This window comes from Macrobrachium rosenbergii, chromosome 40 (genome assembly GCF_040412425.1).
Source record: "Macrobrachium rosenbergii isolate ZJJX-2024 chromosome 40, ASM4041242v1, whole genome shotgun sequence".
Taxonomy (NCBI): Eukaryota; Metazoa; Arthropoda; class Malacostraca; order Decapoda; family Palaemonidae; genus Macrobrachium; species Macrobrachium rosenbergii.
The window spans coordinates 18,599,883-18,744,061 of NC_089780.1; the positions used below are offsets into that span (position 1 = coordinate 18,599,883).

The window sequence follows — 144,179 nt, forward strand, 5'->3', positions numbered from 1 at the left end:
CTCCCTTAAGTTCTAAAGTAAAAGATGAAAACGTCTTTTGATATTCAAGAAGAAATTATAAATATCTATTCAAGAACAGTTATAGGACTAATTCGTCTTCATCACCATCCTCTAAATTATTTACATAGAGCAGATATAATTTTTTTTATAAATACTTTTCACTTGAGAATTTTTTTGCAATGCCTTTGGAAGTTTTTATATCTTTATAGTTACTGAAGTAGATTCTTGTAAGGTCAAACCATAACTGACAAATAAAATAATTACGTCCGAAAGAATGAAGGATGACTCCATCAAGTCCTCCAAATAGAAAGGATATTTTGTCTAATCTTGACATTTTTTTCAAAGAACTGTAGGGGTTTGGGACTGTTGTACGTCAAGCAGTCTATTATAGCTTGCCTGCTTATTTTAAAGGATTTGAACATACCAGAAATGATTTGGAACTTCAAAATACAATCGTCAGCTGTGATCAGTAAGGAGCTGGTAAGAACATCTGTCTAAATTTTGCAACTATGGACCAAACGAAAGCTTCCGAACACAAACACAGGTAAAGAAATGAATGAAAATTAAAGGCAGTTCAGAATGTGTAGAGTAACTTGTAAAGGAAATGACTCACCAATATAAGATCCGGGGAAGCATTACGTCATAAATATTCTATCAAAATATGCACTTGGTAATATAACACTGGAAAGAAACCCTGCAAATTATTTTATTTTAGATAATTATTAAAATGACTGGGTTGCAGGGATGTTGAAGTGAAAATGAAAATCACCGTTTCTTGCGAGTAAATTTCCGATTAAGTCCTGTTGGCCATATAACATTATCATTGTATATGTACAATTCAAAATATCATAAACATAACAGTAAAGAATTGTTTTGTAGAAGTAAAATGTACAAAAACAATGGTAAGTGTTTCTATTACATAATACTTAGCGTAATCTTTGCCATCATGCATTTCGAACATCCCGGGTGATGACGTACTCAGCTAAGACATGAATGAGAAGTGAATAATGGAAATACTTTTGAGTTTGAATAAAACACTGAATGATTTTTATATCAGTGAAATTATTAGGTAAGAAGGACGCCAGGGGTTAAATTCAGAAGCCTCTAATTGAGGTGAAATAATTCACGAGACAAATTACGCGACACATTTTCCTCAATGTTGTATTTTGGCTGTAGAGGCTGCCACGCAACATTGTCTCTGTGATGATCCGCAGTGTCGCTACGACAAGTGCAACGCAAGTGTCGGACACACTTTTAGTGTAGATTTTTTTATATAAAAAAACGCCGTTTTACCGAAACAAAAGAAGAAGACATTATGGACGAATCCAAAGGGGAAGCGGAGGTTAATAAGGTGAGAGAGGAAAGTTGTCCCCTGTTTGCTTGCTTGCTTGTACGATTTGTTTTGAGTGATGGCTTCGTGATGACGTCGATTTGTTTACGTGGACAAGATCTGTCAAGTGATCTGCACCGGGTGACACAACTCCACGTAATTGGGCGTTCATTGCTCGGTTTTGCTCTCGTTTCCGGCAGTTATACGTTCTTTAGTCTTTGTTCCTTTGCGAGGACTAAATTTTAAGGCTTTTGCGGCCATATTCGGGCGGAAATAGAGGCGTAAAATCGGGGGTGAGTCGGGAGAACTTTCTGGTTTGGTCTCGTGAATGCCTGCATTATCCCTTTTATGTCGGAAGATTTTGATCCTTTTCGCATTAAATCCTTAAATTTATTCTGTGATGACTTGAAATTGAACGAAAATATGAATTTTTATTGTCAGTGTAATCGATAATGGGACTAGTTTTAAGCTTACGTTAACCTTTTTAGTCGGTAGGTTAAGCTACAAAGGGCACCCTATCCTATCCTAGCCTACAGTAGAGTAGGCAGGTTAGGCTAGGTTATTCAAACTCCTACTACGTTATGCTTAGTTGGCTTAACCAGTTTGTGGTTGGTTATCCTACAGCTAAAATTAGCCTAAGGCTAGGCTGGGTTGACGGGCCTATTGCTTAGCCAAATATATCCGACAAAACTGTCAGCAGTATTAGGCTATGATACTTTAAATCATCATCAGGTCTGTAGGGTATACATTTTGGTAGAAGTAAGTATTAGCTCTGTTTCAGGTATTAACTTGGAAGTTGATTTTTTTCTATAGTATTTTGGCTGCTTATCAAGAATTTACTGTTATTTTTTTTTTGCTCGACTGTCAGTAACCTGTCATTAACTTCAGAAAACACCGGGGGGTCCAGGTGGCAAACGGCTAAGTAACACAGCCTACTAGGTTAGGTTAGGTAGGTTACTTTAGGTTAGTATGGTTCCCTTTATAATAGATTTCCTTAGCCAATCCCTTCTCGAACATTTGGATTCCTAATGTCTCTCGTATTTGCGGAACCTTTCTGAACAGTCTGTGGGGAGCTAATACTTAGGAATACGTACATTTTTTCTGAATAGGCATTTTTATCTTGTGTTTTATGCATTTCTGGCTGCTGTTATTGGTATAAACCATACTTTTATTTCCCAAGCTCACTTTATATAACTATTACGGGGACCCTACAGGAAAACCACGGATTTTAGGAGTTAACCAAGAAGAGTGGACTGCATCAACGAAAATTATCGCGAGTGCTTAAATCACAAGTTAGCAGTTTTTAATATACTTAGGTTATGTCTATGCTTAGGCTATATATAATCAGTGTCAGGCGTGAAACATATGAAGGACAAAGATGTCAAAAGACCAATTATAGGGTTGCATCCTTGTCTTACTTTTCATAACTAACATAACTGACCTGGATTCCCTTTCCTAACCTGATCTAGAGTGACATAGGGTGGGATATTATGAGAGACTAATTCAAAGGACCTTGTACCAGTGCATATTTTTGTGTTAAAACTGCTTGAAATTAGAACTTATCAAATGACATATAAAATAACATTGTAAAGAGTGATAATTATTCCACAAAATAGGCCACGGGTCGTTCCCATGAGATTTAATACAACCCTGTGAAGTCATGGCAAAGTACACATGAAAGGTAACATCAAACCTAACTTGGCATACCCCATGCATATTTGTTATCTCTGCCTCTTCCTAAACATCCTTTTATTGCACAATTAACGATGTACTAAAATAATTGTATTCCTGGACAATGATTCAATAATTCTGATAAGATAGAGGATATCAGCTCAAAAAACTATTTTTTACTGACTGAAAGTGAAAGTTGGAATCATGGAATTAACATCGATGAGTGTCTAGATTAAAGTCAAATCTTGCCTTGAGTTTTATAGTGACTTGTGATATTCATAACTAAAACTATGCAGTGCTAAGTCATGGGTCCTGAGTTAACACCACATATAGATATTCTCTCTCTCCGGACTTCCAGATAAACATTAATGTCAAGATTAAACGGATGAGACAAACATGGGTATCAGCACTGATAATGGCACAGCAACAAAACAGTAGCAAGGAGACCAAGAGAATTTAGAGTGGATGGTTGGTAAAATGGTTGATGCTATACTAATAGGAAAATAAAGTTTCATGCACAAAAGATACAAACTCAAGAATGCCATTTGTTATCTACTTGACAAGGTGATAGTTTCCCTCAAGAGAAAGTCCTAGGGATGATCACTAGTAACTTAAACCATCTAAGAAATGTTTAAAGGTGACAAGAAAGCCAAGAAAATACTACGATATAGTAAATGTAAACTTTTTACTGTACTATGAAAAGTTGTTTATATCGTGTTTTTTAAACTCTACTTAGAGGATGCAGCCTCATCCTGTGTATCTTCTGAGAGAAAGGATATGAAAAACTTAGAAGCAGCACAGGCAAGACCATTTAAAGTAAAACCATCCGTCTGATACATTTGATACCAAAAGAGGCTAGAATGCCTCAATTTATGCTCTAAAGGAAAGTGTCTAAGTTGTCAGTTGTTAAACATTCACAGCGCTCAAAGATATGGATAACACATCCTACAGTCATCTGTTTACCCTAGGTAGTAACCATACATAATCCAGAGAATGGATATTTGCCATAATATGAACAGACTATCAGTTGTATTCTGTTGGGCATTTTAAATAAATTATACAAGGATGGATACTTGGCTGTGATTTCCTTTTTTATAATTGAAAGGCTTCCCCTGGCATAATTGTCAATATTTTATCTTGTGCAGTTCTTCCTGAATCCCTGTCAGGTCTAAGTTCTCTTCAGAGCTCGTTTTCCGTAGCCTTCTGGGCCCTCCAAATAGTTGACATCAGCCACATTAACATCCACTACTTCTCTAACCAGTGCTCCTCTCTCCTTCCTTCATAATTACATCCAGACCATTACAGTTTGAATATTTCTTTCTGTTTTTCTGCCACAGAATGGCACTTCTCTCTGCTACAGTATTTTTTTTTTATTTGCTATTCAAATTTCTCATTGCACTCTAAATAGGAGTTGTTGCACTGGATATTAGAGAAGTACAGGCCTTACTTGTACATCAAAAATGTTCGCTGTTTACTAATGAGATAGCCTACTCTTAATTACCATCAGTCTAGCTAGCTTCTTCCACTTTTTTCCGAGCTGTTTCCACTCATCTTGCATTCATTTCAGTTCCAGCCTCATAATTTCTTTTGTCATTAAAATGACAAATGTTCGACCTACAGTACTTTACTCCTTTTCCTGCACATCAGTATTAGTTCTTAATGTATGTGCAAGCAATAGCAAGTAGTATTCCTTTATTTATTTACACTCTGCAGTACTGTTTTAATATGGCCCACACTACGGTTGGTAGGAAATATGAAGGCAAAAGTCAGGTCTAGATTTTGAAGGTTTGCTGGTCTCCCTTGAAGGTGGAGATCGGCCAGTAGATAATTATCATTAATGCTGAAATTGAATGGATTTTAAACACATTTATTAAACAAGTATGATTTATCATCTGATACTGGCAAGGATATCAGGAATAGTCTGAGGTATTGATGGGGCACAATATCATTTGATGTGCCGGGAGTAGATTGACGGAACACTTTTAAGGAAGCAGAATTGAAATTTTTAGTAATAATCTTTTCAATTAGGGTAACTTGATGGTCTGTTGTGTCAAATTTAACTTGCTGCTTCACAAATTGTGTATAAGACTGCCATTTTAGTGTGGTGCTTATATTGAAAATAGTTTAACATTGTTCTCTTATGTTGATAGTTTAAAAAGAAAAACTGAGGGCTAAAGAAATAATTTTTCTTCCTCAGGATCAAGAAGTTCCTGAAGCTACTACAGAAGAAGTGACCATGCCTGAAGGGGAGGCTGAAGCACCAGCAGAGGAAGTAGAGTGAGTATTACTGTGCACCATGAATATATTGCGTGAGTGTTTATTACGTAAGTTCCAGCTACATTACATTCAAGTAAAACACCGAAGTTTGCTTCTCAAGCATTCAATTTCCTTTGTTAACGCATAACGTGTCATAGGCTCTTACATTGTGCTTTATGATTTTGAACTGTGTTAATATATTGGTTCCTCTTCATTTTTAGTGAGATAAACCTTTTGCTGCAATTTGTTGTATGTGTTAATTTCTGTCTATACTACAATTCTTTTTATGTTTGTGTGTACAGTGTATACACAAACAACTATCATTTAAGGGAACAATTGGCTTACCTTCCATTTACACCAGTGACCAGTTCATAAGTGAAAGATCTCAAAATTCCCATTCCATTCCGCTTGAGGTTTGATAAATATTTGTAGAAACATCAACCACTGCTGGCTCAGATTTAATCATTGTAGAAGCTAAAGCATGATCAGAAGTTGTAGTTGGAGGACCCACAGTAGTGGTTATAAGATAAGAAACTCAGTGAAGACTTGATCTGAGCAGTTACCAGACTTTTGTATGCCCTCATTAATAATTTGCTCAAAGCCAGATTATGAACTAAAGTCGCAAAAGCTCTTAGGCCATGGCAATCAGTAGGAGAAACAGAATTCAACCACACTCAGTGTTGAGCCTTGAAACCTGCAAACACAAAACAGACCTTTCTGTTATCTTCCTTATCTTAGCTATACAGTAGTGGTGAGAAGACTGTAAAATATAGCGTCGTCTAAGTCTGGAAATTGATTGATAGAACAAAAGTAAAAATTGTTATATCTTCCACAAACCTGTATGGTACAGTTGTGACCTCTTGGCATCCACAATCATAACAGGTCTTATAGGAAGCTGGATACCCATAATTATGATTAGTGGGTTTGTATAAGAACTTATTTCAACAACATTTTTCATTTTACTGTAATTTCATTATGATTTGGTATAACATTTCTGCATTGTCAATAAAAAGGAGTTCATGTCCACCTTAATATGTATTGACCATCCTCATTAGAGTTAGGAATTTAACTCATTGGTCTGGTTAGACTACTTAATAAATAAAAGTGATAGTTTAACTTACAGATGAAAAAATTGTGACATTCAAATGCTTTTGAGTATACTTTGTATCATGTAAGGTGTTTAAGACAAAATTGCATCGTTTCATAATTAATGACATTTACTATGTAACTTGATATATAATCCTATTTACTATTATGCCAGTATATACTCATTATTACTGTTATTCAATTAAGATGGTAATAAAGTCTAGTATGTAATGTCATGAATCAATGTTTGTATTATAGAAAAATAGAGGTGAACAGGTTAAGAACAAGTACTAGTGATAACCGACCCATTCTTTCTATCAGACCAGCCGCACCAGCTGCACCAGCTGCAACAGGGGATGCCCCACCACCAGCTGAGGTCCCACCAGCAGAACCAGTAGCTGCAGCAGAAGAGCAGGAGGAAAAAGCACCTGAAGCCGAAAAGCCAGACACAGTTGACGAGGCGAAGCCCGAAGAGGCTCCTCTGCCAAAGGAACCAGAAGAAGAAGTCACGGAGGGAAACGAAGATGATGAGGACGCGGAAGAGGAAGAGGACGATGTCTTTGGGGCTCTGTCGCTGTTTACCTCGGAGGTATTTGGCACCTTAGGATCTCCAGCTGAACCCCTCCCACCGGAAGAGAAGAAGCCCCAGGGTTTGGCCGTCAACGGTCAAGATCCAGCAAATACAATGAGGCTTTTGCAGGTAAGACATTAGTTTTCTTTACTAGTCTATCAGATAATAGTTTTATAAAGGATATGTCATGCTGGCAGTCTTTTCAGTATTTATTTTGAGATTTACAAGGTTTTCGTATATTTTTTCTTATAAGAGCACAAACCTTGGTGCAGTTTAAAGCATGATTTAAAATAATAGCTCTCAGACTTACGATGGGCTGTATAGTTTTATTTATTTAAAATTTTGGGTGATGATGTTGAACCTGATAGGCTTTTTCCAGCATGTGTAAAGTTTTTATTATCTTTTGCTTTGGCTTTCTGTGTTTCTTTTGAAATGTTTTTATTAAAGCATTTAACATTAATTAAATGTCAATGCTAATGCTGTAATTGTCAATAGTACTAAGAGGAGAAAGTGTGTCCTCCTCCCATAAAAGAATTAAGGCATTCATCCCAAATCAGATTCCGCTGTCTGTTAATTGACTTAATGGATGTAGTCTACAAATGATCAATTTGGATGTGACAGCTCATTTTTTAGAAATTTATTTACCTTTGAGACAGAATTAAGAATTTATTTTACCAAACAGGTCAAAAACTATTGCATATTAAGTTGGTGGATTTCTCCCTTAATGAGATTTTACCTGTTTCATCAAGCATCCAACTCATGTGATGTCTATAATTTAGTATGGTGTAATACTTGTTCTGCAGGTGATTAAGAAGTATTCTTTCAACTTTTCAATTTAACTGATTGTAAATTGAATCCTGGTTTGAATTTTTATGTAGGACCTATATCAGTGACAGGTTGCAGGCTGTGTCTGGGTAGCTGTGCATGAGGAGGTTTTTTAGATTTTAAGTTTGGTGTTGTACGAACATATATTTTTTATCTATTTTTCCAAAGGATCTACTAACCTATGACGATGAAGAACCAGATATCACCTACGGATTGGGTCCTTTGGATCTCAATGGTCGTGTAGCCGTTGTGTCACACCTCTTAGCTGCACTTGTCACAACACTGGACCCACAGCACTTGCGCCGTCTAGCCACACGAGTCATGTCAGATTCCTGTTTGTGGGTTTCAAGATTATTCAGGTATAGTGTGATGAAGCAGTTTTGTTTACTGCAATTATTGATAGTTGATGGTATATCACCCCCCTAGGAAGGTATCATGTACAAAGAGATTTTCAGGCCTACTGTACGAGTATAGCATGTTAAAAGGTTCTATACTTCATGTTTGAACTACCTTTTGAGGAACATTTAAGAGTCCTTTGGACCTTTCATTTACCTAATCACTTTTAGGTATCTTTTACAAAAATACGTAAAACCTGATATTCGCAAACCTTTTGCTGTCTTACTTACACTTGAAAATAATGAAAGTAGTCCCCAGGTAGGAGTAAATCATTTCTATCTGTTTCTTATGTGATGATTATACTCTAAACTTTTTCATAAATAAGTTACCTGTAATATTGTTTAGCAAATATGTATAGCCTACTGTATCTTCCATTCAGATATTTTGACTCCAATGTGTACATTCATGAAGACATTCGAGAAGGTGTTGTACGAGTGTGCAGAATGTTGCTTCACACACGTTATCCAAAGTATAGCACTGAAGGATATGAAGCTTTATATGCTCGTCCACCAGTGATTTACACCAGTAGCACTGTTCGTCCTGGTCTTCCACAACACATAGCTGGAATGGTGAGAGGTTTTTTAAAGCAATAATGCTCTATCTTCTCGTCTTAGGTATACTCACTGCTAATGTGTTAACAAGATAAGAATTTTTGTATCATTACCTGCTGAAACATTTTGTCCTTTGAAGTTACTTTTACAGAATGTACAAAACATTAATTTTGGATTTTCAGTTGGGTCTTGGATCGGGATGTGTGCGTGTAGTACCATGCAACACAATTGTTGGTTCTCCTGTTGCAATGGACACAGCTGCCCTTGATAGAATGTTGGCAGAAGATGTTGCAGCTCAAAAGAAACCCCTCCTTGTGATTGCCAATGCAGGTGAGATCTGTATAGATATGCCTCTTGCCGCTAGGGCAATGAAAACAACTGAGTTGCGTACAGCATTCTTTATTGAGTGCCAATAATTCTTCTTCAGTGAAGAAAACTTATACAATGGGAGACTTAGTGAGATGTCTTGTTAGATAATATGTGCTAATTTGAAATTTGTTTATTATTGCCATTTTTGTAACTCAGGAAATCATGAATCATCATTTACCTTTTTGTACTGGATAACTGTATAATTCCTCTATCATTCATCATCATTTTTTCAGTAAAATCTGACTAGAAATAAGAGATGTCATTCTCTTCATTATTAATTTATTGCTGAATTTGTAATTTTCAGGTGGAGGAGCAGTCAGTGGTGTAGACAATGTAGGGAGGATTCAGGAGCTGTGCAATACGTACGAAGCTTGGCTACACGTCGAGGGTCATGCCCTTGCGGCTTTAACCCTTCCAAATGCACCAAATCTGGTATGGTATCCTCTTTTTTATGATTGCATGGTTGCTTTGGGCAGCTCGTTATTCTCGGGGGTCATTTAGGAACCTATTTTAAAGAAGATCCTCAAGTATCTGCTGTTTATTTTTTTTAACAGGTATTGAGTATCATTTGCCAGCCTTCAGAGAAACAACCAGCAAATATTTTATTTTTAGAGATAACTAATGGTTGCAAGATGTGTTAAAAAGAGATAAGTTTGAAACAGAATAGGTTTGGGAAGAAGTGGGAATCATATCCCATTTAAGAGGTATTTATGCTCTTTGCAGAAGTGCATAAAGAAGGCCAGGGTGTTGAGGTTTAGTAATGCAATGGTTTTATCAGTAAAACAAGATATTTTTTATTTTTTAGTCCTTAGTTTTCTGTTAAGTGAAATAACTGTCCTTGATGTAACATTTTGAGTTAAATATCTGAACATTTCTTTCCTTTTCCATTTCAGCCTGCCAAAGTTGGAGACAGCATGACACTCCCATTGTCTTTATGGTTGGGTGTTCCTTCAATTCCTCATGTTGTATCCTTTTATCAAATAAGCTTGTGTTATGAAGTAGGCTGTTGCCTTCTTGTTTAGTTCTGAATCATCAGCACTATTCCCAGCTTTTCTTCTTTGTTGGATTATGAGTAATGTACAAGGTAATTCATGAAGTGCAGTGAGCCTCCTAGCCTAATCCCCGAAGACATGTATTTTTAATGGTTTTAAATTTTTCATATTGTAAATTTTTATAAATGTTTCCCATTTTATGAAGTGGTGATTATGTAAAAGTTGAGGTTTTTGGAAGAACGCAGATTCAGGTTATAGGACCAACAGTTGAAATTTCAAATTTTAAGAATTGCATGACCAAGGTTGTAAATTCTGAAAAGGTTATTTTTATTATTAGTAAGCTAACCAGACCACTTGAGTTGAAATGCTTGACTCACAAACGGCTGACCAAAATGCATAATGAATAGTAGGTGAACTCTGTTGTGTGATGAAGATAACAGTTACAGTCTTTTTAATTTGAATTTTCTTAGTGTCAGTTCATTGTTGCAGATTAGACCAAAGATACTATATAGCTTTAATGATTTTTAAGGGAGTATTTTAAGTTGTGTGGATAGGATCCCGTATTGAATTTGGTTTATGTTAAATTAACATACAGTTTGCATTCCTTAACATTGTAATGATTTGCAAGTAATTTAAGTTTTGTGGATTAGATCCCATATTGAATTTGGTTTTTATGTTTAAATTAATACTTATACATTTTGTATTCCTTAACAAATAGTCAGACATTATACAGGGCTTGTGAAGCATCAGCCGTTCATGCGGCTGGACTGACAGCTCTAAACCTCCATGTCCGTCTTGTATCACTACCACTGTGGTCTACATTACAGGTTGTTAAATAGAAGATAATCATGCTTTGAATTTCATATTGGAAGTTAATATAATCTCTGAAAATTCTTTCAACTTTAACATTTTTGGTTTAAAATTGATACTTCAAGATATGTAGATATTTGTTATAGTGTCATACTATTTATCTGAATTTCTGTCTTGTGAAAATATGGTTTTAAAGTGCGTAATGATAATGGATTGTTAATATTTTTCACAGGTACTAGGTCAGAGTGGCGTGGTTGCTCGTTTCCAACACGCGTTCGAATTGAGCCACGCTCTGCAACAGCACCTAGCGACTCTTCCTAAAATACGCTTACTTGTGAGTTTCCTTAAAGTGGAAAATTTTTAGCCTTCGTTAGTGTAATTGACAGTAATTGCTTTTAAGATTTATGTATATGTAAATGTAATTGCTTTCAAGATTTATTTGTATGCAAGTATCACATTCCTCTTTGATGTCATAATTATTTCTTATAAAGTACATTCTATAAATATGTGGGAACTTTTGTTGTATAATTTTGTAGATATACATGAGCTTTTGTTTTTAAAGTAAGTGTTTTTTGCCAGAAAATGAGGCAAAAGAAAAAGAAAAGAAAATGGACATAGGAAGTGGCTGTTGTGGTAACTCCTTGATAATTAAAAATGCACTGTTCAAAAGTCAGTATTAACTAACCAAAAGATATATGTTCAGTATATGATTAAGAAGAACCATCTATTGATATTCAAGTTACTTATTCTCATTGTTCACTGTTCTTCAAATTTGTGAATAAATTAGTTCATTTACCATAACCCATTCCTCCTCAAAAGAAGTTTAGGTGATTGAAATTAATGTGAGGATTCATGTATCGCTTACATTGTGAAATCACCTTGTCTGACGAACAAAAGACTGCAAACCTTGGAGGCTTATGTATGATTAATGTATTTCTTTGGAAAACTTTCATATTTTTATCTTGGATGTTGCATAAGTGAATATCCTAATATTTTGCATAATGTTTACGTGAGAGCGTTCAAGCACTTAAAAAGGTGTTAATGTATGACATAAGATATAATTGTGACATTCAGGGCCAACCCAATTCAACCAGCACTGTGCGAGTTAAGTTTTAATTGAAAGTAGTTTGGTTACACTCTGTAACAGTGACAATAATCAGCTTGAAGCAGTTGCTGCAGATTAAATGTATGAAGTTGTTACTTTATAGTATGTTTGACTCAGTCCAGTCCTTAATATTCTAATTTGTGTAACTGTATATTTTCAGAGTCCTACCCCACCTGGTGGAGGAGTTGCTATAAGTATCCAAGATTTAGTTAGTAAACCAGTCAGCACAGCAGTAAGTTAGCCTTTTCTGTATATAAAGCACATGCTTTAATACTGATAGATTAACGATACCTATAAATGTTATGAGCATTTTCGTAGGAAATGTCTTATCAACTATCACAGTCACTTTGGCAGTGTCGTTAAGAATATCTTGACAGCTTGTGATTAATGTGTTCTTCATTGAGATAGAATGAAGCTTTTTTTATATGATAGTAAAATTGTTGATATATTGAATGTTTTATATTATGTATTGAGGTTTGCTTAGCTCCTTAAATGCAGTAAGGCATTACTGTATTTTATTGTGAATAAAATTCATCCTGTATTGTCTGTGGGTTTTCTCACAGGTCTCCCCATATGGGGTATCATTTACATGTGACTGAAGGTTCTTGGTAGCACCCCTTTGGCCCTTAACTGCGTCACTTTCTGTCTCTTAACGTTCATCCACTTTTGTAATTTTGCCTTTCTCCCATATTCATAAATTTCATTTTAGAACAGTCCTTTGGCCAAGATCTGTGAGAGTATGTAAGATACAATTCATTAGTCTTGTTAAACTACAGTAACTCATGATAATAACAATTCTCAGGGCTAATATTATCTCTGTATCTTACAGCAACTTCTGGAGACTGTCAGCGGAGCTGTAGTATTCCAGTATGTAGATGAAACAAATTCCGGAGGGAAAAATCCAGAATATTATGACAACTTGAATTCTTGGGTAAATATCTCTTTATCATTTCTTTATTCTAAAGTCCTCTCAGATGTTCAGTTATTTTTTTCTGCTCAAGAATAGGTTTTTTATAATTTTCATTTTTAATAATTTTTAATTGTAAATTATATTAAATGGAAGTGTGAAGGATATCTCAAAATAGGCCACCCAATCCATGACATTTGTAAGTTTCAAAAGAAATAGGTGCCCTTTGAAGTGGTGCAAACATGCCAGTTTTTTTTACTTATTTTTGTGTCAAGAAAATATTATATGCCAGTCGTGTGTCAGTTGCTCTTGGGGAAAACAGTTATGCTGTATATGAAATGACATAAGTAACCAGCCTCATGATTTCATTACAATAGGCCCTTGACCATGGATGATTCAGTACTGTATCATGTGATTCAGTGGAAACTAAGCTAAACCTTCAAAATCTTACATTAGAAATACTGTAGTCTTGCTGTGTGAATTATTTTCTTTACCCCTCAGTGGAGTCACGGGAAGCCTTTGAAATCAGGGACAACTTCCTTCCACAAATTATTTCAGTATGTGTTCACTGTTTCTGGCTTTTAATTCATTCATTGCTCCTGTGATGAAAGTTATTTCATAAACAATTGTGAGCACACTTCCAGCAGTCCGTGGTTTCAATGTCAGGGTCACCATCAGTCACAAATCATCTTGAATACATGCTAAGTGTATGAAACCCTGACACATGGTAATCAAATTAAGTTGCTGAAAGGCTCATTGTTATTGACAATACCCTGTATGGTAAACCTTCCTGCTTCGAGGGATTTAGCATTGTTGTGACCATTCAGTAAATAACACAGTTGTAACTGTGTTGCCAGAAAAGAGGAAGACTTTTTGATAGTGCAAGGGTTTTTCCCAGATTAGTGTACATCTAGAGTAGACTTTATGTAGAAGCATACTAAAAATTTTGACCAAAGTCAGGATGTAACACTTTAAAAACCTCGTTTATAGCTTGGCCAAGTAGTCCGAAGAGACGTGGGAATTATTCCTCTAGAGCTGGTCCAGTTGGAAACAGCTGGATTAGTGCTGCGTTGGAGCCCCATTGAAGGTCCTGAAACTCACCACATAACAATGGCACATGTTGACCTTTTCATCCATTCACTTCATCATCAGCTGGTAAGAGTGCTTTAATATGAGCTAGTGTGTATTGTTTTCAGAGAGTATCTGTTGCATATTCTGAGTTGTGAAGCTTAGTTGAAAACATAAAGTCTGTAAGTATTTAGTCAACCCTAAAAGATCAACTGATTGTGCAGTATTTTTGAAGTGAAAAAGGATTGTTTGTCACAAGCTAAGGTCTAAAGAAAATTGTATTTCATTTTATAAGATGACTTATCAAACTTTAACTTTGCAGGATATACTGAATGCCACAGTCAAGCAGAGGAAAACCTTCACAGAGCTCGTAGCATCTGCGTCTAATCTTCAGTTAGTGGACATTCCAGGCTGGGCCGGTCTCGGAGGTGTTCGTTATATACCGGACCTCCTGATGACTCAAGAGCCATTGTCTGAGTCTGCTCGAGAAGATATCAATTCATTGAATATCCATTTGGTGCAGCAGTTAAAGGCATCTGATTCTGCATTTTCCCTAGGTATGGCATTTGGAACACATTTTTGCCTTCAGAATAGATATATATATATGGCACATTTATGCTGTATGGTACTTGTATGCATGCTGTTTAGTCCCAGAACAGTATCATCAAAGAAATTATGATGAACCTTTTATAATGAAGATGTAACTTCAGATGGTACTAAAGTTTTCTTTTTTTAGGTTATCCTGTTGTTCCTGAGTTGCATCTTTTCTGTTCAACCTTTTGCTGTACCTTCTGAAGTTTCACTTTATTAGCATAGAGGAAAGCCGTTTTGCATTTCATGCACATTTTTTAACTACAGCACTAATTAGAATTATGTTATTACTAGCCCTCCTTAATGATTCCTTCGTGATATTTTGACTTGGGCTCTTGCACAAAAATCTCTCATTTTTGTATTTATAATATCTGAATTACACATTGATTTTATTTCACAGGCGAGGGTAGTGACAGAATGAATTGTGTCAGATTTGGAATGGTGACTGCCGAAACTGATTTGTCTGAACTTCTGTCTTTGGTCATCAACACTGGGAAGGACATTGAAACTTCATCGAAGTTCTTGGATCAGATGACTGACATCGTTCAGAAAGGTATTTATGCTTTGAGTTGTCATTCTCCATTTGGTGATGAATTTTGGTTTTTTATTTTTATTTTAGCTATTTTTAAAATTTGTGCTCATGTTGATGAGGCCCTCTCCTCTCATCCTCCCATCTGCATTGCTTTGTGACTCTTACCCTTCATGCATACCCTTTGGTCATCCTCCTCTGCTGTCCAGCTCCACTGAATTTCCCTTGCTCCAGTTCTCAGCCTTTATTTAAGAACAAATACTTTGGGCAAACCCTGTGATAGTAATAATGTTTTTGTTATTATTATGTGGACGAATTTAACAAGACCACTGAACCACATTGCCAGATTCTTATAAAGTTTGTACTAAGGATCTTTGCTTAATGAGAATAGAGATTGGAATGAGGCAAAGTTAAAGAAGTTAGTCTGCTAAGTATAGGTGGGACCATTAGATATGCATAAAAAACAAAAGACAGACGGGTGTAAGTCCAGAATTATAACTTTGTGTCCTTGTCCAACATCTCTATCTTGTTGATGATGGAGAGAATTCTCAAGACAACTAAATATGTTTGTTAATCAGGCATTGAAGCTGCAACCGAAGATCTGAGGAGAGAGAATGAAGAAAGACTGTGGCAGGAAGGCATTCTGCGACATGTACCAATTGTAGGGTCTGTTTACAATTGGTTCTCTCCACCCCCTCCTCCTGGGATCAAAGGGCGCACTCTGGATCTCACTGCTGGTGTCTTAGAGAGTACAGAAAATATTTATCGTTACCATATGCAAGTAAGTCATTTTATTTTTATTTTTTGCACTGAAATGTGTATCATCACATTAAGGTTATTATTTAAAAAGTTTAGGTTTATGGTATATTTTTAATTGGTTCCTATTGTGGTCCCCTTTTTAATTTGGTTTTCATGTTTTGAGATGATCTCATGAAATTAGACCTTGTCAGATTTTGTTGTACTCTTATGAAAACCAGAATTAAGTAAGATGCCCCAAGATTAGTTTCACTATAGGGTTATGAAAGAAATCTAAGATTAATAAAATTCAAGAGTATGTAAGGGCATAAGTATGAGAACAGAGTGCTATTGAAAGCCACATAATTGGTCTAGCAGCCATTTCTCAGAGCTTTCTGAATCAGATAGCTCTTAACTACTGTACATTCCTGCATACTCATCTTTCTGTTAAGATTATGTGTTTACAACATGTAGAGGTTATACGAAAAGAAAGAAAGGATTAGTAGTTGATTAGGGGATTTTTGAAGTTAATGTTGTAATCTGCAAACTGACCTACAGAACTTATAATTTTTGTTTTGTCAGATTCGTCATGGAACAGCTCCTACTAGAGCAGAAACTAAACTTCCCCCTGCTCCATCAGTCCAAACTCCAGTCACCCCATCGGCATCCTCGCCGTCACATTCACGTTCATCTTCCACCACGTCCGCCCTGTCTCCAGGGTCAGCACATTCTAGGCAAGCATCAGACCAACCAACCACTACAGCCGATATAAAAAGCAACCCACCTTTAGCAGCGAATGGTATTACTGCATCTGTTCAAGGCTAGGTTTGTACGTTCTCCTTCTAGGTATTGGAAACCTCCCTGCGGTGATGGGTTTACCATTTCGTGATTTCTATTTGAGGTAAACTTTGTCATGTTCTATACTCCGTATTCTATATACTGTACTCGACTTGCAAGGAAAGTGAATTTCTGAAGTTTTTGAGTTCGTGGAGACTGTTCATTTCAACAAATTTCATTGATTCCAGTTTTTGCTCCTTATAATATCTTTCTAATAATCTTTAAAAAAATTGTAAATTTCAGCATAAGTGCTTTCTTTACCACTGCTTGTATTACATTATGGAATTATCATGAAGGTATGTGGTTTTTCCATGTGCACTTCTGGTTGGGTGTGAGACTTTTTGGCTCAGTGAGTGGAATCAGACTTTTTTTTTCAATCATCAACATCTCTACTCATAAACCATTGCTATCATCATCATTGTAATAAGTATGTAGCCTGAACTATTGCCACATTAATATGCCTTAATTATTTTCCATGTATGAAGACTGAGAAGTCTTAATTTTGGGGGGGGAAATTGAGTCATTTATTCACATTGATTTGCCAGAATTGTATTCTTTACGAAATGAATGTTTTCGTGTGTTTAGGAGGAGCAATAAAGCAATGCGTGATTCATTCTAGGATGCTCAGAAGTTAATCAAGCATTGGGGTTTGCAGCCAGACCTGTGTCCCAACATTACACTTTATTATTGAGGCAGTTAGAACTGGTTTTATCACTGGTCAGGGAAATGTAAAAGACAAAATTCTTAAGGCACTTTGAGCTCATGCTTTTATTTTAATTTCCATACTGGTAGTCAGTTTGCTTGCTTGTGCAATTGAGCCTTTAATAGATAAGTCTTCTTTCCAACCAAGTTCTATTGGTATCTTTTATTATAAGTAGATATTGTAAATGTACACATGTGATTTGAGGGTTTTTCAGATATATGATTTTCTTTATAATAAATGTAAGTACAGCAGTGTTGCAATGTGACACTAAACAAGTAATGAACTTGATAGATTGAACAGTCATTAGATCTTTCTGTTCACAGTGAAGGTTATGAGGCAGATATTCGGAAATTATTTCTACTTTGTTAATGCTTTTTCATATGCTTGTATTGGGGTAAAGTGTGAATAATTTTTGCTTTTTTTTACACTTATGTATACAAGCAACAATTTTATAACTTTCCAGAGCCTATAGGTCAATAATTAGAAATTTCTAATAATTCTTCTCATCATATTTTATTTTTTTCTAAGTTGTGAGCAGTCATCAGCAGTTCCATAATTGTTAGACAGTATTGCAGTGCCATGAATAATCTTTGGTAAAGTGAGGCAACACACACATTGTAATTGACAGGTAGGTTGAATGAGGTAGACAAGAAATGTCAGGAAAGTGTTACATATAAAAGATTTAGTTTTCATATGGTCTTTATTACAGGAACAACAAATGTAAAGTCATAATTTGGCTAGCCAGTAGTCAAGTAGACAGATACATCTTTGTCATCCCTGAAACAACCGATTTTTGTGAAGTGTGAAATGAGTAAAAAATTTCATTTTTTACTCATTTCAGACTGCACAGAATTGTGTTCTGAGAAAGAAGGGGAAATGATCCCTTTGAAAGCTAAATAAATTTAATAACTTTGGTGCTGTTTTTGCTAAGAATAGGAAATATGTAGGAAACATCACCCTAAATAACCAAGCCAGTTATGATTACTGTGGTGAAATGTGGAAAGTACTGAAATGGGCTTAATTCAGAGCTGAACTTGTTTAAAGTAATGAAATGAATCTTTGAATTTTGAGCTAAACATGTAACCATTAAGAAAAGGAATGTAAGTGACATATATATAATCTACAACCATAAACCAAGAATTGGAAGGAAAATTGAGGATGTAGGCCAAGAAAGTTGACCATGGCTTGAGACTAGTACTAACAATAAAGATTACATAATTTTTCGTGGAACATAAAGTCACAACACACATGGCAGTCGGAATGTCCTTTCAAAAAGCAGTGCAGTAAGTGTCCACAGTCATCAGTACATCTATATTCTAAGAATAGGTACTGTAGATTTCAAACCTTGCAAAGATTTCTAAACTCTAACCGTATAGTGCCATTTTTGTTTTTGTTTTGACAAATTTTGCTCATCTGCACAAAGCCAGAGTTGGCTAAGGTGAATTCCCATTTTGTTCAAGTCCGTGTGAGGTTTTGGATCTAAATCTCACAGTTTCATAACCCTATGGAATTAAAGCTGTTGAAAAAGAGGAAAGGTAGAGAAAGGGTTCATTGGAAGAAGACTGAAATTTTCCTGATACTATATACAGTATACACTTGTACTGTATACAAATACACAGCTAGGTATAGATAAATACAGACATACTTGTACATTTATGCTCTGTGCAGTATATTTTACATGCAATCCATTTTCTAAAGAATTCCCAGATTGAAGTAAACACTTATTCCATTTGCATTTGACATCATTTTCAAGAAATATAAGTAAAATGTTTAATAGTAAGAATATTATTATAAAAGCTATTGTAAAAGAAATATGATATATAATATGTACTTACTAATCAATAGAATATAAAAGTTATTGTAAAAGAAATATGATATGTAATATGTACTTATTAATAAACAGAATATACGTAAATTGTAATTCCACAAGAGTTATACAAGTTCATTTCTTAATAAGAGAGCAGCCAGGTTGTCTGTAAAACAGACCTGTTGCCAGAGGTGTATTCATTGTCAACACTGCAGACCTGTTTCTTGGGAACTTATGCATGTTGTTGATTGATAGATCTTTGCTGAGAATGAGACCTTTTGTTAGTGCTGTTGACCTATTCATGGGACCATAGACCTTTTGTTCCAAGTAAAGACCTTTTGTTGGGACCATAGATGTGTTCTTGGGAATAAAGATAATTTGTTGGCAATACAGTCGTTGTGAACCCAGGCTTGTTTCCGGTAACATAAATCTCATGATGGGAAGACATATTTTGGGAACAAAATGTTGGCCATATAGACCAGTAAACTTGTTGCTTAACAATCAGGTATTTGTCAAGGTTTTCTTTGTTTTTGTGAAGGAGAGGCTGTCAGTTATTAGGGACTGTCTGTAAACTGTAAGAGATAAAAGACTTTGTTTTTTTATAAAGGAATAATTGAGAATAACTGCCAGAAAGGTGATACAACTGTGGAAAATACTTGGTAACTGCACGAGATTTGAAAACTGTATCATCTTATTGTAGTCATATAAAGTAATTGAATATTGATATAATTTGCGAACAGATGAGCAATAGACTATAAATTTAAGTCAACATCATGCCTGAAAAAATTTTTGTAGTAAGTGCAATAGCAGCGGTAGCTCATTGTGCCAAAAAAAAAAGAAAGCATTGTGTGTATGTAATATATGATATGGACATGGCTGTTGGAATGAGGTCAATTAGAGCTGTGATGCTCAGTATTTTTGAAATACTATCATAAGGTAACAGTGTAAGTTATACACAGTATGGCAATACTAATGTTTTTGTACCTTGCTAAAAATGGTATTTATTTATACTGTTTTGGGTGTGGTAAGTGCTTTGATGATTTAAGCACCAAACAATATTCTGTAACTGTAATTTATATACTAAGCTGGATTCATGCATATTCTAAGTTCATTTGATTATGTTCCATCTCATACCCTAGAAATTTTAGCCTCATATTTTCTGTCATAAAAATTTTTTCTTTGTCATAAAGCACAACTATATGAGGAAGATTCCAGTTTTCTTTTATAGAAAATGATTGAAATAAAGAACTGGAGTTTAGGTCTAACTTCTAGGCTCCAAGAAATTTTAAGGAATGCATATTTTAAGAGGCTGTCAAATGATTGTAAAATGGGATTGCAGAACACACCTGCTGTTTTTCAAGATTATTCAGTGTTCTTTATTGGTTTATGGTATCTTTGGTAAAACAAAACCTAATCACATTTTTCCATTTTGTAATTGAAACAGACAGCTATTCAGATGTGGATTCAAGGCTTCATGACTTTATAGCATTGTAACCCTTTCAGATTCCTGTTGCCATGTCACTAACATTTATGTTAATCTTTATGCAAAGAAGTCTTCATAAGTTCACTTGAGTACGTATAGCTCCCTACCCAAAGGGCATTTGTAAAATATCACTGTGTTTCCAGTTGCTTACTCACATTAATATTTACAAACAATGTCTCAGCTTTTTCTCCTGTTTTTATTTATTCTTGTTATTGAGTTGCAGGTAACAAGGCAACTATCAGGATACAGATATACTAGTGTGTCTGGTATGAAATGGTTTTCTGGTGTTTTTTTATGATTTTCCTAATTTTTTTTATATGTACTGTATTTGTTTGTTCTGTTTCCCTTTTGGCTTGAAGTATGCAAAACATTCCATTGCTGCTGTGTTGGCATCATTTTATACTAGCATGTCAAGACTGCGTCTCCGTTCATCTCGGACTCACTCGGTGTGTTGAGAAACTGCACAGCGTGCTTGTTGGTCTTCTTGTGATTTTTGTAGCTTTAATGTAGGAAAAGGAAAATATAATTTACCTTCCATGTACTCTTCTGTAAATGACACTTCAGGTGGCTCATTTCATTTGTCTCGGCAGTTTTCTGTTATTCCCTTTGCATTCTTATAATTTAATCTTTTTCTACCAGAAGTGTAAGATGAATGCTGTTGGCTTATTGGAATAAATGCCTGATACAAATTTTTTTATTTGCTTTATTGCTGAAGCAAAAGGTCTTGCCAGGTCAGCATTCATTTACCCTTGCATTATAAGTATTTGGTTTTGCATATTAGCAGTGGTTGATGAATGTGTATAACTTTGAAAGCATTGTTCGAGTTATTTCCGTGTGAGCCACTTTTACTATTTGTTAGTTTTGAGTAAAATGCAAAACTCTAGATATTCAGAAGTGTATTATTTATTTTTGAGATGCAAGTAGAACTCTCGATTTACCTCAGTTGTTTTGGCATTATTTTTCTTTTTTTACATTTTTTACCCTAAAGGTGATGCATTTTGCTAGTCAAAGAATAGGACTTGAAATTTAGGAATGTACTGTAGTTACAAATGCGGGCATTTAATGTACCTTTCATTCAAGAGTTTTTCTTTTATGGAATCACATTTTTTTTTTTATGTTTTGTTGATCTTCAGTGCTTTGTATTAATGCTGCATTAAGTTTTTCAAAGAATTAAGTAATGTCACAGTTAGTGCCTTTAAATATAAATATCAGAACATGTGACACTCTGGATACAATCAGTTGTTGAAAGATGAATTAAAAACAAAATGCATTTACTTGCATTTTTGTTAGGCAGTGTGATTAATCACTTATATCTTCCACCAAAAATGGATACTGTGTAAGAAATCAGATGCATTAGAAACCTGAATTATTCAAGATGCATTTGTATGTATATATTATATCCTACATATAATTATCATTGGCTGTTTTGCTGGCTAAGATTAAGAATGCATCTCGAAAGAGTCTGCTGTTGCATAAACTTAGAGGGTGTAGTTAGTACATAGATTGAATTATTTATGTTTTATTTATTTAGATTGGAACGGTTAGGATTATATTTATGTGAGGTACTCTTCTAGTATAACATATAAGCTCTTGAAATGACATTTTTGTTTTCCACTTTTTAATTTATAATACATGCCAAGTTACTAATGATCTAGGTAGCAATGCTATGTTATTGTCTTGGTTTATATAAAAAAAAAGATATTAAGCAGCTACCATGTGCATTAATAGAACTATATGTGTATATATATAAATAATACAATATATATAAATGTTTGTGGAACTGCTTTGTAGAAATATTTGTTTGGATTGTGGGTTTAATTTTCGTTTTGAAAGAAATTTTTGTATCACTTGAAATTGGTATATAACTGTGGCAATATGTTTCTGGTCAGTATTAATATTATCCTTCAGAGCAGTTCCTAGTTGTTGATTGTACATAGCTATTCATTTTTATGAGCACAAATATAAAATCAAAAGTAGCAGGTTTTTATTAATCCTTTATTTTATTTCCATTAGTATACATGACACAGGCGTGTGTGTAGTTGGGTGATGAATGCATCACACCACAGTTCCACCAACCAGAAGGAACCTGTTCCACTTTTACTCTGAGACATTTCACGTACGTCCTTGAGTTTCATCACTTAACTTGCCAATTTGTTCACATGTTCTGTTTGCAACTCGAGCTTAAGAACAACCTCAAGACGCATGCTATGGGAAGCAAGCATTTTCACCCAGTGGTCTCGAAATGTTATGGTAATAAAAGATGATTATAATGATGATAATTATACCGCAGTTGCAAGTCATTCTTGGTTTGTTTAGTTTAGCAATAATCCCGTTTTCTCTGTAAGTTTTGGATTTTTCTGCACTCTTCAGTTTTGATAAGTTTAAATTTAAAACGTATCTCTATTGGAATGGTAAAGACTTGAGGGGTTTGGTCTTGTGAATAAAGGGCTTGAAGTTAAGTAGTTACAGTAAGATGTCAACGGTGTTGAGTGCAGTAGAAAAGAGCATTCAGGGATAGCTAATCACTACTAAAACTCAACGAAAGGTTCCCGTTTCAAGAACTACGTGGTGGTTGAAGTCATTATTTAAATCTTGACCAAAACCCAATTCAGTTTTAAATAAACTGTCTCGCAAATACAACCAAAGAGAATTGATCATTCCCCTCCTGACCGATACGCGAACTCTACACACGTCTAGGTTTGGCAGTTTCCCAAAGGTCGTGTATATTTAGCAGAAGAGGGGATAAATGCTGAAAACGTAGGATTTAACGTGTAGTTTTCGAAGCAACTTGATTCTCAAATGGTATTGGTTACTTTATTTATTCTCTTGGAAGTTCGGGAACAACCGTACTAGCGTTGGTGAATATTACACAGTGGAGAGAGGCTAGTAGTTGCAAGTCATTCATGGTTTGTTTAGTTTAGCAATAATCCCGTTTTCTCTGTAAATATTGGATTTCTCTCCACTCTTCACTTTTGACAAGTTTAAATATAAAGCGTATCTTTGTTGGAATGGTAAACACTTAAGGGATTTGGCCTTGTGATTAAATGGCTTCAAGTGCAGCAGTTACAGTGAGATGCCAATGGTGTTGAGTACAATAGAAAGCATTCAGAGATGGCTAATCATTACTAAAACTCAACGAAAGGTTCCCATTTCAAGAACTCCGTGGGGGTTGAAGTCATTATTTAAATCTTGAAGTACCGTGACCAAAACCCAATCCAGTTTTAAATAAACTGTCTCGTAAATAAAACCAAGGAGAATTGATCATTTCCCCTCCTGATCAGTACGTGATCTCTCCACAAACGTCTAAGTTTGGCAATTTCCCAAAGATCGCGTCTATTTGGCAGAAGAGAGGATAAATGCTGAAAACGAAGGTTTAACGTGTAGTTTTCGAATCCACTTAATTCTCAAATGGTATTGGTTACTTTATTTATTCTCTTGGATGTTCGGGAACAACCGTATTGGCGTTAATAAATATTACACAGTGGAGAGAGGCTAGTAGCCTACGTACCTTCTTTCAGTGAAGAGATCATCTGTAACAGGGAAAATCCCATGAGACCAGTTTAATGAAAAAAAATCAGTTAATGAACAAAGTACTTGCATACAATCAATGCTTTAGTTTGTGCAATAACTTACTCGAACTAAATATGTAGCCTAATACATGTGCTTTTTACAAGTCGTGAAAGCATTGAATTTTATGAGAATCTAGCGAACTATCGTTTGTGAAAAATTTATATATATATATATATATATATATATATATATATATATATATATATATATATATATATATATATATTATATATATATATATATATATATATATATATATATATATATATATATATATATATATATATATATATATATATATATATATATATATATTTATATTACCCACGTAAACTTAACGATAATTTAAAATCAGGGTTGGTAATTAACAATTTAGTGACTATACTGTTTTGAAACTAATTTACGACAAAATAGATTTTTAAATATATTTTTTCTGGATTCACCTGTAGGCCTATTCAGTCTTATGTGAAGTATTTCTAAAATTTATAATTTTTATTTGTCTAGAAACCATCTATAAATGAAGACGACTTCTGCTTGCAATCAGTGAACGTATTGTCAGCGTATGTGTGTGTGTGTGTGTGTGTGTGTGTGGGCGTGTGCGCATGCGTGCTTACGTGCATTTGTATCTGTTTGTTTCTAGGTGTTATTAAGGGATAGTTGACTCATCAAAAGCCGCAATGACGGTTCTACTTCAGCCTAGCAATGTTTCCCCCCTCCAACAACCTCCCACCCCACCCCCACGTCCCCAGCAAACACAGAATAACACGGGAACACCCCAATCCCCTTTCTCTCCTTCGCAAATGATATATCACTCTTTTAAAAAAAACAGAGAAACTGTGCACTATTTTCTCTGCTTTTTAGTTTTATGAGGTGGAGTTAACCCATTAAAAAGATAAAATGCTTCATGAAAACAATATTTAGAAATAGAAGCTAATCAGCTCTCGAACACAAAGCTTTGAGTGCATTACTGGAACATTTTAGGAATCTGGTCATTCCCAGGCGTCATTTTCTTGTGTTAACGCCGTAGAATGCCCTCAGAGAAGGTAAGGCAATGTTTGAGGTTCAAACTGAATATACAAGTGTTTTAAAACACGGTAAAATGAGTTTCTACTTCTTTAGTCTTATTCGACAACCAAGTAGCCTACAGTTTTGATGCTGAAATTGCTTTTGTGTAAAAAGAATCCGTAGAGAATTGCAAAGGGTTTCCATGAGTATTTCATCTTGGTGCAGTCTTAAGGTTTTTAGAGAGTTCCAAGGGCTACTTTAGTAGTTTGCTGGTGATTTCAAAGGAATACTAAACGAAGCTGACCCCTAGGAAATTGCATGAGGTTTTCAAGTAGCACTTGATAAAGTGCAATTAGGTTTTCAGTCTGATGTTTGTCTACTCCTATTGCTTTTGAAAGTGTTCTCCTTGGACTGCTTCGTAAAGTGATCCAGTTCCCGTCATTTTACGCAATGTGGGGTAACTGATTATCATTTTGTTTCATTTTCAACAATATGGTTAAAACTGTAATAACCATTTTGTGATGAATTTTGATGGGTAATTTCTGTATTCGAGCCCAGCGAAAGGAGTTAGGGCCAGTCGTCCGATAACAGCAATAGTTAGTATGAAAAAAGGGTGAGAAGCTCCTGAATATATTGCAGTTTGCATGTGAGCGAAGATCAGACAAGTCACTGCTAAGCCGAGATTCTTCAGTGATTCTCAGTTTATTGTTTTATGTTGTTCACCTAGTTCCGACGAGCTTAGGTATCGTACTTTGCGACATATAAGTAGACGACAGCTGGCTCATCACAACAGCACCTCAAAACAACAGGCCAGGTTTGAGAAAAGTGCCTACCAAAATCTGCGCAGACAGTCCTACAGATTTGTAGCGGTGACGCGAAGACTGTAGGTTTGTGGATGAAACTGCAAGTTAGTATTTTTAGTATAATATTTGTATTATTTTGGGTTGCTCAGTTCGTTAATCTCATGTTAACGCCGTGCTTCAGGTTCACATTCTGAATTATTTATTGTTAGAAATGAGATATCGTTTGTATTAAATATTAACAGATCTGTAACATATTCGTAAGCTACCTTAATTGAAATGTGGGGTGTGGCCGTTCACGAAAATCTTTAGGTCCTAATTAGGTTCCTTGAGGCACCTCCGCCCTTGGAGTGATAAGGCTTCTTGTTGAAGGTGGGTTCCGCTTTTCACGCTTTCAGTAAAGTTATGATTAAATGCATGAAAATCAATAGAGTTGTGGGACAGTTGTATTTTGTACTGTAGGCCTCTCTTAACATCATGGGCTGCAATCAGTGTAGTTTTTTGTTTTTCTGTGTTGCTGTTAATGGCCCAATTTTACCCGTGTTAATCCGTGTTGTTCGCTCCTGTGTTGCCTAAAGCCAAAATGCTTTTCTGGGGAGATGGTGTTGTATTTAATTAAAAATAAAAAAGGGCGGGGTAGGAGCGGAGGCTCTGCGCTATCATTGTCTCATAGTTTTAGGCGCATTTCTAATAAGCAGTGTGGTTCATAGTTAAGCGGTCGAGTTGTCATTTGCTGGTTTACTATATGTATATGATTGCAACGTTTAATTGAATAATAGGGAGGTATTCACGGGCAAGAATGCTATCATAGACGATATCATTATCATTTTGCAAGTGTTGTACCTGTATTATTTTTTATATTTATATTTTGCTGAGGCCAGCTGCTTTATTTCTTGTGAAACCTACAGCATTGTTTGATGTGCCGCGTTCTAAAATAACTTGCTTGGACAGAGGTTCCAGGTGGTTACTTTCAAGCAATCTAACTTTGATTAGCGCTTTAAATATCAAATTTGATCCGAGATTTGAAGAATATTGTGGAGTTTGTAAAGCTGGAATTTTTTTTTTTTATCGAAGGAAGACTGGAGTGAGATAACTCTCAACCAATTTCATCGTGACCGTAACAATAAACTTGTAGCAATGATTATTCTTGTGCAGACCTAAAATTACCTAGAAATATAACTGTGCTTTTTGCTATTTCTCAGGCGCTTAAAATCAAGAGATCAGCCATCCCAAAGGCAATGAAGATATCATCGGTGACAAGAGTGTGGATAGAAGGGCAACTGTAATCACAATCAAGGTATTTAATTCATTTTTATACTATGATTCTTGAATGCGATGAAATCCTTATCGACATTGGAGGTTTTAAAAGCAATTTATATTTTTAAAAAATTCTATTTAAGTGTGTGTTTGTATGTGTTTTTTCATGGGTCCATATGTGTTCAGGGTAAATTAATTTTCTTGGGATAGTGTGAAGGGTTGGACGAACCTGCGGTGAACTTGAAATAATACGAAAGCTGGGAAATCTTCGTCATTCCTTAACGTTATTCCACTGACTCGAATTATTTTAACCATATACCCCTGTTATAACGCTTTAGTTGAACTTAGGTAAAACTTAATATTCGTTACATTATACAAAAGAGTTATTGGTAAGGATAAGCTTCCATGGTTTTTAAAAAGTCCAGCAACATAAAAGTGTAAAAAAAAAATTCAGAGACAGTAAGTAATTTTGCAAATGGTAAGCACATCATTAACCAATGGAGCTGTAAGAGAAAATCAATAATTTTTTATATTCTTTATTATATATCTAATAATATTGTAGACACTTTGGTGAATTTCACGAGGGGATCCTTGGCTTAAAATATCTTTACATTTTAAAGGGACCCTTTATGCATATTCTTTAACTTAAAGTAAACACGTTGAAAAAATGACCAGTGACAAAAATGCCATTGCCACGCTAAAATAGGAACATGGAATGAACTATAATACACAAATAAAAAATAGTAGACACTATACAAATAAATAGATAGATTAGTAGATACGCATACAAGTAAGTGGTAAGGGATAAAACTTAGATTTTTACTATAGTATTTCCGTATCATATCGCATTCTTGTATTGTACTTGGAATACAAGTGACTTGCATTTATAAAAACAGCACATTTGGAAATTGCTCAGGTAATATCGTTTTAGTGTATATATATATATATATATATATATATATATATATATATATATATATGTATATATGTATAACTGAATCACGAAAATATGGAACATGATGAATATATAAATAAAACGAAGGAAACGGAAACACTGGAGTGCTGCGAGGCCTTTCGACAATAGTCCTTTACTTAGCAGACTAAGTAAAGGACTAGTGTCGAAAACCCTCGCAGCACTCCAGTGTTTCCGTTTCCTTCTGTGGATTTTATTTTTTTATATATATATATATATATATATATATATATATATATATATATATATATATATATATATATATATATTTATTCATTCATTCATTCATTTATTTATAGTATATTAAACTCATCCACCCGTAGTAGCTTACGACGAATCAGACACATTACAAAAACAGTTCATTAATGCCTGGAAATCGTGAATGGAGAACGAGCGCATGCGCCGTAGATCACACGGTCTATCCATGGAAGAAATGCGTCAGTACGCGCGTAAACGTTCGGGTAGTGAGAAGATCTACATCCGCTGGTGGTGCTGACGATTCCTATTCCCTGAAGATGGCCATCTCTTCCTTGGGCTACTAATGGGCCTCCGGCGTCTCCCTGATAAGGGGAAAAGTTTTTGGGGTTATCTGATAGCTTGATAAAACTTTAACTTTTTTTATTTGCTGCCTTATACCATAAACTCAATTCGGGAAGCGTGCTCAGCTGATTAACGGTTTTTTTTTTCTTTAATTTTTGCTTTTTCCAAATCAATGTGTTCTTGGGTTAATATTTTACTTCTACAAATAATGATAGTATTAACTATAAGCGATATGATCATCATGTTGTCAATAGTTATAAAGGACTTAAACTTGCAAAGTTCATGCTTCTTCAGTAATTGTATATTGCTGAAAAAATTACGTTCAATGACCCATGCAATACCACATATACCACAGAAGATTAGGCAGTAGTATTTTTCCACGAACACAGGAATTGTGCCCATCATATGCAGTGCTGCTTTATGCAATTTGTTAATCTGCATTGCGTTTAATATGTTCATATACCGCTAAAGCTTGTATCCTGCCTATAACAGCCTCCTATTTATGCAATCTATTATTCTAAGTTTATGTATAGCCTACCTATCTTATTCGTCTAGAGTGACTTACCCTGCACTGGTTCCTCCAGGTAACACCACCAGCACATAGTAGTGTCGAATCAATCCCCTTTGGATATTCCTTCAGAAACACTTCGTCGTTTCTATAAATGTTGTTACATTCCTCAGTTGGTCTAACAGTGACCCGGGCGTTCACCAGATAGGCCGATGTGTCTGTAATGAGAGATAGAAGCGTCAAAGGTGCTTACATAGGAGTACGTTGTCTTTGTACGTTTTTAAGCATCGTGGTACAGAACTTTGTATAAAAATAGCCAATATTGGAAGCTAAATTGAAATGCCTAATTTCGCAATAACTGATCAGTCATTGATCTTGGATTAGGTACAGAACTTCGGACAATAGCACCCAATATTTTAAAGCTGCTAATTTAATTTATCTCTGTACGTTTTAGCATCTTGGTACAGAACTTAGAAAAAAGTAGGCTGTATTAGCACTAAATTAAGATGATCGTGGATTAGGAAACATACCATTAGGTTGGAAACCCCATCCTGATTCTGTGCCTACCAGACCATCGAGCTGCTGCCAGTACGAAGGCAAGCAATAGGGAGTGACTCCTGATGAGAATTTCACTTCTTGCTCAACCTCGATTATCTGAAAGTAAACAATAGTAATAAGAATAACAGTGAGCAGAATAACGTTTACAGGGTTATCAAAACACATATCAAGTAGATGTATCTTCTCAACTTGTTTAAAACAGAAACCAGTAGTAGTTTAATATGAGTCTAACAGATGATGTAGAAGTTACAGCTTACTGCTAGGTCGTTGTATCTGAACCGCGGATCGTAGTCTGGGTGTAGCGAGATCTTCCTGACGCCATAAATACTAGTGGTGGTACGATCCTCATGCCCAGTCAGAAGGCCTATTTGAAGGACGGATGGTCTGTGGGAAATATATTTAAAGTTAATTTTGCTACAAGAAAGTACTGTGTTTTCAGTAAAGCTCAGAAATGGCACCCAAGACTAGAAACATGAGACATTTAGAGTTTTGAAGTAGGCAAGAGCTTTTGATATCACTAAGGCACAAGACAGCTTGTGGAACAGGGCTATCATAGCCATTTTTCCTGCTTAAGGATGTATTGCGTTCTGTAAACTGCCAAATAACTATTGATAACATTGTATCATTTGCTCCCCCAATTCTAGTGATGGCTGTAAGGCTCTGTTCTCCTCTACTGTCTCTACATCACCAATTTGCCTCTTAAATTGCTCAATCCTTCACCTATTGTCGTTCTTCTGTTGTTTACAGTGTCTTAAAATGCTCTTCAATTTTCATCTCTGCCCTTGAGACCATAGCTGAATAGGAATCATGTTCTCTGCTGTTTCCCAGTCCATCATCTCTGATTGATGATGTGATTAAACCTGTCAAGAGTTCAGGTGTTCGGACTGCGTCAAATTTGTCTTAGGGCAATCAGATACTTCCTATTGCTAAAAATCTTAGACATTTCTTTTATATGCTACGAGTTTTCTTCTACCATTTTATTAAAGTTTATGTTGGTCTTATCTATTCATGTTATGAAGTATTAATTTCATATTTGGATGCTTCGCCTTTATCTCCATGATTCAAAGGATCAAACTATTAACTATTATTGGGTCCACTCTGAATTAGCTCTGTAAGAAATATATTAGCTACAGTTAATTGAATATATATATATATTATATATATATATATATATATATATATATATATATATATAGAGAGAGAGAGAGAGAGAGAGAGAGAGAGAGAGAGAGAGAGAGAGAGAGAGAGGTAGGTGTCCTACCACTTCCCTCATTAGTATTTGGAAATTAATGAACAGCGGAGGCAAGGGACAGGTTATTGCATTTGGGCGCAATACCCTAATAACCATACTTGCAAGCTATGCCCAGTGTTCAAGCTCCTTTTCACCTGACGTGTAACCTGGGTATGAGAAAGGTTTGATGATGGATCCCACCCCTCTATTGCCAAGATCTGGAAATTTTTCCGATACATTTTTTTCTAACTCGAGTGATTTCTGTCAGTTAAGAAGGCTATTTATAATTTCCTTCTGGAGTGAAGCACATTTTATTTTGTTTTCTTTAGGCCGATTAGATTAAAGATTGTCTGCTGATACAAACCTCCTGGTGATGAAGCAGTGAGCAGCTGTCAGGATATGGTTGGGTGTGATCAGAGATCCTCCGCAAGCAACTCTGTATTGAGGTCTCTGATCCGCATTGCTGACTCTGTCGACTAGGTCATAGGCTTCGCTGAGGAAGAGAGCTGGGTAATTCTTAAAAAAAAAAAGAAGCAATAGTCAGTCTTAGGAATCAAAAGGATTTAGCACTTGGATATAGTCAAATAAAAGAGATTTATTGAGATTTATCCAGAAATAGGTGTCCTTTCCTCATAAATCTTGTGCATTTAGACTGAGCAAGATACAAATATAACTTACAAATCCGGGCCATATATGCGATGTTTCCCCGTTGGATGAATTGCTTCCGAAATGAGCTTCGTTGTTCGTCTTCTCTGTCAGCCCAAACTGAAGTGAAATGTAAAACACAAAGCTTTCAATAAAGAAATGTCATTTAAATTTGGTGCATGTAAGACAATATCGTGAACTGAGAGCAAGGTTAGACATGAAGTACATCCAAAAATCTTATTAAGAAAGTTAGTTCACTTACACCAAGTTTGAAGGGTAACAGTGAAATTCGTTTCAAGTACCTAGTCATCCTAATTGTTTTGTGAAATGTATACAATAAAATAAAATTCCGGGTTAGGGATCTCTGTAGATTTGATGTACTTTTGGGGGATATAGGTGGATAATAATGCTAGGTTCTTCTGCTCGGTAATTAATGACCTAGTCTGTACTTTGACCTTGGGTAAGCTTGGCGGTAATGTGAAGTTAACGTTTAAATTGCAAAAGTAGATGATTAAATTTCTTAGATAACATAAAGAACAGATTAATATACACGCCTTAAGGAATTAGTGGACTCTAGAAGGTTAATGTTAAAAGATAATATTGCCTTACCCTGCAGTAATTTATGTTTTCCAAAAGATGAATCACTCGAGGGCCTAGCTCTTGACTTGTGTTCTCGTAAACTACTTGATCCAGTTCCTGTCTTAACTGGAGGTATTCGGAAAGCTTGCAGTTTGGTATCAAAGGTGACGGAGAGGTTTCAGAGTTTGGAAGCGAAGGAGGCTGGAACTCTTGGTGTTTCCTCCCTGAAGGAGCTGAATCCAGAGAAGCTGGAACGTGATGATGAGGAAATGAAACGCGACGGTTAAAAGAGGATGTCCGTCGGAGGGCTGGAGGCTGAGAAGGATACACAAAAGAATGAGGTGGATAGCCATTTCCAGGAGCCAGTTGATGGCTGCTTCCATGGACCCATGGATGGTTAGTTCCAGGGACCTGTTGAGGGTCACTTCCATGTACCAATGGCTGGTCAGTTCCATGAACCCATTGATGGTTGCTTCCATGGACCAATGGCTGGTAATTTCCATGAACCCATGGATTGCTACTTCCATGGACCCATTGCTGGTTACTGCCATGGACCCATTGTTGGTCACTTTCAGGGACCTGTTGAGGGTCACTTCCATGAACCCATTGATGGCTACTTCCAGGAACCTGTTGAGGGTCATTTCCATGAACCCATTGATGGCTACTTCCAGGGACCTGTTGAGGGTCGCTTCCAGAGACCCATTGATGGCTGCTTCCAGGAACCTGTTGAGGGTCACTTCCATGAACCCATTGATGGCTGCTTCCAGGAACCTGTTGAGGGTCACTTCCCTGAACCCATTGATGGCTACTTCCAGGAACCTGTTGAGGGTCACTTCCCTGAACCCACTGATGGCTACTTCCAGGAACCTGTTGAGGGTCACTTCCCTGAACCCATTGATGGCTACTTCCAGGAACCTGTTGAGGGTCACTTCCATGAACCCATTGATGGCTACTTCCAGGGACCTGTTGAGTGTTGCTTCCATAAACCCACTGATGGCTGTATCCAGGGACCAATTGATGGCCACTTCCAGAACCCCATTGATGGCTACTTCCAGAGACCAACGGAGCAGTTGGAACATTATACTCGTCAGTAAAGTCTTCCAGATAAGCTAAGGACGACTTGGGCGCGGGCGGAGGTCCGGGCGGGGGAGGAAGGGGCGGGGAGGGAGGAGACCCGGTGATCTCCCTGGGAATACTGAGGATGACGGGAAGCATCGAGAGCATCGCCACGAAGCCGAACATGTGTTCGATCTCGGTGAACACCGGGTACTTGTATACCGAAGTTGTTGCTACCGTTGTCGTTGTTGCGGTTGTTGCTGTGGTTGTTGTTGCTGTTGTTGTTGTTGCTGTTGTTGTCGTTGTGGTTGCTGTGGTCGTGGTGGCTGTGGTGGTTGCTGATGATGTTGTGGTTGCTGTGGTGGTTGTGGCTGTGGTTGCTGTTGTTGTCGTTGCAGTTGTTGTTGTTGTTGCTGTTGTTGTTGTTGCTGTTGTTGTCGTTGTGGTTGCTGTGGTCGTGGTGGCTGTGGTTGTTGCTGATGTTGTTGTGGTTGCTGTGGTTGTTGTGGCTGTTGTTGTTGTGGTTGCTGTTGTTGTTGTTGCTGTTGTTGTCGTTGTGGTTGCTGTGGTTGTTGTTGCTGTCGTCGTTGTTGCTGTGGTCGTTGCTGTTGTTGTTGTTGCTGTGGTCGTTGTTGCTGCAGTCGTTGTCGTTGTAGTCTGTCTGATGCCTGAGATCTTATTATTAACATTTCCTACCGTTACTGTCGTGACTTCAGAAGGAAACAACTCTGACAAATCTATTGCTGTTGGACATATACAGTTATTGTTGTTGTTTCTGTTCCCGTTGTTGTTACTGTTGTTCTTCCTTCTGGGAGGCCTACGCACAACGGGCCGCTTTAGCACTGGGCATTCACAGGGCTCCTCGGGAGAGTTGTCGAGAATACTCGTATTGTTTCTCGTATTACCAATATTGTTTCTCGTGTTGCTGTCGTTCTTGTTGGGGCGTGGCTTGTTTTTTTTCTTGTTGTTCTTCCGTCTTTTGTTTTCGTTCCTCCTCCTGTTTGGGTTTGTTGTTTCTTCGGGAGTTGCCAAGCGCTTCGGAGACCTATGTTGCTGAAGGTGGGGTTGATAGGTTGGCAAACCACTTCGGTCTAGTGAAGGTATGACGCCGCACTCTGAAGTAAAGGAGATAGGTCACTGTTTGTCTCCAAGAACATGCAAGCGCATATATATATATATACAGTATATATATATATATATATATATATATATATATATATATATATATATATATATATATATATATATATATATATATATATATATATATATCAACAGGAAGGGGTCCAAAGGAGACGACATTAAACAAAAAGTTGCTTAATTATTGTTAGAAACGTCTCGTGTTACTTAAACACATCATCGGTCTGTAAAATTAAAAATACATAACTCTTAATTCGAACTAAAAGCTAAATTAAAAACAGTAATGACACTTTAAAATTACAAAATAGATAAAAGTACAAAAAAAGAGCAAAGAATTTTTCAAGCTGACCTAATCAGAAGGGAAAGACGAAGTGAGACCACAAGCTCACGCATGCCCAGAGCATACTTAGGCCAAGTGCAAAGGAGAAGAAGACACGGAGTTTAGAAGAGTGCGTGAGTTTAATAATAATATATATATATATATATATATATATATATATATATATATATATATATATATATATATATATATATATATATATATATATATATATATATATATATATATATTCTTATGCTGTGGTTTTCATAATGCAGTAATCTCCCCGTGTGTATGTGTGAATTGTTGTATACTGTGTAATTTTGTATTCAGAGTTAGCGTAAGGTTACAGCGATTGAACGCTGTATGTCTTGAGACGCTGTATGGTTTGAGAGAGGACGTATGCTAGGCGTGTAGAGAGGAGGGACAGAGGCTGATTGTTCTGGAGAGAGAGTGGTTGTTAGTCAATATTCAAAACTGCTTAAGTAATGCATTCCATTGGGACGCGATCAAAACACTGTTGGGTGGAAAATTCCATTACGAAAGTTGCCTAACATCATCCAGGAATTTTATATGAAACGATGTTTTCCATTCTTATTATAATAACTAGAGATTCTCATGTTCTGAAACTATGTAACGATAAATATTATTGTTAACTGTAATTCCACTTCCTCTCTAATTATCATTTTAAAGAGTTTTTAAAATAAAAACCTCGTCTGGGACCTGTCCATGCACCCACAGGCTGTTCCCTGCTGGGTCTAAGACGTCCTTACAATGGGCCCACACTCAGAGACCAAAAGCGTTGGTGAACAGAGATGCGCATTCTCTCTCTCTCCCTCTCTCTCTCTCTCTCTCTCTCTCTCTCTCTCTCTCTCTCTCTCTCTCTCTCTCTCTCTCTCTCTCGCTCTTGTTGTAACGTAATTGATATTTTGGTAAACTATGGTCGCTCATATCCTTTAACTGTTCAATTCCTTAGTAAATGTGTCTGAGTTATCTGAACAGTGTATTTTATTAAGTGTGTGTGTAACGGCGCCTGATTAAAAACAAATGACATTTCGGCTTTGCACCCTAGGGATGTTAAATTCAGCTGATAACAATCTTGCTGTTTCAGCACCATTTTTATTGTTTTGATAGTAGAACTGAATTTCTTTTACTCTCTGTTCCTTTGTTAATCTCATGGTTATATAAAATATCAGAAATAATGAAGATTTAGCAAATTAATTAAAGAAAATAAGGAAAATATACATTATAAGATATAAAATTAAAAATGGCGTTACTTATGCCGCATTATTAAACCGAATAAGCATTATATTAATTTTTGTTAATATATTATATTAATCTATTAACCTGTGGCAATACATTCATGTTCGAAAAAATAAAGGATAATCAAAAAGGCTTTAATTTTGTTCCACTTAAACAAAGGGCGTTACTTATGCCGCACCCTGTATATATATATATATATATATATATATATATATATATATATATATATATATATATATATATGTATGTATATATATATGTATGTATATATATATATATGTATATATATATGTATGTATATATATATATATATATATATATATATATATATATATATATATATATATATATATATATATATATATATATGTGTGTGTGTGTGTGTGTGTGTGTAGAGAGAGAGAGAGAGAGAGTCTATACGTTTAACGTTAAGATGGTAAAATACCGATAAACGCCGACACTTCATCAAAAGTGCTATCAAAGATTTTATTATGTTCTTAATATATTTAGCCACGTCGAAACTTAGAAATTCGTAGACATAGACTCGAGAATATTTCCTATCTATAAATATCTATTAAATTTATCAATTCAGATGGAGAAAGTTCCATCATTCCAAGGAACTTTGACAAACTGGCACTTACATCAATTGGCGTTTTTTGACTACAAAAAAATTGCTTAAGACTTCCTCCCTTATGAGAACAATAAATAAAAAAAATATTTAGAAATCACTCACCGAAATCTGGATCAGTAATCGTTTGTAATTTGTTGTCGCACTTCGAGTGATCTGAAATGAAAAGGAATGTCTTTAGAAATATCACTGACTGGTCTGTTCGTGATATATTTCTCAACTCACTCGACAGTATTAGTAGTAGACGGGATTTGCCTTTGAAACGGCTCCCCAAAAGAAGCCACAATAAAGAGACAATCTCTTTACAACAGCAGGATCATACCCTGGATCTCGTTATCCCGGTCTCGACAAGCGTCTCACTCAATAGTGGTAGTAGTGGACGGGGTTTTCCTCTGAAACGGCTCCCCAAGAAACCACAATAAAATAGACCATCTTTTACAACAACAGGACCTTACCTTGAATCTCGTTATCCTGGTCTCGACAAGCGTCAATGAACCGCCGGCAGGATCCTGCGCAGAAGCGCAGATTGTACGTAGGATTGACCAGGCAGAGGCCAAAAGCAGCAGCCAGGTCGCAGGATGTGTTGTCTGCTCTGTTCATGCAGGTCGACTCATCTGGAAACAAAGAAGCACCAGTAGAAAGATTCTCGTAGATTCGGTGTAAAGATTCAGCCGTTTCCTTGGGACAGTATTTCAGTAGATATTGGAATATACATTCGATGGCATTCACTACTGCTGGAAACAGACATAAACTAAGTAAACTAACGTTCTTGACATAGTTAAGGACGAATGAATGTTGAGGTGTAAAGGAATGTCTATAAAAATTTGTATAATATTAATTGCTCAAAAAAATAGTGCGTGAACGGACGAATTTATACATGTGCTAAGAAAGGGTAGTGAATTAAACCTTCACAGACGCAGAATGATTTAAACTTTCACACACACATACACACACACACACACACACAGAATGATTTAAGCTTTCACACACACACACACACACACACACAAAAGCGTGCGCACGTAGAATGATTTAAACTTACAGAGAGGGGGAGAGAGAGTGAGGGTGGTGGGGGGTGATTTTTAGGATACCCCGCTGTTTCGTTTTATATCCCCAGAAAAGGAACATCCAGATTATTGCATGAGAAATGACTAACGAAAGTGAAAAATTCGTTTCAATCCCCAAAGAGAAATGCGTAAGAAATATATGATTGAATTGAAAAATTTATATATCAGTTCTCAAAGAGAAATACGTTAGAAAAAGACTTTCTAAAGAGTTAAAATAAAAAAATAAACTTTCAGCATCTCCAAGGATATTTACTAAAGAATAACAGGACACACAAATTTCATATCTGAATTCCTTTTTACCTTCTAGGATGCAGGAGTTACAGGTTACAGGACAGTTGACCAGCATGTATGTAGGATTGCTCTTGCACTCGCCAGAGGCCCCCCATCCTGCGCAGGATGTGTGCAGGTCCCTGCAGCCTTCTGGTTGACAAATATAGGATTGATTGTTGGTATAACTGATAGTTTTTGACAAGTATAGGATTGATTGTTGGTATAACTGATAGCTTTTGACAAATATAGGATTGATTGTTGGTAAAACTGATAGCTTTTGACAAGTATAGGATTGATTGTTGTTATAACTGATAGCTTTTGACAAGTATACGATTGATTGTTGGTATAACTGATAGCTTATGACAAGTATAGGATTGATTGTTGGTATAACTGATAGCTTTTGACAAGTATAGGATTGATTGTTGGTATAACTGATAGCTTTTGACAAGTATAGGATTGATTGTTGGTATAACTGATAGCTTTTGACAAGTATAGGATTGATTGTTGGTATAACTGATAGCTTTTGACAAGTATAGGATTGATTGTTGGTATAACTGATAGCTTTTGACAAGTATAGGATTGATTGTTGGTATAACTGATAGCTTATATGTAACTAGCAATAATTTAATGACATATAATAAGTTATATTTACAAATATAGTAATTTAATTATGATTCATTGTGATCATGTAAGAAAAAACTGATTTTTGAAATTATAACAATAATTATACAACTTCAATAGTTATTAATAATGAAGAAATTGTATATGATTTTAACTGTTATTGCTGACTCAATATAATTTTGATTTTAAATCTCAACAATGACTGTAAAATGATAAAGTAAAAAAAAAATACACAGTTAAATACAATAAACAAGATTTCTAATAATGTATTGATGATTCAGATTGGTAATTCAAATCACTAATGACTCGTGACGAACCCTAATAACCATTATTGGTTGATGAGCTACTTGGTCAGTGATAATGAAGTATTTTTTAACTCTCTTCCTAAGCAATAATCACATCTAAATGATTATTCCCAACAGGAGGTTATAATACACTACAACAGGTATCTATAATGATTAATTAATAATCAGTCACTGATAAAACAGGTGCAATAATTCTCACGCAAAAGGAATCAGATTTTTCCAAAATAAAAAAAAAATCATGTTTCACAAAAAAATTGTTTCACAAAAAAATAAATAGATAAAAAACAAGCGGAATGTCGAGGTAACTTGCGCTGGTAATAATGTGCATTGCAGTGATATTTAAATAATTGTCTAAAAAATACCGTTCATTTTTTTTTTTTTTAATAATTAAGAGTAGTGCAGAAAATGCGTCGTCGTATTTCACGGAAGTCAGTCTGTTCCCTTACTAGTTTTCTAACCTTAGCTGGAAAATCTCGGTAATTTCCCCTGTCTCGGTGGGGTTTATCCTCCTCTCCCTCCCCCCTAAAAAAAAAAGCTAAATTAAACAAACGTCAATAAATAAACTTATTCCTCGAAAATTTTTTGTCGAAAGTAAAAACTGAAATGATTTAGTAATGTGGGTTTCATACCTGACGTAATATACGTTTGGGTTCATTAGCATCATCTTTATTGTATGAAAGCATCTGCCTTATGCATGTGCTAGTTTTATTTTTTATTTTACTTTATCATTAAGTCTTAACTTCTCGATTTCTTCTCACCTTTGGATACTGTTATTAATGTGAATATATGTGAAGAATCGCTTATCTTTCGTATAGAACAAGCCCAAAAAACATGATCTTGATATGTAACTATTAACTGAATAAAATAATATATATATATATATATATATATATATATATATATATATATATATATATATATATATATATATATATATATATATATATATATATATATATATATATATACATACAGAGAGAGAGAGAGAGAGAGAGAGAGAGAGAGAGAGAGAGAGAGAGAGAGAGAGAGAGAGAGAGAGAGAGAGAGAGAGAGTTATTTTAAGATGAAGCTGAATTTAAGTTTTCCTCCGAACTCCTTAACCGATGTTACATTTAAGTGAATATATTAGGCCTATTGATTCGAAGTAAATACATCGTAACGATTCTTACCTTGACAGCGAACTTGCAACACGAAATAAAAGGTCACAATTAAGGCGAAACTCCACCGCCACATTTTGGTCTCCTTGCGGTGGAATCTTTGGTCACTGCTCACTGGTTTAGGATTTCTAGTCTTAACGGTTTAGGATTTGAAGTCCTAACAGGTCCTTCCTCTTGTGAGTCTTTTCCGTGCTTTTTGAAGGCAAATGTTCATTGGCACATCAGTCTAACGCCTATAAGTACCCTGTTCTTGTCCATAACTGCAAATCGTGATATCCTGTACGTGTTTGTATCAATTCTGATTTTTCGTAATGTTTCTCGGATAAATTTTGCTTGTAGATCTAGTCCCAAGTCACGATCTCAGCATTAACCGTAGCTTAATAACACCGTTATAACAACACAAATAAATACAAGCAGTCACTGAGGTTCAGCATCGGTGCACAGACATGACACTAGGCCGCCAGTACGCCATATAAACACACCCACAATCACTAGACCATAACATGACTTCGAGTCACAAAAGCTCTAGGAGAAACAGAAGGTAGCCCCTATCATTCCACAGGGCTTCAGGAGATATCAGACACTGATTGCACGGGCAGGTTTGGGCAGCAAATGCTCCCGGTAATACATTTTCGACGGAGAAATGTAGGACGCGAGATCTGGATTCATTCTATTCATCTTTTGGACTGGTGTCCTCTTTACCGAGTTATCGGGGGAGACATTATGCGGTTGCGTAATGTCTCGACATGTTCCTTACGGTAGATTTCTCTCTTCTGATTGAGTTACTGATGCTAAAAAGACTTTCGTCTCTCTCTCGTAGCCTGGAGGACTTGTTTATAAAGCAAGTACATAATTATATTCCTTGCATTACATGTAACATACTCATTCATATATATATATATATATATATATATATATATATATATATATATATATATATATATATATATATATATATATGAATTTCTGAAACTTATCTCTTAGGCACCTAGAATTAAAAGATATGTTTTTATTTTGTATGAATGATCGTTGTTGACCCTTGTTGAATAATTTTTTTATTATCATGACCAGAACATTTTCCTTAATCAAAATGAGCATTTTAGAGTTCTAATTTGTCTCGGTAAGATTTATGTTTTCCAAAGAGTTTAATTTATCAAGAAATATCTGCAGGAAAATAGAGTCACTTTTGCGAGAACTGACGAAACTTGACTGGATTTTTCCTGAATATATATCATTGAAGTATTAGTGTGAAGTTATCTTTAATTATTTCAGTATCTCTCATATCCTTTATAGTTAATAGCTTTGTGTACAAATTGGAAAAAATTATTATTATTATTATTATTATTATTATTATTATTATTATTATTATTATTATTATTATTATTATTTGAAATATGAGCACGACCATAAATTATGCCTCTGTATGAAAACTAAAAAGTATTGATGCGTTTATATAATTGAGTATATTTGGAAATTATTATTATTATTATTATTATTATTATTATTATTATTATTATTATTATTATTATTATTATTATTATTATTATTATTATTATTATTTAAAATACAGTGTGTTCAAGTCCACGATAAACAAACAAAAGAAGGCCTTATGCGCCTACCAAATGTTCACAGAATATTACTGACATTTTATAAAGCACTCAAACGAAGAGCAGCAATATTGTAATAAAAGTAACAAACAAATACTGATAACGAATAAGTAAACAAGTAAATATACTTCCATGTTGATGTACATTTCCTTATAGATCAGGCCCATTGAGTGGTAATGGAAGAAGAATCCTACCTGCCCTCAAAAAGGGTCATAATTAATAATTATTGGACCCAAGCGCATCAATAATGCAACATCTGTACCTTGCAACATGTAATACAGTATTCTAACGACCGAAGACGTATGATCCGGGGTATCATTCTGAGAGAAGTGCCCATCCGGGCAAAGAAAAGGTCAATGCCCGAGAACTGGAGCGTTCCTGAGGCAATTGCCAATGTCCTCGGCGTTCCGTGAGGCTCATGATGTATGCGTTCCCTGTCCCTGTTTAGATTAAGGAAAGAAGAACATCTCCAGAAAGGGGGTCTAGAGAATCGATCTACATAATCACTAGGGTCGTCCTCTCGTTCGTCTGAAATTCTGATATGTGGATCTGCAGGCGATCGGCTCAGTGTGGAAGTTATCGTGTCTTGTATTTTATAATTTACTTCGTTTTTATCTTTTTGTTTGTTAATTTTTCAATTTATTTTGTTTCATTTTCTGATGACGGATCTCTTCTTTCTGTATTTCTTATTAGCTTTTGTTACTTCTTTCAAATGCAAGCTACATTCTTTGGAAGCGTGAATTTCAAGTCAGTGGCCCCTGTGGGCTTGTTCCATATGAATAGGGTTCATAATAATAATAATAATAATAATAATAATAATAATAATAATAAATTAATTATTATTATTATTATTATTATTATTATTATTATTACTTAATAATAATAATAATAATAATAATAATAATAATAATTATTATTATTATTATTATTGAGTGATACAATTTCTATGGCCATCCTCATGGGCTTTTGCATTTGGCAATACAATGCAATTATAGATTGTGCGACTAAAAGTAGTTTAACCAAGCAATTGCGATGTGATTTAAAAAATTGCTCGTGGCAATTGTATTAAGTTACATTTGGCAAACAGGTAATTGTATTAAGTTACATTTGTCAATCAAGTAAAGAGATTGCTTCAAGATCAGAGCACCACGCATCCTGTAAATAGGGCAATGACACTGAGGGCAATATATATTGAAATGAACCACTGGACCCTGCCTTGCACCCCCTGGAATTATAGCCATTCCCATTCCCAAACCTCTTCCAATTCATTTAGTCAGTGCTTGATTGGTTTCTCGACCATTCTTCCCCCAGATACTTTTCAACAACCTATTATGCCTCATGCTCTCCATTTGACCAGACCACCACAAAACACAGTGCTTTAACTGCCTTTATAACTTTAGTCTTGATCCCAATCCCTTTCTAGTTTTCTCCTCTTACACACGGTGTTAAATTCATCAGCCTCCGCAACTTCTTTCCACCATCCTGGTCACTTTATTTAGGAGCCCTTGTCTTGACGAGCTTGCGCCTGCATATCCTGTTCCTGTCCCTTCTCATCACTCCATCCGAATATTTAGGAGCCTCTATTGCACTGTTAAGTTAAGTATACCTTAGTTTTACCAGACCACTGAGCTGATTAACAGCTCTCCTAGGGCTGGCCCGAAGGATTAGACTTATTTTACGTGGCTAAGAACCAATTGGTTACTTAGCAACGGGACCTACAGCTTATTGTGGAATCCGAACCACATTATAGCGACAAAGGAATTTCTATCACAGAGGTTTTATTATAAGAATATTGATTTGCTCCTAACAAATTGCCTTGTATTCCTTGCATCCATACACCCCTAGTATTCTGAAATCTCTGTTAATTTCATCACAAGGTTTCTTTAGTTTTATATACACCACCTGTATAACATCTCTCCTTTTCTGTGTCTCAAATAATAGCTTCACCAACAAGCATTGATCTATGCACTCTTATCCTTATGCAAATACCCACACTGTTGTTCTATAATTCCTTCTGTTATTTGCATTATTTTCTAACTTAAATCCTTATCAGAATCCTCCTAAGGAAATGTTATGTCCCTGTAATTTTTATCGTGAATTTGCAATCATTTTATACAAAGTAGCGAGTGTTTCTTACACTTAATTGTCTAGAACCTTCCCTTATCCAGACATAACAGGCTGGTTTTCCATTGAGGATATTACCTGGTGTCTCTCAGCTCTCCAGGTTCTTAATTTTCATTATATCCTTAACATTTACCTTCACAAACAAGGTTAGATCCATATCTACCTCTTTTCTATACTCAACAATTTATCGGAATAGTCATTCCGTAACACAAGACTGCATTCTCTACAGAAAGCTACAGAAGCAACTCCAATCCGGCTTTTTTCTTCTCCCTTAGGTACTTCTTCAGTTTGTCTACAGTTTCCTCATTAAATACCACCTTTTTCTCTCTCATTTTGTCCTTGACTGCCTCATTAATTTTCTTGTACACCTGAACACGATCCCTGCATCTGTCCGGTCCCTGTAATCCCTGTTGGCAGATAAACTCCAGGCTTTGGGACTTGTTAATCGGTTATTTATATAACCCCAAAACACAAATATCTGTGTAGGGTTATCAGCAAGGAAAACCAGGTCATGAAATGGTACACGAGAGACATTGATATCTCTCAAGACTTCAAAAACAAAGAAATGAAAAGTTTTGTGGCTAGTAGACTACCCTTCGAAATTTGAGGTCTGCAAGGCAGGCCTCTTTGCTCTGGGCTAGGTTATGTTAAAGCCAATTATGTCAGTCTGTATCCTTTGAATTGGCATTGTCTCACTTTTTAGGGAGATTTTTTGACAAGAAGCACATTTTCTCAGTGTTTCTCTTCTGTTTTGAGCTTATTTCACCCTTGTTTCTGTTGGTGATGCACAGTTGTTCTTGCACTTCTTTACTCAAAAATGCAGGTCTCCAAAGGTCCATGCAGATGATAGGTGGGAGGAAATTCTGTTTTGATTGTGCTGATAACTTTGGCTAATTGTTTGAAAATTACTGTGTCTGTTTAGTGTGATACTGGAATAACCTTCACGCCAGTCCCGAGCTCAGATAAGGAATATATGCTATTGTACACCCGTGGCTTGGAAAATGAAAACTATTAGATAAATTTTTACAAGTTTATAATGAAAGAGCATTGCTGAAATTTACATCAGACTTTGGGTGTCTAATGAATTCACCAATGGGTCCCATAAAGCCTAAAGAGCCATTCATATCACCTAGCACAACCACCCTTTCATGGTCTCCAAAGCCAGATTGACACAAATTCAGAATATATATATATATATATATATATATATATATATATATATATATATATATATATATATATATATACATATATATATATATATATATATATATATATATATATATATATATATATATATATATATATAAGTTCATTTCATAGATAATTAAAATCTTTGACCTAAATCTCTTCACAAATATCTTCTATAATCTTTTAGATACAAAGAAAAGGAGTAAATAAAGAAGTATGAAGTAAGTTCCACATTTAATATTTTGGTTAACCAGTAACTTTAATGTACAAAATCTTATAAAATCAATAAATATTATTATTTAAATTTTATAATCTTCAAATGGCAGCACTCCACCTGGGAGACCAACATAGTACAAGAACGTAATAATTATAATTAATTATAATTACCCATTTTCTGTCACTTACATTTTCATTCATAAACAGCAGGAACCTGTCGTTTTTTTCTGAATGAACATCATTGACAATATGGAACAGAGTGGATTCTTAAAAATCATAAAAACCCATTGAGCGAAAAACAATTTCCTTGGTTTAAGTAATACATTTTTATTTGATCAAATTTTTGTTGTTAAATTCTATGACTAATTTCTTGAATATTAATGTGTGATGATTTATGGATTATTACAAGTAAAACATAACATGTACATGACGCAAAGACACATTTGTTTATACACAGAAACAAAAACAAAACGGCATGATAGGATGAATCCAAATAGTAGGCCTATCTAAATTTAGGAGTAATCAGCTGACAACCTGTACATTCCTAAACTTCGACCCATTTCCTAAATCTAAATCTTAGGACTATCAGAAGAGAGTAAACACTGAAAGATGATATAAATAATTACAGGAACTCTAATTTCGTTATTAACATAACCTTGGTTATTTAAGTGAGGTACTCGTAAGTAAGAGGAACCAAAAGTGGCTATCATTTCCACCACATAGGATTAGATACGTAGACATTCTGAAAACCTGATACTTATTTTTGTGGAATCGCCTAATCCTTATTACTTATATTTACAGTTACATAAACCCAAAGGTTAATCATAATTTTATCGTGTAAGCAAACCAGATTAGAGTCTAATGTGCCATTATACCTTGAAGGTAAACATTGCGATCTCTTCAGCCTACACCTAGGTCTAGGGAAGCTTGGTCTACACGATACAGGAGGCCTGGTGCACTCTTCCTTTAACATTGTACATCTTGCGCACTACCCCAGGGAGAACAGTTTCCAGATTGTCCACTGCACCAGATAGTTTTCCGTGATTTAACGCATTCTGTTTATTGTGCTGCGTTGGTGAATAACGGCTCCACACACGGCCCATAAACCACTTGGTCGATCCAGGAAAGGAAGGTAGATGTACGGGAATAAATGCTAGGCTGCCCAGGTTCGCTGCAACCGTTGGCGCTGTTCGCTACGCCGACTCCTCTGATTCGTCCATTCACTCCCTCGGTGACTAGCGGTCCGCCAGAGTCGCCCTGTGAAGTGAGAAAGGCAGATAAAGACAGATAAATACAGCATGCATTGTATGAAAGGTTATCTTAATTTGCTTATCTTGATTAGCTCACCTTATCAGTTAAGTTATCTGGGTAAGCTAGATTCCTCAGACTTGTCAAACAAGGCACCCTCAACCTATGTAGCTGTGGCTAGCAGTCATTTTAACTTTGATTATCAGACAAGTTATCTGTACTGCAAGCTTTAGTTGAAAGGTTATCCTGTACAGTACAGCGTATCAAACAGGTTACTCTGGTTAATTAAGCTTAAAATGAAAGTTACTTTTATTTATGTTTGGCAGAATGGTTACCTGCTTAGCATTTCTCTGTCAAAACTGGTGATCCTGACTGATTTAGCTTCTCAAGCAAGGTATCTTTCCTAACTAAGCTTGTTAGACAAATCCCTCAGCATAGTTAGACAAAGCCAAGACGTTATCCTGCCTAGCCGAGCACAGCAGACAGATTATCCTACATAACTTGGTTGATCAGAAAAGTTTTCTGGCCTAGCTGCATTTAGCAGACAAGATATCCTACACAGCTGAGCTTTAGAAGGAAATTAAGCCTGCATAACTAGGCTTAACAAAAAAAAGAGAAAGAAATAGAGTATCCTGCTTATCTGGTCATAGTTAAAATGTAGATCCTAAATCCTTACCCGACACTGATCTTCACTAGGACCTCTGTTGCTTGCGCACAGGAAGGAGTCATCTATTCCTCTAGGATACTCATGAAGGAAGAGCTCATCTCCTTCGTAGAAGGAATGACAATCTTTTGGAGATGTCATGGTGACTTTTGTATCCAACAGGAATGAAACTGATTCTGAAGAGAAGATTCACCATAAAACATTTTATGAAAATAAATAAATTAAGATGAAAGAAAGAGAATAAATACTTCCAAAGTACTTTCGTGTACTTACAGTGTCTACATCTTCAGGGGAAGATGAATATACTGTTAATACATGAAAGTACTAAGTTAAGTATTTTTATTCTGCTCTACTTTGGTTATCTGTTATGTATAAGGTATTAGCTTACTATGACCTGTATAGTCCTCAAATTAAGAGATGGATTTATACAGGGAGGCCATTCTCCCTTTTGGTGTGGTAGGGTATAGAAACCTAATTTAGATAAACTTAACTCTGAATTTGCCATTCTTATTCACTTATCAATATTTGCAGTCAAATAACAGAAAGAATAAGGCCTAAAAGAATTTACAGAGCCAACATATCAGATCCAAGACAGAAACTCAGCTTTATAATGTATATTTCTATGGGTTGCAACTATCACTTATGCTTTATTCATAACCTTTATTCACCATAAAGCCCTAAAGTTGGTATGGATCTTACCATCTGGTTGGTAACCCCATCCTGAGACATGACCAATGCGACCTTCCAGCTCTTGTTTGTGAGGAAGCAAGCAGTATGGACGCATGAGTCGAGGGAATCTCACTTCACCTTCGAGTTCGATTACCTAGAAAGAATAGAATGACCAATCGGCTACTTATTTGAAAGAAGAGGAAAGCTAAGAATTGAATGGTTACTTGCGCTAATGAACTGGTTAATGGCCATGTCTGGGAAATCATATAAAAAGAAGTGTGATTATCCGAGCTTGGTGGGCGTTTGTATTAATTTTGTACTTATAATCTAAGTAAATAAGTACACGATTTTCCGTTTCCTGAAAAAAGAAATGTTTAAAATAGAAAGTCCTTCAAGTAAACGGGTATATACATCCAATAGTAGGGAACCTTTTGGTTGTTCTATACTCCTCTGTAAACATGGACGCTCTTTTTCTATTCACTTCTGAATACTGGAACTCTTACTGTGCCTCTACACTCTCCACAAAGAGGGGAAACTGGTTGTTCATCTAAGGACTTCTAAAGCCGGTCAACTTGCCGCGCTTCTACACATAAGATGGAACCTTCTACACTTCTGCAACTTACAAAAGCCAGGAAACTGATGGTCATAAAGCTTAATATGTGTCTCTACGGCTTCTAAAGTTCTGGAAGTTACCGTGCTTAAATGAACTGCTAAGAGTGGAAAATATTGTTCATCTACACATTTCTAACAGGAACATACTGCATCTCTGAGCACATTTGAAAGCTGGGACACTTACTGCTATGTCGTTATATCTAAACCTTGGGTCATACTCGGGATGCAGAGTGGTCTTCTTCACCCTGTAGTTGGTCCCAGCATGTGTCAGGTCGTCGCCTAGCCGAATGGTGGATGGCCTGAGAAAAAGGAAAATATTGGTTTTAAAATGAGGAACGGAAATGTAAATAGAATCAGTATAACTGACTGAGCTTTAGCGCAAATGAATATACCAGAAATGTAATTAAAATGGTTTATGGCAAGATCAGTTTGGTCAGTTTATCAAAGTTCAAATTGTGTACATTAAAAACCTGGTGACTTCTTAAATTGCTTGATGCAAATTGTGCAAATTAAAAACCCTGGTGACTTCTTAAATTGCTTAAAGCCCCTGGGTACCCTGCAACCTTATTTGAAATATTTCAAATAATTAAGAATTTCCAGTCAAGTCTTAGAAGACAGAATCATCCACACCGCTGCTGAATGCTACGAAATCAACTGAAAGCGTTTGAAAATGAATGACATAATTTCTTCCAAAGATCTGGAATCGTCTTTCCCCTCCAGATCGTAAGACGGCGAGAAGAAATCAGGGCGGAAGCTGCCTTCGAAATCTGGAATCCTGGAAACCTGGAAAGGCCCTGAACCTACCTGTTCATGATCAAGCCACGAGCAGTAGTGAGGATAATTTCTTCTAAAGATCTGGAAGTTTTCTTTTTTAACCAGATCGTTGGACTGCGAGAAACCAGGACGGAAGCTGCCATCGAAATCTGGAAAGGCCTTGAACCTACCTGTTCATGCTCAGGCCATGAGCGGCAGTTCTTCTAAAGATCTTGAAGTTTTCTTTTTTAACCCGATCGTTGGACTGCCAGAAACCAGGACGGAAGCTGACATCGAAATCTGGAAACCTGGAAAGACCTTGAACCTACCTGTTCGTTATCAAACAATGAGCAGCCGTTAGGATATGGTTGGGCGTGATAAGGGAACCGCCGCAGAAAAACTCGCTTCCTCTTTTCCCGCCATTCGTGGCGTTAGTTGTTCTCTCGTGGACGCTGCTGATAAACAACGCTGGATAACTCTGGAATTTAAGGAATTGGCGAATAATGGAAGATAGATTTCAGTTGCTTTGTGTACCGGTAACGGCGTGAGTGAATAATGGATCCTTTGTTTATGAGTGGTTACGCAAAGCTGTACATTAGTTAGCCGTGTGAAATTTATACTTTTTCTCACCTATATAATTCTGGAAATATAGAAATTTCATCCACAGTTCTATATATCATTGAAATAGTTGACACTGGAAGATTTTGTTCCTTAGTTTTTGGTTAATGGGTCAAGTGACACGTGAGTTTTTACTGTTGCAATCCAAAATATTTAGCTCCGGAATATAGGAAAATTTCGGTTTAAATTTTATGGATGAAGACATTAGCAGAACATATTACATATTTTATTTCTATGAAGTTTATATTTTTTCGCTGATATAATTTTTAATATGCAGAATTACATGCAGAATTACAATTCTGGAATAAAAGAAAATATTTATCTAGAAATATTAACGTAATCACGTTTATGAGTGATTACGCAAAGCTGTACATCAGTTAGCCTCGTGAAATTTATACTTTTTTCACCTATATAATTCTGGAAATATAGACATTTCATCCACAGTTCTATATATCATTGAAACAGTTGACATTGGAAGTTTTTGTTCCTTGGGTTTTGGTTAATGGCTCAAGTGAAACGTGAGTTTTTACTGTTGCAATCCAAAATATGTAGCTCCGGAACATAGGAAAATTTCGGTTTAAATTTTATGGATGAAGACATTAGCAGAACATATTACATATTTTATTTCTATGAAGTTTATATTTTTTCACTGATATAATTTTTAATATGCAGAATTACATGCAGAATTACAATTCTGGAATAAAAGAAAATATTTATCTAGAAATATTAATGGATAAATTAAAAAAAAATTTTTGTTCCTATGTCAGTTTTATGGGACCTTAGGATATCTGATTATTTTGCAGAAGTATATATACTCTCTCTCTCTCTCTCTCTCTCTCTCTCTCTCTCTCTCTCTCTCTCTCTCTCTCTCTCTCTCTCTCTCTCAGCCTATGTGGAAATGACAAAAGCCATACTTACTATTCCAGGCCATGTTGGGGGAGGCTCCACAAAGGGCTTGTTAGGACGATTTTCTTCAGGCCTTACTGAGAAACCATACTGTAATGGAGAAGCATAAATCACAGTGCTAATGATGGGTCAATGAATCTTCACTCAAACTTAAATACGGATCCTTAACGTCTATACATTAAAAGAAAGACTATCACAGTTAAGAATTCTTACCCTGCAGTAGTTCATAGCCTCTAACAGTCGCACCACTTCCGGATCCAACGGCCGGCCAGTGTGCCTCTTGATGAGCCGGTCAACCCTCCCTCGCAGCGAGAGGTAATCGGAGAGCTCGCAATATGGCACCAAAACGGAAGTTTCAGGAGCATCATGCCGAGCCTGAAGCACAGGTGACGCTTGTTCGTTTGACGTAGGATATGATGAGATCCGTGAGGAAGCTGAGGGATATTGATAATAGCCGCGGTAAGGAGGAGCATGATGATAAGAGTAGTAGGAATGTTGCTGAGCTGAGGGATAAGCTTCGTGGGTATAAGAAATCTTAGGCTGAGCTGCTGGATAAGGCTGAACACCTGGGCCGGATTGAGGTGGACTGTACGGTGGAGGTGGAGGGCCAGGGGTGGGGGTGGGGGTGGGGAGGGGAGGGGGGAGGGGAGGTGGTGGGAGGCTTTGGTGCTTGCCGAGATGCCTCAAGAGCACCGAACTCAATGTAAAAGGGAATGCTGAAGAGAGCGGGGAGAAGAGCAATGATTGCCAGTGTGGGAAACCACGCGTCTGCAATCACAGTGTTCTGATCTGCCACTGGTTTTAATTGCAATAGCTCATTGATAAAGGGAAGAGTAGATAAGTTTAAGGGTGCATGAGTTAAGTTAAGGAAGGGAAGAGAAAAGTTAAGGGGGGCATGAGTGAGGTTGAAGGGTAGATTGGTGAGGTTGAAGGGTAGATTAGTGAGGTTGAAGATTCTGTCACCATTCTGGGAATCCTCTAGTGTAGGCTCTAGTATGACGTCTTCTCTAGATTCCACTCTAAGATCTGCATATTCGCTGTTATTAATTTCTTGAACTTCAGTCAGAACATTTTTAGGCGTTACTGGGGTTGCTGCAGTGGATGGCGGACACACGCATTCTCTAGGGTTTGTACGATGTGGGACTCTGACAGAGGTAGTCGGCGACAATTTTGTGCAGTCACAGGTTACAGTGCTCTCTGATGGATCACTCTCCAACCTCTGGCTCTCATAGTTTCGATGATCATTGTTCCCTTTTCTCCTCTGACCGTTTCTCTTCCGAGTGTTTTTCCTACGTTTTTTGTTTCTCTTTCGTCCTGGAAGACTTGGGATCTCATCTTCTGGACCAGTGAACCTCCGTGGAGTCCGTACCAGTTTAGAATGAGGCTCGTTTTGGACTAACGCAGTCTGGCCATATTGTGGAATCACACCACACTCTGAAAAATACAGAGAGAAAAAAGTTAACAGTTTCTGAATACATGAGATGCTCTTTGTTACGTTAACAAAGATTAACTTTGATTGGCTGTAGCTCTGTCACCTGGGGATATTGGCCTTCAGCTTAATAACAAAAAGGCTAAAGCATCTCTTATTATCATCTTCCACTGCAGCATTCATAACAGAGTTGTTAATATTAATTCACATCGCAATTGACTTTCTGAAATGAGCCAACTCAAATCTTCACTTGGTAAGACCTAAGCCAACTTCATTCCTTAAGCTAACTCAAGCTGATTCACTTACCAAAGTCTGGATTTCGTAGCGTCTGCAATTTGCGGCAACTCTTTGCATCTGAAATGGAAGTTAATGAAAGTATTAGTTTGACAACTGTTGATGTCCTACCCAGGATCTTTCCCTTCACGACTGGGCCAACAGCTTGTAGAAATATCAATCATAAGTTTTGGAATCCATGCATACTGAGGCTGTTTCCCAAAGCATCTGCTGTCAAGTCAAATAGTGATATCAAAGACATTATCCTACCTTCATTTGGCCTGTCGTTTCCTCGACAAACATCAATAAACTTGCTGCAAGACCCAGCACAGAAGCGCAGGTTGTAGGAAGGATTGACCAGGCAAAGTCCAAAGGCAGCTGACAGGTCACAGGTGGCATCGTCACCTCTGTTGACGCACTTGTTTTTATCTGAAAACGACGAGACATGACCTTTTAACAGTGTCACAGCAGCATGCAAAGAAAAGCAGTATCATAATTATGTTAAAGTAACAATGAGATTAAGACCTCTTCACTCAGTTGTGGAAAGACCAGGGGAATCATCTCAACTGTTCTTCTGAACTTAGGGTACAGACAGGGTAGATACAGGCCAAGTGTTGGTCCATAGATGAGAGAATAGGATATCAGACAATAAACTTTCCTTTATCTCACCTTCTGGAAAGCAGGAGTTGCAGGTTGCTGGGCAGTTCATCAGCATGAAGGCAGGGTTGGACTCACACTCGCCTCGGGAACCCCATCCCTTACATGAATGATACAGGTCAACACAGCGTTCCTGGTGGGTCGGCACACTGGTTGACGCTCTGGATAAATCATTTCTTTCTTTCGGCTGGATTACATTTGGACCTGAGAGAGTTTGATGATGAAAAGAACTTAATATTCAGGGACTTATCCTTCACTAATACTTTTATAGAAATGAATATACCTAAAATGTTGCCAAGGGATTTTGCTTAAATGCTTCTCTAGAGGAATGGTAGTTCCTGAAAAGAGTTGCTTGTGAGCAGCAAGTGGAAAAAATCTTAGTAAATAAAACTAATAATACTCAACTGCATGTAATGATGGGGGTTTTCACTGCTTATGAGTTTGTAATTAGTTGTTAGTCTTATGAAACTGATGTAGTTACTCTTGGATGCACCAGACTCCCAACCTCTAAGTGTCTGTGGCAGCATTTCTGCATCTAACGTAGTGAGAAGTAAAGTTATTGGTACTATAAAGTAGAGTTTTCATAAGGAGATCATATGACTTTCTTCGGCTCTCTTCTTCTTTCTCTAATAAGCTATGTAGTGAGGCTAATGGTGTGTCTTTGTCATTTGGAAATTTCATTAGCTACATAATGGCTTATTTGTTTTGGTGCATATGATTATATGCACAGCGCATGTACAAAATGGGAGTGAATGACTCGTTACCCTGATAAGCCTTCTGTTACAGACCTAGAAAGTGTTAGATTCTGTGTATTCAGTAAAGAGCTGAAGCTCTTTCCTTCAAGATTACATTTTCCCTTTTGGTCTTACCTTGGGAAGCGCAAGAGTTGCAGGTTGCAGGACAGTTGGCCTTCATGTAGCTAGGATTAGTTTCACACTCGCCGTAGGCACCCCAGCCTGCACACCAAGGGTGCAGATCGGTGCAGTTACCCGGTTGAGAAGACTCATTTGCAAAAATGTTTATATCGCTTTGTGTACTTTCTCTGAAAGTTGGGGTGAATCGACCTGTAAAAATAAAAAATGGAATGATAGTTTTACAACGATTAGATCATATATTAAAGACATCTTTAGAGCGAAAGAATTTAAAGCACGATGCGGAAGCACAATCATTTTGCGAATTGAGGTGTCGCTTTGAGGGTAAAACCTCTGCTATTTAAACGAACTGAAGAACAAACAAACATGAAAATCGTAGTGTTTACAAAAATCTGAAAGACTGTATGTTTTGTGAAATTTAATCGTTTTTTATTTTAAGAAATGAAAGCTTTACAGGCATAGGCCTACAACTCTTATGGAGCGCATAGACCTGCTACCCTTACTAGGCACGTTTGTACAGTTGTACACGTTGACTACCAAATACAGCCTTTTTGTAGCACTTTTACAGAGTACCCACCTTTTCGTTTTATACTTGTACTAAGTACACTTGTAGACCTACAACCGTTATGTAGTAAATCTACATGAGGTTGTTCACACTTAGACCTAAAATGGAAGGTAACCAAAACCATAGTGGTTATTTCATGTCACGTTCTTACGGAGCCGCCACAAAGGTTTCTCCACACGACTACCCATGATCTCTAATGTAGCCTAAGTGGTTTTCCTCGTGAGTTATTAGTTTTTACGTTCCATAATCAAGATTCTCTCTCTCTCTCTCTCTCTCTCTCTCTCTCTCTCTCTCTCTCTCTCTCTCTCTCTCTCTCTCTCTCTCTCAATAAGATCATGGTTATATATTTTTTTGGGAAGAATTTTCCATGATTTAAAAAACAATGATTGTACAGTCGATTAACAAAGCACAGAAATAATTCTTGTTTGAAGTATTAGGAAGAATTATGAACCGCCAGAGCTCCAATTTTCCATTCACGTCCTCTTCTGTAATTTTGGTTTTAAAGAGAAAACCCTACTGCATAAACTTTTGATTCACCTCTTACGTTATTTTATTTAGCTTATCAGTAAACTTTTTATTTACGTATATCTCTGTCTTCTTGTAAGTTTGTCTGTTAATTCAATATGATTTGACAACATCTCTCACCTCTAATCTTATTTTTCCTACTCATTTACTCTCTGCTGTTTTTTTTATTGAGAAATAATAGTAATAATAATATGAACACATTTTTAATTAAGACCGAATTATTGTCCTTACCTTGGGCAATCACTTGCAAGGGAAAATGCAACAGGAATAGCGCAAGAAGACCGATGCACCTCATTTTGGTCGAGCTAGAGGACCGGTATCTCATCTTGCTTCCAAAAACAGGGAGGAGGACCTTTTCATGTCTTCGGCGTGGTCTCTCTCTCTCTCTCTCTCTCTCTCTCTCTCTCTCTCTCTCTCTCTCTCTCTCTCTCTCTCTCTCTCTCTCTGCGTTCTGTTTTCCTTTAGCACTATTTAAGCTTCTTTAATTCAAAACATTCACTTTGGTGTGAGAATCATTCAATAGTACCAATCCCTTTATAAGTCTATGGTTGCACTTTTTTTTTTATCTAGGTTTAGTAATAAAGAGCTCGGGCCCTTTTCTAACGGTATTTTTTTCACAATTAGTTGTTTCTCCTCAAATTTCACCTCACAGAAACAACGGGAAAACAACTTATCAAGAAAGGCTAGACCGAATCGACCACTTCTTTTCCGCGTACGACCAAACCCAGTGACTACAACAGCCTAGACCGATGTGAGATAAGGCTCTTCTCGGGAGCTCGGTTTTTGGGCGAGAATTTGGGTCAATGGAATGCCCTCGATCGTGTTGTCTCCTGGTTGCAAAATGGTCCTTTATTAGCGAGGCTCATCATTCATAACATAACGGAGCCTCGAGTGATTCATAATAGGTATTTGAAAGTGTCGCCTTTCTTTTCCTTATTGCAGGTCTCGTGAAAGTTTCAGAGACTCTCTGTTGCTTTCGATTTGTTGTCTGCTTGACATTGCACAAGCAGCCTCTGGGGAGAGTTGATCAACAGATGTACAGCAAAGCTTTCTATTTACAGAGACTCACGAACATTATCAATATAATCTCCTTGTGCCCAAAGTTATGTTGATAACCGGAGTAGTGAAAGAAGTGTATTGTTGATATTCCAGTTCGATTTCAATGTTGCCCAACAGGATTGAGAAAATTTTCTGTTTTTTTTTTATCTAAATATCTAGTAATTAGTTTATATGCCTTACCAAAGATTAAACTCTTAAAATAAACATTTCATGTCAAATATATTCTTCGGAATTTGAATCAAGGTAATGTTGGAATACAGTTTTAAGTGGTAAACTCATTTTGCTCATGTAGTAAGTTTATAATTCTCTCTCTCTCTCTCTCTCTCTCTCTCTCTCTCTCTCTCTCTCTCTCTCTCTCTCTCTCTCTCTCTCTCTCTCTCAGAGAATCTTTGTCACAGCGCTTAAGATAAAAATATTGTGTTCATAAACACAATATTTAATCAGTTTTAATGTTTAATGAATTTTTTTTTGACTAAAATGGGAAACACAGCTATCTGAGTCTGCACTACAAAAAAATTGCTCTTAGTACCATTAACGGAATCCTGCCCTACATAATGACCCAGAAACCACCCCCTCCCCAACAAACCACACCCCCACGAAAATGAGTATGGGTCACGGAATTCCTGAAAAGACAATGATCTCTGGATAAGAATTAATTATGTATTCTATTCGCCTCACGCAGATCTGTACAGTAAGTTGACATTAGCGCCGATGAAATCATTACGGTTTTGGTGCGTCTGTAGTCGTGTGTAAGTTTGTATGTTTGTACACACACAATCACACACACATATATATATATATATATATATATATATATATATATATATATATATATATATATATATATATGTATATATAGATATGCATGTATTTGATCTGACAACACTGACAGATGTCGGTCACTGTAGTTTCAGTTTGTTGATCTTGTTAGACATCTTGTGAGCTTGTGGGCCATACCGTTTTTCTACTAGACCTATTCTCATTGGTAAATTTTTTTCATGTGCATTCTGCTCGGCTTTTATTTGCCACCTCATCGGTTTATTGACATCTGATAAGGAAATTGTACTTACAATATTGCAAGGTCTCTGAAGGTAAGCCCACGTTCTACTATCGATATATGCAAGGGTAAGCCTAGACCTAGCGTTAGGGACATCTCCGTTCTCTTTCGCTAGTGATATTTTAGATGAAATTTTATTACTTTACCAGTAAGAATTGTAGGAGACGTTTTAAAAGACTGAGATCTCAATTACATTTTACCGGCATTTTAGTGGTGGTGTCAAACTGCCTTCAGACTTTTAGGCCTCAGAGTAGTCTGGTAAAAGTTGAAAGCTGTTTAGTCGAAGTGTCTACGTGGGATATTTTCTAACCTAGCATTTTATAATTATCTATAAATGTAAATTATTCAAAAGCATAGATGTATCAGAAGCATAAATTACAGATTTACCTAGGGTTCAAAGATTTGAGGTGAATCGACTTGTAAGGTTCCCTTGACTTACAAAATGTACTACTTTGCAAATTTACTCAAGGGTTCAGTGCTTCATTTCAGTTCGTCAGTTCTTGATGGTCACCAATTTGATTATCAAATAGTCTACAATGTAAATACATTTAACTATTGCTTTATGTCTTTCGAATTGCCAAACAGTTTTTAAAGAACTTAACGTGATTTGTGTTGCAAAGAACTTTTGAGGGAATTAAGTGTATTTGGTCTTGCAATACATATTCTAATACACTAAAGCGGGAGTTTGTCTTTGTCCCGCAATAAACTTTATGCAATTCATCACAGTTTGTGTTGCAGTGTAGTTTTTCTCAAGAAATTGTGTGACGTTGCCATACACTTGTCAGGGAATGTAGAAAGCTAGGTCTAGCAATGGGGCACACCATTAGTTTTTCAGAGAATTCAGTGTGTTGAGTGTATGGAGCCACGAAAAACATCTTTTGTAGTTATATAAGGTTTCTCATGCACAACGTGTTTCATGAGGTTTCAATGAGTGGTGTTTATGCAAACAACTCATTTTTTTCCCTCTCCTAGTATTTAACAGTTCTGGAGGAACAACAGTGGAAACTGTATTTTTCCCAGGATTGGGGAAAATATTAAATTTTACAAATAGTAACGGTATATGTAATAGCCAAGAGAGAGAGAGAGAGAGAGAGAGAGAGAGAGAGAGAGAGAGAGAGAGAGAGAGAGAGAGAGAGAGAGAGAGAGAGAGAGAATCTTGAAGAATAAGTGTACTAGGTAATACCCAGAATAAAATTGCTCTAATGGTACTGTTTTTTTTAATAGCAATATGTCCTAACTTGAATTTTCCCTTGGCATAACACAACCTTACCAAAGACTGGGTCTGACCTTGGTTGTGGCCATGGAGCCGTTAAGGCCACTAATGTTCAGTTTTGCCTACACAGGCATAAATGCACAGGTATAACTGAACGTTAGTGGGTTTAGTTCGGCCTGTGCAGGCACAACTGCGCAGGTGTAACTGAGTGTTAGTGGCGGCCTGAAGTCTCAAGAAAAAAGAAAAAATGGACACTTGGAGCTCACTCTTATTAGAAAATGGTCTCTTCGACTTTTAAACCTATAACGTGCTAACAAATGGAAAGTTTCGTTGTTCTGAGAGTTTTCAATACAACTGACTAATCTGGCACTCATTATGTCAGAGAGACTTATATTTAACCCTTTATGCTCCCTTTATGTCTAATAAAAAATGGGAGTTGTTCACTATGAGAAACCAGTGTTTATGGGTGGAAAACATGAATGCAGCCTAACCTAACCTTCCCTACCCTAACTTAAGGTGCCAGATCCTAGCTTAACCCTTAGGTAATTTCATAGGGTGTCACAAATCACTGTGAAATACAGGAATGCATCGTAATCTAGGGTGCCACATTGCAACCAATGCAACCAACTGAAACCCTTCTGATCCCTTCACGACTCATTATCTGACCTGGACTGTTGTAAATTGTAATGAAATGCAAAGGTGCAATCTAACCTGACCTATACAGGTTCCCACTGATTTAAGGCCGCCACTAGCGCTCAGTAATACCAGCGCAATTATGCTTGCACATTCGGCCTGTGCAGGCAAAACTGAACCCACTAACGTTCAGTTATACCAGCGCAATTATGCTTGCACAGTCGGCCTGTGCAGGCAAAACTGAACCCACTAACGTTCAGTTATACCTGCACACTTATGCCTGTGCAGGCAAAACTGAACCCACTAATGTTCAGTTTTGCCTGTACAGGCCGACTGTGCAGGCATAACTGCGCAGATATAGCTGAATGTTAATATCGGCCTTTAGGAACAGAACACCATGATACAGCAGTAATGCTCATGTGTAAAGTGTAGAGTTATGTAACGAATGTGGTTTAAGCATTTATAGAGGTTTATAGTACAAATGTTCTATTTTTTTCCTTCCAGATGTTAAATCTGCCTGCAGACACAAAATCCAACAGCTGAAGTCAACAGTATGCCATTTTCAAGTGGAAATCCCAATTTACATTTGACAAAGATGAGGAAAAGATACTGCAGAAACTTGGATACTTGTGGATAAGCTGGAACAAACCTTACATCAACTATTTTAGTTAACACAGTGACTGTAAGACTTAACCTGTCACCATTTGGCACGTGAGACAATTTTTGTTTCTTGGAGATTTTTTGGGGAAATTGTACCACTTTTCAGAGAAGTTAGATAGCGCAAGAGTTTATGTAAATTAACATCGAAAACTATATATGGACAACTTGAATATAAATCCCGCAAGTGGTTACAAATTTAATAGATGAAATCTTATCATAGCATCAGTTAAGATGGCTTAGTAACTTGAGCTTGGAAGAATTTTGTTTAGAAGTCCGTTTTTTCTTCCAACAGAGTAGCATCAACTTTTCAGTCATAGTGGAAGTACTGTTCTTCGATACAGCCAATTTTTTTCAAAATAATGTCTGGAACATGTTTCAGCAGAATTTTACAATTTACATACTGGATAGGGTTACAAATTTAGCATATTTCTCTAGTGTTGACTATCAATGTAAACATTATTGATTTATGCTCTTGATTTTTGAATGTCGTGCAAGAAGTTGAGAAATGTTTTATGATAAGTGTAGAATGAAAAAATAACGCAAGCAATTTACCTTCTAGTCCAGAAGTAAAGTATGTTAGGCTCAGTGGTTATAATTCTTTTCTTAACATGTTCGCGTTTTGATTTCTTTTTTTTACATAGAACAGGCTAAATTCAGTGGTGAAAAGGTTTTCCTAAAGATATCATAAACTTAAAGCCTTTTTTTTTATAGCAGGAAAGTATGATCAAGGCCATTTACTATTCTTAGTTCTTGAGCTTCAAGTTATGTTCAAGAATGAAGGCAAAGCTAAAGAAGATGTGGGCAAGTTATTCTTGAAATTTGGACTACTGTTATGTACCATAGTTTGAAATCGAGTACAATATTTTCTTTATATATTATTTTTCTTATATATTACGGGTACTTTTGGTTATAACTTGAAATGGGCAGACTGAAATCTAAACAGACAAGATTGTTTACCTGGAAGAAGGTACAATTAGTTTTAAAAGTGAATATTGAAATCCTGGCTTTCTTTCTGCATGCACAAAGAACCAAAGCACTTCAGTACTGAAATTCGATTTGAACTTGATAAAATCTGGTCCCTTTGTAAATGAGAAATCACCAAAGTTGCAGGTGCTTATACTTCTAGAATTTTTCATTTTATATATTTGGTGTTGACTTGAGTTTAATGTCTGTCGAAAAGTATTTATCTGACTTGAAACAGTGGGAGAGTAACCCTTTGCATTTATCATTTCAGAATAAAGTTGGTCACCTGATTGAGTAAAGACGTTTATGGCCAAAACGTTAATGGTGATTTGTACGGAGGATTCAGTTAGGCTCAAGAGAAGCTTCGACTCTGCAAAGCAAGTGGAACATGGGATCTGGGTTAAAATGACAGGAGTATTTGGGCATTAAGATTTCTAAAATTTTGTGTTGAGGTGTTTGCAGTTAAGCCCGTGGTCATGTTTAAATAATCAATTGAAGTTTATTCTTTAACGTAACGTTATACAAAATTGGTTACCTTGCTAATTTATTCAGTTAAAAAAGTAAAGTTTATTGTGGCTTGATGCCATATAATTTCTTCTAGTACGTGTTATTGTATCACTTTTGTACATACTCCTATTAGTTTTTTCATTTGAAGTTTTCAAGAGAGAAACAAGTCTAAAATCAGTAGATCTATGTACGTCAAAATTTGCTGTACGGTAACTTTCAATCGCCACCTTAACAACATAGCTCACCATTTCAGTCTTGTAATCTTGGGTCATATTATAGTACTTAAGCCTATTTTCAAATCTCACTCTCATCAGTTTATTGGTATCTATGTAAAGTTGGTCTAGGTAGAGAACTGATATTCATTGCATCATAAGGGAACCAAAATTTTAGCAACATTCTAAGAATTTATAGGCTCAAAAATTGATCCCTGTCGCCCTTTATTATCACTAACTATTTCTTTTGATATTTCCTGTTTATTCTCTTGTGGCAAGATTTTCTCCCACTAAGATTTACTCCTCCCAGCATGATAGAGTTCCTTTGATTTTTGTGTGGTTGTAAACCAACTACTCTGACTCATGGGAAGCGCAGGTTGTAATCTGATTCCACTTGAATATCAGTTTTCCTTAAGTTTTGTTTTCTGCTTAGAGTTGGTAACACTGGCATGACTGTCTTCAGGCTCGCGGGAAAAATGTAACTGGCTCTTAGTTTGAATAATATACTGTAGCTCTGAAAAGTTGAAAGAACAGATGAATATTCTTCAAGACCTTATGGGTCATTTCCGAAGCTGGTGTCAAGGATCTGTTCACCAGGGACTTTTAGTAGATTCCTGTTATTCTTAATTTTTTTTCTTTAATATTACTTAATAGCGTCTTTAAATGGTTCCGCATCTTTATGGAGTTTCTGGAGGTCACACCTTAGTTTATGGAGTGTTTTAGGGCACTCTTAGTTTATGGAGCTCTTGGGCACTCCTTGCTTTGCAGCATTTATAGAATTTTGGGGGGCACTCCTTATTTTGTGGAGTCACTCAAGGCATCCTTTGTCTTATGGGGCTATTCAGGGCACGCCTTGTTTTATAGAATTATTCAGGGAACCCCTTGTTTTATAAAGTTTTTCAGGGCACTCCTTGTTTTACATTTCAGGACACCCCTTTGTTTAAAGTCATTCAGGGTACTCCTTGGGCGATGGAGTTACTCAGTGCACTCCTTGGTTCATGGAGTTATGCGTGACACTCCTTGGTTTACCGAGTTATTCAAGTAACACATTTGCTTATGGGGTTTTTCTGGGCACTCTTCTATTTATGGAGTTATTCCAGGCACTTCTTTGTTTACGGCGTTATTCCAGGCACTCCTTTGTTTATGGAGTTATTCCAGGCACTCCTTGGTTTATGGAGTTATTCCAGGCACTCCTTTGTTTATGGAGTTATTACAGGCACTCCTTGGTTTATGGAGTTATTCCAGCACTTCTTTGTTTATGGAGTTATTCCAGGCACTCTTCTGTTTATGGAGTTATTCCAGGCACTCCTCTGTCTACGGGTATAACTGGGACACTCACTGGTGTATAATATTTTATTGGCCTCTCGGGTATAGGGTTTTTTCAGGCATAACTTGGTCTATATAGTTTTACAGGACACTTCTTGCTTTACAGTTTTTTAAATAGTATTATAGAAATATTTGCTTCTCGAAGCATCTTCAGTTTTCACTAATTATAGCTTCTGAAAGTCCACAGCACGAAGTATTACATTAGGGCCAGGATTAGAAGAATACACCAACAGTAGTAATGTGCACTAAGGGCTAGGAAAAGGTAAAAATTTTGTAATGTTACGTAGATTAAACATTCACTGAAAAAATCTTTGTAATTGATGGGAGTGAGATTTATATTAGTTCAGGTATTGTCATTATTAAGTTTTTGTAATACTGAAAAGAGAAGTTCTGTGATCATGGATTTCGAGGTATGTAGTTTTCAAGTAATCCTTCAAGCTTTTCTTTCACAAATTCACTCAAAAGATATTTACAGGTAACTACTTCCCTTTTGTATTTCAGATTTTATACTAAATAGCCCTTTTGTATCTTCTTATTGCGTTAACGGGGGTGTTATATTTAATTAACTTTGGGTAACTTGAGTACATTAGTACATTATGTAAAAACCGATAGGGAATTGCTTCCCCTCCCCTTTGTAAGCACCAAATCCAATTGGCCCAGCTGGTAACACCTGGATTTGGACCTCAAGCTCTGAGTAAGCGCACCCACTGCCCTGTAGGCCGGTACCTCTTTAGGTAAAGGCTAGAATCGTTTCCTTGCTGAAGATGAGTATCAGAAATCAATTGTAGCTGAATGATGGATAAGAGTAAAGTGCTCAGTTCTTTGTCTCCTTTGCTTTGAAAACAATAGACAGCGGTATGTCTATGGCCTTTGTCAGCTATAAACTGCATGCAGTAAAGAGCTACCCATCCTAGAGTTGAGTAGAGATTTTGTGGAAGGGAAGCACAAAAATGACACAAGAGTCAGGAAGTCTTTACATTAGCGTAATACATTCCCCTTATTTATTTTCAACTGTTGAAGGATAGAAACACCATAATTCCCTATTGTATTTTTATTTTAAGGATAGAATTGTGTTACAAAGTCTTATAGCATTTAGTAATCAATAATCCCATTTTATATCTTAAATTCTTCAAAAGATAACGGCATACTATGAAACGCGAATACATTTTTCCTTCTTAGATTCATATCTCTCTCTCTCTCTCTCTCTCTCTCTCTCTCTCTCTCTCTCTCTCTCTCTCTCTCTCTCTCTCTCTCTCTCTCTCTCTCTCTGAAGGAAATTCTTGCCAGAGCAAATGGAGTGATGGAAGAAGTTGCTAGTTTATGGAATAATGGTTAGGAAATGTTAAGTTAGAAAAATACGTCATCGACTAAAAGGGTATGGGACTGTAATGGCCCTTGAAAATATGCTATGGTTTACAGGTTAATGAAAGCATAGGAGGTGAAATATTTGTGAACACAAGTAGGTAATGGAGTCTTGGCGAATGAAAGTATTGATGACTGAATTAACGTGGATGAAAGCATAGACTACGGGATAAAAGTGAATGAAACTGGTGACTAAATATTGGCTAAAGTTATGGCATAAAAAGGAACAAAATTACAAGTTTAGTGTTGACTTTTTTTATAATAAAGAGAAGTTTCAGAGACGGATGTCAAATTTTGCATTACCGTTTTCTAAACGTTTGGTTACAAAGTATGGACTAAAGATGTATAGAGTACTTTGTATGGAAATTAGAAGGCTAGAACAAGGAATTTGAATAAGCAACCTTAGCAAGCAGAGGGTCATTTTAAAACGTAATAGGGGCCGTAGTTAATTGAAAATTAGTGATTGTGTGACCGAGAAAACGTTCATGCATAGCACATGTCACTTTTAACTAGGAGAGTTAATACTGAAACGAGGAAGTGTGAAGAAGTTGAGTGAATGGAAGTGTTAAAAGCCGTTATATGATTTTGTGATTTTCAATGAAAAGTTTGGGACTGAAACCGTTTGCTTTGCTGAAGACCACCCCATTTTAGGGTAAGCTTCTTCATATTCAAAGCTTTCAACAATTTCTTCAAATTCTCTCTCTCTCTCTCTCTCTCTCTCTCTCTCTCTCTCTCTCTCTCTCTCTCTCTCTCTCTCTCTCTATAGGGCTACATGAACACATAAGCATACCTCGAAAAATAAAATCTTATTAAAAATATTAAGAAATTTTGTAAAATTTGCATCTAGATTCATTTATGCAGAACTTTTCTTTATTTTTTTCCTCCTGGCAATTACCTCCAATTTCAGATCTCCCATTCCCTCTCCTTGATCCTGCCCCCTCCCAAACTCAAAATGTTCAAAAAGACTAAAAAAAAACTTACTCCACTCCCAGTCAACGTTCATATGACTGACGAGTTACTTTCTGGCCCCCTCTCTCTTCTTGAATCAGTTTTTGCTTGTAATCCTCCCCAAGAATGGCCCAAGGGTCTGTGAAACAGATCTTGCTTTTAAACTAAACACATGTTCATTTAGGGTGTTAATGAATTTTCCATGTACAGAAATTGTTCATCTTCTTGCTGGTGTAATAAGAGCAATAACCTATTGTGTGAACTTGGGTATAGTGTATCTGTCAAAAGTTGATATTTTTTGTCCACTTATTGGTCCATCTCTCTCGTCTGAGAAGATTTTATCCTGACAGCTAAAGTCGTGAGCAATATGTGTCCTGTCATGTCCTAAGATGTTAAAAGCCTCAGGTTCTTGCTGATTTATCAAAAGTTCTTAGAATTTGATATGAATTGCCAAGTTTTATTAAAATCTAGTATTTTTAAAATTTATAGGCATCTTGAGTTGTAGAAGATTGCAATGTACAGTGTACAGGTTTTGGTGTGGCAATTTTGTGCTTTGTAAATATGTATGCACTTCAGTTTCAATGACAACAAATTGTTATCCAATGTGTCATGATCAGTGTATTGTAAGTAGTGGACATGCTGCCAAATGTAAAAAAAGTAAATTATGATTTAAAATACTCTCAGGATTATGTATGATTTTTGTTTTTGCAGTTGATGTAAAAGTTAGTACAAAATTAAAGTCGTTGTTAATGAAACTTATTCTAATGTAAATGCTTTAAAGGTCATTCTGAAGTCTTGCATTTCAGTGCTTTCTGTCACTCTTGGGTACCTGGGCTCTCTGAAAAGGGGTCCAGCTAGGTCCAGAATTGCCCTGTTTGTCTCTGATCTCTACCATTTGTGTCCTTGACATAAAGGAAGGATAAAGAACTGCAACAATCATCTTTAGAAGACTGTGTAATAAGTTCTCAAAGCCCTTGGTGGTATAAAAGTAGTCCAAGTGTGTGTTGTGTGTCTTGGTATGGGGAATAAGTTTGCGAATACCTTGTCGTTGGTATGGAAGTGGTCTAGATTTGTAAGTGTTCATGCATGTGTTGTCCTGAGTTTACCATTTTCTACGACTTGAATTATGGCTGATGAAAATATTCTTGGTTTATTTGATTTCATGAAATGCACTGGCATGAGATCTTAGTGCAGAAATATATTGAACTGACATGGGATACTGATGTGCAACGAAAATAGCCCAGTTTTAGCACTTTGCGATTAAACTAGCCCGTTTTTTGGTGATTTTCAATTAAAATAAACAATTTTGGTATTTTGCAGTTAAAATAACTCATTTCAGTGCTTCGCAATTCAGATCGTCCATTTTTAGTAATTTGCAGTTAAAAGAGTCCACTTTTAGTACTTCATAACTTAAGTAGCCTCCTGCTCTGGAGAAAATTTCCTCCATTGCCGTCCAGAAGTATCTGTTAAGCTTACATTGGCTGGAATTTCTCAGTATAGGAACTCGATGTTCTACAGTAATAAATCACATTTCGCATCGCTATATTTTTAATAAGTTAATCAGGTACGGGACCAGGCTTCCGAACATTGGGAATTGCCTGCGAGCTCCCAGATTAAATTTAGTATTCGGCACAGATTTCTTCTAGTGCATAGTAGGCCTACTATATTCACTTATATTTTTATAAATGTGTGGCACGAATTCATTTCGAAATTCACTTTCAAAGTTTTATCCAGTAGATTTTACTTGCTCATGGCTGCATCCTTTCATTTTGAAGCTTAGTTAGTTCCTGATAATTAAGGCAGTGCCACTTAATATATCCCACAAATTTTGTGTAACACTGGCAACTCGCTTTCACGACTTTTAGAGTAAGTGACGTAAGTAACTGGTGTCGTAGTCCCGATATCTTGTATGTGAGACTAGTAAGGACAATTTAACCTAGGTTTTTTCTATAAACAAGCAACCACCAGCAGAGGAAAGGTGGTTACCATAGTACGAGAAATAGAAGCAAAAGGCTTTCCATATTTATTTTTTAAACGTTTTTAAGAAGACTTTAGAAATGTCAGTGAATGACTCGCTTGTGACCAGAGATTTAATAATTTCTTGTAAAATCCACGAATTTGTAGACCACAATAAAATAAAATCTGAAAAGCACAAGTAACTTTGATAATATTTTATTACTGTAGGCTAGATAATATTTGATTATCGAAGGCTGTTGCTTTGGAGTTGAAAGCTTAAATCTTGCATATAAATACAGGGCCTTCTAGATCTAACAACTTGACTTAGAGGAAACCGCTTGTTTAGTTATCTGTCATTAGCCGGTCCTTAGACTAACATGTCGCTTTTCAGAGTGGTTTGAGTCATAGAGAAAACCCCGTGCGGAATACAGGTATAATATTGGCAAAGAAATGAGAGCCTTGCATAGCAATGGTCTATACTTTATAGGTAAAAGGGCATTGTTCAACCATACTGCCTTGAAGTGATATCTTTACACTTTCATTGAGTGATGTATGATAATTGTCTCTCACTCTCTTTAAAGGGAAGCTATTTGTGTACAAAGTATGTTCACCAAGCCATGTTGAAATGACGTTTTTGTATAAAAGTCTAATTATGGTGACTTAGGGTAATCTCTCTCTCTCTCTCTCTCTCTCTCTCTCTCTCTCTCTCTCTCTCTCTCTCTCTCTCTCTCTCTCGATAACCATATCATAGATACGATTAGTCTCAGGAGACCTAGGGTAGCAAATCTAGGCTGACGTCGATAGTTTTATAAAATTCTAAATATTCATCGACTCCCTGCTTTAATAAACAATATATGTTGTATTTTGAAATCTTTATTCCTTGCACATCAGTAAAGTGCGTTGGTGAAAGCCAGGTTCATTTTTGGATGTTTGATGTATGCGTCTAATTGTTGTGAAATGTTGCGGTGTTGCATGTGGAATGTTTGGGTTTTGTACTCTGATGACGTGGTAAATTTCATTGCCAGAAATAACGCTTTTTGTGCTAGTTTTGACTGTAGTGGCATCTATTGCCTCCTTTGAGATTAGGTTAGGTTTTTTTTTTTTTAATATCACCTTTTAAGTTTTCATACTTAGTTGTAGAGCCAACAAGTTTTCCACTAAAAAAAAAGATAAAAAAAATTAGATCTGATGTATTTTGATGCTTTTTCTTTTAAATAAATGAGAAGTAGGAATGGTTTTGCATGGCAAATTGTGTATCTGTGAAAAGAATTTTATTTCACGGAGATAAAGCAATCAAGCCCTCTCTAAAACCATTTTCCATGAAATAATTTTTCACAAACGTAAAATTTTTTGAGAAATCATAAAATGCGTTAGAATTGAAATTTTATTGAAAAGCAAACCTTTTTGTCCATCATCAGAGGAAACTCTTTTAAAAAAGGACAATTTTCGTAAGCATGTACATTGTTAACGTAGGGATTTAATTTCTTAGAAAGTAATTTAAAAAGTTATAGAAAGCGAATCCTTTGGTTCAGTTGGAAAACTTAGAGTGTATATTTTAGTCTTAATATCACGGAAACATGAAAGATAAATACTTTGTCTGCATTCTGTACATTCAGAGGATCTTTCCTAGATAGTGACCCCCAGCAAAGTACGGGGGGTCGTTAATTATAACTAATATTTCTTGGGGGTTATTGTCTTTATGATATTTACAGTCTTTTGTTTATGTTTTTACGATCATCCCCAACGGGCTTGTAATAAACACGCCGCGAAGGTGGATACATAACGGGTTAAAACTATTCGCGGTCACTATCTAGGAAAGATCCCATTTAGACTAGAGCCTAGGGTCCCCCATCTTTCTTTTCTGAGTTGGTCCTATATCTGTTATTTTCCTTAAGTCTTCAATTTAACCCGTAATAGCAAGAAAAATGCCCAAAATCAAGTAACTGCTGGTCCTATGTTTCCGTTGTTTACCAAGAAAGATTATACATTTTTTATCTATTGCTGAAAAAAGAATATTCATTAAACTGAGGCTAATATAATGTTTTCAAGCAGACACCTTTACAATTTTACTTCACCTTACGGAGAACTGTATAGATAAATTTGAGAGAATTTCATTGCTGGAATGTCGATGATTTAGGAAGCTTTGCTGAATGTTTAGTTTTCATTGTTCTTTAAATACACCATGTAAAGAATAACTTGATTTGGACAGACTATGCAACCATAAGATTTCTCTCTCTCTCTCTCTCTCTCTCTCTCTCTCTCTCTCTCTCTCTCTCTCATGCAGATACATATATCGTCAACAAAAGCTTGTCAAGTTTTCATCGGGAACGTATCAAAAAGAGGCCGTTATGACTGAAAATGAGTAATTAAATAAGCTTTTACTCTAAAAATAACTTCATACCAAATATAAGCATAATAATTTTGGTTTCATAAAACCAATTTTTAAAATTGGTCACAGTGCATCATATCGACAAATTACGAACATCTTAGTTTGTCTGTTTCACGATATGGGGCATAATTTCATTTACTACGGTACTATGCATTTTGTTGGTGCTGGTTATTTGCATGTTTGTTGTTGGGAATTGAGCAAACTGTTTTACTGCTACCTTGTTCTTACTGTGGGTCAATTCGTTGATTAGTAAGTACCATATGCATCTAGCTGCTGTTGGTAACTTAAGAATGCAATTTTCCTAAGGCTTTTGTCGGTATTCATAAGAAAAAGACGACACCCAACTACTGGTTGATAGTAAATGGCTGTCGTTTTCCTTCAGTATTTCGTAAGAAGTTCGTCACTCCACGTTGCTTTCCTGAAGGTTTGGGTTTGGGAACTTATTGCACAGATGAAGCTGAAGTGATTCGGTGGTCCGCGCGCAAGGTGAATGTGTACTTCGGTCCGATCTGGCTATCTGCTGGGAGAAGAAGGATCTGGTAGTCAGGGCAGTAGTCTTGCACGTCTCTTCTCTTTTACCCGACTCAATCACGTGCATGAAATGGGAGTAGATCGAGAGGCCTCTTGGTCAGTTGTGGATCTTGTCTGCTTTTGAGAGGGCTTCTGGTGCCGTGAGCAATGGATCGCTCTGAAGTTGCTCATGGGACTAATGGTGACCAAACGCCCCCTTTTTTTGGACCTAACCTGTCAATAATGCTCGCAAAAATTAATCCCTCCCAGCATTAGATGTCACTTTTGCTTTATCTTTCTTCATTAGACGTCGAAAAAAAAACCTTCATACTGTTCTTGGGAGTCTTTTAATTTCTATCTTTGTTCTGTCGTTTGTAAGATTTTGTAATAAAATACCTCAAAAGAGAAGGAAAAGGAAAGCATTCAAGGGCCTAGTAACTTTGCTTATTCAGAAGAAAAACATTTTAGTTACTGTTCCGTTACTAGGTGGGACTGGGGAGGGCCTTGGTGGGCTTTCCTTTTCCTCCTCTTTCTATTTTAATTTTCATTTTTAATGAAAGCACTACTTACTCACACAATCATGACATTCATGACCTCAATTTCTGAACTTCAAATGTCCTTCAGATGTTTATAGAAACTACGGAAAGTGTGGAGTTTTGTCATTCTGTGCACCATATTTGATGCAGGACAAAAAGTTACGTTTTCTGTAAGATAAAATCTTACGTTTTCTATGGATATCGGGCGTTTGAAGCTTTAAGAAAACGAGATTTGTGAAATGTATATCCGTTTATTGTCATTGACTTTGGTGCGCATTCATTTTTCAAATGCTTAACAAAATTGATTGTACTGAAACCTGTATCATGTATGGCATTCAGTCTTCTACAATAAAAGATTTGTAACTAATTTTCTTTGATTGTATTTATCCAAATTAAGTTGACTCAAAGGCCTAATCACATATGCAATATAGTATACCCAGAGTGAGATTTTTCGTTAAGTCCGAAGAGTAAATCTTGTTCCCAAAATTGGAAGTTCAAGGCTTTAAATACTTAGTTAAAAGCCCTAAGCAATTTGAACGAAAGGAAATGGAAGGACAATATTGCCATGATTTAGGTAGTCTAGAAAAAATCTGCCAAGCTGAGAGCTGGATCTGATAAGTGGACAAGTTTCGACACTTTTGACACTAGGCAAAGCTTGTGGCTCGTCACTGTGGTACTGCTCTTTTTCCATCAGCGGGATGGTAAACAAGTTCTTTGTTGGCGAAATTCACAAGTCTAAATGAACTTGTGATTAGTTTACAAGCAAGGTCTATTTCATGAACTCCTTGGGCCTTTTCATAATGAGGAAAAGGGCATTTCCTGATGTTAGAGGAGAGAGGGGGGCCATTTAGGAGAATACTCGGTCATATGAACGTTTGCGTTTGGGGAGAATACTCCTTGCTTTGACAGAATTTTAATTTTTTTATTTTATACTTTTCATCAGTTTTTGTACACTTATTGTATAACACGAGTGAAATAAAAGTGCATAACTTGATTGAATTTTTATTTTCTGAAATAACTTGGAATATCACAATTTTGTTTGCATATACATTCAATGAAAATACTTACAAAATTTGGAAAACAACGAATATACAACATATATGTTGAAGGTCTAAGCTGCGCCCTTCCTACAGTAAAATGTACCAAACATGTTGGTATTTTATCGCATACACATCACAAACAAGTTGAATACAAGACAACGACTACTCCAGTGCTTCGTGTGGTTATCCAGCGTTTGCCAAATCAGTTCATTTACTGTCGTTGACTTGTTTTCAACCTGTTTGTAATACGTATGCAATAATTTCACAGCATGTGTATGACATTTTACACTGTAGTGTGAACGCACATTTCTACACAGCCTTTGAATTTAATATTGCAATTATGGTTTAGATTCTTGGCAAGGTCTATTTCTGTTGGTGAATGAAACTAAGCAGTGAAGAGCTAAATACACTTTTTCAATGGAAAATCTTTGATGAACCTAATTGCTTTTCTTTTTTGGATACAAATACTTTGAAAAACCTAAAAACAAGACTGGAATGACTTAAAAAACATTGACTTATTAAAAAAAAAAACTTAAAATTACTGAAAAACATACTCAAAATTACTTAAAAACACTGACTTATAATTACTGAAAAAAGTGACTTAAAATTACTGAAAAACATTGACTTAAAATTATTGAAAAGCATGACTTAACAAAGACTACTCAAATGCCTCCACAAAAGCCTTTGGAAAAGTGACAACTCTGCCAGTCATGTTGAGATAACACACTACTAACGGCAGATGCTTCAATTATCTGTCAATATTTGGTTTTCTATCTACAATTAAGCCATTTCATGTGATACGTCACTTTACTATAATTCTTTTATTTTTGTATTTTACCAACGTATGTAACAGGACATAGAGGCTAGTTGCTTCAAAGGTTTTCTAAGGAAATTTTGTATTTAAGACTTCACTGCTTAGTTTTTCCGTAAAATTTCGATGAAACTACACATTCTAAGCTGTTCTAACGTTAGTGCAATACAAAATTAAAATGCAAATATTACAATTATAGTTATTGGTTACATTCTGGTGAATTCTAACATTCTACAGGCTATTCAACATTTAAATTTGTTGTATACAGAATCCTCTGTCGTTACAACATTGACAAGTCACTTTTGAATGTTGCTTCATTTTCATCTGCACAAAAACAAAAACATCTTAGAATGACAAAACTGAAATCAAAGGCACTGAAATATTTAATATGCTGTGTGTTACGGCTGGTTCCCTGAATTTCAAATTTAAACTGTGCTAATTACCCAATTTGCTAGATCATTCTCATGACAATAGGCTGTATGGCTTTGGGGGGGTGGGGGCCGCACTGATGGTAAATGTCTGCAGACGATAAATCAGATGATCATAATTGGTGCTATGGAGATTTGTATCTGAAATGTTTATGAAATAATTTTATCTACCATTTTTTTGTATTCTTGGAGACTGTAATCGCTAATTTATAATCTAGTTAGTCAGAAAAATTATGTAAAAATAATGCCAGGATGAAATTTTTGAACATTCATCACAAAAAAACGTATTTGAAAATAGTGTGATGTCTTAACTTTCTGCTACTTCAATAAATCAGCAAATCGAAAGTAAGATAAACACCTCAACGACAAATTTAAACTAATCCAAGTTCCAGAGACTTCAAAACTATTTTATATTATCACTGAGGACTTTACACAACCATGCAAGAAGGGTATGTAGCCCTTAATTACATGTAATTTCTCTGAATACAAAGCCAGCAGGCAAATGGTATAAAAAATCACCAAACCTTTTAATCAGCAGTTTTGTCATTCTATAGCTGAGTTATCACAGTAATTGTCTGCTAAAATAATTCAGTTACTTTTAAACAAGGCCTTGTCATATTCTACGTGTGACTGGTCTGATGAGTTGCTACAAGGATTTGCAAAACTAAAATCATGAAATTTACAGTAAACTGCTCTACCGTTGTTGTATAATGGATAAAACCTTACAAATGATACATTTGAAAACTATGCCGGAGAAGAATGAATGCAAAACTTCCAGGAATTTAATAAAGTTCCAATATATTTTTAAGTTAAGCCTTGGACAGAGTGACAAGGATAATTCACATTACATGATCCACAGTTCCCATACAAACTGATTACATTGTCATCATATCTTCACGGTTTAAATACATGTGGATGGATCTATCTACCATTTTGCTTCTATCAACCTGCGGACACTGCAAGATGTTCTGTTTTATGATTTCGAAAACACCTACGACTGTAGGTGATCCGTTCTCAGTTACAAATATACGATCACCTTTAAAAAAAATGATCAGATATTACAGAAAAGAGGTGGCAGAAAGGTGGCCAGCGATCAATTTCTTAACAAATAGTTGCTTTTATAAAAATTTAACCTAACAGAGTTTGGGACAAATTTCCCTTATCAGATGAGTTATGGTACAGAATAATTTAACTTAGCAGGAGTTTGGGACAAATTTACGTAATCAAATGAAACTGAGGTACAGAATATACGGTAGGTGGCCAATGAACTATAATTCCGTCTTACATTACTTGCTTTAAAGGGAAGTCAATTTAACGTATAAGAAACTTTGAAAACGATGCAAGACCTATACGATGGTTTATAGGAACAATATGCAACGGTATAGCGATAGGCTGTAAATATAAGCAAGTTGTGTTTATATAAAACACAAGATTGTAAACTGGATAAAATCACTGTTTAAAAGTCGATGAATTAAACTATACGTAACTGGTCAGTCACACGTTTTGATTACCTTGTTTAAAGCAGTGTACATAGTTTTCACACGTTTTGATTACCTTGTTTAAAGCAGTGTACATAGTTTACACACGTTTTGGTTACCTTGTTTAAAGTAGTGTACATAGTTTTCACACATTTTGATTGCCTTGTTTAAAGTAGTGTACATAGTTTTCACACATTTTGATTGCCTTGTTTAAAGTAGTGTACATAGTTTACACACGTTTTGATTACCTTGTTTAAAGTAGTGTACATAGTTTACACACGTTTTGATTACCTTGTTTAAAGTAGTGTACATAGTTTACACACGTTTTGATTACCTTGTTTAAAGTAGTGTAGTTTACACACGTTTTGGTTACCTTATTTAAAGTAGTGTACATAGCTTTACAAAATAAACAAACACATACTTGCATAAATGTATAAATATAGTTTGATAATTTACGAGCTTTTTTGGCATATGAACTTACAATCAGTAAGTGAACACAAGAACAATGCTCAAGAAACCTTAGTGGGCAGAATAAAGGCAAGGAATCTTTTCCTCGTCTACATTTCTTAGATACGATTCATTCTTACTGTTCAATAGCCTTACCCAACAAAGACACACAAAAGAATAACTAAAGTAATTTTCAATGGTTTTATGATGCCCTGTTTCCGGATAAACTTATTAAATTGATTATCTTCATTATCACACTTGTAGTTTACGGATTTTTTCAATTTATGCGAATAAGCAAACTATAGAATTCTTCATATTAAAACACACAAATATTTTTTATCTATGAAGTGTACTGCAAGTTAATCAAGCTTCTCAGTTCTAGTCTAGTTATGATTACCAAGCTGCATTTAAGATTACTTTTAATTAAAAATTGATTTCCTTGTTGCTAGAGGATTTCAACAAACAAGTTTTAAAAGATTTTGGAAATACACTCGAAAGACCCTTACATGAACTAACTTCAAAGAGATTGTGATCTATTATAAAGTAGAAAAATTTTAAACTTTAAAATCAGTTGAAAAGACTAAGATAAGACTTTAATATACCTCAAATATTCTGGTCACATCCTTGAATTGAAACCTGACTTGTTTATTGTAAATTCAGTGAGTCTTTTTCCCATCTTAAGTCAGCATCTTAAAAACATACCAGGCAGTTCAGTTAGGGACTGATAAACAAACAAGGGTGAAAAAGGCTGACTGGAAAAACCGTTAGCACCAAAAAGGATCAATAATTCAGGTAAAGTGGGCGATGAAATTAAGCGCAATGCTTTCCACTCCTAATGAAGCATTAAACAGACATTTCGTTCGAAAATTAACTAAATTAATCTAAACGTACATGGAGATGTATGTTATAATGTTTAACAGCAAATATTCCCAAAGAAAATTCTATACTTTACAAAAAAAAATATCCGGCATTATGAAATCTGTGTGACTGTTCCTTAATTATAATAAGGAAAATTTCCAAAGCAATCTTATTATCACGTTAAGATATATACACATTCATAAAATGAAAATGAAACCATCTAAAATGACCTGACAAGATATGGAGTGCTGATAATTCCTACAGAGCTTTAATATACCAAATAAAGTCGGATAATAGATTAGTAGCTGTGACTAGAACTATTTAGTGCTTCATTTGGAGTTTAGTACAAATTAAAAGCAAAATATAATAATGGAAACAATATTTTTCCTTGAGGACTCTTGTTGACATGATATTCTGAAGTAATTCACAGGCCAGTAGATCTTCAACTTGTCTGTCCTTACGAGGAACTCTTCACGGTACTTAATTCTTTATGCTCTGGTAAATGTATCTCAATGTTTCTTCATGCTGAGTTAAGTGCAGTTGGCTATACAGTAATTTATTTCCTTCGTTGCTACGACTCATTTCAATTCTGTGAAAAGAAATAAAAGTCAGAATTTGACATACAGTATATTCAAAAGTCATGATTTGACATATTGTATATTCTAACTTTTTGCTCATTTCACTGTGTACATCAACATATATGTTGCACTAATAAAATGGTTTCAGTAAATACTAACGAAAATGAAGATTAGTAAGCAGCCTATATGGTTTAATGACATTCAAAATTTTCTTGACGTTAAGAGCAAACATGACATCAGTGAATGTAGACATTACTGCCTTCATCTAAAAGTTAAGTATCCAGCATCCACGAGTTAATATTAATTTAATTTGTAAGCCAACCCAATCTTCGGCTCATCGATCAAACCTTAATCAGTTGAGTGACTAATATTACAATAAACCACTGGATAAAACATCTTGCCTTACTCCACTGAATAATCAATTACAGTATATCTTCTTCCTCTGAATAACCAGGTTGAATGATTTGTCCTACCTCTTTCTGCTGACAAACTAATACTTACTGCAACCCACAAACTTACTTGCCTTAGCTTTACTCTACTGACAAACCAACCTACAATAGACAACTGATTTACTAAATCAACAATAACCCAGTGACTAATGTAGTAGCACTCCACATTGATTGGCTGAATAACGTAGCCCACCCTACCCTACTAATTTATCCTAACTTAACTCACTGACTGACACGTTCTAATTTAATCCAGTGAGTAAACTATTCCACTAGTCTGTTAACTTATCTATTGTCAATAGGAAAAACCTAAAGACTTACACAAATCACGCTACCTTGACATAAAACTTATAAATATATCATACTCCTTTGTACACTCAAATTATCTTGCATTCAGTGACTTTCCAATACTAACTTAATAATACATGACACCTTAATTCAGTTAACAGAATTTACCTTAACCTAAATTGTCCTACTCTGCTTAACTGACTGTCCTAACCTTACTCCATTAATTGAACATTAATCTCCTAACCAGAGGTTAACATTATCTGCCAACTAACTTGTCTTCCTTACTCCAGTATTGCTTAATTCTTTTATGCTCTCTGTGTCAGTGCTAGAATCTCTGCTAAAAAGTTGGAGGAGTCCTACATAGTTTGCTAACTCCAATATTTAGACTGTAGTTGTATGAAGCAAAATATGAAATTATTTCATATCTACAGGCTCCACCAACTGTGGCTTGATTTAAGTTTCCTATCCTATGAACTTTTTTCATCAACATGAGAAAAGGCATTCTTGCACTCTTATTAAGTCAAATGGTAGTACAACTTCGCATGGGACTTTATAATGGTAGTTAAAATTAGCCCTTTCAATTGAAATTCTGACTGAAACCAAATATGCAGCAAGATGCAGTTACCGTACCAGATAAATATTACTTGTAACCAGGAAGACTTTGATACATCACAAAAAATGACTGACCTGTTCCTCTTAGAGCATCTTGCAGACACAACAAGACTGGTCATAAAACATAAATATACCTCTCTTCCTTGTACTCAAATTATCTTGTATTCAGTGACTGTCCAGTACTTACTCACTCTAGTAACTAACCAAGATAAATTCAACCCCTCATCTAACTAATCCTGCCTCAGCTCACTAACCAGCCAATCTTGAAAGGCCAATCCTATCTTAAAACACTGAGTACTAATTTATTATACCTTATCATTCATTCTGCAGACTAACCATACCCTAACTTATTCCACGGACTCACAATAACCTACTGGGTAACCAGCCTTCCATTGATTCACTGGCTTCTGTATGCTATCTCAGGCCTGTGACTGGTCGACCGTTTCAATTTTTTTAATACCTTTCAATTTTAAAACAACAACTCTTTTAGTGCTGCTACCTTTGAATAAATCCAGTCATCACACCAGCTGGGTTCTTGTGATACAGTACTTCTTACTCTCAAAATAAGATGCCAGAATTTCAACAAATGTCCTCAAGTTCAAAGTTCAAGCTGCACCTGAAAGATTAAAAAATACAGTGAATTCAAAATGCAATAACTGTGTTTTAATAAATATGCTTTGAACAATACTGCTAAACTTTTCCTTGTTTATTGTTAAGGGCTAGGAATGACAAACAGGACTTGGAATTACAGTGCAAGTACAAATCCAAACAGTAGCATATGCAAGTTGAGATGAAAAAAATTCAACCCTCCAAAGGGACTCCAGTCTTGCAAATAGGGAATACCTCTTTTGTTTACGATTTAGCAGAAGAGCAAAAAGTTAATGTTTATATGAATTTTGTGTTTTCAATCTGTAAATGCCAACTGCAAAGCTCAAAAGTACCTGAGAATAATTGAAGCATCACACTTGTAATGTTGAATAAAAACAATCTTCACATTCTTTTCCAGAACCACAAAACAAATCATGAGCCTAACCTAAGAAATTAACTGGAATTATGGTCATTTCAAACAAAACAGGAATGACTAATTTCTGGCTAACATCAAGAAAATCATCTGTCGACTAGTGACAACTGGGGAGGTTTTCCTTATTGATTGTTAAAGGCAACATTGTATTAATAATACCAGGTTGAAATAAGACAAACTAATTTCTTTATATAATATAGATCATGAGCATCACTTTCTCAGTCCACTTTGTGATCTTATCCTCCTTAACAGCTTTGTCACTCAACAAATAAACACTTACTGTACTGTTCATTCTTTTGTTGATGCCCACTCATTACCACTACCCCATTCGTTATCACTCATTACCACTACCCCATTCGTTACCAGTCATTATCACAGCCCCATTTTACCTAATTACATAAGTACTGTCTTGTACTTATGAACTGTACACTATTTCTGTTATTTTTGTTTTTTTATTCCTGTTATTTTTATGTTTTTTATTACATAAATCACTGCTGCTTTTGGTGCTACTCACTTTACGTTTAGGGAAATAAAAAGGCTGGTGTGCCCCTACAATAACGGTCAAAAGCACTTACGGCATAAGAAAAGTCAGAAACTGGAAATCACTCTGCTTAACTAAAAAGCAAAAATATTTTGAAAAAAGTTCCAAGGGAAATTCCACTGCACAAAATTCAATTTGCTGTGTGCGAAAAACATGTGAAATCCCACAGATACATTCTGTAGGTATTCTCTGAAGCATGATGTGCCTTCTGGTTATTATTCTTCATCCAGGAAGGCTGAGACAGAATTCAATGTGATCGAAAGTTCCCTCTCAACTTACCTCAGCTAGTGGTGAAACTTTGTATGACTAAAAGGCTCTAAAGAGGGCAAGAGAAAGGAATTTAAGGTTACAAGGGATGGCTGGCTAGATTTATTAAGCATTGCAACCTCAAGAAATTAAAACCAGAGAACTTGCATCAACAACATGAATGATGCATTATCATTCCCAAACTCCCTTAAGGAACTCAAGAAGAGAAATATTACCTTCTAAAGCAAGGTCTAACTTTGTGAAGAAATTCACGTGTTCTGGAAGATGCCTCACTACACACAGCCAAGTGCAGTGCAAGCCCTGGGTCTCAAGGATGCAGACGACCCTCATGAATTGACCATATAGCCTTCACCCTTAAGATTACAATATTTCATGTCCCAGTTTTGGTAGTACAACAAGACTATGGTAGTTGTTATGATGTTCTAAAAATAGTTTTATAAGGTTTTCTGTCTTGATTTGTGCTGCCTTGATGCAGACCCACAGCAACATCAGGGACATCTGAAAGAGCTTCACAGTTGTAGGTGCAATTGTCCTCAGTGGAGAGGCTGTAGAAACCATAAAACTCGAAGTCATTCAAGTCTCGATTTCGATTTTAAAGACTACTGTACTAATACTATTACACCTATCTTTTGTACATATTATGCTGAATATGCCAGGCAGTGAAACAAGATGTGTCTCAAAACACAAAAGTATTTCACTTCCTTCTCCCTAAGTCACTATACTCAAGAGCAATATCTTTCTAAGTGGTGTCCTGGTTTACGTTAGGATTTATACTACAAGTACTGTAGGCATAAGCCTAGTTGGTTGGTGTCAAGCTAGACAGGTAAGATGCAGTTTAAGTTAGGCCAGGGAGGGTTGGGTTAGGTTAGGAAGTATCTGCCAGTACTGCAGGCATAATTTCTAGTAGTTAAGGAGGGTCAGACATTTCAGAGCACACTAGGTTAGGTTAGGTCAAGGAAGGTTGGGTTGAGCTGAATTCCTTTAAAATACTACGGGCATAATAATTAGAAAATTAAGGTGGTGCACGGCGTAAAGATCTTCCCCAATCCCTTTCAGCTACGATGTGGTGCCGTAGGTTGGGTTGAGCTGGATCCGTGTAATTATCACTGTGGACTTTCTGCTTTTTATCTTTGTTTTTACTAGGCCAAAATATTTTTGCAGCTACTATTTTGTCACTTTCATATTTCAGAATTGTTCTCATTCCCCCGCCCCCCCAAAATAAATTCTAGTTTCCAATGGTGTCTCTATTATTGGTAATTCTATATATTAGCTCCGCTCTTGTTTTTACCCTAAAAGAGTTCAGAGGTCTGGTTAAACAAATCATTTATAACTAACTAACTTTTTCAACTGGTTTTTTCTACACTTTTAGGGGTTCTGATACTGGCGGTGCATCTGTTTGTTGTCGGCCAAATGGAATATCACTTCGCCGTGTTTAGTACTGGCCCGGGAGGGGGGGGGTTACCCATACGTTAACAAGTTATTGCACTTGCCGGACGGGATAGGAACCGTCCGAAACAGACGTACCCATGCTCTGTCTTGTGAAGATTGCGTATGGAAACCCCTTGTTGGATGGACTTTGGGGGTTAATTACGGGTTAATTACACTCGAGCACCACAAATGAAAGGTAAATTCATAATTAGCAACCAAAAAAAAATAGAAAAAGTAAAGTTATAGTGCCGTCGGCGACGTGGAGCTACCCTATAGTTCTACCAAAATTCTAGTTTCCAATGGTGTCTCTGCTATTAGTGTTAGATATACAGATACATTGGAGAAACAAAAACCAGGGGGCTGCACCCACAAAAACTTAGAATTACAAATGCATCAGCATCACATAAAACAGGGGAAAATACCTTTCATATATTTGGCGATAAATTTTTGCCATAACCTTACCTTATCTTAGCTTCCAATTTACACTTTCACCATCACCAACAAACCTAAATTACATGTTGCTATTTCTAGTGAGAATCCATCAGGCTAACTGTAGGCAGCATGTTATTAGTTCAGAGTCAAATTACTGCCCTCTGCTTTATCCTGGGGATAAATTCACGTCAAAATAAATGACACCTTTACTGGAACTATCTGAATATAACTAAGTTGACTATGTATCCAAAAGAGCCTTACCTTCACCGATAAATATGAGGGCCGAAGTACAACCGAGTCTTTCACTTCACTAGGATGAAGGAATAGTGTCACGTGACTCTCAGAGGTTCCAATAATGTTCTGCCGAATTTAGAAAACTATCGCAGTCGTTTACTCGATAATTATAATTCATTTCGACTGTTATCGAAGTTTTTAACGAAATTATAAAACTTCAAAAGATCGTAACTGACCGTAATTGTTATTGTCATAATTTCTGTATTGTGGTTTTTAAAGATAGCAGGACCATATATGAGAACTCTCCACTATTGCTTCAAAAGAAAGAATAGTACCATAAAAAGAGAGATTTAAAAAAAAAGTCATTCTGCATGAATGCAGCTTAGAAACTTCTTGATTACTTCTAGATTTCCTATTAGCATACGCACAGTTAATGGAAATACTTCAGAAAATAAAAACACCTAGGGCATCTGGTGGACGTGAGAACTAAAAAAAAAAGACACGACAGTTGATGGAAATTTAACAGTATGTAATAAAAAATGCTTTTCGAATTTTCAGTTAACAACTAATCGTTAATAACAGTTGCGTACTTGTCAGATTATACAGTTAAATGATATTTATTAGCAAGCATTGATAATATGACGAAGTGCTTAAACAAATAACTAAATCTTCTATTAATAATTCCTGCCAGTTTTTTTATATCGGAATAACACATGACAGATGTTAATTTATTAATATTTGATTGTGAATATTTAACTTGTTTCTGGATTTAGTGCTTTCGTGTATGAGTACTATTGTTGTACTCATACATACATATGTATATATATATATATATATATATATATATATATATATATATATATATATATATATATACAGTATATATATATATATACATTTTCATTTCTTTAATAAGTTAATTTGAGGGAAATTGTAAATTTGGCACTGTAAAAAAAATAAACATAGTGGGGCCCCTTCTCTCGCCTTGAGGCACTCAGCACTTGCTTAATGGTTAATCTACAGGTGACATCCGTGTATAATCTTACTGAATCATTTAACAGAGCTTGACGCTGCACTGCTTCTATTAATCAGTCAAAGAGTAACTGTGCTGCTATCTTATCAGATCATGATAAGGAACTGGGAATATTATTAGTAACATGGAGAGAAAAGCAAATCACACAGCAGTGCCGAGTAGTCAGTGCGACTGGTCATTTCGATAAACAAGAGTTACGTTATTTAAAACTACTGGGAGAATCTATACTTAAATACCTTTATTTTCCATTTACCTGTGACCATGAGTGTTGTACATTTTCACCATCGTTGACGCTTAAGGAAAAGAAAGTAAAAATTTGACTTTCTGACCAGGCATAATGTCTCAACAAGAACTGACTGTCCACCACCGTGTGAACTACACCAGGTATGCTAGGTTAATATATTGCCTAAGCACAGAAATTATACTGCAAGCATTTAAATGGCTGTACGAAGGAAAATCTCTAACACTGAAGGAGTTCTATGAAAAAGAGCCCAAGAAATTCGAAAACATTCCAGAGCATTATCGCAGAGATATCAAAAATGGAAAACAGCCAGAGGAGATGGATTTCACTTTTTTGTACAAGCTGCTCCAAAGTGTCTGTGGTTTAGCTAATCCAAACAATGCAATATGGTTCAAAGAGGCGCCAATGCCCAGTGATAAACCTCTTGAAAATGCCCTATATCAAATAAAAGCATTGAGGAATGCGTTGTCTCACCCTAATCCTAAGAATTTTATGCTACTTAGCGACCAAGATTTGGACAAAGCTGTAGGAAAACTCCAGATGCTCTTTGAGAATGTCTTGAAATCATCAGCAATAAAGGCACGAATAAACAAAAGAAAACTGAACAGGGCCATCACCAAAATGCAAGATGGTCTCCGAAAGGAGCAATATCTTGACAGCTCACTCAGCAATAAAGAGTTTTTGAAGATAAGTCTGGAGGAGCTCTTGGATCAGATCTCCAGCCACCCCAAGACAGCATACTTGAACCCCAGGCTGGAAGAAGTAACCGATAAAAAATTTGAGGGACAAAGTAACCCCGGACTGGAAGAAGTAACCGATGTAAAATTTGAGGGTCAAAGTAAGTTGGGTGACAGCCGGCAACCGAAAACTTTCATACTGAAAGACCTCTTTGATCGCGAGACTCATGCAAAACAAGTACCTAAGGTCATCGTTCTGAGTGGGTCGACAGGATCTGGAAAGACTTCTTTATGCAGGTGAGATAAATGTATTTTTAACGTTAATGTACCCTCTCCATCATGTGGCATTGTTATACAACAAATTTCAGTCTAGCGTAGCACTCAGTGAAATAACGACACATGAATACTTGACAAATAATATCAGTAGCATTTTGAAAGTCTGAGAGCTCATTGCTCCACCATTAATCAGAAAGAAAGAAACGGCTTGTGTGATATCTACAGAAATCATATCTTTAACTTCCAGATTTTTAGCAAGAGACTGGTTGTCTAAATCAACGTCTGTGAGACAGTTGGGGAAATATGACCTAGTGCTGTTACTCAGCTGTAGGAGGATTACTACAACAGACCTTCATCGCCTCTTGAGAAACAGCCTGCTACCTAAAGCTACTAAATTGCTTGACACCCTAGAGTTATCAACATTTCTAAAATGTCACAGAATACTGTGGCTTGTAGATGGCTGGGATGAGGCGAAATCTGAAGCTATAACACTCATAACGGATCTGTTCGTCAAAGTAGAACATGAATGGATGCATCATACAGTTCTAATTACTTCAAGGCCTAATCTGGTCAGCGAAATCTTGAAGAGAACTGGTTGTCAGGACACTATTCTGAAAGTTCAATTGCTGGGGCTTGATGAAAAAGAACAAAAACAACTATTGCAACTTAATTCGAGAGGATCCCAAACTTCCTTTGACAGTGGTTCAATAGAGAGATTTTTAAGCTTTGTTGACAAATGCAGTATTAGCATCAAGGAAGATCTGAAAAACCCTTTGAAGTTTCTTTTGATATTTAGAATCTGGGCTGAAGATTCAAGTAAAGTTATAACTGGAAGCTTGATTCAGCTATACGGTGCCATAAAAGATTCTTATCAGAAGCGCCTCCTCATAAGGTTGAAGGAGCAGCCTTTTGCAGCAGAAAATAATTCAGAATACCTTGTCACCGCTTGGTTAAAGGAATTATCAAAAGTTACTTTTGAGTCCTTCTTAAAAAATGAGGGACTACACCTTAGTCCTGAATGCATTAAGATCTTGAAAAATTCTTGCTACCCATCTGTAGCAACTTATTGCCTGTCTACGTTTCTTGAATACCATCAACAGACAGACTCTATACAATCGCATCAGTATTCATTCCTTCATCCAACGCAGAAGATATTTTTTGCATCACAATATATTGTAAATATTATCAATGAAGCTGAAAACCCAGAACAGAAGGTAGACGAGATTTTTCAACAAAATATCAGCAGCTTTGAACTGAGCCATGCCATCGACCCTTTTCTTGGTGTGTATGATATATCAGCTCAAATTCAGTTAGTCTTTATGAGTATTGTCTCAAAGGTATCTAACGGATTCCTATGGCCTCATCTGCAGCAAATGCATATCAGGTCTTTCTGTGAATCTACAGTCAAGAAGGTGATAGATAGTCTGTTCAATTCATACACAAAACAAACACCAGACGTTGATAACATAAGAGAATTTTTCCCAGTTCTTCGTAGTGCTTTAGAAATACAAAGTGCCAATGGTGGTCTTGAAAAATGGCCGGTCAGATCTCTGCTGAAGGTGATATATTTATCCATTCCTGAGGGCAACACATCTAGTAGATGGCTGGAAGTGCTCAGGGTCTGCCGGTATGATCAAAATGTGCTGCAGGAGGTTGTACAGTATATTGACACGCAAGAATTACAAGTTTCCGATGCCCATCTAAAAGCAGCCTGGGAGCTCATGTGCTATGTTGTTCCTAGGAAAATTCTTGTCAGTATTTCAGGAGACCCAAAGCAACTGCCTGACCTAGAAATTTTGCTCCACTTAGTTCGGAAGCACAGGATTGAAGTTCAGCTTGTCCTGCTACAACACTTGACGAATCTTAGAAAGCGTGATCTGTCCGGTGACTATTTGGAGATGCTATGCAGCCATGACTCGAACTGCAGATTAACACACTTTTCTGGTTGCCTGAGCAGACAAGATCTTGGCGCGCTGCAGAAGGCGTCCTCTCTAGAGACTCTATCAATACGTATAATGGATGGCGAGGTTGTTAAACAGCTTCATAACATAACTCGCAAGTTTAAGAATTTGAGTGCCATAATGGTCGTGTATGACTTGAAATCATATCCACACGTTAGACTGCCACTCAATGAAAAAAGATATTTTACGAAATTTCTCACAGTTATGGTCTTTTTTCCACATTTACACGAAACAGATGTCAAAAGAGCTGCTGATTTTATCTGCTGCTTTTGTAAAAATTACTTTACAATTCACTTTAGTAGGATTGGAAAGCATGGCATTAATACAATTTCTTCTGCCTTAACTAAAAACAAGGTGACAGTTACCAGCATGTACAAAAACCGTCTATCGTAAAGGACTTCAAGAACCTGCCTTAGCTAATATTGGTTTTATTTTAGTTAATAAAGAACACGCACTGTGCACTCCTGATTCCCGTTAAGGAAAACAAATGCTTTTCACAATAAAGTTAGGTAATTTACAATATAGACTGATAACGTAATATCTATAAATTGAGAATTTACCTTAATAAATGAATGTTTCGTGAGTGTATTGAAGGGACCAGAGAAAAGGCCTAGATAATTCTTCAAGATCTTCAAGATTTTGGCGAAAGTAGTGGATGTTATGATTAAATGAAGTTCACGTGCTTCGATAACTACTGAGGTACCTTTTTATCTGTGTACAAACTCATTGTTCATAATCATGAACAGTTATTGTGAAAATTTCTGTTGTTTACAGCGTATGCATGGCTGAGCCTACTGCACTGGTACATTTTCACGCAAATGGGTGGCAGTAATATGTTAAGAGTCATATTAAAAACGATTTAATCCCCTCCTTAGAATCATATATACCTGATTATACATATATGAGTAAATCATTAGACGGGGAAATGTTTGAAGGGCTTGTTCACTGCGGTAGTTTTAGTTACCAGAACTGAACACTGCACTGAAATCAGAATTGCAGAAGAGCCCCTGTATTAGCTCTGTCAGTTTCTTGTGCAAGACCAGTGGGTATGGGAGAGTGTATAAATAACATTTTTTTCTCTCTCTATCCCTCTCTCTTTTTAGTCTGTAAAAACTTATTTTCTTGTAACCAGTGATATGATTTCCCTAGATCATAGTCTCTTACATGGAACGGCATTCCTTTCAAAATGATGCATATGGATGAAAATAATTACAGGACATGCCGGTGAATATAACCATGAAATGTAACTTGGGATCACGTCAAGATTAGCGAACCCAACATCTCCATGTCAAGAACAGCGAACCCAATGATCCCCGTGTAAAGAATGAACAACCATTTTCGGTCCGAACTCCAATTCCACATGAGGGCTAGTACTGAGCATGGCGAAACAGTGATTCATATACACTTTCGCCGTGTTTAGTACTACCCACTGGTTGGTCAAATGTATTTCGCCTTGTTTAGTACTAGCCCCTTGGGGATCAAATGTTTGGTACCGAAGTGTTCATGTCTAGAACAGCGAACCCGATTATTCCCATGTAAAGAGTAAGGAACCCAATAATCTTGTAAAGAATAGCGAACGCTGCTGCGAGCGGGTTCGCTAATTTTGACATGATCCAGAAGTTAGTATTGTTTCAAAGATAACGGTTATAACCGTTGCGGTTTGAGCACTTGCTGTTATCGGTTGACAATGTAAATCTTATCTTTTATCAGTGCAATGTGAACAGATGAACATTGCTTGTCGTTATTACCATCATTTTTATAATAATTTTGTCATTGTTTGAGGCATAATACATAAGCACACTCTCTCTCTCTCTCTCTCTCTCTCTCTCTCTCTATCTTTCCTGTAGCCTCTCACACACGCACACACACAAAGAAACCAGCTAAAGAAACTATAAAAATTCATGTTACTTTACATTTATTATATATCTAAGGAAAATTGTCATTACAGTTCCCTGCGATTTTTGCCTCCACTTAACCAGTTTCAACCAAATTCCAGTTTCAACCAAATTTTCTTCATGTACGTGTTTACTTTTTTTCATTTTGATCTGAAGACAAATTCAGTGTGTCAGTGTGAGTTACAGTTTCATCTTTTTGATTTTAGCTCGTTTGGTCTCTACCATGTCGTAAACACATGTCGGCAACTTATCGAAAAACAAATCACAAAGAAGTTGAAAACAAGTCAGCGACACACTGGGAGTTCTAACCAGTACTTCACACGACTACCCAGCAATTGCCAACGGGTCGTTCTCCTCTTAAGGTTGTCGACTTGTTCTCAACCTATTGTGGTATGTATCCTACAAGTTGCCGACATGTGTACAACATGTTTAAAGGTAGTGTGGATACACCCTAAAATGTATTTATACTTGATACACTGTTACCTTCGCTAACTGTTGATGTCTGACTTCTGGCATGTGCATTACCAACAGAAACATTTATTTATATGTATCCAGTTGTTCCAAATAAAACATTATAACGCAAAAGTGTCTGTGTATTTTCCCATGAGATTTTTATCCAGTAAAAAATCCGATAATACCGGCATTTTATTTCCTCTTACTTTCCCACGTCCGATGAAAAAAAAAAAAAGGTAGGTAACACGAGAAACATTCGACACAAACTGAAAGAATCCAAGACATTATTCTCTTATCTCACACTTAGTCACGAAATATGCATTAATATTAGCTTGTATAAAATATGCATACTACTACTTCTAATTTTATTATTATTATTATTATTATTATTATTATTATTATTATTATTATTATTATTATTATTATTATTACTCACAATCAAAAAAAGAACATTCATATGGGACCATTAAAAATTATAATAAATATTTTTTCAGTGAAGAGTGATTGACTGATTTATGGCTACTAAAACTGGCCATACATCAATCAATCAATCATAAAATATAAAGGAGAGGAATTTAAATCTCTCTAGGAATTAACGACAAAGGAAATTAAGATGAGAGAAACGACAGAGAGAAGCAGAAAAATCGACAGAACAGAGGACACAAAAGGCATAAGAGAAGAAAAGATTGAATTAGTTCAGAAGAGAGCAAATCGGAATAAGAGAAAGTGGTGAACTGAATACCAAGAGAAAAGATTACAATCGAGGGATATCAGTAATACTAGATATAGTCAACACACAGTTACGTATGTAAAAGATATACGTTTCTACCTCACACTGGGATCGAACCCTGGACCCACAAATGCATTACAAGGGCTCTACCAGCTGATCCACAGAAGAGAAAACTGATATTTAAAATAAATGTTTAACGAATATGATGTTTAAAAGATTCACTATAAGCCTAGTATCCCTTTGCTTGAAGATTTACTCCAAGCCTCGTATCCCCTTGCTTGAAAGTTTTCCTGAAAGCCTAGTGTTCCCTTGCTTGAAGATTTACTGCAAGCCTCGTATCCCTTTGCTTGAGGATTTACTGCAAGCCTCGTATCCCTTTGCTTGAAGATTTACTGCAAGCCTCGTATCCCCTTGCTTGAAAGTTTTCCTGAAAGCCTAGTGTTACCTTGCTTGAAGATTTACTGCAAGCCTCGTATCCCTTTGCTTGAAGATTTGCTGCAAGCCTCGTATCCCTTTGCTTGAAGATTTGCTGCAAGCCTCGTATCCCTTTGCTTGAAGATTTGCTGCAAGCCTCGTATCCCTTTGCTTGAAGATTTGCTGCAAGCCTCGTATCCCTTTGCTTGAAGATTTACTGCAAGCCTCGTATCCCCTTGCTTGAAAGTTTTCCTGAAAGCCTAGTGTTACCTTGCTTGAAGATTTACTGCAAGCCTAGTATCCCCTTGCTTGAAAGTTTTCCTGAAAGCCTAGTGTTACCTTGCTTGAAGATTTACTGCAAGCCTCGTATCCCTTTGCTTGAAGATTTACTGCAAGCCTAGTATCCCCTTGCTTGAAAGTTTTCCTGAAAGCCTAGTGTTACCTTGCTTGAAGATTTACTGCAAGCCTCGTATCCCTTTGCTTGAAGATTTGCTGCAAGCCTCGTATCCCCTTGCTTGAAAGTTTTCCTGAAAGCCTAGTGTTTTTGCTTGAAGATTTACTGCAAGCCTCGTATCCCTTTGCTTGAAGATTTGCTGCAAGCCTCGTATCCCTTTGCTTGAAGATTTGCTGCAAGCCTCGTATCCCTTTGCTTGAAGATTTGCTGCAAGCCTCGTATCCCTTTGCTTGAAGATTTACTGCAAGCCTCGTATCCCCTTGCTTGAAAGTTTTCCTGAAAGCCTAGTGTTACCTTGCTTGAAGATTTACTGCAAGCCTCGTATCCCTTTGCTTGAAGATTTGCTGCAAGCCTCGTATCCCTTTGCTTGAAGATTTGCTGCAAGCCTCGTATCCCTTGCTTGAAGATTTACTGCAAGCCTCGTATCCCCTTGCTTGAAAGTTTTCCTGAAAGCCTAGTGTTACCTTGCTTGAAGATTTACTGCAAGCCTCGTATCCCTTTGCTTGAAGATTTGCTGCAAGCCTCGTATCCCTTGCTTGAAGATTTGCTGCAAGCCTCGTATCCCTTTGCTTGAAGATTTGCTGCAAGCCTCGTATCCCTTTGCTTGAAGATTTACTGCAAGCCTCGTATCCCCTTGCTTGAAAGTTTTCCTGAAAGCCTAGTGTTACCTTGCTTGAAGATTTACTGCAAGCCTCGTATCCCCTTGCTTGAAGATTTACTGCAAGCCTCGTATCCCTTTGCTTGAAGATTTACTGCAAGCCTCGTATCCCCTTGCTTGAAAGTTTTCCTGAAAGCCTAGTGTTACCTTGCTTGAAGATTTACTGCAAGCCTCGTATCCCCTTGCTTGAAGATTTACTGCAAGCCTCGTATCCCTTCGCTTGAAGATTTACTGCAAGCCTCCTATCCCTTTGCTTGAAGATTTACTGCAAGCTTCGTATCCCCTTGCTTGAAACATTTACAGTAAGTCTTGTGTTCCCTGCATATTTTTCTCTTCGTGTTTGTCTTTTAATTGACGTATATTTAAGGGTCAAGTGTCTCTTTTAACGCAAGGACAAATTCATCTGCCGACAATGACATCACATGTTTTCTGTGATGTTTCTCCCGCGTTCATTTCATTTTTGCAACTCATGTGATGTCAGCCATTAGCGTGCATGTACTCTTGTGAGGAAGAGTATGGGGGTAGGGGTTGTATTCTGATAATTTACAACACGAACAATAAATACCAGCGATATTTATCACTATGCTACATTAATCTATATGTTGCATGCTACTATGGTAAAAGTAAATTATACACAGTCATTTTGACCTAAGTTAATCATCTATATATTGCATGCTAGTATTGTAAATCACATAAAAAGTACTTTTTAATTTGTCTCTAAGTGATAAATTACAGCGTTTCAGAATTTACCATGGATATTAAAAGGCTTTAACCAATGTATGCACTAAAGAAACATGAGAAAATAAAATAAATAATAAAGCAATGCATATTTCCTTACCGTCTGAAAATGACAAGTGTTGAGTTTGTAAATGCACTTGCCTACAATATCTTATATTTTCTGAAAATATTTACTTCGTACAGTACTGAAGGTTCATCTTATACAATGATTCGTCAAAATATAAACAGCATATCCTTGCTTTATCAGTTTAAAGTGGTCCTTTCTCTTGTAAACATTAATCAAATTTCTTTCAACTTCTTGACAGAAAGTTGATGAAACTGAACATCGGTGTTTTTTGAAGAATTTGCATTGCAAATAAAAATACAAGTACTAGGGAAGATATCAATTCTGTCAACACACTGATATTTACACACACACACACATATATATATATATATATATATATATATATATATATATATATATATATATATATATATATATATATATGTGTGTGTGTATATATATATATATATATATATATATATATATATATATATATATATATATATATATATGTGTGTGTATATATATATATATATATATATATATATATATATATATATATATATATATATATATATATATATATATATGCCACAATTTCCTTTTTATACAGTCGTCCAACCAAGACATCCATCGCCGCGTAAAAGGAAGTTATCATTCAGCACATATGTTACAATGAGTTGCCAATTGACGAAGACCTCAAGTTCACAATGCTTGTACGACATTTACCTTCCTTTTAAATTTTCCGTGGAATACTTTATTCAAATTCATTTTTCAATGTTAAGTTTGATGAATTTCATATATGTATGCATTCACTTTACAGCCAATGCAGGCTTGATATTTACAAGACTACTGCATCAGGATAAAAAGTTAATTGGTCAGTTGGCAACTTTTGTGAACGACAGCAGCAGAATGCTGCCCCGTTATCATACTCGTTCTTCTTCTCTCGAGTCTTCCCAGGGACGCGAACATAAAGACCCGGTAACCTTCACGGTATTATAGTCAGCAACAGTGAATCAGGAAGGACGTCTGTGTCTGTGAGTGTTTCTCGTAATCACAGGCTGCCTTTATTTTTCTCAGGCTGCCTTGAACTTCATTACATCGAAAAGAAAAGGTGAGGTAATCTTTGACTTCGCGTTGATTTTGTAAGAACGTGTTCATCTTGAGCTGTGAGTAAACATTGCCTTAAGCCAGGAAGTCTGTCTTCTCGTTGGTTCTGTTAAATCTCATACTAACTGATTTGTTACGAGATAAAAATTGGTGTAAAACTAGGAGGATAGTATCTTGGATAAATAAAATTCATGGAATCTCTCCAACTTTGGTTCAGTGGAAATGGTATGAAAAACGGAGAAAATATTATGCAATACGAATTCTAAAAGAACGTCTTGCCAAATTTATATATATATATATATATATATATATATATATATATATATATATATATATATATATATATATATATTCTGTGGCTAACAAAATAGAGAGCAGAAAAAAGCATAAAAAGACAAGACTTTGGAGACATCAACTGCTAGCTAGGGCAAAGGTCTGTGGGGGTAGGGTGGGGGGGAGTTGTCACAAAATTTTTTTTAATACTTGCCTAAAAATACAACTTAATTAGCTTTCATCCACTGTGGTGAACATATGATATGATGGAGCTGGTATTTATTCTCTGATTACTATTGTAAAAAGATAGAGAAAAAAAACAAGAGTAGGCCTACCTCTTCATATTATTGATGCTCAAAACACATGAACTAATTTCAGGTATCATTAGGTGTCACTAATGTCTTATTTGGTTAACCAAAGCTTTGTATATTATGGACTAGCATCGTGTTATTGACTTTTTGCCTTTCTCTCTCCAGATTCAGCAAGACCTATCTGCCATGAAGGCACGCAGTGTAACTCTGCTACTTGAATTAATCGCGCTGACTGCTTTGTTAGCAAATGCAGCCAACAGTGCTCAACCCCAGCCGCATGTAATTCTCATTGTAGCGGATGATTTGGGTATGTTGACTTTACTAGTTTCCCTTCCTTATTTCTCTGAAGTTTCCTTTCGAAGGCTTATAGTTTAATTAATGGTTATCCGGCCATTCATTTACTAACATGAACCGTGGTGCATTTCTCAGTTAAATGTGGAGTACCAATGGCCGTTTAATGAGATTTAATCGCATGGTCGTTCTTTCCTTATCAAATACTATCGCTGATGACACTGGTCTTATCCTGTTTCTATAGGAGTGCGTGTATGCAAACTGGACTATAATGTTTTATAATGTTCTCTAATGAAACATTATTTTTCTCCAGAACTACTGGCTGCTTTCTCCCTTGTGTTGAAAAAGAATTTTGAGAGTAAAACAAGACTAAATTTTAAGTTATTCATACATTTCAAGAGGACTAATCTTATTGGTAATTGATTTGTTTCATAAGAATCTATGATTATCTTCTATATTTTTTAAATTAAAACAATTTCATATTTCAAGCTATTCATACACTTCACCTTGACAACTCATATTATCAATTAATTTGTTTCATATAAATCTGTGATTATCTTCTATACTTTTCGTAAGTTTATGCAAGGTTTGGGAGACACTCTTATTGAAGTCACGTAATACTAAGCCTGTTTTCAACAGCTGATTAGTATGACAGCATGTTACTATCATATAAATTCAGCTTCGGCGTAAGGTTGCATCAACACTGTTCTTAGGCTCTTTGCTACCTAGCAGCCAATATTCCTGAACAGATACTTGTGACGCCCCTCTAAATCTAATCAGTACACTGAACACAATCTTGATACTAGAAATAAAACCAAATTTATTCATACTGACTTAAGTGTCAAGTGTTATCTTTAACTTGTTTTACTATTAAAGTGATTGTGTGCTCACTGAACCTAGACTGAACACACTATCAGTTTCACTGGATAGTGAAACTGATAGTCTTATTCAGGGTTTTTCAACTAGTGTCATAATAACTGACCTTGAAGACAGGACAGTAAAGTATACAGATGGTGCGCTTGTTGCTCTTCTAAAACTGCTGAGTTAGCACCTAGCCTTAGCAGAGATCTGAAGTGGATCAGGAAGTGGTTTAACCACTGGTTAATTTTAGCAGTGGCATATTTTACTTATAATTTTATACTTTAAGGCTGGAACGACGTATCGTGGCATAATCCAACGGCCCTGACGCCTCATCTTGAAGAGTTGGCCAAGGGCGGCATCATCCTGAACCAGTCTTACGTTCAGCCGATTTGTACCCCTACCAGATCTGCTCTTTTGACTGGACGATACCCATACACTATTGGCAGACAGGTATTATTATTATTATTATTATTATTATTATTATTATTATTATTATTATTATTATTATTATTATTATTATTATTACTGTTGTTGTTTATGAAGTAGATAAACAATAAGTTTAAATTGTTTGCTTGGTGTTGATGTTTTCCTACTTGTTCGATATTTATTAGCTTTATTTTCTTTTCTTTTTTTCTTGGAGCGAGGTGTCCTGTGGCCAGAGGAACCAACGGGTCTTACAATCAAGCGTCAGTTGCTGCCACAAGTCATGAAGTCTGTCGGGTATTCAACGCACGCTGTTGGCAAGTAAGATGTCTCTCTTGTTGCCAATGTATTTTGACGTCTGGAAGCAAAGACTGGCCATAAATCAACTTTGAAAATTCAATGGTAAAATCAGTTCACCTTCCATTGTCATGATCTGGCAGAAATGAAAAGGTGTTGAACTTAAGGCTAAAACTCCTTTTACAAAGAAACCAGATAACAAATGAGGTTAACAGATGGTCCGTGAACCTAAGTTTGGTACCGTACAGAACCGGAATGTTTTGTGACATGGACTGTACTGGCAGTCTCCATTTGACCTCTGAAAGCAAGGATTGGGTTTCTTTATGATTTCACAACTCTGCACCATTCTGTTCAGAGTGTAATATCTGCATTTGCTTGCATGTATGCATGCGCACAGTTCATGTTATTTTTTCTTATTTTGACAAAAAATAGTCAGCCATTTAGTCTTGCAGGTGAACATAACTGGCAAAATACCAGTAACGTGAAAAGTGATTGTGTCAATACGATTTCATACATTTTGGAGATCACTCACTTTCTCTCTTGGAAAAGCACAGTATAATTTTTACCATTATTTTAACACCAGGTGGCATTTAGGCTTCTGTTCTTGGGATTACACTCCAACAATGAGGGGTTTTGATACTTTTTGGGGGTACTACACTGGAGCTGAAGATTATTATCATCATGTGAGGTCCGGCTGGCATCATTTGAGTTCAGCCACTTGCAATGATCCAGTGCCCCAGGACCAACTATCTGTCAACGGTAAGATATGAACAATTCTTTTTATGTTATGATCTGACTACATTGCCACTTTTCAGTTAATGTTTCTGGAGGAATGAGAATTCAATGATGACATCTGGAAATAATTTGGCAGTTTTAGCAGGGGTGTCTGTACTTTTTACTGGTAATGATCAAGATAAAATGACAGATGAAAATATGAGGCAAAATACTGATTCTTCTTTTTTTTTTCAGCATCAGACGCCCACAGTATACCGTTCGGTTATGACTTCAGAAATAACACCGCTCCTGAATACAGCGTTGATGGCCAATATTCAACGGTAATATACAGTCAATTTTGATGCAGATCATTGTTTTGTGCCTTCTGTGTAAATACTATCATGGTGTTATCACAATAAACTTTTGTAGTTTTTGCTAATGTGAGGGTATTTTCACTGCATATTTTCTTCTGTTCAAACACCAAGGCTATGCAATTACACTTATTATATTACAATATTAAATGATGCTCGTGGCTGAATATTCGCGTGTATATAAATATGTATACAATTCTCTTTTCTATTTCAGTACGTCTTTTCATCATACATTGAGAACCTGTTGAGAAAAAGGAACGCGAGTGACCCGATGTTCCTGTACCTGCCGTTCCAGAGCGTTCACTCTCCTCTCCAGGTTCCAGAAAATTACACCCGCCCTTTCGACCACATTGACGCCAAAGACCGCAGGGTAAAATTGGGTAATGAAAATCAACAAAATAGAATCTTTCTTGTTGTCGCCTTTGTTGTTCATGTAAACTTGTCAATTTTTTGCAAGCGCCCTCAACAACCACCACCAACTTTTGTGTTTCTTTCTGAGTAAGGATTATTGAGACTTAAGTTGGTCATCTCATGGGACTTCAAGGTCAAAGAGAAAATGAAAAAGGTCAATGTCATTCCATTGACAGATTGATTTTGTGGTCAGTGGTCTTGGCATAATCCTTGATAATAATCATAACGATAAAATCATTAAAATTCCCTTTAGATAATGCACTAATGGATAGACTTAAATTGCAGGAATGGTGTTGGCTCTGGACGAGGCTGTGGGAAGGGTTGTACAAGCCTTAAAGGACACTGGCCATTATGATAATTCTATCATCATTTTCACCTCTGATGTGAGTAGTCAAGGTTATTACTATTTCTTATTTCTTTCGTAAACGGGTACAAGATTTTGAGTTTCACTGGGTGTTACATTAAGAGCATTTCTTTATATTGACATGTGCAAACATTTTCTCTGCAATGTACAAATTGCTGTCAAAGGCAGTACTGTTATTTTCAGAACAATGCTGCATTTATTACTGTATTTCCGATATATATTTTTTTCTGTTTGTTTCCTATATGCGAAGAACTTCTGTTGTCCATAATTCACAAAGCTGCTTATATCAGTATCTGCACCAGTTGTCAACATGACTATTTCCTGAACAACTGTGTGTTAACTGCAACATTTTAGCTAAATAATTCACTGTTTATTCACGCAAGCAAAATAAATTTATAGGCATTAAGGCTCTACCCTCCTTATTCCGATGGAAGAAGGACTAAATTCTCAGCGAAAACCGTTTATTTCCAGAACGGCGGTCCGACCGTTTCCGCAGGAAACAACTGGCCTCTGAGAGGAAATAAAACGACTCTCTGGGAAGGCGGAACCAGAGTGGTAGCTTTCGTCCACTCGCCCCTTTTGCCCAACAAGGGGATTGTCTCTGACAAGTAAGCGTTCTTTCTAATTATGAAGGTTTATATTGTAGCCTAAATGTGTGTGTGGCACTGTTGCTAACAAGCCATAGTTCTTCCTACCTTCACGGCTTACCTGTGTGACACTGTTTCTGACAAGTAACATTTCTGCTTAGCTATGAAGGTATAGGCTTACTGTGTGTACAGTGTCTCTAATAGGTATGGGTTCTTCCCAGTTGTGAAGGTTTTTATTATAGATTGACTGTGTGTGTGTAAACTGTCCTAATAAGTGAGGCTTCTCCCTAGTTATGAAGGTTATATTACAGCTTAACTCTGTATGTGCACTGACTCTAACTAGCTATAGTCTTCTTAGTTTAAAACAAGCCATAAAATGGACAGTGAAATATTCTTGTCATAAAAAAAGTGAAAAATAACATTCCTCTAGGCAAAAGGGCCTTAGGAAAACGTCTTCCCACGAATGAAAGTTTATTATAGCTTAATTCTGTCTGACACTATCTTTAATAAATAAAAATTCTTTCTACATATTAAGGTTGATATTATAGCTTAAACTTCTTTGGCACCATCTCTAATAAATATGAATTATTCCTATATATTAAGAATGATATTATGGCTTAAACCTCTTTTGGCATTGTCTATAATAAGTAATTCTTTCTATATAAGAAGATTTATATTGTAGCTTGACTCTGTGTGGCATTATATCTAAAAAATAAGAGTTCATCATAGATATGAAGGTTAAATTCTAGCTCAACTCTATGTTGAAACTGTTACTATCAAGTAAGGGTTCTACCAGGTTAAAAAGGCTTACATTATAGCTTAAATCTGTCTGGCACTATCTCTAATGGATAAGAATTCTTCAGAGCTAAGAGGATTTGTGTTACAGCTCAGTTCTTTGTGGGGACTCACTCTCCTAGCTATACTGTAAACAGTTGTATTAAAACTCAAATATCAATCTTGTACTTACATTCGTAATCATCTGATATTTTCTACTTGACTGAATCTGAAACATGTGGCATCCTTCACAATGATGTCCCCGGAGTTATTGCATTGTAATTCTGGAAAGAAAAGAACAAGCCTGATTTGATGTTGCATGAATACATAAATCCATATTTTTTTCAAGACATTTGTTGTGAAATTTGGATATTTTTCAAAATATATATACACACACATTTTATATTATATATATATATATATATATATATATATATATATATATATATATATATACATATATATATATATATATATATATATATATATATATATATATATATATATATATATATATATATATATATATATACTTAACAATAAATCCTTTTCCACTGATAAGAGTGGATTTATAAATAACAAAAAATCGTCACACTCACAGAAATGAGCCAGATTTAAATTGGGATTCTAAATTTTAAAAATGTACCTTTCATAATTTTCAAAGAATATGGCGCAAGAGATGTTTTTCAATTAGCAACCATATAATGGAATTCAATACCAATCACATATCTTCGTTTAAAATCTGAATCTCATAAAATGATTTGATTGTTATTGTAAGAATATTAAATATTTGCGTGATAATAGCATGGCACGTCTCATTTGAGTTTAAGAAGCCCCTGATAATAATGCCACACAAATTTTCATTTCGAAAACTTAGCAATGTTTTGCGGATTAAGACTCTAAAAAAATTAATGTTATTCAAAATAATATCATTTCGAACCTTTCTATCACATAGTAGAAAATGTAATCTGCCATATCTATAATGATGATTTATTTTTCTAAATTGTATCAGGAGCATTGCTTAGTCTCGATGGCCAAGTCGGTTAGAGCAGCAGCTGCGGACTTCACAGAGGTCTGTGGCATGGGTTCAAATCCGCAGCCGACCGGTCAGAGAGGCGGACACTTTGCTATCCGTGTAGACACCCCGGGATTATGTATGTAATCAACGGATAGGTTTGCTTAAAAGCAAATGGGTGTTACAGACTAATACACACACAAACAAAGCCACTCTAACATCTCCTAAAAACATAACAGACACCTCACACGTCTCGAACTGTCGACTTACCCGCTCAACGTCTGCTCGCTGCTGGGAGAAAGGGAGCTGGTGACTGGTACAATACATGTATACGCCACCAGGGTCTAAGTGATGTCAGGCAGGGCAGCTGATCGAGACAATGGTCTACCCCAAAGCCAAATCAAAGTCCTTCAAAGTAGGCATCGTGCTTACCCCATACAAAAATGGGAAAAAGCACATTAAAAGAAGAAGAAATATCAGGAGCATTGCTTGTTGGAATACAGTGATGTCAGCTTCACGAATACTATGCCTATCGAAACAGTCTATCATTTCTCCATCACATTGAAATAGTTTTGTTTTCCTGATATTGCTAGTAAAGATTGGGGGCGGTCGCCATAGCACAGAAACCTGTTGACTATCTCCTAGCCCGTGCAATTCTTTCCATGCAATGCTCCGGAAATTACTACATTACTTGATTACCTATAGATGTCATACCCATCAGAACTATGGCATCATTTTGTATTTGTCTGTCCGCCGGGCAGTTTAAGATTGAGTTAGTGAAACAATATCATTTTTTGGCCGTCCCTAACTTTAAAAGGAACAAGGAAATAAAGTTGACAATTTCATCAAATTTATATTACTCATCGATTTTCCCTAACTTCAGGAAAACAGTTTTATCTGTGAAAATTAGAAAATTAGAAATCTTCGGTTGGTTGTTAATTTCTCGCTTTTGTTTCAGATATTAGGGAAGAAAAACTGAAAAGTGCTTATTGTATCATTTTCCTAATTTTTATTTTTACGGAATTATCATCAAAATTTCGAAAACTTCTCCCCATTATCTACTGCCTTATGACAGTTACATACATTTCACTCGCATTACGTAATGTTTCTCCCGTTTTCTTTTGACCACCAGTCTCATACACGTCACAGACTGGTTCGCGACGATTGCCGGCTTAGCAGGTGGGACTGCTCCTGACGATACCAGTGGGTATGACCAGTGGCAAGCTATCACCACTTCAGCACCTTCGCCAAGGGCAGAGATGATCTACAACATCGATATGACAAAGAATGGAATGAACGCTGGAATCAGGTCGCTTCTCAGTAACAATATATATATATATATATATATATATATATATATATATATATATATATATATATATATATATATGCTATCCACCTTCTATAATAATCAGCTACATTATCATCATTATTTTAGTTATGCTACCACATTAGATGAGATACATTCTCAAGCAAATACCTTAAATTGAATATTTAGTGTAAAATAGTTTAATTTAGTTTCATATATATATATATATATATATATATATATATATATATATATATATATATATATATATATATATATATATATATATATATATATATATATATATATATATATATATATATATATATATTATAGTGTGTGTGTGTATAATTGTAGATAAATATTTCCCATTGACACTTTCCACTTTAATTTAAATCTCGCCTTTCCATTGTCCTCAGGATGGGCGACTACAAACTCCTAGTAGGAGACCCAGGGCCGGGGGAGTGGACACCCCCACCCGAGGGTGAGAGTGGTAATCTAGACCGTGGTTTCGATCAAGATATAAGGACGACTTCACCAAACTCTCTGGGCTCTAGAAACGGCAGCGCAGATCCACAGCTTCCGGAAGAAAATCCAATTGCTTTTGATGTTGCAAACACCGTTAGCGTTCAGTTAGAAGAATCCACGATATCCCGCGTAACTCCGGAAGAATTGGAAGAAAATGGTGGTGTGGTGATATCTAGTACAGATTTGCAATACGAGAACGAAGTGGTAACATTGCAAGACTTGGGGCTACAACCTAAAAATTTCCCTGTTCTCAGGCAGTTCCTAAGCAACGACACTGAAGTCCAGCTCTTCAATGTTACTGGTGAGTTAGGCCTAGTCACTGGCGTAAGGTGCACACGAGTAAGTGCTGTTGCCTCTGCTCAAGTACACAATGTTCTTTGAAGACTTTTCCTTGTTGTTTTAAAAGGGTTTTGTCCATATCCGAATGGTGTTTGCTAGTATGACATTAGAATGCTAGAAATAATTTTGTATGAGCGAGATGGAATACATGTCCTTATGTATGTTGATATATGCAGTCTTTGTCATATTCATCTTTTTCATTGAGGAACATCTTTGAAAAAAGACCAATTTCGACAATTCCTACAACAAATGGCATGGAATGCTGACATGAATTTTGAGACAAAAGTTTTCACTGTAGTCATTACCAAAGGGTGGTAGCAGCATCCCTTCGACCCCTAGCTGCGCAAACTTTTTAGCCTTTTACTTGACCTCCGTTCCTACTTCCTCTCTTCCAACTTGCTGTCCAACCACTCCAACTCCCTCTTTTCTCTGTGTCTTAAGCGCTGAATGGCTGAAAATGCCCAAATGCTTGTCTGTAGAGCCAGATTTTTCATATACAATAAGACAAAGACTTTATTACCTTCTTGCTTGAGAGATCGTATCATCTTGTTCTCAGGCGACCCGGAGGAGAGGAACAGCATAGCGACCAAAGCAAAAGACGTGGTCAAGACACTTATGGGCCTCCTCCAGTTCTACCTGAAGGACTACGTAGAACCTGATATCCTTCCAGATGATCCTGCGGCTAATCCTTCGCGCTGGAACAATACCTGGACGCCAGGGTGGTGCCGTGCCAAATGAGATGTTTGTTTATGTCGCTGTAGAAGAATGTGGCAAAGAACAGACCCATACTTGAAAAGTCTAACCTGAAGTCTTATATTCCTTGGGATTGACGAAAATTTGGTGATGTTTAAAAGATGATATATATTAAAAAGTTTGTGCGTTTTATTTTGAATTAAATCTTTGAAATATGCCAGCCATTTTTTTCTTTGTACAGCTATAGATAAAATATCAGTAAAGCCACAAGGCTACAGTACCTGTAGCTAATTGTACACGAAAGCAGATCTCTATTCATTTTTAAAGCATATATATATATATATATATATATATATATATATATATATATATATATATATATATATATATTTTACGTTTTTCCGTGGTTTTAGTTTGAAATATGCTCTGTGAGACAGGTAGCAACAGTTTAAGTTAATTTAGCCTTGTGATTCTGACTTCGTGGGTACGGGAAAACGTAAAAAGAGGAAAACAAAGGAGAATTTCATATGAGCATAGGGCTCTGGTTACTGAGGGAAATATTACGTAAAACACGTGGGCACATTTAAAGTAGTGTATTTACATAAATGACATTAGTACGGGAAAGAGGAACTCAGTAGGTTGAATGAAACTGGGGAATTCCAGCCACAGTCCGAGAAGCTTCCACGAAATAGCATCCCTCTGAAATGAGAGATATGCACATTATACGCCAGTAATGAAAATAGACAAAAGAATAATGAATTCGAGGCTGCACTGAGGGTGCCAAAGGAGTAATAAAGAATTAATACTGCCGATGCAAGAGGCGCACGGACATTAGACAAGGGAGATTTCTGGCTTTCTCTTTAAGAAAATATTACGAGACAAAAGCGTGACTGAAATGGGGCTCTTCCAGGGCACTTTACCTTAGCAGATTTTCCGAGGGCGTGTAGAAGGCGGTCCGTGGATGACTTGCGATTTCCGAGGACGAGTTTCTTCCACGTGGTGAGATGCAAGGGCTTCCGTAAAGGGGGCAAGGCGATGGGGACTCCTCGAAACTCCAAGCAATGGCGTGTGGGCTCGAGGAATACGGTTGAAGGGCACGAGGAGAAGTATACTTTGGGAAGGGCCACGTGGTTAGGATGCAAGGGCATCGATGGGGCCAGGTGTTGAGGACGTCTTCACAAGTTCACTCCATATCTTCCAGCCCGCGTGTGTCGAGACCTCGTGGGCTTTTTCTTTATCCCCTCCTTTGGGGCAGGGGTGCGCCCAACACAGATGCTTTGACTCATTGCACCTGCTGCCGCAGGGAGGTTTTGGCCTGTAGGAGAAACGCCCAAGCCAGATTACTTTTGCCTCGAAGGAAAGATCTTTATCAAAAATGGGAGCGCCTTTAATCTTTTAAACCCCTGTTTTTACGTCGATAGACAGATGGTCTATCGATTGGCGGCTGGCAGTAAATGAAACACAACAACAACCAACAACAACAAAGGAGGGGAGGGGAGGCAATTTGCTAGCGAATTCTTGCTAATCATAATACCTCCCCATACAAGATGATGTACATACCTCCTTCGGGTGTGTACATCGATATTCAGAATGAGCGGCAAATGCTTTACGTTACTCTACATTCTGCCTTGTAATGAACTTTACTCCTAAGGGTTTTATGAAGCTGTGACGTTACTTTTAATAACACATTGGGACAATTTTCGTTAACAGAACGCAAAGTGATTTAACACTTGCAAAAGAATAATTACTTTAGATTTGGTTACCCACTGGTAACTTTATAATGTGACTCGAACAATTGTGAATTAATTAAGATTATAGGACCACTTATATGAGGCTATGGCCAACAAATGAAAAGAAAGGTTATTGTTCAAGAATTAAAATACACGGTTACTTAATTTTAGATAAAATGCATGCGGTTAGTACAATCTGCCTTGAAGAGGCTGTGTAAATGAAAAACAGCGTTTACTTTTGTAAATGACATCCCCTTTTACGCGATACTGTAATGACTATACATATTCGCATTGATAATTTATCTTCATTTTAACGTACTTTGCTTAGCCGGCCCCACACGGATTTTGACAGCTGTATGCGGGCGAGTATTCGCGAGGTTTTAATTCGCTAACCTTAAACTACGCTAATTTTATCGTCCACTGCCTACTCAATGTTATGACGGTGCGAGCAGACAAAAGATGTGGGGTAGGACAAACAGCAGTCTTGGAAGGAATGGAAGGGGAAAAGGGATAATAATAACAAAAGGAAAATTAGCAAGACGTTACGAATGAAAACTTGACCGCATATGAAAGGCGGGACACGTCCCCTCAGAGCTTACAAAGGGGCATTTAAATCACAAGGGCAAGAATTTATGACTCATGATTCATTAAAATTAAAGATAAATAAATGACTAAAAGAAAGTAAATGATATTGGCAGAAGAACTAAGGAAAAAGAGTGAGGGTTTTATTGTGTTAGGCGGGAATTTATCGTCTTTCGCCTATAAATTACGGCCCGGGCTATCACTTCAGTCCCAGGGCGGGGAAAGTGCACCGAAGGGCGCGACTCCTTCAGGAGGGCTGACACGCACGCCGGTGCCAAGGTATGGGGCAAGGGCGTGCCACTTCTCACTCTGTTATTCTTAATGATTTATACATTGTGTGGGGAATGGTATCCCGTATTTAATTGCCTCTTGTGGGGATAACTTAAGGGAAGATTAGTAGAGGATGGTAAGAGATAGCAGTTCCTGAGGAACGGAAGAAGAAGATAGAGGAGGGCCTGACATCCCCTTCTGGATTAGGGTGCCAAGACCTTCGAAAGATGAAATGGTGGCACAGGTGCCATGGGAGCTCTAGAGCTCTTTGTAAATTACCTGGAATGTCCCACGCCCGTGGTAATTTCGCCTCGAGCCTTTCTTAATGGGACAGTTGTCCTCGGCCGGGGAAGCGGAGGGCCCGCGACCGGAGGGGCACGGAGTACCACCTGGGCCTGCTGATGCGACAGCTGACGCAGGAGTGTTCCGTGCGGGTTCTACCATGATCCGTCGCGGCTCTTGTAGTTCATCGGCCAAGTGAGATATGGCAGAATCCTGACTTGCAATTGCGTCGGCGACGGACTGGGGCAGAGAGGAGGCGGTCGGGGTGGCGTGAGCGGCTCGCAGGTATCGATGACCAGCTCAGGCACGGGTTGCGAGGCCGCACCTGCAGGTGAGCTTTCGCGGTGGTCGGGAGGAACCGTCTCTCTGACCGACGCTGGTAGCGGTGCCAGGCCGGGGAAGAGAGGGGGTCCTGAGTTGGATCCCGTGAATGGAGATCGGCGTAGCGCTCTGGCGCTGGCACTAGGGGCAGAGTCAGGCGCTATCAGAGGTTTCTTGGGCTCGTCGGTCAGGACGGACGAAGCTTGGCCCTGCTCGGGGCATGCAAGTGGCACCGGCAGGAATTTGGCATCTCCTGAAGGGAGATTTGATTGGGGCCCTGGCACTGGCACTGAGGCAGGGCCGGGCACTGGAATGGGATCGGGAACCGATCGAGGGGGCCACTGTACATTGTACTCAGGTGGCACTGGTGGGGACTGCACGTCCTTCTGGTACCCAGGGGGCGCCAGTCTTGACTGAGGAGAAGCGGGGAGAATTACTCGCGCCCGCGAATGATTCGGGGAATGGGGACCCCTAGATTGTCGTGATTTCGGTGGGGACTGAAAGTCCTGTCCCAGGATGACGTCATAGCCTCCGGGAGATGGCTTGCTACTGCAAGATTGCACATTTTGGATTGGTGAGGTCGTGAGACTCTCAATTGGACCGTAGGGAGTATCATCTTAAATTGATTTATTCCCTCGATCGTGACGAGTTTTCGTCTATTGACGATAGCTCCGTGAGGGGAACTCTGTCCCTCCGGATGAGGGAGATTTGTGCGCCTGAGTCCTCGAAAGCAGTGACTCGGCGCGCGCGGGCTCGCCTACCTCGTGGAGGGGCCACGTATACAGGCCCTTCGGCGGGAGGGCCTAATGACTGGGGTTCTGTGACGGCCAAGGCGACGGTGGGAGTAGTTGATTTATTATTGCGTGGGCATTTCGCCCATGCGGGAGAATGGCCATAGACCTTGCACGCCGTGCAAAAGGTCTGGCTGAAATCTTTCCGCTGCCCTGTGGAGGGCGCAGGCCAGTTATTTGTCGGTTTTCCGGGGGAGAGAGGAGCCGGTTTCTTGTTCCGGCACTGTTCGGAGGAATGCCCGTTTTCTTGCAATAATGGCAAGCTAGGGGCTTGCCGAGTTCCCATTTTGTGGGAATTTGAACCTCCGAGGAGGGACGGGGATTTATCTTCCGCCCCATGGATCCTTCTTGAGGGTGGTGGGTTTCCCACATATCTGCTATTCGGCAACACTCGGTGAGTGTTGCTGGGGCTTTTTCCACTATATGAGTGGCGAGGGCAGGAGGGGCGTGAGCGCAGGAAATGCTCAATTTAAACCGCTCGAGTACCTCGGCGGTGTTAGTGGGCGCTTCGAATCGAGCCATTTTGTCAACGCCCGCTCGAATGGTACGCCCAATCGGACCAAGTCTGGCCTGCTTCTCTGGGCTGCTCTCTCCAACGTCTCCTCCACCGCTCGGGGTAATCTCGCATGCGCCTTCGTAACTGCTTGGCGTCACGGCTTCCCAGTTTCCCCGATCGTCGGCGGGAAGGGCGTGGTAGGCAACGAGGGCCTTTCCGCCCAGGAATTTAGTGAGAACAAGGGAGAGTTCGCGGGGAGAGATCGCAGCACTCCAGGACTCGTTCGGCCCTTTCAAGCCATACCGGGTTCGGACTCGGTCCATTTTGGCATGAACGAGTGAGCTTGGCTGAGGGCACTCATCCCCGCGGCAGGGGCGGGGGTGGCGGGCTGTTGTTCTAGCATCTGGAGCTCGTGGGCGCGCTGTCGCTCTCGATCTTCCCATTCTCGTTCCTCCCTTTTCTCTTGGGCGATTCTGTCTCTCTCCTCTCGTTGTTCTTGGGCAATTCTGTCTCTCTCCTCTCGTTGTTCTTGGGCAATTCGTTCCCTCTCTCTCTCTGCACGTTCTTTATCCTTCTCCTGCTCTTGAGCGATTCGTTCTCTCTCCTCTCGTTGTTCTTGGGCAATTCGTTCCCTCTCTCTCTCTGCACGTTCTTTATCCTTCTCCTGCTCTTGGGCAATTCTTGCCCTCTCTCTCTCCTCACGTTCTCTCTCCCTCTCTGCACGTTCTTTTGCCTCTCGTTGCTCTTGGGCAACTCGTTCTCTCTCTCTCTCTTCACGTTCTCTTGCTCTCTCCGCCTTGGCATCGTCCACTCGCTCTTGAACCCATGCTCTCAGATCTTGCCCCGATAGTCCCATGTCCTTCCCAGCGGACATGTAGAATTTGAAATCCTCGTTTTGTTGGGCTCTGGTATTAGCCATCTTGAAATAATGGGTATATGATGGGTCTGAAAAGACTCAGGTTGTCTGAAAAGACTCAATTGCAGGAATCTGAAACACTCAATTGTTCAGACTGCAGGCGATGGATCTGTCTGAATAAGACAGGTGATTAGTAAGTCTGAGGAGACCTTTTTGTTAAAATTTGATATGTCTTGGAAAGACGTGGTTGTTCTTGGCGAACGAATTTTAATATGTGTCTCGGAAGACGTAGTTGGATTTTGTCACGCTCGGACTTGGCCGGCTGTAGCGTGAAGTTAAGGAGTTGTTCTAACGAACTAGAATGATCAGTCCCGTAAGGGCTTAGATGTGTGTGAACTACACTATATAATGTCTCAAAAGGACTTAATTTTGGGTTCCCGCGGGAATGAGAAATTCTCGCCACGTGCGACGTAGAATTTTAGGAGTCTCTGAGGACTGGAATTTGGAGGAATTCTCGCCACGTGCGACGTAGAATTTTAGGAGTCTCTGAGGACTGGAATTTGGAGAAATTCTCGCCACGTGCGACGTAGAATTTTAGGAGTCTCTAAGGACTGGAATTTGGAGAAATTCTCGCCACGTGCGACGTAGAATTTTAGGAGTCTCTGAGGACTGGAATTTGGAGAAATTCTCGCCACGTGCGACGTAGAATTTTAGGAGTCTCTAAGGACTGGAATTTGGAGAAATTCTCGCCACGTGCGACGTAGAATTTTAGGAGTCTCTGAGGACTGGAATTTGGAGAAATTCTCGCCACGTGCGACGTAGAATTTTAGGAGTCTCTAAGGACTGGAATTTGGAGAAATTCTCGCCACGTGCGACGTAGAATTTTAGGAGTCACTTAGGACTTGGAATTTGTGGAATTTGGAGGAATTCTCGCCACGTACGACGTAGAATTTTAGGAGTCACTTAGGACTTGGAATTACGATTCGTCCCTTAGGACTTAGAAATTACTAACGGGAAACCCAAAGAGAAATGAATGGGAAAAAAAAAAATGCTACACACGCGGGCATGGGCGGGGGTGGGGGGTGCAGGTCGTTTGGCCAACACCGGAGGTATTTTTAGATTCTGGGTGAATGAACCCGTATATTTATATACCGTCTAGGATTCCGGGGAATTTCCCAGTCGTCTGAGAGGATAACAGTACAACGGCCTAGTAATTTTCCCTATAAGCGGAGTTTAAATTTCGCTTTCCTAACACCTAACTCGAATTCTGACTACACCGAGAGAATTTTCAGCAATGCAAGCTGACTTCGTCGTGTCCCACGTGGGAATTTATTCGCGCCTAAATAACAGTTCGCTAATTCGAAATGCGAAGTAAAAGTTATCACAGAGGAATTTCTTTCGCACTATTCCTCGAAGCAAGAATATGGCAAGGATTTTAACACAGAGGAATTTCGCACTATTCCTCGAAGCAAAGGATGGTTAGCACTGGTTATTTCCTAACTACCTATCCTGAAAGGCATGCATTAACGAATCTAATACGGCGGTTCTTTTCTCTCAGTGATTACATGCGTCCCTATTTCTAATTCCTAGGAACAGTCACGATTGTAAAAGGTTTTGCTAAGATTAACACATTACTTACGTGGAATTTTCTGGATCTGTGTGCTGGTTTTACAAAAGGTTCGTAATTGTCTCGTACCCAGCTTAGCTTTGCTAATAGCTGATCTGGCACGTTGCAAATGCAATAAAGCAACACTAGGGGAACTGCAACTGCAAAACGAGATCTATGGCCAGGTCGCCATTTTTACGTTTTTCCGTGGTTTTAGTTTGAAATATGCTCTGTGAGACAGGTAGCAACAGTTTAAGTTAATTTAGCCTTGTGATTCTGACTTCGTGGGTACGGGAAAACGTAAAAAAAAGAGGAAAACAAAAGAATTTCATATGAGCATAGGGCTCTGGTTACTGAGGAAATATTACGTAAAACACGTGGGCACATTTAAAGTAGTGTATTTACATAAATGACATTAGTATGGGAAAGAGGAACTCAGTAGGTTGAATGAAACTGGGGAATTCCAGCCACAGTCCGAGAAGCTTCCACGAAATAGCATCCCTCTGAAATGAGAGATATGCACATTATACGCCAGTAATGAAAATAGACAAAAGAATAATGAATTCGAGGCTGCACTGAGGGTGCCAAAGGAGTAATAAAAATTAATACTGCCGATGCAAGAGGCGCACGGACATTAGACAAGGGAGATTTCTGGCTTTCTCTTTAAGAAAATATTACGAGACAAAAGCGTGACTGAAATGGGGCTCTTCCAGGGCACTTTACCTTAGCAGATTTTCCGAGGGCGTGTAGAAGGCGGTCCGTGGATGACTTGCGATTTCCGAGGACGAGTTTCTTCCACGTGGTGAGATGCAAGGGCTTCCGTAAAGGGGCAAGGCGATGGGGACTCCTCGAAACTCCAAGCAATGGCGTGTGGGCTCGAGGAATACGGTTGAAGGGCACGAGGAGAAGTATACTTTGGGAAGGGCCACGTGGTTAGGATGCAAGGGCATCGATGGGGCCAGGTGTTGAGGACGTCTTCACAAGTTCACTCCATATCTTCCAGCCCGCGTGTGTCGAGACCTCGTGGGCTTTTTTCTTTTTATCCCCTCCTTTGGGGCAGGGGGGGGTGCGCCCAACACAGATGCTTTGACTCATTGCACCTGCTGCCCGCAGGGGAGGTTTTGGCCTGTAGGAGAAACGCCCAAGCCAGATTACTTTTGCCTCGAAGGAAAGATCTTTATCAAAAATGGGAGCGCCTTTAATCTTTTAAACCCCTGTTTTTACGTCGATAGACAGATGGTCTATCGATTGGCCGGCTGGCAGTAAATGAAACACAACAACAACCAACAACAACAAAGGAGGGGGGGAGGGGAGGCAATTTGCTAGCGAATTCTTGCTAATCATAATAATATATATATATATATATGTGTGTGTGTGTGTGTGTGTGTGTGTGTGTGTGTGTGCGTATGTTTATGCAGTATGTTATAAGTTCTTATGCAAGGGTTGATGTTTCAGGCTAAAGTGCACTTTGATTGTCCTAAACATATTATGTCAACATGCAACTTGGCGTAGATAGCCTATCAGCTATCAACGATGAAAAGTCTCCTTCAGAAAGTGGTTCGTTATCGCATCGAACTTTTCTAGATTTTTCCAACATTATTTCTCCCTGATTATGAGACTTCTTTCTACACTTTATCGACTGTTTTTTTTTGGGGGGGGGCAAAAGTAATACTGATAGACATGTGCCATTTACTGTAAGATGAATGTAAGTTGTGGTAAAATTGATAATGTGTCTGAAATGTTATAGTAATAATAATAATAATAATAATAATAATAATAATAATAATAATAATAATGAAAAGCAACAACATTGATAATAATACCTCTCAAAGTACCACATAACAGACGTTATCTGAGAGAGCGAAGCAGAGGAATGACTGATAAGATAAAAAGGCCCTTTCTCGCCCACACTTGTGTCCCCATCAGGCTCTGAGATGACTAACCAAAAGCCCAGAAGCCAGGAGACATGGCTAAGTAATTCAGGGGGTCCCTGATTCCTCTGGATTTCCAGAGCCTGTCATCACCTAAGAAGGAGTCCTTTAACACGAGTTTTTTTTTTCCTCGTATGCGCGAAACTGTGTTGGTCAGCCACGTCCGTTGGGGTCCCATAAACAATAGAAAATTGTGAATTGTGAATAATATATAGTGCATAGTGCATTCGTGTTTTAAACACTGCATGAGTATGTGTATGTGAAAAATTGTGTATTCTGACGGTTGGTTTAATGGCGTTGCCAAGGGTATTCATTAGATTAATATTGTTGGAACCCTGAAAGATGTTGAAAAGCTGCTACTGCCCCCAACAACAGAGAAAGGTCATTATTTCTTTATCTTTTTTTATAATCTGTATTCTTAGCTAGCTTTATATGTACGTGAACATAATCTGAATAATGAAAATGGAGAAACAAACCCACAGTTATATGTGGGTACAAAAATACATTTAAAAATATGTATGTACCCATACACAACTGTGGATTTGTTTCTCCATTTCAAGACTCATGCTACTGTGAATATTATCTTAATTAAATGAAAATGATAATAAAAAATCTATGATAAATTACACGATTCATACTACTCACATGATCTGCTTCCATTCTGAAAAATATACAATCTTTTCCTTCACTTATTCAAATATTATTCCTCAGAACGTTCTCTGAATTCTAGATACCAATGGTATAAGTTTTAGACTGTGTCCCCCCCCTTTTTTTTTTCTTAGAAAGGATGGCTCCAGAAGGTGTTGCATATCTTTTCCTAAGCAGTCTTACTGGGGTGGCTTTAATAGTTACAGCACCTGCTCCGTGGGTGCTTGTTAGGCTTATATTCTGGCCTGAAATGCTGTCCCTAGCTTGCTACCAAACTGGCTCAAATAACTACCGCCATTTGTAATAAGTCATCAGGGTTTGAAATTCTGTATAGTTTACGACGAAATATAACTGACAACAAAAGTGAGGATGAAATTACTGCTACTACTACTAAAACTACTACTAGTACTAATGCTACAACTACTACTCATGCTACTAAAACTAATACAACTACCACTACTAATACTACTATTACTACTACTACGCGCACACACACACACACACACACACAAGAACCACGTAACACAGACTGGGTTTCTTGTGGAATGGGCATTTGAATTGTTACGAATATTTACTTTCAAGTCTTTGGTAACAACTATGTTACAAGTGCAGTTATAATTGATCTGATCCTGTGATCAATGAACGTAAAAGGGAATAAGTAACTTAATTATATGCACTGAATCACTTACTGCATTTTCAGTAACATATGTTTATTTTTAATCCCTATTGAAATTAACTTAAACCGAAATTCATATTGAATTTTATTAATAAAATCTGAAAAATAGGGTTAAATTAAAACTTACTTCGAATGTTAATAAACATTTCTACAATTTAATATTTTACCTCTGACTTAACAAGAAAGATGAGGTATATTTCAATGTAAGGAAACAATTATTGATGACTGTTTGGGAAAACTGCGTTCAACGGTGGCGGTACCTTGTCTTATCCGGGCTGGAATAAGTGTTTGTCTCTGTCGTCTATAAGTCTGACTTGTACCAGAGACCTTATATATTGTATCATGACTGGTACCAGGCCTCTGCTCGTACGGTACCGAGTTTAGCTGCCCTCTAGTGACGACATTGCAAAGACTCCCTCTTTCTCTCTCAGCTGTTGAGTGCATCAGTCCATACTAAGATCTCAGCCGCCAAGGGCGAGAACTAAATAGAGCTCTGTTGTTGCCACAAGATCTTGAAAACGTTTTTTAGTGAAAACTTGTATTATACAAATGTCTCTAAGGTGTTAGTGCCCGTTACTATCAATATGGTGAGAATGACAGTATTGTTTTGTAGTTCTTTTAGTGAATAGGTTGCTAAATGCAAGGTAGATAGAGTTTTCCCCATCCGGTGTAAGCTGCCAGATGCGTTAGACTAGACCTACCGTACATCTTCGCAGAGCGTGTGCTTTGGAAAATACTGTTTTATTCTGTCATTTTAGTTCCGTTAAACGTAGCCTTCGGCAAAGAACGAAAAGAGGTTTTATTTTAAAAAAAGATGCGTCGTTAAAATAACTTACTGTTCAAAAAACTTTGTGAAAACTGGCAACGCCTGCTTTCTCGAACAAGCAAGCACATCCCCTGCCGTGCCGGTAGAAGAAGAGAATTGCAAGTTTCAGACTTCAGTGATACCGTGCAGTGATCAGAGTGACTTACGTAGGCTTTCCGCAAGTCATTCTCCTTAATATTTTGAAAAATTAGTCACTTCAACTTGTCAAGTTTCCCCCAAGTGCGTCTGTATACTTCTGAACTGTGTTGGAGAGTTGAACTGCCCCAGATGCGAACGCATTCAGTGTGCGTTTACTGCAAGACTTTGAATGTCATGCGTTCAAGTATGAATGTAAACAGTACAGAACCATTCAGGTTGCTGGACACATATTATTATTATTATTATTATTATTATTATTATTATTATTATTAGTGTGGAACAAGCATAAATTGCATTACTAGGCAAGCAAGATCCAAGGAAATAGATTGGCCGGATGCGAGAAAAAAAAGATAATAAAAAATAAATTGAAAAAACACACGTTTTGTGAGTATATTTACATATGTAATGATAATCTGGTCACATTCACTCGTGACTAATACGTACATTTGTATACTATTATACACAAACGAAATGGGCGAGTGTAAATAATGCACAGATATTCCAGTATAAAAGTTAGCGTTCATTGCTTAAAATGAACATAAACAAAACGGATAAAATGAAATACAACAGGAAGTGGTGAGGAAAACTTTTCTTATAGCAATTGCACTTAGAAGCATCGCACCTCCATATCAGTAGGTGTAAAAACTCATTCTTATAGCTCTCATCTGCGTAGGCCTAGGGTCTTCCAACTCTCCTGGTTTCTACATCAGCCTAGCTGCCAATGTCATGTCCTATAATTCTCCCAGGAGTTGTGTGGAGGACATGTCCTAGACATAACCATCTCTCTTTCATCATTATCTAGTGTACTATGTTACATATTTAATTATTTTCCTTGATATGCTGTTAAATTAATAATATTTTAGTTACTGTTTAGTATTTTGCAACTTTGTTTTGCTCTGAAGAAACTTTTTTTTTTGTATTCTGCAACACTTCTAAATTTATTTTACCAAAAATCGTGTAATTTGAAGCCATGTGGGGAGTTACATTGAATCGCGCTGAATCATTTCGCACACGTCAGGGCGATCGTGCACACGCGCGCGCGCGCGCACACACACACACCCTTAATCACACAGAAGATGACAGAGAGATTTATAAGGTACAGCTTTTGTAAATCCTGCTACAAGGCGTTTTAGTTATCCAGTAAATTAGAAACACCACCAAAGTGAGTGTTGTCTCTCTAACAGTCCAGACTGGGGGAAGCTCAACCGAACAGACGAGTGATCAGTATAATATAAACAACGATGTCGTACGACTCAAAACGCCGTTAATCTCACCATTTCCGAAGGGATTTTCGATCAAATGTTCATTGAACAGGGACACATTTACTGCACTATTTTGCTCCGTGAATGTCGAGCTATAGACCATTTGCTTGCGTGATTTTCAGCATCGTCTTGCACCATGATTCCAAGAGTTGCCAGTTTTGTTTATTTAAAAGTTTTAGACGTTTGAACTTAATGCGCGTCTAGGCGGACTGCACCTACTGTAGACCTACAGAGTAAAAACATTCAGTCTCAAGTTCTTAACCAAAAACGGAGTTTCTCTACGAAGTAAATTTTTTTTTTAATACTTGAAGTCACTCACCCTGTAGATTCCAGCCAAGATAATGAACTGCTCTTACTGTAAAGTGCATTATAATCTATTTTGCAATATATTGTGAGAACTGAATAAAATATGCATGCATAATTCTAGTAAATAAGAATTACTTTTCACTGACAGATACCTGAGAAAGGATAGCTAATAATAAACGTGTCCATTAGTATAGATTAAAATGACAAAAACCCGGGAATCAAGACCTGAATATGTGCGTGACTGGCTCCAACCACCACCCCCTCCCCCCGCCCCAGCATCTCTAACTACTGTTGACTTTTGTTTTTTGTAACATTATTAAGATTATTTTGCATTATACCTACGGAGAGTGACTACTAAACATTGTAATACTGAAAAGCAACTGAGACACAAATCGCCTTAAATTACATCAAGATTTTGGCAATCTGGATCTACAAATTTAAGATAATTTCTTAGATTTATCATTTAGCAATATTTTTTCCTTTACGCTCTTTCAAGATCTCACCATAAAGCACACATTGAAGAACACTTTATATAAAAATGACGTCATTCTCATGAAAGGTCACAAAATCACACAGGTTGGAATATTGCCAAACTTCGAACATGATTTGCAGCAAATTATGTTTGTTTGCAGTTTGAACCCCTTTTTGACACTGGATACCTGCTATGCATATATGTGTGTATGTTTAATGAGTGTGTTGATGCATATAATTTACATATGCAATGTTATACGTACTGTATTTTTGTATGATGCAGTAGATGCAGCATTCACTGCAGTCTTTCAATCTGCTATATATTTTTTCACAGGCTGATCATCTTGGCACCAGAAGGACGTGCAACACATGCAAGAGAACTTACACTAGCATGCAGTCAGCCTCCAGAATTCTGGACTGTGGCCATTGCTCTTGTAAGGAATGCCTTAACCACACCCTAAAATACAGAGACAGGTGCCCGTTTTGTCTTTATGCAACTGCATTAGCAACCACACAGGGTTCCCATAGATATAATTCGACAATGAGTAGAAAAGGAAAGGCTTTAGCTTCTACTGGTGCCATACCGCGCAAAATTTCCTCTCAGACGAGGATGAAGAAGAGCTCTTCTGTGGCTGATCTGGAGTTCTGGCATGGTGAAGTCAGAGAAAGAAGATACAGTGACGGAATGGAAAAACCAATAAAGTGCATTGAAGAGAGTGGCTTTGCTAGTCGGAGAACTGTAAAACAAAGTACATTTATAGAGGAAGGGGTGAAATATTATCAGGAACAACAGACTGTTGAGTTCCCTGCTGGGTTTACCGGTGAAAAAATGGGTGAAACTGTGAGAAATTATGCTCTTCGTGAAGTAGAGAATTTACTGTGTTGCAATACAGTTCAAGGAGCATTTGATGTTGCAGAAAATCCAGTGATGCGTGTCAAAACTGATTCAGGTCTTCATATTGATGAAGATCTAGCGCCGGATGAAACAAGTGATTCTAGTCTTGATGTTGAGGAAAACCTTGAGCCTTGGAATCCTAACGACAAACGTGTGGAGGAAGATTTAACTGAATCATGCAAACCTTTAGGCACCAATGGACTTCCAAACAGCAGGAACACCGGAGAATATAATCTCGATCCTACTGACTTGATTCATTTTGAAGAACTCGATCCCAACAATCATGATGAAGATGAAGAAAGTGAGACGTCTGCTCTGGAAAGTGTTTTCAGGCTTAATTCCCAGCATTCTGGAAGTTCTTCCAGTGTTCAGAGGGAGCCATTCATTGGCAATAATGGCCCGCTTTTGGTAGATGTGGATAATACGGCTGGTCACTGCCCAGACCATAGTCTTCCTTATTCTTTTGTCTGCCTAACATGCAACGTGTGGGGATGTCCTTCTTGCTCGGAGAATGATCACAGAGAAGACTTAGACTCATGTTTCATAGTCCATGCCCAGGAAGGTGTGAGGGTACTGAAACTCACATTCAAAGACAACGCAAGAAAATTAATGAAAAATGCAACGAGAATTAAGAAGATGGTATGCAGGGAATCAAGTGCTGCGAAAATTGTATTTGACCATTACGAAAAGAGAGCTGCTGACATTAGACGGGAGTTGACAATTGTGGAAAACAATATGTCCGAGATTAGAAAGATTTTAATCACAGAGAACGATGCCAAAATGGATGCCAGATCTGTCATTACAACGCTGAGAGACACCTATGCAAGAATCAGAGGGTCAGATAATTGTGGAGATCTTATAAGTGCAATGAATTCTCTCAGTACTTGCAGTTGCATGCTAGATCGGTATTCAGGCAAAGGTCCCCAAATTGTCACTGTTATGCCAAATATTCAATTAGACAAAAAGGAGGTGAGTTAATATTTTGTGTCCATCATTTCGATGTTTGTTTGTAAAATAATTTCGTTGCAACAAAAATCTGTTATTTTAACATGGAGTAAATATTTAATCAATTTATCATGATAGAAAGCAAATGTCTAAATGTAATATCTTGAAATATTTCCTCATATAAGGTCATAACATTAAGCAGTGGGTAACTGACTGCTCAAGAATATTACTAACCACTGAAAGTTGTATAGTTATCTTAAAAAACTGACCAATTAAATTCATACACTGAGGGTTTCCACATCTGAACATTTTATTTGTGCAAGGGAAAAATTGAATTAATGAGACCTGAATTCATTTTCAGAGGCCTCTCAAATTCATCGATTTAAGCCATAAACAAGAAATAGCTACTAGCCAGAAAAAATATTTGCTGAAGTAGATGCAGTCTTCATGAAATTGCTGTTTTCTGTACATCATTATATCTTTTCGTTTAACAGGATATAATAAGCCTATTGAATGCCGGTGCCCCTGTCTATGGTATGCAAGAGAGGAACGGGACCAAACAGTTTGCCCAACTGTCCTTAGGAGACGAAGGGATTCTGGTCCACTGTCTCAGAGAAGATGTGTACCCCAATGATGGAGTGGCCATCTTGGTTCATCAGGTAAACAATTTGTATATATTTCAGGTTTATTTTTTTTTTGAGAAATCTTCTTGCCTTGTAACCCCGTAGGAGGGTAGTGCTGTCGGTGCGCTTCATGTGGTGCACTGTAGGAATTACTGAAGATTGTCTGCGGCGTCCCTTTGGCCACTAGCTGTAGCCACTTTTTAGCATTTTACTTTACCTCAAAGAATGGCTGAAAGTGCCCCACTTCTTGATAACAAAATTTTCGTAAATCATTAGTATTGCTTAGTACTGTACATATTGCCCAATTACCTTCTCTAAGAAATAGTATTGCACTGTACTGTAACTGCCACTTTTAATAAAACTTGGTAAAACGCTTACTAGCACGATTTCTTCTTCATTTTACTTCTCAAAGTATAACTATTGATGATAGTAAAGCAAGTCTGTTACAAGTGTTTCGGTACCTATCCTGGTTAATTATGTTACAAAGTTCCTAACTGACAGCTAGGCCCATTTGGGTGGTAGAAATATCAGAATCTTTTCAACCACGAATTCTGATTTTTCTTTTTTTTGCACTCTAAATCAAGTTTAGAAATAAGCTCAGTTTCCTTCACTTAGTAAAACAGACTAGGATATTCTCCACAGCCCAAGTAGACAACAGTCCTTATGGTAGCACTTGGCTGGGGCGATTTACAAAACCCAGTTAAGGACAAAACCTAGACTACAAAGAGGGCCATAACATTCCTATCGTGGTTACAGCTGTCACTGTATACTTAGTAATATGCTTGGGGTTTTATTATTTAGCAATACTTTCACACACTCTTCAGGGATACATATGTACAGACATCATCATCATCACTGTTACCTCCAGCAAGGCGTGATACAAAGGGCCTCTGTGAAATTCCACCAACAGAGAGATGCTACAAGCTACTTGAGATATAAATCTCAATGTTCTCACTGTTATATATATATATATATATATATATATATATATATATATATATATATATATATATATATGTATATATATATATATATATATATATATATATATATATATATATATATATATATATATATATATATATATATATATATATATATATATAGAGAGAGAGAGAGAGAGAGAGAGAATGTTCCCCGAACTCCATATCACACTAACACCATTCTCTTCTCTTGCAGTTCGAGTCTCTCTCTGCAATGCTACCGGAAGAGTCTCCCGCCATTTTCTTCGACATCGGCTGGGCAGGAGAAAGGAGAGGCAGAGTCTACGTCAGCCTCTTCGGAACCACCCTAGGAGTCGCCAGGCCATCATGCTGTGTTCGGGGGAGAAGGGCCCCTCCTACAGGAACACCAGCTTCTATGAGTACCAGGTAACGTCAAGCAGGTGGTCTGCTAATAAGCGCCATGCCATCCTCTACGGAGGAGACTACGAGGAGAACGATGGCTCCGGAGGGAAACCAATTCTCGAGGATATCCTAGACGGAGAAGAGTACACTCATCCTGCGAAGGAAGGGCTCATGGTGAGCTGGCCGGCAGCCGATCACTGGCGATCCGGATCTTTCGGCTTCTACCTTGTAGCCGGTACGCCGAAGACCGTTGACACGGCGTTTGGCGTCGTGTCCCACAGGCTGGGGATTTTGAAGGCCGCAGCCGAGCAAGATCCCGTCACGAACGCTTACGTCAGCGACTGCGGGTTTGTCATTCCCTTCTAGCGACTGGAATTGGCTGTATCCGTATCCTTAACCGGAATAAAAATATATTCATATTTAATCATGCTTGTTATATAACCCATTTATTGGCAGCTGCAGAAACAAGATATTGGCTTTTTCATTTTTTCACCTGTTTGGCTACACTGTCCAATTATAACAATAACTTAGTTTATAAAATGTTTTACTTTTCCATGAATCAGTGACTTTAGATAAGAAATGATTAGTTAAAGAAATGACAGACCAAATAAGGGAACCATATGTGGGATACTGGAGAGAAAGGCTTGTAGAAATATGCAAAAAAAATGAAATTAGGGTAGAAGAAATTACAGAAAGCAAAAACTCAAGATGTAGACAAAACGTTAAGTATTAAGTCGATTAAAAAAAGGAGAGCAGATGGAAACAGTAATCATACACAGAATAGAGGCTATTGTTGTCATGAAGACAAAGTTAAAGATATTAGATCTACAAGAAAAATAAAGCAAATCACCGAAGCAGAAGTGAAGATCAGCTATGTAGATTGTGTAGTTCACACCACGGAACATTTGTTTAGCTGTAGCTATCTAAACAAAAATTAAGAAACCGTATGACAGAGCCGATTGTTGCTTAAAATAATAAACCAGGTAATACAATATGCAAGACATGCACGGGCGAGAAGAGATTAGTATACAGAGTCAGACTACTACGAATGCTACTAGTGTATAATACCATAAAATGAGGTAGTAAAGAGATCTCTGCGTTACCCTGGTGAGAATGGTACATAATAGTGTCAGCTGTGCCTCTGTGAGGCTAAGGGTTGGAAGATCCAAGCCTATTTAGATAATAACTATGAGAAAAGAGGGGTAGGTAACGGTAGATTTACGAAAGATGAAAATTCAGGAAAGACATGAATGGCTGACTTTCACAGAGGCCATTCACACCTCACAGTTGGGGGCGATGGTTAAGATGATAAGACATTATTTAATAAGCCTAATTTGTCTTTTATAAAGGAATAAGACGGAAATTAAATTCAAGACTAGTCAGCAGTAGCAAATACCATCCGTGAAACGAAAGAAGAAGTGAAAAGAAACGCAATGTACGAAGGAATAACAAAAGGCACGTAAATTGGGTGTGCCGTTACAAAGATACGACATCAGTCTTCATAACTGACCTGAACTGAATTGACAACTAAGGTTTCGGTGTTTACAGATGTAAACAGTTTATGGTTTTGACACACACTAAGTTATTTCGTGTACTATACTTTATTTTACTTGAGTGGCATCAAAGTATAGCCTATATTAGCCTTCTCAGTTCAGTCTTTATAGTGGTAAGTATAACTAAAGTCAGGCTAGGTTCGTTAAGCTAGCCTAACCTAACCCTGTTAGACTTGGGGTATCGTAACCTTTGTATCGTAACCTTTCCCTACGGTAGAATAAGTTAGACAACTGTAGATTAAGTTTGACTACGATAGGTTAAGTTAGACTACGGTAGATTAAGTTAGACGTCAGTAAATCAAGTTAGACTATGGTACATTAAGTTAGATTGCAGTAGATTAAGTTAGACATCAGTAGATCAAGTTAGACTAAGGTAGATTAAGTTAGATTGCGGTATATTAAGTTAGACATCACTAGGTTAAGTTAGATTACAGTAGATTAAGTTAGGCTACAGTAGATTAAGTTAAACTACAGTAGATTAAGTTAGACTACAGTAGATTAAGTCAGGCAACGGTAGATTAAGTTAGACCACTGCAGATTAAGTTAGGCGGTGGTAGATTAAGTTAGACCGTGGTAGTGAGTTAGGCTATGATACAGTACGTTAAGCTAGATGGAATTTCTTTTACTTTAATGAAAATTAGAATAAGTATCCTTAATAACCCATCACCTCATGACATTTTTTATTTCAACAGGAGTGTTTCTTGGTATAGACCAGCCAAACTAAGCATAGGGTAACCTAAACAGGTTCTGCATGGTTTAGGCAAAGAAAATTGTCTTAGGAACAAGAAATTAATTTTGTGTCAAGATCGTATAAAAATCTTATCCTATTCAATGCATCCTGACCCAACCTATGATGCCAAATCTTACTTGACCTTGGAGTGAACCCCCTTATTGGCTGTACCTTTATAAGAAGGTGTTGCTTGGTAGCCTACTTACAGGGATAATTCCTAACCTAACACAGGATACCAGGTTCTACCCATTTATATGTCAAACATGCAACAACTTTCTTATCTGATAGCCTAGATACCTTTTTATGTCAAGCATGCAACAACTTTCTTATCTGATAGCCTAGATACCCTCCTTTCTTAAAGAATGGGATGAAATTCACCCCAATTCCATCATCATCATCAGCATTTCAACTTAGTAGCATCACTCACTGTTACATCCCTTAAAGATAATGCTAAATGGTTCACTTTATTGTCTGTGCAAACACACAGACTTGTGAATTGATATCATGTGGACCAAATGAGTGTCTTTGAGAGTCTCAAGTTTATATGCAACAGTTGTTTAAGAACCGTTTTATGGCTAGAATGAGGAGGAGATGATGTAGGACAGATTGATAAGGAGACATCTGGTGCGAGGGGCTGGGGACGTCATGATACCTGAGAGTCAGTGTAGTGAGTTAATGCACGAGGATGATACTTTCAGGCCTATGATGTAAATTTAAGTAATGTCACTTATGCTCCAAGGCAAGAGTGCTTTCAAAACTAAAACTCTGTAAATATTTATTTAGGTGAGCTTCCTCCCGGAACATTAGCTTCTTAATTCAAGTCAGGGAACAAGTACCACAGCTGTAATTACAATCTTGCCTTTTCTATTTCAGAATCCAGCAAGTTCAGAAATTGGACAACGGGTCTTGATCTGCCTGTAAAATTTTTCAAGAGGTATCCAAAAATCTTCATGTGATCTCCTCCTAATCATTTACAACCTGCTTTCCTTGGAAATGAATTCAAGAAATCATTGGGAAAGATGGTGCTGTGTGTGGTAGTAATGACTGCATAATTGTGGTCTATGTGAATTAGTTTATGTATTTTTTCTCTTAATTAGACAGTTTGTTGGAAAATCAGTGTTGGAGAAGATCTTAAACTTCAAAAAACTGTAAGATATCAACAGTCAGTTATGTTACTGTATTCAGTTTTAAGAACAAGATGTTTGAAGCAAACTCGCTTGTACAAATGTTGCCTCTCAAGTTTCATTTGTTTGTAACAGAAAATGTTCAGTTCCTGCTGTAATATTTTTTCAGTCATTTTTTGTACCTAATGGAATTAATATTTTATTGCATAAAATGATATGCCTGATAATGAATTTTAAGGGAAACTTGGATATTTCTTCTTTAAAATTCAGCCAGATGATGTAGTTAAATGTGTGATAGACCCTAATTCTGACATACAGTGATATGAGGTATAAGGAAGAAAATCTAGCAAATACTGAAAACTATGGAAAGGAGGAAATATTGTTTGTTTAAGAAACTGGTTATGCAGAACTAAAAGCATCATGGATATGGAAAGTGATTCAGTGAAACTGGAGGAGGTTGTAGATGTTGAAGATCATTTGGGTGATATTCCATACTCCTATAATGAACAAGATATAAATATCTTTGAACAAGTTGATTTGGAAACTCCAAAACCAAAGAAAGTAAGTACAGGGGGGAAGCGTCCCTACACGTGCAGCACTTGTAGTAAAACATTCATCAAGAGCAGCCATCTGAAACGACATGAGAGAATACACACAGGTGAACGCCCTTACAACTGCAGCATTTGTGGCAAGGATTTTGCCATGAAAGATAACCTTAAGCAGCATGAAAAAACACACTCAGGGGAACGTCCATTTTCTTGTAATCTCTGTGGTAAGACTTTCACTAAAAAAGCGGCTATTGGTCAGCATATGAGAATACATACAGGGGAACGACCCTACACTTGTGATCTATGTGGAAGGAGTTTTGTTCAAGCTGGCCACCTAGAGACCCACAAAAAAAATCATATTGGAGATCGCCGATTCGGTTGCGACTTATGCGGAAAGAGATTTATTGCAAAGCCCACATTAGATAAGCACATGAGGATTCATACCGGGGAGCGGCCATTTTCCTGCACTTTGTGTGATAAGAATTTTATTCATAAAGTCAGCCTTACCAACCACTATAAAGTGCATGCAGGTGTCCGAGCATTTTCGTGTGATATATGCGCCAGGAGTTTTATTCATAAAATAAACCTTGACAAACACAAACGGACTCACACTGGGGAACGGTTATTCTCGTGTGATATCTGTGGAAAGTCGTACACAACTAAAGATCACCTCAATCATCACATTAGAAAGCATACTGGAGAAAGGCCTTTCATTTGCCATATATGTGGTAGGACTTTCATTCAGAAAGGATGCCTTAGCAAGCATTATAGAGTTCACACAGGAGAGCGTCCATTTCACTGTGATACGTGTGGGAAGACTTTCAGCCAAAGAGGGCACCTTAATAGGCATAAGAAGAACCACTTGGCCGAAAACTCGTTCTCTTGTAAAGTATGTGACAAGACTTTCCCACACAACAAAGCCCTTAAATCACACGCAAAATGTCATGCAAGTGAGTATCCCTGTCTTGAATGCAGTAAGAGTTTTCCGAGTCAGGTGAAGCTTAAAAAACACATGAAGTGCCATTCTCGGAAAAAATTGCTACCCCCTGGAGAACAGGAAAAAATAAACTGTGATGAAGAGAATCTGAAACAGAAAGTGGAGGAAGATGAAAGTGTTTGTAGAAAAGTCAATGATTTTGTTAGTGTGGATGTAAAAGTGGAGTCTGATGAACATGAAGAGGAAAACATTTCTCCGAATCTTGTAGGGTTTGATAGACCCATAGTGCCTGAGAAAGATGATGATACTTGTAATAGGAAAAGCAGAAATTTTCTTTGTGAGGAAATAAAACTGGAATCTGAAGAACAGATAAATGATTTATGTGAAGATGAAAGTAATTCTAAGAATCATGTTGGATTTAATGCATCCAAAGCATCTGAGGAGGTAGTTGAAAGTTCTTCTGAGAAAAGCAAAGATTTTCATAGTGTGGAAGTGAAAGATGACTCTGGTGAACCCATAAATATTTTATGCGTAGAAGAAAGCAGTTTTAAGAATCCATTAGAATTAAATGCCCAGTGTACCAAAGATCCCTTGTCATTTGCTACAGAAGAAGTAGATTCACATGGTATTGCCGAAGTTTTTATAAGAGAAGAGGAAGATGAGGATTTCTAAGAATTTTCTTTTTGTAAAAGCTCATATTAACTTAATATTTATAATTGAGGTAGTATTGTAGAGGTTGTTTATACAAATTTTCTTTGTTGATGTACAATATATTCCTTTTAGAGGCTAATTAAAAGTTACCTATGTAAATGACCTATTACGTTGACCATTAATTGATGAACATATGTACTAGATCAGTATTTATGTTGAATATTACTGCTTAATTTGTGAGAAGAGATTCTAAGACTGTTATTACTGAAATAAGAACTCATGTCATTCCTATATTTTGATATTTTAGTGTTTATGTTTTATCATGTGAACATACCCAAGGTAATAGGAAAGTTTTTATGTATAGTTGATTAATGTTTTAAAAGTTGTTCAGCTGAAGCTACGCTAGAGGCAAACTTGAAACAACCTTCATGTAGGCTGGAATCATTGTTTATATAACACAAAGGGAGAATTGTTATCATTCGCTCTTAAATCATTGTTTTACAGTACACAAAAGGTGAATTGTTTATAACATTACAGGAACAAGGATGGTTTCATCACAAAATTCTTTTACTATACATGATCATTATGTTGTGTAGCAGTTGTCTGCAGACATCTCAAAAGAAGAAGAGTCTCCCTTTCTGCCTGTCTGAAGAAGAAATGTTCCAATTCTACCTATCTCTGTCTTGGTGTTTCCAATATGGTTTTAACATGTTTTCTGCATTTAAGGCTACCATTTTCCTGTCACAGTGTGTCATGAAACAGCATTGTTCATTACCATGACACATAGTAAGTGTGACTAGGGCTTCCATTCAGTTTTCCTTGTTTTGGGACATACACACCTGTTTGCAGGTGTGTATGTCCCAGGTTTCTGTAATGGGTATGCATCATGGCGACTAATAATGGGTGTATATGTCTCAGGCTTCCCTGTGTTGTAGTACCATGGTACTGCATTGCTTTCGTCAATCAGTCATCAGAATCACCTACCTGCAAACATTCCATCTTCATTCAACCTTTATAAGACTAAGCTCAGGAAAGGTTGGTCTACTATTATTGATATAATAACTTCCAAAATTTCCTACCTTGTGAGAAGGTCAGACAGTTGTAGTAACTTATGTCCATGGTCCAAGGGATCTTATAAAATGCATATGAATACTTCTCAGGATCTCTGTGGAGCAAATGGTATAAACAAAGGGAGCTGAAACAATGGACTGCTAAAATGCTATACAATCGAACAATAATATTGTGGTAAATTATAATTATAATGCATATAAATGAATGACCAATAAATGATATGCAGCACTGTCAAGCAAAAGTAGAAAGCAAATAAACACAAAATGCAAACTAATAACATGCAAGTGTTTGCTTCAGAAACAAGAATGCAACAATTGATATTAAAAAAAGCATGTCAGAGGTAATAAATACTGTATATTGATTAGGTAACAACAACAGCTATCTAGATTAGGCAAAATATTATAAATCTATGGCAGTGATGAAAGGGTAAGACTCTGTCTAGTCATTAAGATGTGGAAAAAGAAAAATCCTTTTTTTTTTAAAGTGTTTTTAGTGCTGTACAATTTTTCCCGGGGGTGAATATGCCATAGTGTTTTAGGAATTGTAAAAAGACACTATTGCCTTCCTTCTATACACATTATAATTCAAAGCATGATGAGAATAGTCAAAGTATTTCACAGTTCATGACAAGATTATATATCGTACTGACTTCATCCATAAGGTGAATGAATGATGTGATGAAGAGTACCAAATATTGAAGCCAACACCAAAGGTAGCCAAAGCTTTTGACAGTGTGATACAGTGAGAAAGGGAGCGTTGTCTAGTGAGGCTTCGATGCTTAATATTTTTTGTAGTTGACCATTTTTTTTTACTAATAGTGCACCATTTTGGTATGTATAGCTTGAGTAAAAATAAGTGGCTTGTACAATGAATGGACACATCTTTGTTTATCACCATTTTGATTCATATAAGCGAGTTGAATTACCATTGCTCAAAGGATTTGTTCATGGTATGGTATACAGTACTTTAATGTATGGATAAAAAGTCGGTTTCAGTAAACAATTGACTCAAAATCCCTGTTTTAGGATGTCATATACAATTCATCTTTGGGATACTATAGCCTATGATCTGAATGAATGAGGGCTGTTTAAAGTTTGTCTTGCTCGTATAACTTATGTTGTACTGTACTGTACATGTTTAACATTAATCAACCGTACAGGGAAACTTGTAGTTGTCTTGGATGATGTTAACGAGAGTTTTAATGTGATTTTCAATACATTGAAACTCACCTTTTGTTGTAAGGTTAGTATGGCAGAATATCATGGCCATAGCCTTGCAAGTTTAATTTTAATATGTATTTAAGATGGAAGGGTTGAATGTGTCACAGATAAAGAAGAGAGTGAATAGATTCTATTGCTTCAAGAAAAAGGAGTCATAAATTCATGAAATTAGATGTGGTTATATTAAAAGTATTTGTTAATTAAAGGTTGATAAGATGTATGAGGTTCAAGAGTTATTTGTAGTGAAAATGGAAATAACGTACCTTTCCTTAGTTATATTATTCTGGATGAAATTGAAAAGGTTTGACTTTTTTGTATATTATTAGTAACCAGACCACTTGTTTTTGTATAATTCACTGCCTATTTACAAAATGAAGGTAATGTGAGATCCCAGAAAATTTTTTAATTTAATATAGTGTGTTCATCTTTATCCTTAATTATTTCTTCAGTCATCCAGACATAGTCATATATATTCAGTTGGATATGAAATTTTCACCTTCATCCTTTTCACAAGAGAATAATTTATCATACAAAAACTCAAGGTAGCAATTAGAGAGAGAGAATTACAGAAAGATGTCTGGTTCTTTCAAAATATTGCCGATGCTTTTCATTTTGTGATATTTGTTGGACCTCATTTCAAGCAGTATACCATCATTTGCGATATTGCATGACCATTTGATACAGGTATGAATTTGATACACAATATTTTGTGGCCTCTCACACCCGTGAATGACAAAAATAACACGAGGTAGCTTCCAGTCCATTTTTCTTAGGAAACACTTCTGTCAATCTTCCAAGAACTTGGTGTCATGTCATCAGACACCAAGACTTTGTACTACCAAAGATGTAACTTCATTCCCATACTCTTCTAAGTCTAACCTCTATAAATCCCCAGCTGTGTAACGAATATATATATTTATATGTTATCTGTAAGTGCCTGATCTTAACCTGAATTCAATACTTATTTTTTTTGTATCCAGAGTATCATACTCTGTACAGTATATATATATTCAAGGCAAGGGCCTTGCAGTATGTGCTTGGAATCAATAAATTGTGACTTATACGGCCAAAGTAAATGTTGCACTGAAGAATTTGAAGGTTATTGTATGGTTTAAAATTGTTTACAAATGTATTATATTTCACATATTTCAATCTGTCATTTTCTTTCCATTCCATATGTAATTAATTGATATACTATATTTAAATTACAATGTATTTTCATGAACATTTTTACTCTATATAAAGTAACCCTTAATTGTATTAGTATACACTTTAATATGTAAAATGTCGATAATACTTTGTAAACTAGAAAATTTTTGTCCATGGAACTCTTTTATTGCTATATTCCTGTGTTTGGTGATTACTGCTGTAGAATTAGTGTTCAGTATTAGAAAATGAAGTAAAAACTGATTGGTCGAATGTTTACAAATTTATAAAAAGATCTGCGGATCATTGACAAGAGAGGCACCATAGAGATACCACATTACATTGTTTTTGTTCACGTAACGAACAAGCATTTAATTTTACTTGTGCTTTAATGATGTGCAGGTTTGGTGAAACCCATGCTGAATCTATAATTATATTAGGTGAGACTTTAACCCACTTTAGAGTAATCAGATGTCGTACAGTATCCAAAGTGAGATATTGTAGAATGAAAGGTCATCATGTCATACATGATAGAGATTTGCCCACATCCAGCTGTGAAAGCAAATAAGAATCAACTTCCGAAAGTCATCCCAACCATGGAAGTACCATATTCATATACCTAAGTGATTATGGTGAGTAATCTCCCAAGCTTCAAGTACCCTTGGACCAATCATGAGAAGAATGGTCAGACAAAGAACTAAGTAATAAGCAGATGATCAAACCAGATGCAGAAGGATAGTGGCCTGACCAGATCCAGGCTTGGAAGGTAGAACACATGGTTACACACACAATTGAAAAACACAAGGACTTTCAGCTGGGGAAGGCTTGTGGTCAGCGCCAGTAAAGTATAAGAAAAGAATTCATCCTGCACTTGAAGCTGGGAATAGCAGAAGATCAGTTAAGTCACATCTAAAATCAGAACAAATATCAAAGTGTCCCATCAATGGCATGGAAGTGAAGTAGGTTAAAAAATAAAAAAAGGATATGTACTGTAACATTGCCTTTTATTAGAATAATATATCTACAGGTAAAAATTTAAAAAACTAAAAAGTAAATAACAAGATCTACAGTAAATACAGTGGTTATGGGAAAAGTTGCCCCATAATCCTATCATTAATACGTCCGATTCATACACTTACGAGAGAAATACATCAAGATGTAGTACAAAAGACTTAACCTCCTGTTATTTTGTTATACTTGGTTAATAATAAATCTATTATATGTATAAAACTCATCACTAATTTTATTCGAATGACTTACCACACAATTTATGATTGTATGTGTTCCATACAAGTGGTTTTATTCCTTATGTTTTTCCCATTCCTATACGAAGTTCCTATAACACCCAAGGAAATGATTAATTCTGGAAAGTTTGCATTGTTAATCCATTCAACTAAAAAAAATAAACATTTTTAGCCAAGAACGATGAAAATGAGACTACTGAGTACCGAAAATATTATTTTTTAAAATTGACCACCTTTTTCACATGCAAACCCATCACCTCACGTCTGCTTAATCTGTGGTAGCAGTCACCTCCAGATATACAGAAAAGGAGTCCTTTTCACCTATCTGAATGTACGTAGGTCATAATCTGTGTTGTCTGAACTAGCTGCTGCTTAAGGGTCGGGAGGAGGGCCACATTTTTTTTTTTTTTTTTTACAGTAATTGGTCTGTGTATGAAAAAAATGAATTTTCTTAGGGAAATATAAACAATTACTTTTTAACTAGGAGTATTTCCTCAGTAAAATCTGGAGCAATCATTGAACTTGGTAATCAAGTTGTTAACTGGTGGTTATGAGGGATGAGTAGGGGAATACCCTCCTCTCCTTTTCCTGGCAACTGTGAAGAGTAGATGTGTTTCACTCGTCTTCTCCCTATTGTTGAATGCTTGTGGATGAGTAAAAGATTTATTTCTTTGCTTATTAATTTGGATTAAGCAACTATTGGTGGTTCTGCACCATCTACAACTGTCTTGCACTCAGCTTCAACTAATCTTTATGATGTAGATACAAAGATAATGTCTCTTAGAGTCCCTGCGGAAGAGCTAGCCTGCTCTCAACATCCCAGACAGTCTGTCTTTTGCAGCATTCCTGATCAACATGCTGGCGAAGGAGCTGTCTCCGGCACCTTCCTTTCCTGTTGTGTCCGTGGCTGTTTCAGGTTTCATGGCTACTGTGAAAGAGGGGATCCTCCTGTCAAGTAGTCCTTCCAGTTACTGATCCTCTGCATGCATCATCATTTTCAATTCCAGCCATTCAGTGAAATGCACCATACTTGAGAGTATTTACTGACAGGTGCTGACACTTATGAAGGCATTTAGGCCAGTCAGTACTTACACAGACATACAAGGCAGGGCAGAAAGGGTGAAAATAAGGGTAAATAACACACCAGTTTATATGAAAATGTAAATATGGCAAAGATTTAAGGGTTAAGATGGTTTCATGAATGATTCTAATTTTAAGCCAAGATTTTTTTAGGAACAGTACTGTACGTGTTGTTCAAACAACAGACAAGCAAATAATGACCAGTTCCACAACCAGTGGTACTCAAGGACCAGGATGCATACTTAGGTAGGTGTAAAGGATGTTTCTGGAGACAACTGGAACCACTGATTAAGCTAATGTAAACTAATAGGTTTTGGTTGAAACAAAGGAAATTTCGGACACAGAACTAGTTAATTCTGAAGGATGCTTTCTAGAAGAATCCATAAAACACCAAATAATAATTGGCTAATGCAACTTTTCAAAAGTACCACCACTAGCACTCTGGACTGCCTATACTCTGTGCCATCTACCAGCCACCAAGTATAATTTTCCCTTCCTTAAGGAAGCACCAGTTAACCATGAAAAGATTCAGTATTGTTTTGAATTATAGTCATAAGTTTCAGTAACTTAAAACTATATTGCTTTATAAGCACAACACAACTATAAACTGTTTACCTTTTCAAGATTAAAAAACACACGTTTGCTAGTAGCAATTTGTTCCTCTGGTAATCACTCACACCACAGAAGGCAAGACAAATATATAACACATTAATACAGGTACACTAATCTTTCATAAATGATAAACTGCATTAACCAGGAAGCAACAGCTGATAATACTGTATATGGACTTAAGCAGCACAATGCAGTTACACCCAGTAGACTGCAGGTAGCAACAAACAAAGCCACTTGAGAGCCCAACTGATTGATATCATTTATGGGGTTTCTATAGCCACCAAGGATGTCTTCAAACTATACCAGAACTATGAGGGCATTAACCTCTAACTACTGCTTCTTACTGCAACTATGTGAGTTTTCTCCCAGTTCCACCTTTAGACTCTTGTACAGTGAACCACCCGTATTCGCGGGGGATGCGTACCACAACCCCACCCCCCCGCGAATAGCTAAAATCCGCGAATACTTAAAACCCCTCTAAAAACACTTAGAACTGCCCATTTTGATAGTTTAAACACAAGAAAAACCCTGTAAAAATGCTTATGCCTGAGTATTTTAATAGTTTTATCACAAAAAGTACATTTATTCATGAAAACTTTATGAAAATACAGTAATTAGTGAATATTCTCAGTGAGAAATACCGTGAATGGGCGAATTTTCCAGGAATAACAGCTAGATGTGTTCCATAGAGAAACCCGTGAATGCATGAGTTCGCGAATCATGAGAACGTGAATACGGGGGGTTTACTGTACTTCATCTTCTTTATGTTCTGGATCTCAGTAATCCTACTGAAAACTGGCAGCTAATTATCTGGCATGATAACTACCACGGTCACTAATGCTCATCTTATTGCATATGGGAGACAAAAACGAACAACTTGAACAACTGGAATGAAGAACTGATGCCTTTTTTTTAAGCAAATTTAGACATTTTAATCATATCTCCAATTAATTTAAAGTACCCTGGCTGCTCATAATATTTATGGAACTAGCAGACAAGAGACAGGAAAATAACAGTAACAGTATCTTGGAGTCATCAAACTCAATTAAATTACAGGTACACCATTTATATAATAATCAAAAGGTAAACAGTTCACGCAAGAGAGAAATTTAAGACGGTATGAACACAAGAGGGTTGGGAAAACAAACATGAGACATGGAGGACTAAATACCTGGTAAGAACATAATTAGTGGAGACAAAAAAAGAATGTCAAACATTCATGGGAGAAATAAAGACCATGAGAGCCCAAAGCCTTAAAGTACAGTACAACATATCAAATGAGCAGGGAACAGACATTAAGCTGTCAACAACCAATAAAAAATGATTACTTAAAGAGCTGAAATGATTTCACAAGGACAAGTAAAGGTCCTAAATAATTAAAAAGGTATGGCACTAGTGCCATTCATATACATCGAAAGATGCCCACAGGGCCAAAATATCATGGCACAACATACGTGGTGGAGATTTTATATAAGAAAGTAAGAAAGAAAGATGTAATTTGAAGATGGCCTATTGTGCCATGTAAGCTAAATAAGGCATTTACATTCAAGAAAGTCTAGCCTAATCATAGAAAACAAAGACTATTAAAGAATAAAAGCAAAAATATCAAAAGGGTAAGGATACTAAGACCAGTAATCACATCAAGAACAAAAAAAAAAAAAAAAAACTATGGAAATACTAAATAAGTAGTGCAAAAGTTATCCGGAAAAGAAGAGTGTCTATCCTGAGACCAAATGGCAAGTGGGGAACAATCATTCCAGAGTACTTATGGAACTTTTGGAAAATTACAACAGTTAATGGTGATTCTTTATCAGCATCGGCATGTTTCGCTGAATCTAAATGCTTACCTTTTGGAACTAACCCTTTGATCCAAAAATACAAAATAAGTCTATAACAACAGAATACAGATTCTATGAAACAATTATTTATTACTTATAATTAGATAATAAAAATTTTCATAAACCAACTAAATCATGTTGTATTCATTACCTAATACTCTCCTCATTCACCACCTTTTCCAATGGATCACGTTTCATGTAAATTTTAATTATAACTTTATATTTTTTCAAGCTGCACAATGTAGTTCCTTGCAATATTCTTAGCTAAATTCACCACCAAATACCACATCTTCCTCTACCTTTTCAATAACTTCGAGGCTACTTTCAGGACTTTTCACTGTTTTTGTCTCGCCACATACCAAAGTGTTTCCTGAGTTCCTTTCTAAACTTGCATCAGTAATATTAGTCTGTCTTACTCTATACAAATCACTAATAACCATGTTACCTCTTAAATGAGTCCTTGTATGCTTGTCCAGGTGACCCTTCTGTCTAAAACTTTTTCCACAATAATGACAGGTGAAAGGTTTATCACCTGTGTGAGTCCTTTTATGTTTACCAAGAATATCTTTTCGACCAAAACTCTTTCCACAGACTGTACAAGTGTAAGGCCTTTCACCAGTATGAATTCTCATGTGTACATCGAGGTCATTCTTCTGGCTGTAGGCTCGACCGCAGATTTCGCACGGAAATGGTCTGTCTCCTGTATGGATTCTCATGTGAACTCTAAAATGTCCTTTCTGGGTAAATGTTTTTCCACATTCTGAGCAAACAAATAACTTCCTTCCAGTGTGAGTTCTTTTATGCAAATTCAAAGTGCCACTGTGAGCAAACTTTTTTCCACATTCCTCACACTCAAACGGTCTTCGGACATTGTGAGAACTGATGTGCTTATCAAATTGATCTCTCTGACCACATACCTTTCCACATATGTTGCAAATAAATGGTTTATCACTAATGGGAGTCCCTGGCTCTAAAGACTTGGCACATTTTTCAAGAGACAATTTTTTGGAATAATTTTCTCCAAATTCCCTGTCACACTCCTTGGGTAAAAGCCAAATGTTTTTCTCCACTGGAAGAATGCAATTGGAGCTTTTCGTTACACTGAGCTTCTTGTCAACATAATCATACTTATTTTTGCTGTTAAACACATTAATGTCAGTTAACTCAACTTCAATGTGTTCCTCTTCAAAACGACTGTCAATAAATACTTTGTTTCCTGGGTGAGTCCTTTCATGGTTTATTAAACTTCCCTTGTGTTTAAAGACCTTACCACAGGTATCACATTCAAATGGCCTATGTCCTGTATGTATTGATTTATGCAGATTAAAAGTATCTTTTCGGGTAAAACCTTTCCCACATTCTAAACAAGTGTAAGCTTTATCACCAGTATGAATTTTCACATGCATTTTCCAATCAGCTTCTTCAATGTAACCCTCTCCACATATTTCACACATAAATGGCTGGTCATTTGTGTGAATTTTCATGTGAATTTCAAGATGTTCTCTTTGAGAGAATCCTTTTCTGCATTCGGCACAAATGAACAATTTGTCTCCAGTATGTTTTCTCACATGTAATTCCAATGCCTGAGTTTGATTAAATGTTTCCCCACATTCCTTACACGCCAATGGTTTCTCAAAAGTATGAGTATCCATATGCTTATCCAGGTGTTCTTTATCACTAAATGTTCTCCCACATTCTTTACACAAAAACATTTTGTCAAGCAAAGAATGCATTACTTGGGACTCATCCGAAGTAGTCCAATTTTCATGGTTCAATTTAAGTGGATCCTTCTCTTCATATTCTGTTTCGTGCTCAATGGAAGGGTGAAATTTTTCTCCTTCTACTATCACTGACATTCCAGAGTTATTTCTTTGGTTTTTTATTATTTTAGCATCCTCACTCAGGAAAATTTCTTCTTGCCTAGGCAAATCTACATCTGTAACAATTTGTTCACCCAATTTTTTTCTCGATCTTTTCCGTGAGGATGGCATTCCTGCAAGGTGGACTTTCTCATGTTTACTAAGGTGGCCTTTGTGGATAAATCTTTTCCCACAAGTGGAACAAATGTGTGGCCTATCTTTAGCGCAGATTCTTTTACGTTTAATGTTGTGTTTATTTTGGATAAGAGCATTTTCGTCACCAAGACAAGGGTATAGTTTATCTTTAGTTTTATTTCTGTTATACTTATTAATATCAGTTTTCTGAATGAAACTGTTTTCACATTCAGTGCCAGTGATTAGTTTGTCATTTGGGTGAGTTTTCATGTGAAGTTCAAAAAGGCCTTTTTGAGTAAAATTTTTCCCACATTCTGTGCAAACAAGTAACTTATCTCCCTGGTGAGACCTCATGTGGCGTTTTAGTGTTTCTACCCGACTGAATTTCTTTCCGCAATACTGACAGTCATATGGTTTTCCAGTTGTATGAGTGATGACATGTTTTTCAAGATGCACTTTCTGTTTGAAGGCTTTTCCACATACTGTACAAATAAAAGGCTTCTCTCCTGTGTGAATTCTCATATGCTCGGTGAGTTTCCCTTTAAATACAAACCCCTTTCCACACTCATTGCAGATAAACTTTTCCTTATCAGTAAGAGCTACCATTTTCTCATAAGCTGCACAGTTTACTTCACAATTCTGTTCTTCAGAGGAACACTCAATAATTTGCTCATCATATGTTTTATTCATACAGCTCTGACCTTCAGTATCAGTTTCTACTTGCATGTCAAGATCATAACTGTATGCATATTCCTCTTCATTTTCTTTGGAAGAACATGTAACATCTTCCTTTGAGGAAGCCATACTAGAATACTTCCATAAATTTTCACAAGACAGTTTCTTAACTTAAAACTATGACAATCAGTGTTTTGTTATGTGATTTCAGAAAGAGAAATTTCTTAGATATAAAATGATGGTTTCCAGATCTATTTTTATGTAATAATCTATCAAAGAAAAACACTAATGATTCAAAAACTGCTGCTTGCCATTTCACTTTCCAATTACTGGATCATCAAATACACTTGTATGTTATTCAGAACCTTTTGGTCACAAGCAGAACTTACTAAAAACTATTTTTATTTATCATATTTGTACATTTTTTTGTGAAATTCTCCGTGATATCAAACCTTCAAATTCCCATGGGTCTAAAAACTACACTTCAGGTTATATTCTTAAAAATCAAGGCCTCTTGCAGAACTAAAAAGGATATTACTCAGCATAAACGCATGGATTCAATTCTTCATGCATAAACCTTTTATTATAATTAAATCAATATACTATTAATGATATTTAATTTTACTATTTGTTTTCTTCTTTTTTTCAAATATGAGTGTTCTATTCTGCAGACATCTGCTATACTGGTTCATGATTTTTTTTTAAATAACAACTACAGGAACTGGAATATAACTTACATTTGTTTTCATTTCAGAGAGTATTAAAAGATAATTTTCTCCAAATCAAAGCAGTTCTACTTTATATCCATCCTTTATATTGCACTGATGCTTTAGTCCTTGCTATTTGTATTAGGATAACTTTAACTGGTGATTTTGAGACTGAATCCTGATTATTCACTTCTCTTGACTGGATCTGGAAATAGAAAAGGAATTATAGACATAAAACTCTGCTTTTGATTACAATCAATATCAGTGATGGAAGCTTCTACATATCTTCCAAATACCTACAATTCTGTCACAAAACGCACAAAAATTTCTCACAATTAAGGAGAGTTCAATTCAGTTTATTTACTCCAAAGAGCTGAAACAGGCCACAAGCCACTTTCAGTCATGGACATCAATTTGAAAATACATGAAAAAGTTAAAGATACAAAGAACATCCACAAAATTTTTATTATATAAGATTTACAGCAAATCGGTAGAGACAAAACTTTTATTCTTTATAATAAGCAATATTGATAATTTCTTGGGTTTTGAGTTTGAGAGCAAATAATCTGAAATGCTAAAAAATCACCTGCCTATTACCATTAACACAACTCACCTGATTTATCAGTGGGGTTTCCAAACTTGGCATCACTAATAATTATAGTTAGAAAGGCTGAGCAATAAACAAGTGGTTTCTACAACCACAACTGAAAAATGCATGGAATATGAGTCATTGTACCTTTCCCATAGCCGACTTGGGGATGGACTTCCCCCTAATTTAACTGCTTACAGTTTTTGCAGTGTTAAGCTACTGTTTGCAGTAATTATGTTTTTACCTTCCCCAACCCCAGATATACAGAGAAGGTTAGGTCAGGAAGGGTATCTGTTTGTAAAACATCTTCCCCAAGAAATTATGAAATGTGATGATGGAAAAACGCTCACTGGGCAGGAACGTTGACTATGAATTAAGTTGAGACTATGCGTCTACCTTGACTTTGTTGTACGTGAATGACTTGACCTTCACCTTTGAAAATCACCTATGAGGCTAATTATCGTCTGTTAGGCTAGGTCTAAGACCCTTGGCACTGGGATCTATAATTTGGCAATGCTTGGTTTGACAGCAAACTGTGGGGGAGGGGGGGGGGCTTATAATCTATCTCATAGGCTAAATGCAGAAAATATCGAAAATCTCTTAGAGAATAGGGAAGGGTCAAAGGTTTGCTTAGATTAAGATAAAAGGTAGGTTAGGGTGTAATCAGAGTTTGGCAATTAAAGGAAAAACACTTATAATCACCTCCCCAACCAAAAGTCTGTAGGGGCCACCAATACACAAAATAACAATTCGAGAATCTGTTAAATGGATTAACGAATAACTTAGACATGTCACTTATTCCTTACCTTAATTAGGCGGCTTAGGGGGTTGTTGAACTGTGATCTTAGCCTGGTATTCCGTGGTATTTTCACATCCAATGGCCTTGGTTACGGTAAACAGGCAATTATTCTGTTACCTTCCACTTAAAATAACGACGTCCACAAGGAACAGTCCATTATGACCAGTGAATCGGGGTCAGTCAGCTGCCATAACACCACACAAGAACCGTCACCAAATGTAAACATCATCTTCTTCTTCTTGAGTTTTAATGTCATAACCTACTTCACTCACTTAAGCGATCGTGCCATGGCGATTTATGGTATCTCTTTATCTTATTATCTTCTTTGTTTCAGTGTAGTTATAAGTTGGCTTATTTATTTTATTTACCATTGTCTTTCTGTGCGTTTTTGGTTTTAATTAAAAAGTTCAATATCTGTTAATTTTTTTATGCTGATGTTTATGATTTTGCTTCCACGATGCTAACACATACCCAGTGGACGATGAACTGCCATGGTCGATGCATTTTGGATACTAAGGAGTTTTCAGTATAAATTTCACGCCGTCTGGCCCTTATTACTTGTTAAAACTGTCACTGGAAGATGCAGTTTGAAGCGGGTTTTCCTTTCTGAGAAATGTACAATAAATGCAAGTGCATATTGTTCCATGTTATTAGTTTATGATTTATTTTACTAGTGGATAACCTTTATATGACAGTTGACTACAATTGTTGCAGTTCCTAGCATCTTGAGGTGATTTCTCTGTCCCAGTCAGCATATAAGAGTGCCTTTGAGAACCATGTCACTATCACAAGAAAATCACTACAACTAGCAACTGTATAATACTTCAAGTTTTCCGAGTAGCCACTAGTTATGTTGACTCAGCAATGGTTAATTACAGCAAGAAAAATCAACAAAGATGCCATTTAATCTTTCTCTATCTCTAAAAATCTAATAATTGTCTTGGTACCTTGTCAAATATTACATTGTGATCTGCAAGTATGTAGCCGGAATATAAAATTTAGGCCAAAGACCAAGTGCTGGGATCTATGAGGTCATTTGGCACTGAAAATAGTGATGAAACAATTGACAGTAGAAAGTGGAAAGTAAGATGGGAGAAAGAGAATATGAATGGAGGTATATTACAAGGAATGAAAGGGGTTGCAGCTATTGGCTGAAGGGATGCTGCAAAGAACCGTAAGCAGAACCTGCAATCACAAGTATGTAGTACAGCATAATCTCTTTCTTTGTATGATACTTCCCCTATTGTTACCTTATAACAATTTTTCTGTCTCGCCTCCTGCAACCCTTTTCAATGGCCCTCATTGAAATTTTCAAGTCATATTGTTCCATAATTTCCACATTAATATAAGGCTCTTCTCTTACTTTGGGTCTTTTTCATCCCTTTATCAAGTATCTCTATACATCTGTTTTTTGTATGAATGCTAATTTTCATAAAATGGACCAAAACTAAAATTGTCGATATTTGTGAAAATGCTCCAATCCAAGAAGAAAAATTTTTAATAGGAGGAATAACTAAAAGAAAAATGTTCTCTAGTTTTTGTCCATGTACTCTGGCAATAAAGGAAAATTAAAAAATAAAGTTCAATAAAGTTTACCTGCTTATTTACCTTTAAAAATCATGTTTCTACTAAAAGATCTGGGTTATTCCATCTTCATAATAATTTTGATTTACTGACTTGGTTAAATAAGAATACAGTATTTATCCGTTATTAAAAAGCCAACTTCATGAATCTTTCAGTAACTTCTAAAACCTAGAAGTAAGAGTACTTTAAATGTTGCTACAATGAATAAAAAAAATTTAAGATCATGAAATAAAAGGAACAGTGTGTAGCAAAAATATATTTTATTCTTATAAAATTCCAAAGAACTTCAGATCCCCACATAATAGAAAATAACTACGCACATAACTACTATTACAAGTACTCAGTACTAAAGACACAAGCTCCTACAGAGTACACTTCTACTGAATCTTTCATACATATTTCTCATCCAAACCCATAACCTATTAAAATTCTCAATTATAACAGTGTTTTCAAGTCACTTGGCTTTAACAATTCTCATGGATATTTGGCTTCTATATGAAGCACGACTTGTGATTAACATTATTTTTCATTTACACAACATACAACCGTATTAATGCTTGCTGATGTATAGCACTCTCACACATCCTTTGTTTTGTGGCAATGATCAGCAAATCCTCCAAAATCATTTTTGGATTGTTAACCTTAGAATCTCAACAAATTTAACATGTTTTTCATTGTAAAGAAAAGTGTCATCCAGCTGAAAAGATTAACAGCAATTACAATCCTCACGAAAAATTATCTCCTGGATCATCAACTTCTTCTTTAATAAAAATCTGATCAAATTCACGGACTTGACCCTCTGGTTCTTTGGCAACAACTGGTGCAGGGTCTTTTATCACTGAGTCACTGACAACTAGATGCGTCTCAACAAAACTACTTGCCATCCCTGGCATTAACTGTGCTCTTTCACCAGATTTATCCTGCAATGACAAATCAACATTCGAGTCTTTACTTCCTGCAAAACCATCTTCCACTTCACTACCAGTGAAAGATTTTTCCGAAGAGTGACTACAATTTTTATGAGCCCTTAAACTTCCTTCATCGTTATAATTTAAGCCACATTCTTCACAGGTGTGTAATTTTGTTCCAGTGTGGCTTTTCATGTGTTCATCAAGACTGTTTTCACTGTACAGAATCTGGCCACATTCAAAACAAGGATAGAGATGTTGACTTGAGTGAGATTTCAAGTGGATCTTCAGAGTCGTCCTGTCTCTGAAGTCCTTGCCGCAGACAACGCACAAAAAGCGTTGTTCGCCTGTATGTTTCATCCTATGTCTTGTAAGATGTCCCTTTTGAGTAAAACTGAGCCCGCAAAAAGCACAAGAGAAGGGACGTTCCCCTGTATGTACCCTTATATGCTTATAAAGAGTTCCTTGTTGGGTGAACCTTTTATTACATATACTACAACTATACGGTCTTTCTCCAGTGTGCTTTCTCATATGTTGCTTCAAGTGATCTTTAACAGTAAAACTCTTCCCACAAACATTGCATTGGAAAGGCCTTTCCCCCATATGGTTTCTCATGTGCAGATTCAGGTTATCTTTCTTCATAAAATTCTTGCCACACATGTCACATGAAAATGCTCTCTCCCTAGTGTGCACTCTCACATGGTTACTATAACTATCCTTATGAATGAATTTCTTTCCACATATTTCACAAGTGAATGGATCATCCATCGTATGTATCTTCGTATGTTTATCAAGGCTTACTTTGTGTATAAACCTCATACCACAAACATTACAGGCAAATGGTCGTTCTCCAGAGTGTATCCTTGCATGCTTATCAAGGTTTGCCTTCCGAAGAAAGTTCTTCCCACACAACTCGCATGTAAATGGTTTATCTCCTGAGTGGATTAATTTATGACTTGCAAGGTGTCCTGCCTGAATAAAACTCTTTCCACACAGCTCACAAAAGAACGGCCTTTCCCCAGTGTGTATTCTTTTGTGCTGGTTTAGTGCACCCTTTTTATAAAAAGTCTTACCACATATAGAACAAGAAAAAGGGCGTTCCCCTGTGTGTATTATCATATGTTCCTCAACACCTTCTTTGTAAACAAAATCCTTTCCACAAACACTACAAACGAAAGGTCGTTCACCGGTATGTATTTTCTTGTGTTTGTTCAGGTTACTCTTTTTAACGAAACTCTTGCCACAAACATCACAGGTTAAGGATTCATCCGTGTCTTTGGCAGCACGAGGCCCAGAGTCAGCTTTTTCAGATGACCTCGGCCCTTTTTTACGGACAGGAGAAGGGGTTGCAGGGGAATTTTCTCTAATAATCATCCTGAGTTTTTCTGACAGTCTCACTCCTGTTTTCTTTGAAGAAGATGAGGTAGATGGCTGGTCTTCTACACCACTTACCACACTGTTGTCACAAGAACTTATCCCATTTTCTGGCTTCTCAGCATTCTCTTTTTCAACATATGAAGATGAGGTAGTTGGTGTGTTGTCTCTAAGATCTGCTGTATATTTTTCAGAGTTTAATTTACCCTCAGTCCTACGAGATTCAACCAGTAACAGGGAGGGTTCAAAACGTTTCTTTGTCATATCCAATGCAGCGGAAAAATTGTTACCACTGCCTTCATCATAAGGACATGGTTTCAATTCATGTTCCTTAGTACCTTCTAAAGACTTTTTCAAAATACTAACTTTACTTTTTGTGTCTATCACATCTACATCAGCTCTCCCTGAGAAACCTGTCCCTCCATCACACGACGATAAATGTTTAGGAGATTTCTCTCCAATATCTTCTCCTTCCTCTACTTTTATATAAACATTTTCAACATTCATCGTCACTCCTATTTAAATGCCTATCTTATGACCAATGACTTTCTCAAAGTTTTCCTATACATAAAAGTACAGGTATTCTCATAATGACCCCATCTTTCTGTAAGCAATGCTACCCAGCTCCTATTTTTCTGTACCAGTCAGTGTTACTAACTAGTGTAACATTTTGTAAAAACTAGGCCTATCAGAGAAGCAAAAATTTACATTTAACCAATACCACATATTTTTCTTCACCTCTTACTAACTACATACAATAGTCAACAAAACCAACAGAATATATATCCAATCAAAAATGACCTTAAGTTTAGTTTTCTAAACACATCTATGAAACTTAACATAAAATGATATCCAAGTTACATTATACAAGATGCATAATATTTATCTACTACATATACAATCTTTTGTTAATTGTGTTAATTGTTTTATAAGAGATTTTTCTTTCTTGGCAAATCTTGACGTTAAACTGGTCTCTTTCTAAAACAGTACTGTACAGTAATTATCAACTGTAGTGAAGGCAGTAAATTTATGGTCATTTAAATAAATTTATGATAATTTTAATAACTTAAATTATCATTCACTCAGTAATCACTACTGATACAATTGACATGAAAGGTAATATACCACCCTTCACAATACTTGGTATACTACCAAGAGCATGTTACCTCTGGGAAACTTTGAACTGAAGTCAGGTTTGCTGTGCAAAAAGCCACTTTCTAGGCCTCCAAATTAGCTGAAATCTGAAAGAAAATTTTTGAAATTTTAGCTATTGGTATCCTCATTTTTTGTAAAGTGGTACAATACAAAATAACTTTTACGATATGCTCTTAATTACAAGATGGGTGCGTTACAAAATGGTCATTCATCCCAACCTGGCAATTTTTTAACCTCAAATTCAATCTCCCCCCCTTCTCTGAACACTGAACCTTTTAAAAATAAAATATATTTACTTCATAGCTTGGTAAACTTCAAACTTTAGTATTATGAAATGCTTAGCCCTTCTCATATTTTCATTAACAACAACCAAAAATAGTTGACTATTTAAACAGTAAACAGGATTTAAATCTATCAGCTAGAAATATATATAAATTGAAAACTGAGGCTGCCTGTGCTCTAAAGATGAAAAAATCATTTAATTCCACTAGTTAATCCTTGAGAATGAATTCTCATGAGATGGACAGATTGCAATGAATGAGTAAAGCAGAACAGATGAGACTGTCAAAACTCAACCCAAAACCATTAACAACCTCGAACTCTTTCTGGTACAGCTTACTGCCAGGTAAAAACGGAGCAACTGTCATTCACATATAAATAAAATAGTTTTCTTCTGAAAGATAACTTATTTAAATAAAAACAAACTTTTCATACAAAACCCATTACTTATCATTTAGCCATTTCATGTGGGCCCAGAAACTGGGAATCGCATTAGGAGAAAATCTTGTTTTCAAAAAATTATATCTGTTTCAACACAGACCAACTACAAAGCTACAGTCATTATATCATTGATTAAATCCTATAAAACTATGATTAGAGTTTAAATTTGCAGGCATGTGATGTGTGCATTTGTCTTCTGATTCAGTACCTACACTTTCTTGTCTGGAGAGAGAGAGAGAGAGAGAGAGAGAGAGAGAGAGAGAGAGAGAGAGAGAGAGAGAGAGAGAGAGAGAGAGAGAGAGAGAAAGTTATACATGTATTACATCTTAGGTTACGCACACATGCACACACACACCAGCTCTTAGTCATTCTTACACTTACCAATTTGCTCATCATAATAAATTCACACAAACACAGCAAGAAAATACAGTATATCATACTAAAAATGACTGACTTTAATGCTTAGTCATCACCTATACATATGTTTCAAATAGAAAAATGAAGAAAAAAGTAAAGGTTTTGTTATGCAAAGATGATGATGTTTCCAAATTAGCAAGAATTTGTTCATGCCACGTAGCAACAATCTCAAATTATGGCTTGAGCTGTGAAAGAGCTCAGAATTTCTCAGTGCAACCTACAGAATCAGCCGGAAATCCCTTGGTATTGATCTTATACATCAGAACCAATATCTCTTGAGGCCATGCGGAAGCAGTGTTTTGTAACTGAAACCCAGATCTAAAGGGTACGTGGTCTGTAATTTGTATGCAAGAATCAAGTGTCCCCCTCCTGCGTCAAACACATCACAGAAAGTTGTGAATAAGCACTGTAGTTCCCCACTGACATAGGGTATCCTAAGAAATGACAATGCAGTAGGGAACAGCACCTACCCACTACTAGACTTCCACAAGGCTTGCCCGAAGGATTTGTTGCCAAATGGAATTAGGTTCCTTAATGAACTACTGTAAACAGCAGATATCAGAAATAATAACATATCTTTCCAATACCTCACCACTGTAGCCTAAATAACTTTCTAAAAACATCTCAGAAACATACCTCAAAATGACAGCCAAACCACGTTACACAGAATCACATTTACTTCTATTAGATAAAAAATATTCAATTATATGACAAATAAAAACAAGCTTAACAATCTTTATATTTATCTTTTCTTGGCTTAAAAGGGTACACAAACTACCATATCTATAGTGTGATCAGTGAATTTCATTACAATTATGGAGCTAAAATCATCTTCTGCTCTGACTGACAATGGATGGTATATTTGCTGTCATTTGTTTCCTCATCCACAAGACTATAAATTATGTAACCTTTCACAATAATTTGTACACTACCAAAACCATGTTACCTCTTGAAAACTTTGTACTGAAGTTT

The 144,179-nt window shown here is 36.8% G+C and overlaps 9 protein-coding genes and 3 long non-coding RNA genes across 23 annotated transcripts in view; 6 read left to right on the forward strand and 6 right to left on the reverse strand.

Annotated features, from left to right (window-relative positions):
* The first annotated feature begins 1,161 nt into the window (after positions 1-1,161).
* Positions 1,162-22,598, forward strand: LOC136826195 (pyridoxal-dependent decarboxylase domain-containing protein 1). Of its 2 annotated transcripts, none has more exons than XM_067083256.1 (17): positions 1,162-1,351; positions 5,199-5,278; positions 6,665-7,043; positions 7,908-8,098; positions 8,515-8,704; positions 8,869-9,016; positions 9,360-9,487; positions 9,949-10,020; positions 10,770-10,874; positions 11,090-11,191; positions 12,123-12,194; positions 12,792-12,893; positions 13,860-14,024; positions 14,260-14,494; positions 14,929-15,081; positions 15,636-15,838; positions 16,375-22,598. In XM_067083256.1, the coding sequence occupies exons 1-17, from the start codon at positions 1,316-1,318 to the stop codon at positions 16,615-16,617; spliced, it is 2,604 nt and encodes an 867-aa protein (XP_066939357.1). In that variant the 5' UTR covers positions 1,162-1,315; the 3' UTR covers positions 16,618-22,598. The 2 variants fall into 2 exon arrangements, with proteins under 2 accessions (XP_066939357.1, XP_066939359.1); XM_067083258.1 differs by lacking the exon at positions 1,162-1,351 and adding an exon at positions 1,400-1,623.
* A 4,478-nt stretch (positions 22,599-27,076) lies between these two features.
* Positions 27,077-66,852, forward strand: LOC136826197 (uncharacterized). 2 transcript variants are annotated; one of them, XR_010849537.1, is made up of 3 exons: positions 27,077-27,294; positions 59,510-59,716; positions 60,900-66,852. It is a non-coding gene; the product is annotated as an uncharacterized lncRNA (long non-coding RNA). The 2 variants fall into 2 exon arrangements; XR_010849538.1 differs by lacking the exon at positions 27,077-27,294 and adding an exon at positions 57,032-57,193.
* On the reverse strand, positions 28,513-40,734 carry LOC136826194 (uncharacterized). The gene is made up of 11 exons (XM_067083255.1): positions 40,127-40,734; positions 38,062-38,181; positions 37,150-37,308; positions 36,800-36,850; positions 32,319-34,459; positions 31,743-31,829; positions 31,429-31,580; positions 30,091-30,217; positions 29,806-29,929; positions 29,333-29,493; positions 28,513-28,787 (listed from the first exon to the last, which is right to left on the reverse strand). Exons 1-11 carry the CDS (start codon positions 40,188-40,190, stop codon positions 28,590-28,592), a joined length of 3,384 nt encoding a protein of 1,127 aa, XP_066939356.1. The 5' UTR covers positions 40,191-40,734; the 3' UTR covers positions 28,513-28,589.
* Positions 46,312-55,829, reverse strand: LOC136825975 (uncharacterized). The gene is made up of 13 exons (XM_067082836.1): positions 55,275-55,829; positions 53,951-54,145; positions 53,094-53,285; positions 52,695-52,853; positions 52,458-52,505; positions 51,315-52,156; positions 50,936-51,097; positions 50,735-50,812; positions 49,528-49,676; positions 48,630-48,744; positions 47,864-47,987; positions 47,177-47,340; positions 46,312-46,509 (listed from the first exon to the last, which is right to left on the reverse strand). The coding sequence occupies exons 1-13, from the start codon at positions 55,366-55,368 to the stop codon at positions 46,312-46,314; spliced, it is 2,520 nt and encodes an 839-aa protein (XP_066938937.1). The 5' UTR covers positions 55,369-55,829.
* Positions 66,853-71,363: 4,511 nt separating the features above from the next.
* Positions 71,364-137,309, reverse strand: LOC136826202 (zinc finger protein 585A-like). 6 transcript variants are annotated; one of them, XR_010849542.1, is made up of 7 exons: positions 137,057-137,269; positions 135,692-135,866; positions 125,154-125,239; positions 97,840-97,930; positions 77,860-77,976; positions 74,505-76,025; positions 73,169-74,207 (listed from the first exon to the last, which is right to left on the reverse strand). XR_010849542.1 is itself a non-coding variant. In XM_067083273.1 (2 exons), exon 2 carries the CDS (start codon positions 135,081-135,083, stop codon positions 132,546-132,548), a length of 2,538 nt encoding a protein of 845 aa, XP_066939374.1. In that variant the 5' UTR covers positions 135,084-135,866; positions 137,057-137,309; the 3' UTR covers positions 131,165-132,545. The 6 variants fall into 6 exon arrangements, 1 of the variants encoding a protein (XP_066939374.1); XR_010849541.1 differs by lacking the exons at positions 97,840-97,930; positions 125,154-125,239; positions 135,692-135,866; positions 137,057-137,269 and adding an exon at positions 81,311-81,551 and having other exon boundaries at positions 71,364-74,336; positions 74,380-76,025; XR_010849543.1 differs by lacking the exons at positions 97,840-97,930; positions 125,154-125,239; positions 135,692-135,866; positions 137,057-137,269 and adding an exon at positions 81,311-81,434.
* Positions 82,467-87,997, forward strand: LOC136826201 (uncharacterized). The gene is made up of 2 exons (XM_067083272.1): positions 82,467-83,531; positions 83,758-87,997. The coding sequence occupies exons 1-2, from the start codon at positions 82,654-82,656 to the stop codon at positions 85,862-85,864; spliced, it is 2,985 nt and encodes a 994-aa protein (XP_066939373.1). The 5' UTR covers positions 82,467-82,653; the 3' UTR covers positions 85,865-87,997.
* LOC136826203 (arylsulfatase B-like) lies at positions 91,788-101,750 on the forward strand. The gene is made up of 12 exons (XM_067083274.1): positions 91,788-91,973; positions 92,719-92,860; positions 93,992-94,155; positions 94,346-94,449; positions 95,009-95,184; positions 95,395-95,480; positions 95,725-95,890; positions 96,207-96,304; positions 96,757-96,893; positions 99,794-99,970; positions 100,390-100,799; positions 101,394-101,750. The coding sequence occupies exons 2-12, from the start codon at positions 92,740-92,742 to the stop codon at positions 101,573-101,575; spliced, it is 1,821 nt and encodes a 606-aa protein (XP_066939375.1). The 5' UTR covers positions 91,788-91,973; positions 92,719-92,739; the 3' UTR covers positions 101,576-101,750.
* LOC136825952 (uncharacterized) lies at positions 102,109-102,754 on the reverse strand. The gene is made up of 2 exons (XR_010849491.1): positions 102,451-102,754; positions 102,109-102,229 (listed from the first exon to the last, which is right to left on the reverse strand). It is a non-coding gene; the product is annotated as an uncharacterized lncRNA (long non-coding RNA).
* On the reverse strand, positions 108,847-109,759 carry LOC136825953 (uncharacterized). Its single transcript, XR_010849492.1, has 2 exons — positions 109,188-109,759; positions 108,847-108,967 (listed from the first exon to the last, which is right to left on the reverse strand). It is a non-coding gene; the product is annotated as an uncharacterized lncRNA (long non-coding RNA).
* LOC136826200 (uncharacterized) lies at positions 110,368-118,955 on the forward strand. Of its 5 annotated transcripts, none has more exons than XM_067083266.1 (4): positions 110,368-110,776; positions 115,057-116,586; positions 117,057-117,221; positions 118,365-118,955. In XM_067083266.1, the coding sequence occupies exons 1-4, from the start codon at positions 110,738-110,740 to the stop codon at positions 118,557-118,559; spliced, it is 1,929 nt and encodes a 642-aa protein (XP_066939367.1). In that variant the 5' UTR covers positions 110,368-110,737; the 3' UTR covers positions 118,560-118,955. The 5 variants fall into 5 exon arrangements, with proteins under 5 accessions (XP_066939367.1, XP_066939372.1, XP_066939368.1 ...); XM_067083271.1 differs by having other exon boundaries at positions 110,419-110,438; XM_067083267.1 differs by lacking the exon at positions 110,368-110,776 and adding an exon at positions 112,162-112,306.
* On the forward strand, positions 120,049-127,688 carry LOC136826204 (gastrula zinc finger protein XlCGF57.1-like). The gene is made up of 2 exons (XM_067083275.1): positions 120,049-120,197; positions 121,688-127,688. Exon 2 carries the CDS (start codon positions 122,359-122,361, stop codon positions 124,093-124,095), a length of 1,737 nt encoding a protein of 578 aa, XP_066939376.1. The 5' UTR covers positions 120,049-120,197; positions 121,688-122,358; the 3' UTR covers positions 124,096-127,688.
* A 1,565-nt stretch (positions 137,310-138,874) lies between the features above and the next one.
* Positions 138,875-144,179, reverse strand: part of LOC136826205 (oocyte zinc finger protein XlCOF6-like) — an 8,568-nt gene continuing 3,263 nt past the window's right edge. The window contains exons 3-4 of the mRNA XM_067083277.1: positions 144,154-144,179; positions 138,875-142,156 (exon numbers count right to left, since the gene is read on the reverse strand). The exon at positions 144,154-144,179 is cut by the window's right edge and continues 48 nt beyond it. Of these exons, the coding sequence (XP_066939378.1) occupies positions 139,359-141,422 (2,064 nt within the window). The 5' untranslated portion in view covers positions 141,423-142,156; positions 144,154-144,179 and the 3' untranslated portion in view covers positions 138,875-139,358. The remainder of the gene's footprint in view (positions 142,157-144,153) is intronic.

Bases quoted from the DNA above. Each gene is read 5' to 3' on its own strand.
- LOC136826195 (XM_067083256.1), top strand. From the start codon at position 1,316: ATGGACGAATCCAAAGGGGAAGCGGAGGTTAATAAG. The intron at 1,352-5,198 runs GTGAGAGAGGAA...TTTCTTCCTCAG, and splicing joins GGGAAGCGGAGGTTAATAAG to GATCAAGAAGTTCCTGAAGC. The intron at 5,279-6,664 runs GTGAGTATTACT...TCTTTCTATCAG, and splicing joins GCACCAGCAGAGGAAGTAGA to ACCAGCCGCACCAGCTGCAC.
- LOC136826194 (XM_067083255.1), bottom strand. From the start codon at position 40,190: ATGTGGCGGTGGAGTTTCGCCTTAATTGTGACCTTTTATTTCGTGTTG. The intron at 31,581-31,742 runs GTAAGTTATATT...TTTTTTTTTAAG, and splicing joins CGCATATATGGCCCGGATTT to AATTACCCAGCTCTCTTCCT. The intron at 28,788-29,332 runs GTAAGTCACTCT...TCCCCTTATCAG, and splicing joins CCTGGAGGAACCAGTGCAGG to GGAGACGCCGGAGGCCCATT.
- LOC136825975 (XM_067082836.1), bottom strand. From the start codon at position 55,368: ATGAGATACCGGTCCTCTAGCTCGACCAAAATGAGGTGCATCGGTCTT. The intron at 53,286-53,950 runs GTAAGACCAAAA...AAACTCTCTCAG, and splicing joins CAACTCTTGCGCTTCCCAAG to GTCCAAATGTAATCCAGCCG. The intron at 50,813-50,935 runs GTAAGAATTCTT...TCTCCATTACAG, and splicing joins AGGCTATGAACTACTGCAGG to TATGGTTTCTCAGTAAGGCC.
- LOC136826201 (XM_067083272.1), top strand. From the start codon at position 82,654: ATGTCTCAACAAGAACTGACTGTCCACCACCGTGTGAACTACACCAGG. The intron at 83,532-83,757 runs GTGAGATAAATG...TTTAACTTCCAG, and splicing joins GGAAAGACTTCTTTATGCAG to ATTTTTAGCAAGAGACTGGT.
- LOC136826203 (XM_067083274.1), top strand. From the start codon at position 92,740: ATGAAGGCACGCAGTGTAACTCTGCTACTTGAATTAATCGCGCTGACT. The intron at 95,185-95,394 runs GTAAGATATGAA...TTTTTTTTTCAG, and splicing joins GGACCAACTATCTGTCAACG to CATCAGACGCCCACAGTATA. The intron at 96,894-99,793 runs GTAAGCGTTCTT...TTTGACCACCAG, and splicing joins AAGGGGATTGTCTCTGACAA to TCTCATACACGTCACAGACT.
- LOC136826200 (XM_067083266.1), top strand. From the start codon at position 110,738: ATGTTGAAAAGCTGCTACTGCCCCCAACAACAGAGAAAG. The intron at 110,777-115,056 runs GTCATTATTTCT...ATTTTTTCACAG, and splicing joins GCCCCCAACAACAGAGAAAG to GCTGATCATCTTGGCACCAG. The intron at 117,222-118,364 runs GTAAACAATTTG...CTTCTCTTGCAG, and splicing joins TGGCCATCTTGGTTCATCAG to TTCGAGTCTCTCTCTGCAAT.
- LOC136826204 (XM_067083275.1), top strand. From the start codon at position 122,359: ATGGATATGGAAAGTGATTCAGTGAAACTGGAGGAGGTTGTAGATGTT.
- LOC136826202 (XM_067083273.1), bottom strand. From the start codon at position 135,083: ATGGCTTCCTCAAAGGAAGATGTTACATGTTCTTCCAAAGAAAATGAA.